At 32.4% G+C, this 114138-nt stretch overlaps 2 protein-coding genes across 8 annotated transcripts; both read right to left on the reverse strand.

Moving 5' to 3' along the window:
• Window positions 1–3186: 3186 nt before the first annotated feature.
• On the reverse strand, window positions 3187–73401 carry LOC130453009 (uncharacterized). Of its 2 annotated transcripts, XM_056792581.1 has the most exons (15): window positions 73254–73401; window positions 58051–58317; window positions 41034–41167; window positions 36681–36818; window positions 34981–35039; window positions 27527–27831; window positions 26279–26468; window positions 26024–26199; window positions 22182–22350; window positions 19754–20038; window positions 19499–19642; window positions 15914–16030; window positions 12681–12848; window positions 9056–9321; window positions 3972–5214 (listed from the first exon to the last, which is right to left on the reverse strand). In XM_056792581.1, the coding sequence occupies exons 2-15, from the start codon at window positions 58293–58295 to the stop codon at window positions 5004–5006; spliced, it is 2607 nt and encodes an 868-aa protein (XP_056648559.1). In that variant the 5' UTR covers window positions 58296–58317; window positions 73254–73401; the 3' UTR covers window positions 3972–5003. The 2 variants fall into 2 exon arrangements, with proteins under 2 accessions (XP_056648560.1, XP_056648559.1); XM_056792582.1 differs by lacking the exon at window positions 12681–12848 and having other exon boundaries at window positions 3187–5214.
• Window positions 73402–75345: 1944 nt separating this feature from the next.
• On the reverse strand, window positions 75346–111877 carry LOC130453010 (ethanolamine kinase 1). 6 transcript variants are annotated; one of them, XM_056792585.1, is made up of 7 exons: window positions 111692–111877; window positions 90000–90150; window positions 84738–84868; window positions 80270–80539; window positions 78660–78886; window positions 76856–77075; window positions 75346–75625 (listed from the first exon to the last, which is right to left on the reverse strand). In XM_056792585.1, the coding sequence occupies exons 2-7, from the start codon at window positions 90129–90131 to the stop codon at window positions 75553–75555; spliced, it is 1053 nt and encodes a 350-aa protein (XP_056648563.1). In that variant the 5' UTR covers window positions 90132–90150; window positions 111692–111877; the 3' UTR covers window positions 75346–75552. The 6 variants fall into 6 exon arrangements, with proteins under 6 accessions (XP_056648563.1, XP_056648561.1, XP_056648562.1 ...); XM_056792583.1 differs by lacking the exon at window positions 111692–111877 and adding an exon at window positions 95455–95804; XM_056792584.1 differs by lacking the exon at window positions 111692–111877 and adding an exon at window positions 95460–95684.
• Window positions 111878–114138: the final 2261 nt, after the last annotated feature.

Raw genomic sequence — 114138 nt, forward strand, 5'->3', positions numbered from 1 at the left:
AAAACACACCGGAGCGAAGTAGACTAAAATAGCTGTAAGCTAACTAATAGGAGTTCTATCGGGGTACTGTCGCCTCAACAAACACCTGAAGATGCTAGACCTCGTAGATAATGCGGCGTGCAGATTTTGTTGCACTCTAGAGCACTGCACTACTTACTTTTTAAAAGGAGTGGGTTCTCTAATATCGTAGCCAGAAAGGAGGTCACAATAGATCCTTTGGGTCGCAGTATATACGAGACCCCAAATTTATATATACATACGCTAAAATTATATTCACTCAATAACTAAAACAGTTTTCTTTATATGGTATGAACATTAATATATCTTTTAGATTTGTGTGAAATTTTCACAGATGATATTAGAAACATCTCAAAAAATAATAATCTAATCACCACGACCGCAGCAAAAGAGCTGCCAACTTCTGAAAAGTCACTTTTCTTTCAAACCGTACTCGTAGTTGTTTATGTCTGTAAAAAAAATAACTTACCTTTTCAATCCTGTTTTTTGCACAATCATATTTTTGAATCTTGTTGAAAATTTTGAATAGCCTGTAGGTAAGCGTGCTTCAAGAACTGGCGATATGATCGGGGGTAGAATATCAAATTGTCTATAAAATGGCGATACAAACTGTCGGATATGGGCACTATTAAGTTTAGAGAGTAGCTTGCTAGATCCAGATGAATTGTGCATTACCATCGCATCTTTTTTCTCACTATTTTCCATATTAGATACATAAAATTTATTGTGGTCTGTATCATCAATATAATGTCGATTCGATAATTTACCCTCAGATGCTTCTTTTTGGAAACTACAGTACTCCTGATAAGGAATGGCTGGATCACAAATCTAGAAGCATATAGAAGATTGTTCAAAATGACAAAATTTTTTATTTAGTTGAAAAGAAGTCCAAAATACTAATTACTAGATAATTTAAAGAATAACCTGTAAATTTCATTAAAAACTGGACATATAGTACTCGTACTTGGTGAAACTTTAAGTTTAACCTAAAGCACCTGAAAATATGAACATTACCGAGATACACATTATAAGACATAAAATATAATTCTAAAATTATTTCAACCCACTTTCTCAAATTTTTTTCCTTCTTTCTCCTTTTCCAACGAAATAGATACAATCTTCTTCCTTCTTAGAATCTGCGGAATTGTTCTTATATCTATTTTTATTTATGAGAGAGTGATGAAATAATGAAGCATTCGTAATCCACGGGCGTATCACTTCTTTTAGTTAAAGTATTTATTCGTTGAAGAGCACTGGATCATACTGGTTATATAATTATGAGGGTTTGAACTTTGATTTCCAAACATCCTTAAGTTCATGAAGAATGATTTTAAGTAGAGCTACTTCTTACAAATCCAAATCAGAAATGGAATCAGAAGATGAACTGTTGAAACCAATATTCACAATGAGTGGATTGATCCAGCTTCCACATTTTCTCTTTTCTTTAATCATATGACTAACTACCTTCCTCCCAGTTTTAAGGCTTCACATTATATACAGCCTCGACAAACATCACTCATTTAAAAACAATTTCTTTTTTGAAACTTCTCCCTTTATCTGTGCCCATACCAGTTTTATCGGGTTTAGTTCGCTAGGGTACGGTAAAGATCCATTCACCTTCGTTCCACAACTTTCTGTAATTTCATCAAGTTCATGTATTTTTTTAATATTTCTTTTTTGATTTAGGTAATTCCTTTTCCATATTACATTTCTTTTTGTTAAACTAGATTTTCTGAGATCCTTTTCCCATCGAAAACCTATTCCTTTTAAAAGTTTACATATTGTGCTTCGATTCTGTTCATGGTAATCCTTATCATCTCGAACCGTGAAAAGAATTTTTTTTTAAAGCAGAACGTATGCACTTTCCGTCGAAGTCTTTTTACAAATGATTTTTTTTTAAATTGTAGTTTGCCTGGAAGTTTACGTGCTATTTGAAACTCACCATATTTCTCTGCTTTATTAACTCGTAGATTCCCCATCACTAAGTGTACTAACTAATTTCACTGTGTCATCAACACTTAGAAGTTTGTCTGTGAAGGATTAAAAACAAATAAATATTAATATTTTCTCATTAACTGCTAAAGAACCGATTTTTCGGCCTTTGCGCGCCACTTCCAAATTTTCCATAATCACAACATTGATTCAGTGCATACTGCACCTTGCGAGTTGCAACTAAACTAAACTCTTAAAAATACACAACTTAGATTTCATCACTATATGGAAGAACCTAAAATAGTATTTTCCATAGAATTTGTCGAGAAGAGATTCTTGGAATTAGAATGAAACAAAATTTTCAACTTTTATTAGGCTTTTGGCCAGACCAAATCTTTTCCTATAGTTCTGTACAGCTTATGGTAAATAAAAGCCTGAAAACTTGTATTAGCTCACATTCATTTATAAAAATTTATGAAAATATTCAGATTATTCTGCACACAAAGGAAAAGAGCAAAGCTTATCAACACAACTGAACAAAGAAAAGGGAATGCTACATCTATACAAAACAATAATGAGATTAACAGTGAACTACGGAGGCGAAACGTGCAAGAGGAACAAGAGGAAGAGAAGTTAAATATGTGGATAAGAAAAATACTTAGAATTAAGCAAAAAAAAACAAGATCTAAAAGAATAGAGTGACTAGGTATATAATAAAGAATTCCAGGTTTAGAGCAACAAAAAAATTAATGACAGAACAAGGAGGAACGAGAAAAACAGGAAGACAAAGGAAAAGATGGCACGCAGAGGTGATGGAAGACCTATGATGATGGATACATAAGTATTAGAAAGCTCGGAAAATATATTGAAGTTAGCCCACTTTGGTGTTTTATTGCCACGTTCCCAATAATAAACCGCTCATAATATAGCTGGCAAAGATTTCTTTACAATTTATATATATATATATATATATATATATATATATATATATATATATATATATTATATATATATATATAAATTTCTTTAATTTCTTATTTACTCAAATTAATCAAAACAAGAATAACAATTTCTATTTAACTTATTCATAAAAGCTAAAAAGTTAAAAGAATGAAAATGTTTATATGTCCAAAAAGTAAAAACTGTTGTGTGATTTCAATGAAAAATTCTTTTCATTTCTATAAATATAGCATTCTCACTGTATATATTAAAGGATTTAGGTAAAATCAATAACCATTTATTCAAAAATACTTTAGTTTTATTTTTATCGTACAATCAATATTAACAAAAACTTTTATTTATACTCTAAAAATAGACCAAGTGTAATAATTGTTTTGTTCTTTTCAATACCTTATAAAATAAAGTTTGATCAATGTGCGACCTGTTACATTGAATTAACTTGCTCGGCATTATTAATATACAACACAACAAGCACAAATATATTCCCAACTTATATTGATAGGTGCTGACATGACATGAGTTCGGAAACTTTTCAGACAATCCTCGTATATGCATTGGAAAAGAGAATTACTTACTGGTAATTGGAATTAGAAGTTAATTATTGCAAACGATGAAGCTCAAATGGAATCCAAAGAGTGAGTACTCGTACATGTGAATTGATGTTATTTTATGACTAGTGACCGGGACTTTTTGAAGCAATAGATCAAAAAAATCATAAAAAATATGATGTGCTTGACTTATTAAAAATTTAGAAGAAGATATTTCATTGAGATTCATTTCCTGCACTCACATTTAAATTGTTTCCTTGATGACAATTCAGGAAATACCTTATAAATCGAAAGAATCTTTCCTTTCACAGATGTTTGAAGAATGTCAAAAATTTTGGTATGAGAATATACTAGAGGATTACTTTTGATCTGTAATAAGAAAAACTGACTCAAAAAACTGAAAAAATAAAACCGAGATTTGTCATTTTTAATCATTTTGCTATTGTTAATATGAAGATTTTCAAAACCAGATGTAACATAACATTTTATCTATTCTTTCTGGTGGGACGCTAGGAGCGCACGTGCATCGAGCGCACAGGCACGTTTTGAAAACATTTCGTGCATCCAGTACAAACTATCTATGTCGAATCCGAATCGTTCGACGAGAGCAAAAAAAAATTTGATCTGTCGAAGTGAATTCTAGAGATGGGCAAATATACGAACTTTTGAATAATCATTAAGACAAAACGAGGTTAGGTTAGGTTAGGTTAAGTTAACTTAGGAAACTATGACTATAATCGTATTAACTCTTTGTTACTCTGTCGTTAACTCTTTTATATTTTTTTTATTTACGGTAATAAACATTTCAAGTTAAATACAGGGATTGAGGATACCGTCTTTTCACCTGCAAATGTGCGCTCGATGCACCCTCCTATATAATCTGTGCGCTCGAACCACCATGCGCTCGAACCACCATGCGCTCGACTCACGAAAAATCGTGTAGACTAGTCTTAGACAAATAATTTCAGTTATGAGGCTCATATACTTGAACTTCTTTATAATGTAGAATTAGAGGTACTCACCAAACACATGTTTTATATTCTCTAGATCCATTTTTATAGCACACAATAACCGAACTGCTTTAGTATAGGAATCATTCATGTATTTGTCATCTAAATACTCTACATTAAAGACATCAGAAAGTGAATAGAGCAACTGCTCATTGTGTCTAGAGCTCGATAAGTGAATGGTGCCACCATTACCGCCGAAAGGGTTAATATAAATTTACTACTAAAGGTTGATTGGTCAATATACTCGTAATTTAGATGCGTAATCTTCAACTAGTCTACATAAATTACCGTAACATACTAATTTTTTTTTTGGAAAACTGTAATACTCATTGATAGAAATCTTTATGCCTGAAATAAAATTCTAAACCTTCAAGATATGTATGTTGATTAAGTGATTTTAATTTTTATGTTATAAAACCATTAGTAGTTTGGAAAAAATCTTAACTTCATTTCTTCTTGTATTTTGGAAGTTAAAACGTTCGACGTATTTAAATTTGTGTTATTTAAATGCAAATATGTTTTTTATATTTAATAACTAATTCAAATATTTCTCTAGCAGTCCTCCATGCATTGAAACCTTATTTATATTTGATTCGTTTTGATAAATACACCTGTATGGAAAATTGAGATATGTCACTGTTATAGGTACTCGATGCCTCTCGAAAATCTTGCTACGTTTCAGCTTCAATTTAGGAAAAACGGGTATTTTTTGATTTGTGTTTACTTTTTTCACAATCTCGTCAACCCTAAAAAAGTTTTCTGTTAAAAACGATTACATTATTTGTTTAAAACTCAATAATGATATTTTTAATCCAATGAAATAATTTTGTTTTTGTCCACTTTTCAAGGATGATATTCAAATCCTGTTCCCCAAAGAAAATGGATGATACATTGCTATACAAAAGTCCTCTCTCTTACCTTTGAAACGATTATATATAAACTTGCGAAGTTTTGAAATTGGATAATTACATGAATAATTCTTAATGGAATCCCATGGAAAGAGACCCTTTTTGCAAATCTATTGAAAAAACATATTCAATGATACGAGAGTGGTTCAAATATGTAACCAAAACTTTGCATTTAAAAATTTTATTATCAAGTTACAAACAACTTCAGACTTAGAGAGGGTCTAGCAGGGGGTTGAAGGCACAAGCCCCAAGCACGTAGGGGTCCCGCAAAATTACTAATTTCATTTATTTTAGAAGCAATATTGGATCTACAGCAAAATATGCATTTTTTCCAAAAATTGTTTGGAAATGTAAATGAAATGAATGAATTGGTGTAATTTAATCCACATACTAATGTTATACTCTAAATAATAATAAATTCTATATTCCATGAGCTCAAAATGTAAATGATGAGTTAGAAGTGCAAGTAAAATCATTTTTTAAATGCCTTTCTGTTATTAAACTTCAACCTGAATTGATTAATAATACAAATAATTTATTAATTCCATTGAAAATGCTTCATTGATCGAAATATATGATCGAAACTTTTTCGGATGTGTATATAGCCTACCGATTGCTCGTGACGTGACGTGAAGCAGAAAGGTCGTTCTCAGTTTTAAAGAGATTAAAAAATGTACATGTACTTCTATCTAATTTTGATTTCCTCAAGTGGGCCCCGGGTCGCTTGCTGCTGAAGTTTTTTACAGTTTTTCTAAATAGTCTCCGTCTCACATTTCATACACTTTTGACCACCTCTTTGGAAGCTTTCGGATGCCTTTTTCGTAGAAATCTCTCGGCTTGTCACGTAACTATTGGCTCAAGTACGGTTCACGAGTGCTTGGCCTCATATAGTAAATGGAGTGCGTTCGTAAAAACCTTTACTCACGCGTAACAAGTCTCAACAAGCTTCACATAAAGTATTAACTTGCTGTTTCAATTCAGCCACTTATTCAAGTTGTTTTGAAAAATGTCTCAATTTTTGACTAAAGAAGGATTAATACCAAGACAAATTAAAAAGAAAAGAATTGAAAATCGTTTCGCTGGGGACGAGAATCATTAGAAGATGACCCGCGTGCAGAAGGTCCTGTGACGGTTGCTAATCCAGAAAATATTAGATTAGTGGAGAAATTGTTCTAAATGACTGGCACCTAAAAGCAAAGTGTCCTACATGAGGATTCAAATATGACAAAAATTAGTGCGAGGTGGATGCCTCAAATTCTTAACGCAATACCAAAGCAGCGTCGAGTAGAATGTTGGCTTTGCCGCGAGGACCAGGCAAGTGTAATTCGATCAACTGTAAGGGGTAATGAAACTATTTTCTTTTACGATGATCCAACATTCAAAAAGAGATTCGATTGAGTGGCATCGGCCAATTCCAAAAAAAGCAAAGGTCACGAAAAGCTCCAAAAGGGTTGTGGTTACAATATTTTGGGACTGTTAGGATATCCTTTTGATTAACTTTTTAATTTATTAAATTAAATTAATTTTAGACAACCGTGCATGCAGCATATTACTAAGACAGATGCGTCAAAATATTATGGAAGAAAAGTTGCGGCAAAATCAACCGAGCGCTGCGCTTGTTATGTGATAATACTCCAAGGCTACTGTGTACGAATATGGCTTCACAGAGATCCAACACTCATCATATAGCCCTGATCTGGCCCTGTTCGACTATTTTTTGTTCGCAAAGCTGAAAGCTGAGTTAAGGGAAGAAATATTTAACAGCGACGATGAAATTGAACAGCTGGACGTTTTAAAAAGTGTGTGAAAATAAAGGGATAATTTCGCTGTTCCAGAAGAACAATGACGTATATTTTGAGTAATTGAGTTTTATTGCTGAATGGTATCACAAAGCCATAACGTGTATAGTGGAATAACGACGTAATTGTATTTCGACTCTTGGCCGCTAGAGCGCAGTTGTGTCATTGTTAAAACCTGGGCTCCAGTCGGGAGAACATCGCCGCAAGTGCCAGTTGAGGAAGTGAGTGCGTAAGAGGAGGAGTGAACAGTATTATTGAGAGATGTGTTAATAGGGCGAAGAAATCGGGACCAGTATACGTACCTGATCAATATGTTTCGTTGATCAGAAATGCGAAAAAAAGAAGGAAACCTCTTCAAGTTAGGGAATTGGGCTATGAAGATTTCAAAGTTTTATCAAGCTCTGTAAATTCTCATGTGTTTTTTATTTTTTGTTTAGGGGGACTTATAAATTATTAATAATGTTGTATTTTTCTATTTTATATTAATTTTTTAATGTTAAGCAATGGTAATTTAAAATGTATCTTTTTCTTGGAAGAATAGAATAAAGAAAGTGTTTTATGTTTTATTGTCTTTATACCTTGGTTCTGCCTATTAATCAGTTAACCATTTTATATTACATGAATCAATAAATATGTACGTATTTTTGGAAGTTATTTAAACAAACAGGAAATAGAATATTAACAGTTACACGCCATAAAGCGAGAAAAAATTTTGTACTACGTACATTATCACTTTAAGCACACACAATTTCGTTGCTTTGGGTAATTAAATGTTTGGTTCACAACAATTTGAATAATTATTAAATGTTCAAAAATTCTGATTTTATCAATCGTTACTAAAAGAAATTTGAATATATAAACAGTATGAAAATTATTAACACATGCAAAAAACGTTATTAGTCGAATTTTTCAAGGAAAAATTAGACTATTACGGTAGGCATGACTAGAAGAAGAATCTGTTTAAGCAACAATTATTATTTTTGTCTCTCGAGCAATTGCTATGGGTCCGATTTGGTTCAAAATTAGCACACATGGCTTTTTTGGCGGCGGATTGATGTTATTAGAGTTTGGTTGAAAACAAATGAATATTTCGAGGGGTCGCAGTGCAAAAAAAGTGGTTTTTTACCTTTGCTGACCTCTGCAGGTCAAACGAAAAGCGACTGAAAAATGAAATTTCACATGTAGGTTCAATTAGTTGCGAGATGATTTCCTGTCTAAGGTAGAAACTTTCCATCTCCACCCCTCTACATTTTATGGTCATTTTTGTTATATTTTCTTATTTTTTGGCCAGAAAAAGTTTAACTAGAGGGTTCGAACTTCGCATGCAAGTAGGAGTGATGTTGAAAAATTGTCTTTCTCAAGTTCAAAGTTTTCTTCTTCAGTTCTTCTAGCACAAAACGCCCGAAATCATTTTGATCGTTGTAATTGTTGAACTGGACCGCTTCCTATTTAATGAATAATACGAGTATGATCGTTGCTAGGGTGATTTTTTTTACTTCCCATTTTCGAAATATCTTGTCATTATGACAATTTTTTCTTTGTTGTCAATTGGAACTGAACAAGAGGGTTCGAGACCACCGGGTCTATTGAAATTATGAATTTTCATTGGAGAGAGAGAGTTAACTTGTGAAATGAAAACTTATTGAGGAATAGCAAATTTTCCATATAAAGAAATAAGATTGAGAATTAATATCATTTCCAAGAAATTCATTTTATGGAAAGATGTGTTTGTGTATTAGTTAAATTCTTCATTCGACGAAAAATTCGACTTTCGTGATAAAGCTCTGCTGCTCACGGCTTTTTATTATCATTTGGCAATTATCCAGGGGTGGAGCTAATAGGAAAAAAACTGATTCAAATTATATTTTATTGCTACTAACCTGATAAAATGATTTGAAAACTTTTCAACAATATGTTGACTCTCAGACGATATAGACGAAGCGCCTTTGTTCGAATTCTGCGCTGGAACCATTTTCTGCTTGATTAAACTTTTTCTAAGACAATTGATGTGTCTAGAAGTCTCTTTCCACCAACTTTTATAAATACTGGTTGGGGGTGAAGGGACGTATTTAGGACATGGATTAATATCGTTGCTGTTTTTAACATGATGCAAAAATGTAAACGTCGGTGTTGCTATCCGGTCTAACTGAAAAAATAAAACATTTATTATGAGTTTGGTGCTTTATAGGTTCCGTTACCTTCTACATGAATTACGTATATATATATAGACAGGAGCACAAGGTAGGGTAATTTTCAAATCTGTATACACTAATACAACAATGATATTTGAGGGACTTTCATATCATTCCACGTGTCAAACTGGTACTATCTTTCAAATCTAAGCGAATTTTTAAGGTTATAATCAGTAAGATCTAATGGCGTACTTTGGAAATACCGATATGAAAGTAATTAATAATAATTTTATGAAATTAAACACTAGATATAATTACAAAACTATACATTCAATACTTTTAATTGTTGTAAAGCTTATTTTTACAAAAACCAATAGTTCTAATACGAGGGCTATTCGGAAAGTTAGTGGAATTATCACCACACCAACCTCACAATTACGAGTCTATGTTAAATCGTCAAACTTCTAAACTTTTAAGAGACATTATAGAAGAATAAGTCCGACTTGTAAATATGCTTCTACTATATTTAATCAACAATTTTTCCCATAATTACAAACTAGTTTAGTGCCAAACTTTTAAAATTTTAAGAGACAGAGAAAAATAAGTCCGATTTGTAAATATGTTTGTTATATATTGAATCAACAATTTTGCCAATAATTACAAACTAGTTTAGAACTAAATTAAAAAAAAATCAGTTATAAAAATAGTTGTAAATAAATAAATGAACAACCTTTCGCAAACATTAACAGACCTTTACCATAGCGTTACATCATTTTTATCTTTCATAATGGCATGGACTTTACTGGGGGTTTATTTACAATCTCGTCTTTTTTCAACTTTTCCGAAGCTTGGAAATTCTTTAATTCTTCCACTGATCTTGCACGTTCTTTTTCATGTTTTGCTGTGGGTGGTGGTGTTGCTAAAGACCCATTATACTCGTAAGAGTGGAATATCGTTCTTAAACCATTTTAATGCTGTTTTGACGTATGACACGCAGTTTTGTTGTGCTCCTTGAATTCGAAGTTCCTTCTAACGTCGATAACAAACGGAGATCGTGCATGATCTGATGCGTTTATCATTTTAAGAAAATAAATTCATCTATAGAATTATTTGATGGACATATAAAATCCTCAAAAGGTGTAATAAATCTTTACAAATCTCATTTCGAAAAAATATGCTTTGTTAGTACTTTTTCACACAGAAGACAAAGTTCGACAAATAGTTTTCGTCTTTTTGTGAAGCTACAATTTCAGTAATATCATGTAACATTTTATTAATGAACCATTTTTTCCAACGTAAGAAGACTTCATAGTTCATTAAGTACTAATCTTTTATTTCATTTTTAAGATAACAAGGAATGACTAAAAGATGAAACCAATAATGTACTTTATTCCAACAACGTTAGTTGGAAAAAACATGCATTATACTTATGTTTATATCTATTTATTAGTATTAATTAAAGATAAGAAATTAAACTTTAATTTAAAAACACGACATTGTTTAAATGACGGCCATCACGTTGACGGCACTCCTTAAACCGTTTGCGAACATTTTCAAAAACTTTTTGAAGAAGTGGTCGAGGAATACTCCTCATCTTTTCTTTTATATTATTCCTTAAATCTGTCAAATTTTGGATTTGTCTAATTCTCTTAAGATAACTCCACATGAAAAAATCAGGTGGGGTCAAGTTAGGGCTCCGAGATAGTCATTCAATATCACCTCTTCGTCAAATCACCTTTTCTGGAAACAACTCGTGCAATGCAGCTAAAGAGTTGTAAGTGGTGTGCGATGTGGCGCCATCTTGTTGGAATCATATCAGCCGGTTATAATACTTACATTGTTGCAGTTGAGGCCCGAAAAAATTGCATATCCTGTCGACGTAGCGTGCATAAGTTACAGTCACTGCATGTCCTCTGTTTTCTTTATAAAAGTAGGGCCCAATAATGAAGTTTGTTACATAGCGACTCACACGGTGACTTTTGGGTTAAGTAACGAGAGAGTATGTTATGTCTGTGGATTCTTTTCTCCCCAAAAACGACAATTTTGGTGATTTACGTATCCATCCAAATAAAAATACGCCTCATCGCTGAAGAACAAGTTGTTGAAATTGTTAAATCTCTCTAACATTGCATTCAAAAAATTTAATCTTATAACGTAATCATTTTCATGTAGAGCTTGTATAATCTGAATTTTATAAACCTTTAAGTGTAATCAGATCGCATTATGCAGAGAATTGTTGCTCTTGATACTCCCAGTTGAGACTCTCGCTTTCTGAAACTGAGTCGAGGCTGTTGGCTTACAGAGTCTGCTGACTGAACGTCTCCAGGCGTTCTTGCTATCCTTGAACGGCCGTGATGAAATTTCCAATAGTGTTTCCAGTGATATTGAATATCCGGATCAAAGCTTCAATTGTTGTATTGTTTGGAGCTTCGCAATATTGCGCAGTCGATAATGTAACCAATACAACCGTCGAAATCGAATAAGTGATCAATTGTTCCCGAAATACGCACGCGCAAAACCAGCATTGATTTCCCGTGTACGGCATAACGGCACCTAAAAATTTGAGGAACGCGCTAGTGAATGACCCCGAGAATGCCCCTACATCGCGCCTTGTATGCTCTTCACTCATTCTTGAAATAGTTGGAACGTTTTGAGACAACCATTATTTATGCCTTTTTATTAATAGCTTTCATCTGCTTTATCGTGGCGTTCTTGATTACAGGAATGATGTAGAAACGTTTGCCTTTTAGCACATTTTATATTTTCGAGAAGAACCACAAACGTATTATACCAAATCTAATAGATAAAGTAGATGTGTACGGATAAATTCAAATCGTAAGCTACGTGGCGCATTTCCATGTTATTCGTTGTTCTATTTGTCAATTACATATTTCGAATAATAAGTTTTTGTATTCTTTTTGCACATTTGTTTTTGATGACTAATTTTCTACTTGTAAACAGTCTTCAGCTTCCTTACATTATCACTTAAGACATATTTTCATATTTCGTAATTTTCTATGGCACTTTTTTCATCTTCAAATAAAACCTAATGTTAATGCGTTCTACAAAATCCATGTGTGGCCACAGATGCTACAAAATAATCTCACTAAAGCGGCTTTAGTAGCAAACTGACAACACATTGAATATATGCAGCGTAAGAAACTGCTGTTATAAAAATTCATTCAGTTTCTTCTATCATACCTCGTATACCTTGAGGTAAGTGATGCTTTTAACATTAATTAGAAAACCATACACAGAAAATCGAAGGCATGTAATAAGTACATTGATTTCGTCAAATTATGATCCGTGATCATAATTTCAATTTGTAAAAAAAATTTGAACATTAATAATTACGACTCTAAAAAATTATTACCTCACATTCTTTCAGTTTTTTCCTTACAACCTCATGCTTTTCCGGTTTCTCCGCTTTTCGGCGGACACTTCTCATGGATTTGGTTTTAAGAGAATTATTATTCGAACCAAAAAGTCCTCTATTTTCTGCCATTTTAATCATATATTTATCGTCTAAACGAATTATCTCCTAAAATACGAGATTAAAATGAACCGCGCGACTTAATTTAAGGAGAACTTTTTGAAGTTTGAATTTGAAGTTTTCTTAAAGCCCATTTGACATGACGCAATACAACGGCAATGCAATGCAAGACGCAATATTTCTTGATCAAAAGAATGCGCAGATGAAGTTCGGCTGATTGTTTCATGCAAGATCTCGCACTTGCAACATCAACGGTTTGATGCCATTTTTATTACGTGCAAGCGGCAATTCTAGGAAGAAATCCAGTTACTTTTGGCTTAACAACCAAAACGAAGGCAACAGCAGATATAATTATTTACAGTGATCCACTGACCACTTTTTCACTTCGTTACTTACTAACTTAGTTTTGTTATCGTCATTTTTAAACCGGTCACAAAATGTTCAAACAAACTTTAGGTATTTGTTTAATTTACTTATTGAATGTTTGTTAGTTGCGATCATGATGCAATGACAAGAGCCACGTGATGTGCAATATTCATCTATGCAATATTTTGACCTCGCAAGAAATTTCTTGCACGTTGTCTCGCACCATGTTAAGCGACCTTTAAATATATTATGAAACCGGCCGTTAGTTCAGTCTTCAGTCATATTATGGGTTTCGCGTGTAATATAATATAGTACAGTCATTTTAGGTATTTTAAACCCGCGGAAAAATTCCTAGTGAGCTAAATCTTTGTAAATACCTTTATTTACAATATTTGAACAAAGGTTTGAAAAATTGACATCGATATCGGCTAAAAAATTTTTAGAGGTCAAAAGGTCACGAAAACCAGTTGTTCGCAAATATCTCGCGGAGGTCAATAGCGGTTATTATAAAAATTGTTCCTAGTAGAATTATCTACAAAAAATGTGCTTTTTTCGGATTAAAGCACTGACTCACATACGGTATTTTATACCGTACACCAAGGCGTAAACTGTATTGCTTTTCAATGTGCTTATCTTATAGAGGTTTAGAAACAGTGAAATTTAGTATAATTTATCCAAATGACCCCCACTGGCAGATTTTATGTAAAAAGCATCCACAAGTGGATAAACTCTATTACACTCAAGTAATTCTAGTAGTACCTGCCGCATGGAGATGCCATGTACTGGTACTCGGGAAAGACGTGCCTTGATAGCGAAGGCTTTCCAAAGAAATAATTCCCAATAAATTGATCTTTTGGATGTCTGCAGGTGAAGTTGGTGTTCCTAAGTTCCCAGCTGTATCGCCTACAAGTCGTACGGCTCTCTTCTGTCTGGACTCGAGAATCTTCAGGCTATGCTTGGGAGTCAAGCTCCAATATTCCAAAGATGAACGAATCTGGGCCTTGTAGAGGATTAGAAGATATTCCGCATTTCATGGTTGCAAGACCCGTCCCTTTATACCTGCTACTGCTTGTCAGACTGCGTCAACTGAACTAGAGAGTTAAACTTTTTAACCAGGAAAAAACAATGTTGTAACGAAAATATACTCGACTAATTGTCTCAACAAGTATCCACGTTGCTAGAAAAATATTCTATTTCTACATGTCATGATCGGAGGTGATACAACTTTTTGGAGGAGGAAGATGTTTGAGAAAAGACCTGATGTAATCAATTTTGCAGAAATATTCCAACGTGAAAATTGACCTCGGGATGTCATTGTCAATGATAGAATACATCTTCTACTAGCAATATACGGTACTCCAAATTCAGAACAATCGATAGATAAATTACAGATACTGTAAGGGACTGTTCATAAATTACTTAACGCTAAAATTTCAAAATTTCATGTCCTGTCTGTCTGTTTGCCTGTAACGCTACCGTAACAATCGTATTCTACCCTGTCTGTCTGCCTAGGAAAACGTAAAAACACCATAAAAAAGCTATTTAAAAACGATGCTTTGCTTATACATGTTTAATCAACTTAAATATTTCAAGATAAATTATCTAATGTCATATTATATGACTGTTAAGATTGCTTGCTCTGATACATTTTTTGTCTGATTAAAAATAAATAAATTTTAGAATTTGGATTATTAAACATGTCTTTTGCGTATCTTAAGCTATACACACATTGATTATATCCAGATTTTCTATATCAACGTTCTCTTCGTCCACCCACTAGACGTGTTCTGATTCTGCCTTTTTCTTTATGAAAAATATTTTCAATCATCTTGTGAAATAGCGCAATGTTGACACTATGCAATGACAGCTTCAAATAACGTTACGCCGAATTGTCCCAATTCGGTAATTTTTAGGATCGTTCAATTCAAATTTGAAAAATGTTACGTTACATTTTAAGAAAAGTTTATGGACATTGACGTGGTCAGTCATGCTTAAATGCAGGCTCAACAAATAATGGAAATGGAGATTGGTAACTATTACTGATAGAGAAACTGAAGACATCGATATTGGATAAAAAAATTTTTTTTTATTTTACTGAATTCGAATAAAACTTTATTGATTCTTGAATAAGAAAACCTTTTATTGAATATGATGAATTATGCTTACGGGGGAAACCATGGTAAACAAACGCGCCTTGCATTGTACCTCGTAGGTGGTGAACAAACGAGGGCGTCGTCATGATATAGTTGCTTTCTCAGCTCTCTACTCCGAAAACGGTTAATTTTACAGAAAAATGCAGCATTATTTTTTGTAAATCATTCTACTAGGAACAATTCATATAATAACTGCTGTTACCTCCGAGCAATAAATCGCGTGATATTTGCGTGACTTTTCGAGCTTTTTAACTTTCTTAGTCGGTACGATATGGATGTCGATTTTTTACATCTTCATTACAACACCTTAATAAAGGTGTATACGAAAATTCAGCTCACAGAATTTTTTCGCAGATAGAACCTGAAATGACTTGGCTAAATAAGATAAAAACTAATATAAACTTTCATTTTGACATTTTATTTTATCGTAACCGCATCTCAAGATTTTCAAAGTTAAAAACTAACGCAAATTGAAGAAAAAAAGGGCTCAATTCAAGAAATAGTTGTTGATGACATTGGGATAATTAATTATTTAATTAATTAATATGTTAGTTCATGGTCATACTTTCGATTTATTTAGTTTATAATACTTACCTTTCTTTGCAAAAGAGCGAGAAAACAACCGCAAACTTCTTTCTGAAAGCCTTTGCAAGATTCACTCGGACAAAGTATCGGTAATTGACAATTGTCGAATATATCTGTATCGGGGACCTAAAAACGAACATTTATCGAATTGTTTTTCATAAATTGAAAGATCGTACATACAGAGTACGCATTAGTCTAATTACTCAATTATCATACGAGACATACAGCACAGGAATATTTTTTAATGTTATACGGGGTAATTTAAAAGATATGAGCATTCAATCTTAGTTATGCGGTAACCTTAGGACTCTGTATACTAAAATGTCATTCAGAAGAATCGGATGTTTTTAAAATAATCATAAAAAATTATTATTTCAAAAAAGTTTAATTGATTCAGAAACACTTGTTAAATCATAGCATTTTGGGCAATACATTGTAGTAGCCTTTGACAAAAACTGGCCTCAATTCTTTGCAGCATGTCTACATCAATCTGGGTGACGTGTCGACAAATTGCGATCTTTAGGTCCTCCAAAGTACGCGGTTTATTGTTATACACACGAGATTTCAGAAACCCCCACAGAAAAAAATCCCAACTACTCAAGTCGGGGGAACGAAGGGGCCAAGGAATGTCGCCGAATCTGGAAACAATCCGTCCCGGGAACAAATCAAGGAGAACAACCATTTTTGCCCTCGCTGTGTGCGCTTGGTTCCATCCTGCTGGAATATCACATTTTGAAAATCAATTCATAGGTTTCGTAATTCAGGGATAAAAAACGTATTGCAATGTAACCATCAGCTGTCATTTTCTTCAAAAAATATGACTTTGGGCTGTGAAGTGGTCTCTCGTGAAGCTGATGCCGGTTTTTTTCTGCCCAATACCGGCAATTTTGTTTGTTGACGAAGCCATTCAGATGAAAATGGGCTTCGTCACTCATTAACAATATCAATGTTCTCCGGAGTGCTAGCAGTTCGTTGGGGACCCCGTGGTTTTTTCTTTAATTATAAACTTTAGTTATAAACCACTTGTTCGAAGGTTGTTTGCCCATCGCAATATTGTGTTACAAGGAGAGACACTTACATTGCGATGGATATTAAACTGACGGCGGAAATCTCACTGAAGAGCAGTTACGGATTCGCACAAAATTCTCATACGCGTACAAGCGTTGGTCTAGTGTCCACGGCTCCATCTCAATGACTGAAATGTAAATGCTATGAACAAAGGAAACGTTAAATACCAGTCACGTGCCACTCCCACCACGAGCGCCCGTGTACAACCCTCTCTAAAAGCATCCGGTTCCCGTGAATGACCCTGTATATTTGAAGTAAATGAAAATGCTAAGCTTATTATGCTATTGTTCTGTAAATTCGTAATATTTTGAGAAAGCCACTTTGGAATTATTGAAAAAAAACCTGTTACCAATTCAATTAGTGATTATTAAACTTTTGGGAAAATAATTAATCAAAACAACTTAAGACACTTCGAAAAGGCGACAACAATCCATTATTTACAAGTTGGGCTCTAAAATGGACGTTTGATTATTTTGTATTGGCACAGAGAAAATTAGTTACATTATCGAGACAATAAAATATAAGATCTCATTCACCATTTTTTTTGTTGGCTGCTGCACAGTAAGGACGCGTGTGATTATCCATGATGGTAGAGTGGAGTAATGATTTCTGCTCAGATTTTATGGAATTATACCAAATAATTGAACCTATCACTTTGAATCAAAAAAATCCTTATAAGGACAACAATAAAGTGAAGTGAGTAAATATTTGTAGGCACATAAAGTAACTAACACAGTCATTTGAATCGCTTTCATTTTGTAGTACACGTAGCGAGCAACTGAATAAATCGAAAGTGTGAATGGTCGCCTCCACTCGCCAACACTCGTGCCTAGAGCCTCTGGGAGGTAGAGCAGTAATTCTACTTTAAATAGATTTGTTTTAATTACTCATATTTACTGGACGACAAATAGGTTTTATAAAAATAATTTATCAGTAATTAACTAAAATGGAATATTTGAAATGACATTTCGAGATGATGTACGAGTACCTAAGGAACCTTTAGATTCCGTGTTACAGTAAAAAGTTTGATAAAATAAGGTGCAGTTGGGTTAATGACCCGGAGAACTGTTCTTTCACTACATTTCAATAAAATCTAACAAAACTGTCAAAATTCGTCAATACGCGTTTGAAAAGAAAGTGTAAAATGGGTAATTCTCACGTAATTTTGAAACTTCTGTCCTAGCAGCATAAAGCTAATCGTCGCGACGAAGGATGTTCTTTTTTGTTTCGAAAGAACTGAACTTCATTAAGGCTTAAAATGTACTTTGAGATTGTACGGACATTTGTGAGGAATAAAAAATATACAGTACTCTGAAGAATCATTCCCTCACTACCAATATCCAGATTAGAACATTGTCTAATGTTTTTATTAAACATTTTTTCAAAAATCTGCTTGGAGCTTTGACTTGTTTCAACAAAGTATCAAAATTTCTCTGAATTTAGTAACATAAGTCATTAAATATTTATATAATATTAACTCAATATTTGTACCATGAAAAATAATCATTCCCTCACAGCATTACCAACAGTCGATAAGTAGGTATATTTTTGAGGACTTTGATAATACTCGCATTAGTTTTTGACAGTTGGTATAACGGTTACTTGTTCGGACTGGCGAATTGACTTCAAGTTTGTTACAGTAATTGTTGGAAGAAGATTTCATTGTAATTTTTTAAAATTACATTCCATCACAGTGAAGAATAAAAAGTTAATTATAGTATTCCAATTTTGATAGAGTAGTTAAGTATGTTTTTAGAGGTAGAAATCGTAGCCAAAAGCTAGCTGGTAACGAAAGGTTATGCTCAGAGATTTTTTTAGGTTATGATTTATTTTGACATTCCCACGCCGTAATTTCCTCATTTTGAATAAAAGTGAGGGGATGAGCTAATGACTTTCAGACTAAATCAACACGGTTTTCGTACAGTTTTGCTTAGTGGAACTTTTTAATCTAGTCTAACCTAGTCGAATTTTAAATATATTTAAAAAATGATTAATACGATTCCCTCACATTTAAAACGTCAAAACTCATTTATTTTGGAAACCACAATATTTTCTACTACTAGTAAGATAAATGGTACAAATTTAAGAGTAAATGAAGATGGCTTAATTTAAATCTTTATCATTATTTTATTGATAGGTAATTTTGAGATTTCATGAGAATTGCCCAAATATAAATCACTTCCTAATAACGTAAAAGTTCAATAAAGAAAATATTGACCATGTCACTGTGTTGAATACACCGTTATTGAAAGAAACAAAGGTTTTTTAATGCAGTGGTTGGTGGCGAAACTCCTTCAAAGCAAACAGATTTCAACTCTGACGATTATACATCACACCTACCAAGCAAATACTTATAGTTGACATGGCATTTCAAAGACTTCACTCCACACCAGCCTTTAGTGATATATTTAACCGTCATATTACATATTACAAGGATAATAAATAATCAAGGTGTCTTATTGTGGTTTAACGTAAATTATAGAACAAATATTGATTGTTATGATAAGTTGACTGAGATGTACATACATTTATTTTGTCTAAAAAAAATTCATCTCCTTCATCTTCTGGCATATTATCTAGAACATTTGGTTCTTGTACTTTTTCTTCTATCAGATCTTCAGCTTCCTCATTTGTATTCTCGTTATTATTAATTTCTTTATTTTCTTTGTCCTGAAAAAGAGTAATACTAGTACTATCAACTATCCTCCAGGTTCATCTAAATAAATAGTATTTTCATATATGGTTTAGTGTTTTAGCGAAAAGATTTTTTAACATACTTACTTCTGACGATAGAATAGTTTTTGCTTGTCCTAGTAACGCTGCGTGTTGTAATTTAGCTATTTCATTTATTTCATTTAACGCTTTATCAACCATACATTTATTTTCTGCATCAAGCTCAGAATGCGTTTCATAAAGTACAAATTGTATTTGAGGTCTGGACATCGCGAATCTTAATGTTTTTTGTTGTTCGTCTAATACTTTAGCGATTCTTTCTTTGGCTTCCTTCGTATCACCAGTTTCAGTGAGGATTTCTAGCATGGAGAGGTCTCCTCCTCGACTACACACCTTAAAAAAGTACCAGTATATAATTAAAAAACCTTTTTTTATTATTGCTATAATAGGGTTCGGCAATGAAACGGGAAGATTTCGTAAATAATTTTATTTGTTGAAAAGATATTTTTTTTAGTTATTAATACATTAATGGGAAATAAAAGAGTAACCATTTTTATACGGGTGATATCGAAGATCTGTCACTTATTTGAAGTCGTGTGTCGTGACGGACGGTCGATCGACGTGGATATCTTAACACTGCTTGTCGATATTTTCAGGAGTTCGAATCGTTCTGGAACTACCACCTCTTTTTCTAGACGTCGATCCAGTTTGCTCGAAGAACAGATTGGTTACGCGGTATGTTAAAATGCCGTCTAAAATCCCGACGCGTTTGCACAAAACTCTCGCCATTTTGAAAAATAAGCCTTAATTGCGTAACCGTGATGATCACCCGCCCAACCCTCCATATTAAACTTAATGGCAAGCCACTCGGGTCCCGGCAGACTTGTGACTATCTTCCCTATCTCTTCACCACGCGCTGCAAGCCTACACCACAAATCTTCCCGTCTCATTCCCTAACCGTAATACATTCAGATTAAGCATATGTACAGAAAAGGAAGCGTTGAGGTTTTTATCAATATATTTTTTTAATTTCGCTGTATAATTCTTCCAATATCAATTGCAGAAGAAATTTATGCGAAGATCAATCAATATTTCTTAAATACGTACGCACTCATATCAAATTAAGAAATGAAAAATAAAGTTTACTCCCCTTATAAAATTCGTAAGTTTTGTCAGCATGTGGTTTTAAATACAAAAAAATGAATAAACGGATGGCAATAACCAAATCGTCAAGGATCATTCGATAGCGACAAGAATATTTGCGTCAGATAAAAGACTACCGAAGTTCTCATGGATACATAATTTATCTAGATGAAACATGGTTTGACAGTAACGATGCAGTGAATTTCGGTTGGGTTGACAATAGTAAAAATTGCTGATTTAATGGGCCATGTTTTAAAGGGAAATGCATTATAATGTTACATGCTGGAAGCAAAAATGGTTTCGTGCCTGAAACGACAGACTTGCGTCCTTTGCTCCCTTCATCATTACGGCCATCTTTGAACTTTCGACACCATTCACGCATAATACCATCACTCATGAAGTATTCTCCATACACACGACTCATTTTCCAATGGATTTCTGCAGCACTATAGCCTCCAGCCTGTAGAAAACGATTCACACTTCGCAATTCACATTTGGAGGGAGCATCAATAATGGCGGACGTGTTTACGTGTCTGTAGCACAACGCCAACTGACGCCTGAATGTCAACAATGGCGAAATGTGTTGTGCGAAAGCTTCGCAGTCACCTACAGCGCATGCCCGGCTTCTGCTGCCCGCGTAAAGCATCTGCACGGTGCGATCGGAGGTTTAAAAAAACCGAGGACAAAACTATAGTCAATTGAGAAACACTATAGACCTCAAAAATAAAGATGTTCTATTAGGACATCGAAATATTTCTCTTGACTATAATCTAAAATGCAGAATAAGAGAAGCAATTTTATATATGAATTTTCTTATGATGATACATGACATACATCGCAATGTTTAAATAACGGATTAAACAATCAGCAATATAAACATAGGGAAATTCAAGAAAAAAAGATAAAAACCTATACAATTTGAGTAAAATTTATAATTCTTCCTGGTTACTTTCAATATGACTGACAATTTTGGATAAAAAATTATTAGTTATGAATAAAACATTTTTTTTATTATCATGAGGAATGTGATCTATTGGTGGATCATATAAGTCGAGAATATATGAAATTATATTTATTTTGTCGGGTCAAAACCTAGAAAACCGAAAAACTAATTAAAAAATATCTTTCAGTGATATTTAAGAAAATATATCATGTGAGAAGAAAAATATGGTTTATGCGGGACGGTACGTTGGTTTTAAAACAAAAAAGTCGTATCCAATAATTTCTCAGGACAACCGCCTAATTCCTTCTCAATCTTCATAATTTTTGAGGATCTCAAGAGATGAAGTAAACTAAATATATGCAATAACCTCAATCATAATAAATTATTTAATTTATTATTGTATTGTTGTTTCATATTCAATAAATATAATAGTTTATTGATAATAATTACCAAATCTATAGGATCAACAACAGCTGTGTAACTATTCGGAGGAGTAGCGAAAACAGCAACTACCTCTTCCATATATGTTGCATCGGGTGGAGTATCAATGAGTCTGTCAGAAAATAATTTGATATTTGACATACCCAATTGATTGAAATAATTTTCATATTCTTCTTTTCTAAAATAAAAAAATTCATTTGTGAGCAGCTTTAAACAGAATGAAAAGTACCAGAATTATGTAAGATGATCTAAACAAAACTGGTGATTATATTAAAATATTAAAAATCATCCACTTTCTTCTGCTACGTCCGCTTCAATTACAAAATGTTTTTATGTCTTGATGATAAAGTTGACAAATTTCATTTTTTGCTTGTTAGACGTTGATAAAGTTACACAGAATAAAAATAGTTTAAACTCGACGAACAATAAGATAAAATGAGAGCTTTTTTGGAGAACAAATAATAAAACTGTTTTATTAATGTTTAATAATAATTAAGCTGAGCGACTGTTATCACTATATTATAGAATATTTACAAAATTTAAATAATAGAGACAACATTTACTAATTTTAGATTTATAAACAATTTTTACTATCTCGTGCGCATGTTTTTGAGTGGCGTAAACGCTTTAGTGAGGGCCGAGAGGGTAAATCAAAATTTGAGTCAATGTTGATCGTTTTTTTCGACATTAACGGTATCGTGATGACTGAATGGGTTCCAGAGAGTCAGACTGTCAACGAGACTTACTATTTGTCAGTTTTGGCAACACTGCGGGAACGATTTCGTAAAAAACGGCCCGAGTTGTGGAAGAATAACTCGTAGATTTTGCACCAGGACAACGCACTTGCTCATAACGCGCTATCTGTGAAACAGTATTTGACCAGTACGCGCACTCCAGTGCTCGAACACCAGTCGTACTCACTAGATTTCGCACCGTGCGACTTTTTTTGTTTCCGAAGGTAAAATCTGCCTTTGAAGGGACCTGATTTGAGTCGATGGAAGCGGTAAAGTAAAAAACGGCACTGCTTCGATCAATGGAAAGTGTTGAAAGGTTGAAAAGTGTAAGCAATTTTTATTCCACAAAGTTTTTTTCTAAAGCTGGTACTTTTAGAGTTATGAACGATTGCACTGCTCAATTTTCATTGAAAAACCATATATTTTTCACCGTTTTTCATGAATAAGTTGAAAAGTTTCCATGTTATCAGCGAAACCATCAAATAAAAAATGTAGCTATTATAGAAATAAAGAGATTCGTTTTTTAATATCCTTTGTAAATTCAGTAATAACTGAGTTATTGCTCGTTGAAGGATGGCTATATTTGGGGAGCTCCGAAATTAAAAGCTTTTAACCTCAAATAAATTGATAAAATTTTTGAAAAAACTCAAGAGATCTTTTTCAAAGCATATAGAAAAACCTTTAAAATGAGCATTGTCAAAAGTCTTTTGCATAAGAGTTGACTGATTTCTTCTTTTTTCTTTATTGAAAAATGTACTAATTATACCCTCGTCATTACCACCCCAATTGGAATTAATCGCAATCCACTTGCAATGATCTTTATTTATGTACTATTGATATGATCCATGTGATTTGATCGGTTATGAATGCTTATTTTAGAAAAAAATAATTGTTCAAATTAAACACTGCATTTTCCGTAATCTTGAAAAAAAGGAGTTTTTCCTAAAAAGACTTTTTATGTTATGAGAAAATGTTTCAAATATCAATTGTAAGGTTTCTCTTGCCAAAAATTTTGAGCTTCTTTTAATTTATGTATCATAGAAATTGAAGGAGATACATTAGTTCACAGTTTGCATTTGCGTACCAAATATGACTGATGCAACTTCTTTAAGCTATATTATTTTCAAAACCGGTGGTTGAAAAAAGTTTTAATTGATATGACGTTTATGTGCTTGAAATCCCCTATAAAATGCTTGTTTAAAAAAGTTTTTAGCTCAAAAATTGAGCGAATTATAGTCTAAAAACAAACTGCTTTTTTTTTCAAAGTTTGGAGCACGAATTTTGGGACATTGGAAAAAGAGCTGTCATGAATGATATTTGTGATGATAAAATATAATTATTCAAAATTTTGGAATTTTTGGTCACTGAAGGTGTGTTTTATAAGGGTTGAAATATTTGAAAAGCAACATAAAAATATGAGGAAATTCAATATAAATATACTTTTGAATAATGTTCAATTATATAAGAATCGTTGACATTATTTTTCAACTGTTTATATGACATATAGGGGATGATTTGGAGATCTAGTAAGCCCAGACCAGTTCCATGCATAAACAAAATATTGCGTTACCATAGCAACGAACAATAACTTATTAGAAGTGTCAGTGTAAAGTTTGACGTCAAAAAAGTAAACCAAAGTTACACAATAAATTAAATTGTGAAAATCGAAAAATTGAAGTATCGAGCCATCATCAAATACCTGTATTTAAAAGGGTTAATGTATGCAGATTTACAAAGATATGCTTAATACACTTTGTGAGCAATGTCCTTCGTATGCAACCGTGGAAAATTGGACTACAAGCTTCAAAAGAAGTAAATTTTCCATTGAAGATGATGACAGATCGGGTAGGCTAGTTTCTGTGTCAGTCTCCGAAAATATCGATGCAGCTCATGACATGATTTTATCAGATCATCGAATTGGGCTAAAACGGATATCTGAAGCAATGAATATTTCATAGGAACGCGTTCATCATATAGTTCACGTCAATTTGGACATGAGAAAAATTGCTACAAAATGGATCCCCAAATGTTTGAATGTTGACCAAAAGCGTGCAAGGGTAGAAGCATCGCGTTCGATCTGTGCTCAATTTGAAAACGATGTAGACTTCTTAAACCGAATTGTTACTATGGATGAGTCTTAGGTACATTTCTACTATTCAGAAACAAAGCAACAATCGATGAAATGGCGACACTCTGGTTCTCCAAGACCTAAGAAGTTTCGTATCCAAAAATCTGCTGGAAAAATTCTTGCTTCAGTTTTTTGGGATTGCCATGGAGTAATCATGATCGATTTTTTGGATAAGGGTGAAACAATAACTGGAGATTACTATTCGACATTACTGACCATTCTACGGAAAAAAATAAAGAGAAAAGGCGCGGAAAGCTACCCAAAGTTGTTTTGTTTTTGCAGGACAACGCCGCTGCACACAAATCTCATATTGCCATCCAAAAAAATCGTGATTTAGGGTTTGAATTACTAGAAAACCCCTTTTATTTACCAGATTTGGCTCCGTCTGGCTATAATTTCTTTCCACAACTGAAAAAAAATTTAAAACGTCGTGAATTTTCTTCCAACGAGGAGGTAATAAAAGCTGTGGAGGTCTGGTTTGCAGAGCAAGAAGAAATATTTTTTTGAAAGGTCTAGAGACGTTGCAGGTTCGCTGTAATAAATGTATCCAATTAAGAGGAGAATATGTTGAATCATAAAATATTTTAACATTGAAATTTTATTTGGTCCTATAGTAGGTAGGCTAAGAATTTTTCAATATATCCTCGTACCTAATGTTATTTTGAAAAAAGGATTTTGGAGGAGGGCTGTACGAAAAGTTAATCTATAGAAAGATTTTTCGACTATGTTCTATTTGGAGATAAAGCCACGTTTAATCAAAATGTTTGTGTTAAAAAGCAAAACCTACACTATTATTCATAAAGTAATCCAAAATTGTTTGACATTCCCGGCGTATTTTCGTTCTTACGAATTTTTTTCTTTTTAAATATTCATAATTGAGCATGTTACTACATGATATTTAAATAAAAACGAATGAATTACTGTTTTCATACACTTATTTGGATTTGGCTACTTAATAAATAATAATCGAACTGCAAAAATTGATTTACCTTCTACCTGCACTGAAAGCTAACAACTTCTTAATTTTTTCATTTTGTGCTAACAAAGACGCTAAGTACGCTGTCGTTCGAGGAGAATTTATATGTGTTTGTATCACACAACCTGTTAATTCTAGGTCGGTAACTAACTTTTTAAATGTAGCTGGACCCAAACAAAATGATTTGTCCTAAAATAGTTTTCAAATAAATAATGGGAACACAAGTTTAGTATAGGAATATAACATAATAAACATATTTTAAACTTACTTGTACAATGAGAATATGATTTTTGACAAAATTACTTTTAGCTAACAAAGTTCTTATTGATGAATGAAAAACTATGATGTGAGGACAGTGGCGATCCCATTTGAAATTGTTTTGATTCAATCTGCTGATATCCGAAATCATTTTTATATTAAAGTACTTTTCGATTTCCTCACACAATGCTTTGGTGTCCCTGCAATAAATTTCAATAGTAAAATCAATAAATTTATGAATAAACGTTACGAGTTTATGAATCGAACCGCGTTTACGACATTTCTGCTTCTGTATTTGTAGCCATTTCCTAACTTTCAGAAGATTTTTATATTGGATTGAGTTGATTTGGTAGGTCCTAATAAAGTATTTGTTTCAAAAGACGAGCTTGGTTTGAGATGATTTTAAATAGCGTGTGTGTTTGCGGACCTGTTTGTACAAGGATATGGAAATATAGAAAATCTGCAGCACCTACGAGTGGAGATAAAATGATTTACCTTATGCTGATAGAACCACTTAAGGCTTTTAGAAGGAATTGACAATGGGATTTTTTTCGATAGCTCCATAAACTTCGAAATTTGTGAACGAAATGGACATTGGACAATGGTTTCTATTTATACAAAATGTATAGAATGTTTATGCTCGTTTGTGAACACGGATTTCATTTTAATAACTGATTAAGTAACATCGTAAATGTAGAAGAGAAAAACTATTTAAGATGTTATGTTGTTTTCTAGTTCGAAGAGATGGTATGAATTAGTTAGACTAATAGGCTAATCCAGAACAATCTGTTCACTCATATGGGGGCGAAACTTGGACGTATAATCGAAAGATGTTAAAAAAATCGAACGTTTATTAGTAGGTGCCTACCAGTTGTCTGCAAAATTGCTTAGCCAAGTAGGATACCTAATGAACACCTTTGAAACATATGGGAAGAAGAAAAAAAGGACGTAACGAGTTCGAAGTAAAAATGGAGATGGATAGGTCATATATTATGGCAACCAGTAACAAACAACCAGACAATCGTTTAATTATAAACCAACAGGAAAAAGGAAAAGAGGCAGACCTGTATGAACATAGAGAAGAACTATCAGGATAGAATTACGACAGATAAACTTAACAAAGGAAGAGAATACAGAAATAGCCAAAAATAGAAGAAAATAGAGATCCCTTGTCAAAACAATCTGGTCGACAAGTCCAAATATATATAGTCATAATGTGAATTGTAAATAATGGATAATGATATTTCTCATACTGTACCTTGTTTTATAAATATTTATCCAGCATGTAACTGGATTATTTTGAGCTTGTTCGGTAACTTTTTCGTCTTTAAGATGAGGTGGTAGTAATTCACCCAGAGTGAGTGCCGAATTTTTTATCCTTAATCTGGCTATAGCAGCTGCTAATTTAATTCTTTGCGTCCATAAAGCGTTTTCGGCAAAACTTAAGCCGTACGCATCGAATAGTTGATGAGCTAGTGCGGCTAGTTGGGTTTCCCGTTTGTTAAATGAGCGATGATAAAGATCGTAAAGAAGTAACCACACTACCTGTACATTTTCTGATAGCTGGAAATATATCAACAAATTAAATTTTTATTGTTAGCTCTAATACTAAACAAAAATTATACGTTTCAAATGACACGCCTCTATAAATTTAAAAAAATAAAAGTTTATAGAAGAAATCATATTCAAAAATATTTTACATTTTATAACAATCGTTTTGCCAACAATTACAAACTATAATTCTAAGCTTGCTGAAAAAAAATTAGTAATAATAACTTTCCTGCATTCCAAATATTTAGGTACTTAGTATTTATTAACAAAGTAGCGATACTTGAAACGTTTGATAAACACTCTTTCTCTCCGTGAGTCTTTACAATAATGTGAACAATTTGATAATTGAATTTTGATTGATGATCCCAAATAGTTATGTTAATTCGAAATAATGATTTATATCAAATATTAAAAGAATTGTTTAAATTGTCGTTAATCGTGGGATGTGAATATTTCTTCGTTTATAGAAATTGTTTACTTTAGTTAACAATTTGTAAATTAAAATAGAAAAATAATTTGTCCTATCAATATCTAATTTCACTTTGCATTTATTAATCCATTTGGCATTGACATCTCGTACTAACTTCGAGTCCTCGCACACTTATAGAATTTCTTCATTGTATTTCTTTTATTTCATTTAGACGTTTAAATTCCTTTAATCATTAAGTTTGGAATTTCCCGTTTAGTTCTCTGAACACTCTGTAACTAAAACTTTTCGGTTTTTATAGTTTTTTCCAATGTTTGTCACTTTTTTCAATTATATCTTTTTCTCACGATGTCTATTTTCCGCAACATACAGAGATTACTCTCTCGTGATTTCTTCTTTATTTAAATAATTATGAAGTTACAATAATTGAAAGTGTAAGATTCAACATAAATTTTTAGGTTATATATAATTGTTATTCTCAAGATTTAATATCGATTTATTCATCTCTATAATTAATTCTGTGTACATATATAATTCAACATTATCATTCAGGTATTCGAATGCTTGCAGTATATTAAAGTTAGTACACTTTGGTGTTTAATTTTGTCACATTCCCAATACGAAAACACACATTCACAACTTCACTGTCTGACTCGCATTTCGATAATCAAATTATCGTCTTCATAAACTAAAACTTTTTAGTTTACCTTCAGACTGTGAAGATAACTTGGCTATCGAATCGTGCATCATGCAGTGTAAATATGAGTTCGTGTAGTGGTAGTGTAAACAATGTGTTCAGTATGAATATCAGCAATGGTTCCAGAAATTCCAACTTGATATATCAATAGATTTCTGGCGATCACAGATATTAGCTAAACGTTACCATTTCGTTACATCACTTTTAACTTCGAAAATTGTTAGGATTTTTTTTGACATTTAATTTGAAAATTTTGTGTCGTGAATGTATGTCTTGAAGCCTGGTTTTTAATTGTTTTACTCATCTTATAGGAAATGCGCGTATATCCTTTTCTACTTTATGCCATGGGCAATACGTCAGATTCTCAGTCCCATCCTAACAATGCAATATTGTTGACCTTATTAACTAGCAGCTTCTAGTGAGTTCAAAGTTGCCTCCATCGTCGGTAACAAATATTTCTTAAGAATTGTTACACATTTATTGGTATCGATAATATTGTGTACGAAGTATATCCACTCGACATCTTTGGCCGACATCGAACTCTACACCATAACGGTGCAGGAAATTTAGTTTCAGAGAATCTTTAATGGACAACTTTACTCCAAGTACCATTCATACGGGCTTAAAAGCAATACTCATCACTCCAATGAATCCCAATTCCTGTTATTTCTAGTCCATTTTAATTTTTTTCTTTGGATTAGAAAGAACGATATATAACAAAAAAATTAGTATTGTTGACATGTCAAGGCAAATCAAAGTTTTGTACGAATAATAGTGAAATATACCAAATTAATCATCATATATCTCAAAAATAGACAAAATCTGAGTTATTCCGAACTTTGATCTGAAAATTAACCAGGAACAGTTAAAAAATCGCGAGATCTAAAATCTCTGTTGAACTGGGTAAAATAACCGTCTTTTTTATTCCTTGTATAACTTTTAAAACCTTTTAAGATGTATTCGTGCACTTAATGTATTTATACCAACACCTCAAAGTGCACTATTTGCCTTTTGCTCGTTAAATTTGACAGAAACCATAAACGATCCCATCAATTTAATCATGCGATGTTTGCCGTGAGAAATTTCGAACAAGGTCGTTTATTTTGGAGCCACAAAAGCAGTCGTAACTTTTTTTATTTTCAAGTATAAAAATTATCAATCAAAAGTTTGATAGATGTTTGCATTTCAAATAGACGAAAAATGAAAGCTAATTTATAAAATGCAAATAACTTTTTGAAACATTTTGCAGACTGAAACTGAAAATTTTCTTGTATCAAAAGCTATACGAAGAAAACGTAAAAATTAGTGTACCTTATACCATAATAACAAACCCTGTATATAACAGTTATTTACATATTTATTAGTATCGCTTTTGACGCTACCGATGTGCTTTATTACCGAGAACTTAGATATTATGTTATAAACTAAGGTAAAATAAATTTCAAAAGTATTAAGGTAGAAAGAAGATAATATTTTATTGTTCAGCCTCACACTTAAGAGTTTTCTGAAAAGTTTCCGACCTAACCTGAAGACGTCAGTACTTATCAATAAAAGTTGGGAAATATATTTACGCATGCGTTCAGAGATTTCAGATGTTTACTTTATGATTGACAATTGTTAGTCGTGGTGAAGATTTTTGTGAATATAAAATAAACTGAATATCAAGATGTCATTAAATACTGGTTTTTCAAAAGCAATACGTCTTCGCTAAAGTCCCTGTATAAGAAATTTTGGAGATGAGCTTTAACGTACATGTTCAAAAGAAGGAACTTTGTGTTCTTTTTGTTATCATTATAGTTAAGATGGAAAGTGAAAATTCCGAGAAAACTCTCTAAAACAATATAACACTTTTATGAAATGGCGGAACCAGAATAATAATCACAACTTCATAGAACGCCTGCTATTAGCTTATTTTGAAGAAATGTCTAAATAATTGAAATCCTCTAAACTATGGTCCAGCTATTCTAAACTGAAAGCAACCTTAATTATAGATAATAATGTAGATTTAAGTAAATATTCGAAATTAATAGCATTTCTGAAACCAAAATTGGTTGGGTACAAACATAAAAAATCTAATACATTCTCAAGATAGGAAATAAACAAGTTTTTATTGAAAGCTCCAGACGGCAAATATTTAATGTTTAAAATATTTAATTAGTTTTTTGTTACTTCATTTATTAATTCTTAGATTACATTGATACTAGTAATAACTCGAGGTTGTCGAAGAGTTTAAGAAAATTAAAATTAATGACATTGAAAACAAAGAGGATTTTCTACTCCTCACGATTCCTGATTCAAAAACGCACATGAGTCGGCGTTTTACACTTAGAAACATGAATTTAATACATTTATATAAAAAATATGCTAATATGAGACCGAAAAAGTATTCAGCAACAACTTCTTCCTATCATAAAGAAATGGGAAATGTACAAAACAAATTATTGCTATAAACACTTTTATAGAAAATTCCATCGTTAATTGCTCAATATTTAAGATTACCTCATGCAGGAAAATATACAGGTCATACGTTTAGACGTACTTTGGCATATCTTCCAGTTGTTGCTGAAGAGTATGTGAACGATTCTCTCAACACAAAAATAAATTGTGCCACACGAATTTTACAAAGAATTAATAACAGCAATTTTTCAAACCAACGTTTTACATCATAAAAGAATCAAGAGACCAATTTGACAATTACAAATATTCACCACTTATCATACTAGCGGATTGCGAGCGTCTTCAAAGCAAAGCGGGCGCGCCACGATCATGCCGCGCACTCGCAGCGAATTAGTTATTGACGCGCAACGAGATCGCTGTAAATATGTCATTGGGAGAATCGGATATTGATACATAGTTATTTATAAGTGTCGAAAGTTAACCCGAATACAACTTTGCGTTGTCTCTGGTTAAAGATTTAAAATCAATTCTTCCAGACTATAAAATGGATGCCAAAAATGGAGATCATGGGAGTTTTGAGAAAATTACTAGCATATGTCTAACAACTATGCTCCACACTATCCAGGATATTTTATAAGTCCAGAACCGCCCCGGAATAATTAATTGCAGCCAATTAATTCTTCACAAAGTGTTTATAACGAGAACAGTAACGCTGAAGATATAATTTATAATGATTTTTTTTTCTGAATAGTAATTTCCCAAATCCTGGAACTTACTACTTTTTATTGTCAAATATTTGCTATTGTAAAACCACCGTTATATTGATAACTAGTGGATAACTTATAATTAACCGATTAATAATATTAACGAAGTATGATCAACTTAAGCATCTCCTGTGTACTTATTTAGTGTTAAGAACATACCTTTTAGTAATTAAGAGCCTTTTTCAGTTGTCACTTCATGTCTTAAGTCAGTTTGTATCAGATGCAACAACTCATAAAATGTAGGTCTTGACATTCGCAGGTAAATACAAAAATTTTTTGGATTATTTTTTATTAGTTTGCAAAATAACATAAAGCAGTCGCACTCTTCCATTCGATTAATAATCAATCTTCCCAAATTCGTCGATGCTTTCGTTTTCGTCTCCGGCGTCTTCAAAGTAACAAAACCAACACGCGACGAAAACGTTGAACTTCTTCCACGCGTCCGCGACGTCTTCGCGACACATCCGCGGTTTGTTCGCAACGCATTCGTTGCGCGCTCGGAAACCGCTAGTATGATAAAACTATTAAATGAAGATTTATCTGGTAATAAAACAAACACTAGCGTGGCTGGATCGAAAATTCACATAAGTCAACCCAACTATTTCATTTTCAATATTCACATTGCGAAGTGGAACAAAAATATTTTATCATTTAGTTGTTAGTTTTTCTCAATATCGTTGTCTACAATTACCTCAATTCAATTTTCCGAAGGATGGCCCAAATGAAAATATCCCACATTTCTATTTAAATCTTATTGTTTTGTATAGGGCCGTAGAAAAAAAATATATGCAACATGTGCATTAAGTATCCTTTTATCACTCATTGAATTGCGAGATAAAAGTGCCTTTTTATGCACTTATTGCATAAATTACTATTACTGTCAGAATAAGACCAAATAATCAACAGAACGGAGCTCAAGCCTACCATTCTACAGGGTGTTACAAAAAAGGTGATCCCGTCTCTAGGATAAATAGAAAACTAAAAAATATTTGGTGTTTGCTTGGTGAAAAATTTTCGTTGCGCCATCCCTATTAAAGATAAATTTCATTGTGAAACAAACATTTTTTACGATTTTGCCGCAACTACTTTCAACATTGTACCAAAACTTTATACGAATATGTTTAGGAAGCTGACATACAAACCAATGAATTGGTTTGGATGTCTGACTCTTATAGAGGGCACTAGTTACACTGTTCCTACCAAGTAGTATTGAATATAACTTTTTTAATATTAGATTTATTAAGTCAAATTTCAAGTGAACTTAAACTTCATTTAATTTTACACCAAAAAGGTACTCTTGATGTAACTCGATACTGTTGACCTTTTTCGGAATATTTTGATTTGAAAATTATGAACTAAGTCAACCGATGCTGGTATAAAGTATTGATAAAGTTAGCAATTATTAATTAGTAAGCATTATGTGATTTGAAAAAAATGAATAAATTTTGAAAAATTTGGATTGAAGGCTGTCCTTTATTGTAATGTTTGACAAATATCCATTCTAACCGGTAGATCGTCTGGCAAAAACTCTAAACACATTGAATGCCAAGGAAATTTTCTCAATTTCATTTAATCATATTATATCATTAAAAATACTAATTTGAATACAAATATTATCACTGAAAAGTATAGAAAATGAAGGGTTTTTTTAAACAGTTCAACAATTCCTTAGTTGAATTATGTAAAACAAATCTCCTCGGGGAGGTTAATTATGAGCTATTTTGTAGCTAACAGTCAACGTGTTAAACTTGTCTGTACTGATAAGGATCTAGCTGTTGCTCTTTAAGTATCCTCCAAGTATTTGTTTGTCTTGCCGCATTCCTTACGCTAGTTGTTAGGTATATTTTGATCAACTAAATTTGGAATCGAATTTTCTGTAATAATGGTTGTTTTTGGCCTACCAGAATTTATTTTTTTAGGTCTTACATTCCCAGTTTGTCGACAACGTCGTTCAATGGCACTGAATGAAACTTTTCTGCACTAGAGTTTCCTAAACATTCGCCTAAGGTTAACAACATCAGTCTATTCAATTCACAATTTGATTTTTGAGTCCCAGAACCTCAATACAATAGCTTAGTGCACATACTTGAATAGGATTTCTGTGAAACGTTACAAGAAACGAAAGCCCTTATTTTTTAATGTATCCGTTTTATAGAAGGGGTACCATTTACACAACAACAAATTTTCAATTCACATAATGCTTACTGATTAATAATAATAATAATTCTCGGCTTTTCAATACTTTATACCAGCATCGGTTATTACTTCATATTTTTCAAATCAAAATATTCCGAAAATTGTACACAGTATCGAGTTTTATCAAGAATACCTTTTTGGTGTAAAATGGAATGATGTTTAAGTGGACTTGAAATTTTGCTTAATATATCTAATATTGGAAAAGTTGTTCAATACTACTTGGTATGAACCGTGTAACTATCGCCCTCTATGAGAGTCAGACATAAAAGCAAATTCATTGGATGTATCATACATATTCGTATAACATTTCAATATAATGTTACCAGTAGTTGTGGCAAAATCGTAAAAAATATGTATACCCTAAATATTTCTCTATTTTCTATCTATCCTAGAGACGGGATCACCTGTTTATAAAACACCCTGTAGAATGGTAACCTTGAGCTCCGTTCTGTTGATTATTTGGTTCTAGAGGTGTGCAAGAGATATCGTTATTTAATATTACAAAAACATAATAGCTTAATACTCTAAATAACAATGAAACGCGTAAAAATGTATAGTCTGTACTGGAAAGAAATAACGTGTTGGTAAGGTAAACAAATAACACAGGTCCCTATGGTTTTACTTTAGATTAGTCCAATTACATATATTTGTCAGGCATCACATAATAAGAAATTTCTTACCTTAGGGAAAGTTTGAAAAAAAGTCACGTCATTCAGTGCTTGAGTTAAAACATTTTTATCTGGAACATAAAATTCATTATAAGGTAGGGTGACATTTCGTGTTAAAAGTCTTCAACTGTTCAATCTATGCTAATGATAGGTTCCCGATCTTCAAAGATTATTTTTATGGAAAATAATTTATTGAATATCAGTTATAACGAACCGTAACTAGTAAAAAGTTTTAAGGAACTGGTTTATCACCAAAATATTTGTACCGTCATACTTATTTTTTCACAAAGCTAATTTAAAAATTGATTAACTCATGGTAAGACCACTTTGTTAAGATGTCTGCCACTAGTCAGGTAGATCCTTACATTGACTTGAAACTCTTTATTGGTAGCCAAACGTAGTCCTTTTCTTAAAAGAGGTGATAATCTCTTACTGCTAGATCAAAATCGTACGGTAAAATGTTTGGATAGGTTCTTTGGTACTATGCGGTCGTGCATTGTCTTGGATTACAAACATTTTATATCCTTCTTCGGAGACAATGTAAGGCCTCACAGTAAACGACTCTATATGTGCTATTGTTGTTCTTTATTCCGTGAATTAAAAAAAAATTGCATCTTTTTTGTCTCAAAAATCCGTAACCATTCATTTTTGCTGATGACAATCTTCAATTTTATTTGTTTGTATGTAAGAGCGTGTGCATGTATTTGATTGTTCTCAGGTCTCTGGATTGTGGTACTGGGCCCGTGTCTTGTGTCCTATAACTACAGTTTATGAGGAAATGTTTCCCTCATCGTTCTTCATTTTGTGGCTGTTGCTCAACATTTTTGGGACCAACCGAGCACATAGCTGGTTGGTTACAATTATCAATAATATCGGTAACAAACCGATTTGATTTTATGACTACCTTCAATTTTCGACGAATTTCCTCAAATATTGTTACACGGCACTGACATTCATACAGTGTTCACCGTGTTCACTGCACTAACCCAGATAAAAATGCCATCAATACCGTATTTGTTGGCTTGTGGAAAACGAACCACATATCGCAGCTTAAGATTGATGGAAATATCGATCTTTTTCACTTGTAACTCAGCGACGACTGAGGAATCGGAGCCTCACGTCAGTTGCAGTGTATAACTCGAAGAGTCGCTTCCTATCATAACGCAACTTATTTTTAAAAACAAACGGAAATTAATAAGTTCATATAGCCATCATATGTAGCTTTTACTTCCACACATTCCTCAAAATTAATATCAAACTTTCACTCAAAGAAAATTCTATCCACATTTAACTTCAAATCTTATCTGGCTATCATCCAAACAAATATTACGGTTCGTAAGAAAAATTGACACTACCAGTTTTTGCAAATATAGACGATGAAAGGATGTGATACGAAAATACTTCAAAGTTATGTAATTTTAAATACTCAACCAACGGGAAAAAATGAGATTCATATCTGGGTAGAAAGGACTCCATAAATTTTGCTTTGTTTGATTCATATCTTCTGTAAGGCTTTTTACCATTATCAATTATTTTATAAATTTCTTTTCTGAATAAAAATGAGTTATGTTGAAGTTGAATTTAAATTTCTCCTATTTCTCCCGAAAATTGTACCTCAATCTACTTATAATTGGCTTCCTTGCACCATCGCATATAACCTCGACAAAAAACTGAATACTTTATTATATTTCAAGTCCAAAACAGTAACTTACATCTAAAAACATCGTAAATCAAAGTATAGACTCTTCTCATTTCCTGCTCATCTTCAAAATTCGTCTTAAGAGGAGGGCAACTTAATAAGCAGCCGGCCTTAGCTATATCACTGACAGTCCATGTAATTGGGGAAGGACCTATGAAAACCAAATCAAAAATATGTGAGATTTGATATTATTCTTAAATTTAAGAAGTAACATATGAAGGAGGCTAACGAAAACTCGAGTAGCCCTTCGCGATTTTTTATATGGGGACTAAGTACAGTAAATAAAATAGAATATCCTTCTCAAGCTTTTTTGTTGTAAAGGCTTCCACTGATGTAGTATACTACATTCGAATGTTTTTCTTTAAAATACTGCAAGCCCACTCAGGTCTCACTTACCTAAACTTTCTACATAAAATTTTGAGATCCGCTACTCAAAAGTTAATTCTCTCCAAATTTTCAGCCATAAATGTTTTTCTAACGTTGATTTAATAGGGTTGGTAGTAGGAAACAACCCACACTTTTTGTTCCATCTTGTGATAATGAGTGATTATCTTCTGTTTTAAAAGCTTCATGGTAGTCTATGACATATAGTTTCGCTCATACGAGGTACAAAAGTTTTTATTTTTATTTCAAATACATTCAATTTTTTAATTATTGTCTTCTTTGGAAACAGTACTGCAGTCTTCTTCTATCAGGTCCACCAAAATGTCTACCATTTTCCTTTTCGTAGCTGTTACGTACACATATCTTGTTCCCTTTTATATTGAACTAATTAGAAACTGCAGAATGAACCAGCGCATTATTTTGGTGTAGAATCAATGACCTGTCGTTTCACAGTGAGGGTAATTTTCTTTACCATTATTTTTTCATGAACTTTAATAAGAAGGTAGTATCAATAAATAGTTTGACCTAGAAACTCAGAAAAGGGTCACAATATTGAGAGAAAACAATCATCAATTTTGATTCGCCCATTCGATCTTTTTTGGTATATCGACTTCTGTAACATCAGCTCAAATATATGAGGGCTAATTTCTTTGCTCCGCTTCTGACCAAAGATTTTATTCTTATTTTGCTCTAAAGTCTCGAAGTGTTGGTACCCGTGTAATCGCATTTGTGATTTCATTATCCGAATAAAATCGTTTCACATGCACACAGTATTGGAATCAGTTTGTAAACCTCTATATTCAACAATTTGTCTAATAGTCGATTCGGCAACACGAGATTATGAACTTTTTCACATTACAGTACGTGTTGTGGAGCTTGCACTTGCATATTCGTCTGTACACGACTGCCTCCCTCATTTGAACTCTCGACCCACCATTTCACTATGCCAAATGATACTGCAGTTTCATCTAATGTATCAAGCACATCCTTGTGAATTTACGTTGGGGTCAACTATTTCAAACTCAAGAAGGGGAGGAGTAAATTTATCAGCGCTCGTATCTGTAATATATGGATATAAATAACATTGCAACAAGTAGATTACGATCTGATTTTCTAGGTATGTCGACAACAACCATCATGTTCGTTTTTCTACTGACACACCAACACTCACAATATTATATTTGACACGCGTTTCAATAACCAAAATTTTGTCTTCAGAAACCTAAGGTAAACTGAAACTTAATTAATTGTCCTATATATGTAGAAAATTTCTGTGTTAATATACTTAGGTGGTGCCAAAAGTACTCAGCATGACATAGAAATATCGGTACCGATAGATGATAAGACATTGATCCCGTCTTAACTATGCATGTTGAATTCGAATTGGTCTCAATTCATGAAAAATAATAACTATTCCAAAACATTAATTTTCTAAATCCAATGCTTCATGATATCCTGTAGTTTTAGCTTGTAACACTTATATGAATACTTTTCATAATTTGGGTCTGCACGCGTATAAAATTCAATGGATTCAGCCACAAATAAATATGTCAATGGGAGCTTCCAATGCATTTGGAAAAGCTAATTGTTTGATGATAATTTTGTCATGAGCGCATTTTAGATGCCAGGCATAAGTTATACCATAACCGTCAAGACAAGCGTTATAGGTCAATGATAAGAAAATACTTTTAGCCTGAATTGGATTATTTGGAACTGATAACATGAGGTTTTATCAGAACTTAGCCACGTGTCAGTCACTTTTCCTTGGCTAGTTTACTTATGTCACAGTCAATGGTCCGCAAAACCAACATAACCTATATCATTTGGACATTTTGGATACTTGCCAAGCAAAGATACCGCGGAGGATATTTGAAAATGTAATACTCTATACATCCACACATTTATAAGCATTTAAAACGAATAAAAAATTTCGATTATATCTCACATACATTTTATTCTATTTAAATTTGAAGATAGTGCTCAATGAAAGAACGATTATATGTACGGGGTTTTCCAATAGGCACTTGACAATTTTGAATTTAGTTTGTGAACGCACCTTTTCACTTAACATCGAACTGTCACTTTCAGTTTATTCAGTAGACATAACCTTTTCATCATGGTGAAGTACACGAACGAACAACGTCTGCAAATCTTAAAAATTTACTACACAAATTCGGAGTCAATTGCCTCTACTTTAAGAGCGTTAACTCCGATTTTCGGTCGTAATTCTCGACCTAGTTGACAGACAGTAACAAGTTTAGTGAAAAAATTTGAGTCTACATATTCGTTGTGCGATGTTGCCGTGCCAGTGAGGCTACGGGTTGGTCGAAGTGTCGAAAATATCGCTGCTTCTAAAACGTCCCTAGCAATTTATCCAAACCAGTCAATTTCACGGCGTTCTCAAGAGTTGGGCATCACCAAGACCACTTTATGGCGAGTTTTGCGTAAGGATCTTACTTTACACCCATACAAGAACAGGCTCACTCAAGAATTTAAGCCGATAGACCATTCGAAGCGACGTACGTTATCCGATTGGGCTCTGGAAAGAATGCGCCAAGATGATCAATTTCATCGCAAAATCATCTTCAGTGACGAAGCTCATTTCTGGCTCAATGGGTTTGTCAATAAACAAAATATACGGTATTATATGCTCACATATGCTTAATGAAAAACCACTTCATCCACAAAAGGTAACTGTTTGGTGCTGTTTGCATGCCAGCAGCGTCATAGGGCCATATTTTTTCGTCGACGGTAGTGGTCGCCACGTTACTGTGAATGGTGATTGTTATAGCACAGTGATTTTCGATTATTTTTGGCTCGAATTGGAATATATGGACTTGGGCAGCATGTGATTTGAACAGGACGGCGCCACAAGCCACACAGCGCACGTTACAATCGATTTATTGAAGACCAAGTTTGATGAGCCTGTTATCTCAAGAAATGGACCAGTGGATTAGCCACCTCGTTCGTGCGATTTAACGCATCTAGATTGTTTTCTTTGGGGCTACATCAAATCATTGGTCTATGCTAATAAGCCGACGACGTTGGAAGAGCTCAAAGCCAACATTGAACGCGAAATAGCAGCCGTTTCGGCCGAAATGTGTGGGCGAGTCATGGAAAATTCGGTCCAACAAATCAACCGCTGCAAACGGGCCCGCGGTGGCCATATGAGCGAAGTCAAGTTCCATTCATAAATGTTTTGAATGTACTTCAACCCAATAATAAAGTTTTTGAAATATCTCAAATGGTTTTCATTTTATTTTGAAAAAAAGTTGTCCTTGTTGGAATTTAAATGACAAGTTTCTAGTTTACATATGAAGACTATAAATTGATTATCAAAAAGCTTCTCAGACGTGTTTGTGTAGAGGTAGTGTGTTCAATATGTATGGAAAAAACGGATCCAATTTGCTTACGTCCATTTTTACAATGATTTAATTCATTTGGAAAATCTGCATACTTTTGCTGTCGTCATACGTTTTTATTTCTTTGAGAAGTTTGCTACTTAAATATTTGTCCTATATACTTTTACAAATGGTATTTGCTGTTAATAATTACTGCTTGTTTCCATCAAAAATCATTTTTTGACTTGCTTCAAGCAGACTTTTGCAATTTGATTATTTCAACATTTACTTCAGTTGGAATTATGATTTGAGCTGATGGCTGGTTGTAGGAACAATTCTATAACCTAATGACTTTGTACCGTCTTTTTATCTATTATATTCCATTTTGTAGAAGTTAAATTGTGTCAAGTATCATCATGTTAATTTCCTGATAAAAATTTATCAATTTGTTTCATCTTTTATTTCTGTATCCTTTATATTTTCACGTATTGTTCTTCCTCAACTTGAATACAGCCTTAAATTTTGAGACTATACTGAAATCAAATTTTACATGCAAAAATTTTCGTATTTGAACCCTCAAATTCCGATTTCTTCATACTTATTAGTGAGTGAGCGAAGAAACGTAAAAATTGTTACTTTACCTTTTTTGACTTGAGCCTTCCTTATGTATTTATCTATTTTGAAATCACATTCTACAGTTTTGGTTCGCGGAGGTAGAGTATTCCATTCATGAAGCTTGGGTTTTTCTTCTATCATAAAAGGATCGTACATCATACTGCAACATACAAAATTAATACAAAAAATTCAATACCAAAAATTTGTACGTACAAGAAAAAAATCTTTTTATTCTACTTCATAATTTGTACCTATAATTTTTATCAATGAAGTGACGGTTTGTATAGAAAATTTATGACATAACATTGAATTCGTGTCATCTTTTTAGTCCAATAAAATGAAGATTCAGAAACAACCAATTTGAGCGTTAGTTCATTTCAGTGTAAATTTGAATTCGAATTTCTATAAAAGTTTCTTAAATTACTCTCGAACTGAATATCAAGATGGCTCTAGTTGTGAATAACATTCCGTTATTGTTATTGATCAGAATAATTTTACTTTTTGATATTTCCAAAAACATATACTTTTGGCATATTTCAGCACTAAATATGAAACATTGTCTCTATGGACTTTATAATCCATGCTAAAGAAAAGTCGCAGACGTGAAGAGAAAACGAGAATTGCAAATAAAAGAGAGAGGAAACTTTCGAAAGGTGGCGGAGTAGATGGAACATCGAAATCAAAGGATTATGAACCCATGGGTTAATCAGGTGCATGACGGACTGAAGAGAAAGAAAGCATTGTGACGTAAACTATCACCTGATATATTGGAAGGTGGGAGGTATATTACCCGGAGAAAAGGTAGAAGATGTGGGATATGTTCAAAAATAAGGAAATCAATAGATAATGGGAAGAAAAAGTTTAAAGAACTGTTAAAGATAAGATGACGAAATAAACAGAGAAGCCTATAAAAGCATGAAAAGGACCAAGAAAAGAAACAAGCCTGTATTAAAGCAAGGAAAAAGGAGTATTATAAAGTAATAAGTTAGGAGTACTAAGTGGCTCCCAATGATTAAAAGTGGTTAGAGTTTTAGTTGTTAGGCGCGTTGTTTCAGTGTCCAGGAGCTGAATACTATTCTGAGGTACGTGCGAGACACTTTCCTCCTCTTCAAATATAATGGAATCAATGTAGAAAATTATTTGAAATTACGCGCGTTTCATGAACGTCTATTACAGAAAATTGTATCTAAAGTGGAAAAAACTTGTACACCAGAACAACAAAATTTTATAAACGAAGCTTCTGATGAGTTACTTGATCGACCTTACAACACCAAAAAGTAAATAAACACATGTGAGATATCGGTGATGAGTTGGCATTTTTTGCAGAAAGTGGAGGATGAAATATAAAACCAAGAAAAATTAAAAATGTGAATGAGTGTGCGAGAATAAGGGTGAAGTAGATCAGTATGTGATTTTGGTAACTGTTATTGTTTTAACAGTTTTACAAAATTGAAGTTTTGATGTGACAACTACAATTCATTTTTATTTCAAAATTTGACAAATAAACAGGTAAAATTGGACAAGGAACAACAGTAACACAAAGTTGTTAAGGCATGTTGGCACCGTGTTTTTTGACTGTCAGTTTGTTTAGGAATGGGTTAGGTCACCATGCTTCCGAAAGTCTCTCAGCTGCAGAATAATAATCTTCAAGAATTGCAAAAGGCAAAATAAATGGAGAAAACAATTGAGAACGGTATCTAAATTGAGAGAACTTCATATATTATTGGCGAAATTTTTTTATGACCAAAAAGACAAAATAGAGATCTCTACAACAAACCAACTATTTTGTAGAAGATTCACGCAGATGATACAAGGTCAAGTTAGTTTTATATTTTCGGTTTAGAGTGTGCAAGCATGTATAGAAATTAAGTTAGAAAAAATACTTTATCATGAATAATAGTAAATTGTATGTACAATGTGAGAAATTACAGATTTCTCCCGAGGGCAGAAGCTTTTGTCAAGGATCAAGGGAAAAGGAAATATGTCAATTTCTAACAATTATACCACACTTTTTCTACCGAAGCTTTGTTTTTGTATCCAATACGAGGTTCAGAATTAATATGCTAGTACATATTACATAAACTCCTTTTTATATTTTTCGTAACATTTTTAGTAACAATTTATTTGAACAATTTTGGAAAGTGATTCTTAATATGGCGTTTCGATAATTTGTATTTGTATTTGTGGAGGTCGATGTTGAGGTTGGTAGGAAAACGTACTGAGGTACCACAGCATTCCTGTATTTAAGTTATAGTGGGGCTGAACGCGGAATCGACTATACTTTTTGATATCCTTATTTCGTTAGTTACAGAGCTACCGATATAGCAATATTGCTAGATTCCTAACTTTCATAGCTTTTTGGTGTTAAAACTGTATTAACTAAAAAAGTCGCAGATGATTTTCGGGTACAGTGATCTGTATATAATTCGAGATTCGATAATCCTAAGATTTTTTCTGTATCTTTTACAATAGTGTTTATTCCCATTTGAAGTTTGTACATTTGCCATTTTGGTAATTTCAAAGAAGCGTGTTTCGTCCGTGCATGGTCGATAGAATTCTTCTGTGTGAATTCATATAAACTTGGGTTCTAATATTGGGTAATTTTATTAAATTGGTAGCTGAATTCAAATATTCTTGCCTCGGTGCTTCTAAGAAAAACTTTTTCATTTGCCTCAGAGTTGAAATTTTTGATTTTTTAGTTTTATATCCAATAGATTGTAATTTAAGAAATCAACGCAATTTAGGGTGACTTGAAATGTCAATGTTTCTTTAAATATTTATCATTGTTCATAACATTGAAAATGTTGTCCAAAGAGTCGAGGGCTTGTTTTTACTCAATATTCCTTTCTTAGAAGCAGTGATGACATTTTCTGATATATTTTTTTAACTCCTTTCACCAGAGTCCAATCCATGAATTTTTTATAACCAAACATATTTACTTTTCGATTTTTGAGGTAATAATATGTTATACGTCTCTTTGCTGCTAAGCGAATATCTGGTAGAGAATAGAAATACTTTGAGAATTTTTTTTGACGTTACTTTAAAGTTGACGGGTACTAAACGAAAATGCTAATTAGTGAATTTCATATACTTTTTAAGATGTATATGAAATGATATCCGTTCAGTTAACCGAAATGTGTGGCGATTTTATGTTAATTTCAGTAATGTTTTCTTTTTATGCTTTTTTTTTAAAGCATATGACAGCGTACCACAAACAAAAGCTTTATGACAACAATTGGTCCCATGTAAAAATAGGAAACAAAGTTTCACAAGGATTCTCCATTAGTAAGGGGTTAAAACAAGGATGCTGTTTGTCGCCCACACTTTTCAAGATATACCTGGAACACGCACTAGCATACTGAACAAGAAAATGTAATAACATGGGCATTCCACTAATTGATTCCACACTATATACCCTGAGTTTTGCAGACGAGGCACAAGACTACGAAGACTTAGAATATCTGACAAGAAAGCTAGTAGAAGAATACAGGAAATGGGGTCTGGAAGTAAATTTGAGTAAAACGGAGTATATGTGTATTGGAGGAGAACAACAAAATTTAATACTAGAAGAAACACAGAAAAAAATAAGTCGTTGTACAAAATATAAATACCTAGGCATGATCATCACTAATCATGGAAGATTAGATGAAGTAATCGCACAAATAAATAACCAATGAAGACAAGCAATAAGACAGCTAAATAGGGTATTGTGGGACAAACAAATATCAAAGGAAAACAAACATTGAATATACAATAGCATAATAAAAAGTACAACAACATATAGTAGCGAAGTCTGGCCTCTAAAAGAAAAAACAGTAAAAATGCTTGAAGCCACAGCAGTGAATCAGTTACGATGGTACGGAGATGTCTAAAGAATGCCTGAAGACCGCATACCCAAACAAATTTTAAATTGGACACCACGAGAAAGGAGAAAGAGAGGAAGACCAAGATTAAGTTGGAGGGAGGGTATCGAGGAGGGTATCGAGAAGGATATTTGAAAAAGAGGATTGGAAGATCTTTGGGAAGACCGAGAAAGATGGAAACTGGGAATCGGAAGACGGCGAAGAACTCAGGACTGACTTTATTATTTTTTTTTACATGAGCAGTTTGGCCAACACTATTCTTGACGAGTTTATTGATAACAACTTAAACTTAACAGTTCCAAAAAAAATGGCCTACGTTTCCATTCTATAAATTTTGGGAAAAATGGATAATATACATGTGGGTGTAGGAAATAGTAGTTTATTGCACTGTATTGTACATAACTCTCTGGAAAGTGATAAACACACTCAAGTGATTTTTGTACTCAGCCTGCAGTATAAGCATTTCCCTCTCGTTAGTTAAATGTCTATTAAGTCGTTATATAATATATTAATTATAGTCTTAAACTGACATTATTTTCACTATTTTAGATGCTGCTGTGTCATTTTTGTTTAGAATGATTTGTCAATCGACTTTTATAACCTCGGTTCATAATTTTTCCAAATGTCACGTGTTTTTGATGTGAATAATTGTCATGAATAGTTTATTTGAAAATAATTCCAGTATACCACTACATTTCACGTTTCATGTGATATTATGAGGTCCGTTGTTACTGATCTGGGCGCACGGAAGCATTATAATATACTTTAATTTAAATCGATGACAGTTCATGACTATATTTCAGGAATCAAATCAAGGAAAAATGTGTGATGATGCTGATCTGGGCGAAAACCTGAATACTAATAATAGTTTTTCCATAATATCCCCTTGGTTAGAAACAATAGTCAATACTTACAAAAGATGTAAAGAAGAATTGTTCGGAATGGGCTCGACTACAAACGTAAAGCAACAGCGAATAATGGATTATACAGTTCCGCCAAATTATAAATTTGTTCTCGCGAAGTATAAAGACGGTCTCTATAGGCCCGCCTCAATTATTGGAAGAAGTAAAAAGTTGCTGCTTTTCATAGTTTATTTTTATCACAATAAAAAATGTTTTTATATAAAACCAAAAAATGTTATATTCAGACATGGTAACTTGTTAGATCGGAGAGTTTGTTTCAGACATGAAGGTTCCACGAAAAAAGGTACTGTACTTGGAAATAATTCACCAGCCAATCGTGGAATCCCTTCGCTGTTTTACATAAAACGTAGAAGAGCTGCTAAATGGTTTAAAGTGAATTTTAAGAAAATTTTTTTGACGAAGAAGCAAGTAAATAATATGTATTTCAAAAGACCCAAAAGATATTTTTCTGGCAATGTTTGTAAGAAGAGATCACCTAGTTCAAGAAACCAGCATCACCGCAAGTCTACTACAAATATTAATTCGAATCTATGATGACTGAGTTGTAAAACATGTCTTATTAATGCCACTATAATCATTGAACACCGCATTTTTTTTTAAATTTAAAATTTGATTAACTGCATTTAAATTCAAAATCTGCTGAAGAGAAGACAACAGCTCTTGGAAAGCTGGAAAATGTTTTTTGGAGTAAATTTCTAAGCAAAATCACAATATAGTCATAAAATTGCTTTAGGTATCACGAAGGGCTTTACAAAAAATTCCTTAAAATGTAAAATATACAATTTATGGTTATATAGGGTGTGGCAAATAATGACAAAACTACTTTCATTGGCATTAAACTATCTTGCAAAGGACTCAGATTATACAGAGTGGGGATAAATTGTGAAACAAATTTATTATTTTGGAAACAATTCATTTTTCATAGAAATCTTGGAATAGGTCAAATGTGAATGTGAATTTTTTGTGAATAATATGTAGATATGGTGACGTTAGTTGGTCAATTATTATCTCTGTTACTGATACCTGAAAACAATGCTCCGTTTATATTATTTCTGGAACTGTGGTATTTTTTAAGCAACTTCGCTATCTCTAGGTCAGGTCAGGTGCTTCTGCAACTTTTGAATCTTTATTAATTTAAAGCGAAACTTAAATTTTTGTGTTTATTTATATTAATCATCAAAAACATCGTAAATCCAAAAAAATTAGTTTGGTCGAATAGGGAATCTAAATACGTTTGAAACGAAGGGTCACTTGGCATAAAGTACCATTTAATTTTGTTGGATTGAGTTAGTTCAGTTAGTAGAGAAGCTTCCAGTAGTTCATTTTCACATTCCAAATTTTATCAATCTAAGTATCACCGTTCAAAAGAAAAGAGAACCACTGTATAAATGGGTTCGAATTGTAGAATTTACTCGATTTCACACATTCATATACCTTTATCTCATGAAACAAACTGAGACAAATGATAGTATAGTTTAACACGATAAACATATCACGCGATGACCTACTTTGAGCAAGAGTTATTTTAGCTATTTGCTTCAAGGGCTGAGGGGTGATCGAATCATTCCAGTATTATCTATTTGTAGACAGATATTTTAAACAGATTATTCTTTTTCTGTGGAATGGATAATGGATAATGGATAATGTTGACTTTTATCGACTTTTAAAGACAGGACCATGTCGTAATTGTCAATAATAGTCGCATAAGAATAATTTCTATGCCTTCGTCATCCATTTTCAATATTTTGGCCTCAGTTGATTTTATTAACAGAATTTTGGAAGAAGATATGAATCTTTTTACTAATATTTAATGTAATATTTTGAATCTGAATATTCTACCTAATCCAATATTGAACAACTTAAAAAAAGTAGTGATTTTTATTATTTTACGTTTTCTTAGTAACTTTGATATGAAATCAAATTGTACCTAAATAACACGAGTTCTTATAAAAACAGTCAACTGATGATGTCACCCCTACAATTGCATCAAATAACATATTAGGTTGGCTTTGAATGGTAACAGCGGCGATTCGCATTTAATGCGTTTAGTTTTCAACCCTTTTATTCAAATTTAGTGTTTTGTATTATTAATTATTCATTGAGGGTGATGGTTTTCGACGACACCATAGGGTTATTTCAAATATGTTTGACTGTATAATACGAGACCAATTAACTTTAACTCCATAATATACCATTTATCGCGTTGTATAAGTGGAGGATGTTATAGATCGTACACTAAAATGAAAGTTAACCAAAAACTGATAAAATTGACGAAGCGACTAGAAATATTATTCGATGAATAGTGGGTGACATTTATGAGGCCAATTTAGCGGCATAGAAATTCATTTTAAAGTAAACTATAAAATTTATTTCCACTTTTTCTGTTCTGTATGCTGTGTAGTAAGCTTCGAATATCTATTGTGAAAACCAGAAAAGATATTTCAGAATTAAAAGCAAAGAAATCTTACTTTTGGTTAGTATTGCCGCGCGATTCAGACAAATTCGTAAGATAATTTAATGTTGACTGTCCCAAAATCATACTGATTCACTGAAAATCACCACTACGGGCTCGTTAGTATTCGAAGAGAAGACCTTGTAGGGTCTTTAAAGGAAGATTGTGGTACTCAATTGTTTATTTTGCAAATACATTGATTGTTATATGGTAAAATCATCATTAATTAATACAGACGTACTGTATGTACGTAATCATAGACTTTCTTGTAAAATCTTTCATTGCCATGAAGCTTTTACAAGATTGTGAAAATATTATAATTTTTTGTGTAACGAGCGTGTAAAGTAGCCTTTTTTGACGAATGCGATAATCACATGCATCAAAAAAAGCTATTTCATACACAATTTGCATACATTTTTTCTACTATCGAGAATTTTACGAAAATACACAAATTGAATGGTAATTTTCTTTACGTACAAGTGCGTAAAGTAAAGTTTTATTCACTAGAAAGTGTGTCTAAAGTACGGACTTTACGCACGGTAGTACAAAATAGTATATTTCATAACGAGTTTGGAACGTGGTACATTTGCACGAGTCGCGTAGCAGCCAGTGATGAAGCGTAACTAGTGCGAAATACACTTTCAAACGAGTTCTGTACACTATTGTTCCCACGACCACGTGAAAAATTCTTCAAAAAAACGTATTTTTAATAAGAAAGTCAATTGATCAATATCACACATGTGTTTAAAAGTATATAAACACGTGTGCTGAAAAGTTAAAAATCCTACAAAATATTTTTTATTTTGTAATAGCAGAGATGACAGAAATGAAAAGAATGATTATGAAATATTTTTTAACTAAAGAATAGAAGAAGAGCCAATAGAAAAATAAATTTTTTGTAACTCTATTAGATACCTAACAAATACTAAATAATTATTAATGATTTGTTTTTATTATAAAGTAAAATTAAATGTGGTATCGCTAACGTTTGTGTTTATTGCCTCCTGTTGCTGTATAGATAACCTCAAAAAATCATTGTTTACTTCTTCATTCTTAAATTTGGCCATTTGCCTTTCGGCACCTAGCCAGATTCATAATTTATTCGCGTATTCCCTCTATTGTTCGAGACCATATATAATATAAGAAAACGAAGCATTTCATTACATGCATGTTTTGATATTTTTTAGTACATGTGTGAAATAAGCTACTTTTTTAGGTAAAAATGAGTGTGCAATCTCTCTTTTTCATAAGTGCTCGTAGGAAAGATATATTCTGATTTTTCAATATGAATAAGTATATTTATTGAAGGGTTTTATTTTAAAAATGATTAGAATCTTTAGCTGAATAGTAGGAGAGCCGGCCGATTGAATATCCTATAAATTAAATCCATAAATGATATTTTGTAAGCGCATCATACCCTAGAGGTACTCTACTTAATTACACATGCAGGTGGAACTTGAGCAGATACAACAAAAATGAAGAGCATGATAAGTAAGGGCAACAAAGGTGAAAATATTGAGAACTATTAAAAGAATGAGCCTAAGATATCAAATAAGAAGCAAAGCTATAAGAGAAGATCTGATAATTCAGGATATAGTGCGATTCTCGAGATGGAGTAGACGATATTGGAGGGACCAAAAGATGAGAAACCAACTACAAGAAAACCTCCCGCCCGACCTCTCAAGAGATACACAAAAGCTGGACATCTACATCTCAAAAGGATTAATAGTAGAAGAGACCAAGTTTTGAGAAAGGAGAAAGAAGAACAGTGATTCCTGCTCATAAGATACATGGGTAGAATTTATTTCAAAATATAGATTTTGAAGCAAACAAAAAGAATATCGAGAGTTGACAAATCTAATCTACCACCTTTGCGAGTCCCTCTTTCTTCAACTGACTTCCTAAGTTATTGAATATATACACTAATTGATATCGAAAGTACAACTCCAAAAATAGGTCTTCAACGTTATTCACCCAGAACTTATTCTCAACAGAGAATTAAGTTCAAAAATGTCTTTTTTAATACATACACTCTTAACAAAAATTAATGTTAATTAATCATTGACAACCATTGAATAGAATTAAAATTATTCTATATACTCTAAAATTACTATTAAATAAGAGAGAAAAATAGTTTGGACGACTTGGAATGAAAGTAAAACCCAGATCTATTGGTTAAAAATCAAAATTTTAACCAGTTAATTATAGAAATACCTACGAGTACTATAGGTATTTATATTTCAGTCACCTACATAATAGACTCAAGGAAAAAAATTACCGTCCGTCCAATCATAATCAGTGAATCATTTTAGATAATCTAAAAAATCAATCGAACAGTCCCTGGACTGCGAATCAGACTCAGAATCAGTGGTTGCAACACGTTACTTTAAAACTGTCATACAAATAACCCACACATAATAATAACATCAATAATTTTATTCTTATGCCAAAAACTTGTTGATTAGATTGTTACTAAAAGTATATTCTTCAGTTTTTCTCAAGCTGTAATTTATTTTAAGATACGAATTACCTAAAGAAATAGTGATCGATAAGAATACCCATTATTACAGGAATACGTAGATTTTTGAATATAAAGCAAATAAATTCTACAACCTATCAGCTTGTAAAAACTAAAAAACATAAAACTAACTAAATAAAGATACAAATAAAATAAAATTTCATTATACCGAAGAAAACCACTATGAGTGACAAAATGAAAGGTAATAGTAATAAGTAATAATTAGTATATAAGTCCATAACAAAAATTAAACCAGTATGCAGAATGCCCAGTATTAAATATTATTATTAGAATAGGAGTCGTTTACAGAGTAAAAGGCACTTTCCAGTAAATATGCCCTCAAATTATTGCGGAATGCGAGAGAAGATGATATCGATTTGATTTCAACAATTGGCAAGTGATTGTGCATTTTTTTTGAATTGTAAAATATTGAGAATATTGAGAATATTTACCTACCTACTACATGGAGTAGGTAGGTAAAGGTCGTGCTCTGGGTTCGTGGAGAAGCGTGTACAGTCAGAATTTTTAATCTTTTAAAGAAGTTCCGGCTCTGAGACCTGCTGTTTACCCCGAGTAAATGACTAACAGCTCTCTTTTGTAGTTTGAAAATTCACTCAAATTGAGTACTTCAGAAAAGAAGGGCATATTAGAGACGCGACTCAATAAGGGCATAATAAACTGTTAAGGAGGTGGATAAGTTCAGTTCTTTGGAGGAGGAACTTAATTTTTTAGATAATGGGGCAATACAAGTATGTAACTCCAATTTCAAGGAATTATCCTCAACAAGCCCTAAGAATTTTACAGATTCAACGACGTCAACGTTAATGTTATTTAATAAAAAAGGCAGCAATATATTTTTATATGATAAAACTTTAGTTTTTGAAACGTTGAGACAGAAAATATTAGAATCACAGCATAATTTGAAGGTGATTAGATCACTAGAAATCGGCCTATAAAATGCCGTGAGATCAGGGTTACTTCAAGAGAAACTAGTGTCGTTTGCAAATAGACATATTTTACCACTGATATCTAGATAGGCGACAGAAGAAGGAAAAGAGGGCCTAGTACTGACCCCAGGGGCACTCCACATTCTATTGGCTTGCGAGGAGACATCGTTGTATCAAATCTCACAAGCTGACTTCTGTTGGTAAGGTATGACTTGGACCACGCGAGAGGTATTCCCCTGAAACCGTAATAATGCAATTTGTTGATTAAAATATTATGATTAACACAATCGAAAGCCTCAGAAAAATCACAAAAAATTGTTGCAGTGGAGTGATGGCTGTATAGGCTAGATTAGACATTATTTATATTGTTACTTCAAAACCCAAATTGATGTGTAGTAAATATTTTATATTTAAACAGAAATCTAGATTTATTTTAATTAGAAGCTTGGAAGAAGTAATGATGGTGGTTGGTACAGAAACAGTACAGATTGACACAATGTTCAACATATTAGATACTGTTTCAAAAAGAAATATCTCGTTTTTTGTTGGCTGTGATAAGCATAAGAAAGAATTAACGAAAAAGATCATTAATAATTTCTTAATGATGCGAGGACATTTCCTTGTCAATGTTTCAAAAAAGTGCTACAGAAAGAAAAATTAAATGTAAAACATCTCGTAAAAACTCTAAATTATATTATATTATATATTATATTATATTATATTATATATTATATCATATTATATTATATATTATATTATTTATCATTTTTATATAAATATTTAAATGAGTTTTTGAATATTTAACATGTTTTGTTTGTATCTTATACTATTGTAATAAATAAAATGTTTGACAATAAGAAAAGAAAAGGCAACATTTGGTAATTTTCAAAAATAGCAACGAGACTTCCCGCGTAAAAATTTAAACGAGTACTTCCTGAAAAATGGCGCATTCTACCGGCAAAAAAATCTGTCCCCTATATTGAGACCATTCGTTTATCATTACGTTCAGCCTCCTGTATCTATATTCGTGGTCTAAACTATGGAGACTATAGATTTCATGTGTATGGTGTATAGTGTTTACACATTCATACTGCTGCTCTATACGATACATATCTGAATGAAAACAGTTCGACTGAACACATTTGCTACTTTCTTCTTACGGATATTACTTAAAACTATTTATTTTGAAAAATTTGTTACTGTTTCCAAGTACATATTTCACATAATTCTTCATGTGTGCTCGAGAGTGGGAAAACCATCGAATTTATTGGTTTATACCTCTCAAGGATTAACCATAAATTACATATTTGTAGATAATTAACTCTCAGAATAAATACCAGTTATAGAATAGTTTAAGATTCAACCTTTTCACCTTCAATTAACACGACTTTAAGTTTTTATTCAACACAACTTCTACGTTCAACATCTCTGAATACTAATACCAATACTTACACGCTATCGATTGGTTGAATTGTGATAAATATATATGAATGACGTTAGGTATTGTAATAAATTTCTGATAAAAATTTTCATCAAAACGATCTAATTGTTACAGCTAATTTCCAAAAGTTTACATTTAAGACGTGGGACAGGACAACGTCTGTCGGGTACGCTAGTAAATATAGTATATTAATCAATAAGGTATGTATCTCTATATGTATATGTAATAAGCACCGAATCTCGAAAATATCATTTTAAAGCAATGTGTAAAGGTTCGTTGATGTACTAGATATGTCCTACTTACCATCCTACGGACGAAAAGGGTAGTAGTAGATTATTGGGTAGTCATAAGTAGATTATACTAGCACTCCAGCGATACAGTATATTGTGAGAATTAAAATACATTATTAAAGTGTATAATATTAAGAGTCTAACTGGTTTTGATTGCTTCATATCCGCCTCCTGTACTCGAAGTCTATTAGACACTGCAATTAAGTAGTAAAAATTACCAAAGCAGCTCGCTAAATATTATCTATTTTTTAACGACTGCAATGAGTGATTTAAAATTGGAAACGTTTCATTGAGAAACGAGGAACTTCGGAGCGTCCTTCAATTCCAAAAATAAATGGAAATGGAAAGAAATTTTTTATTCGAACATTTGATCTATGTGTGATAAAGAAACTTTAAAGATGTGTCAATGAATTTTTTTTCATTATGACAACGCGCCGTGCCACAAATCATTTTTGAGTCTTCCTGTCGGTTTTCATCTACCTCACCCAATATATTTAGCATCAAGTTACTTCAGGTTCTTCCCAAAAATTGAAATCGTGTTCAGAAGGAAATGTTCTGATACCATTTCTGACAGCGTACTATACGAGTATGGTCCTAGAGAAGCAACTTGTCTGACCTAGAGATGGCAGTGGTTGCTTGAAAAATATCACTGTATTATAAAGAACATTGTCTTTACAGCATATACTTGAGGTTTCAGAGTACCATGTTGTTTAGTATTTGTTTGGCAGGCATCAACATTGAATTTGTAAACATGGAAAAAATTGGTCATCGTTATGTGATACTATACTTTGAAAGGCATTAACACAACCAATATAAATACTGAGCTAGATTCTACTCTGGGTAAGACTACTCCTTCGTCATCAACAGTAAGATATTGGGTAACACAGTTTAAAAGAGACTGTACGACCTAGTTGAATGTTAATGTTGAGGAAGATTCACAAAGCGGTACTGGATGATATTCGACTGAAAGTACTCGAGTTGTTGTTGTTGTTGAAAAAGAAAAAAATATCAAAGGCGAGAATTATGCAAACTTATTGCAACGTTCAAACGAAGAAATCAAGCAAAAACGCCTAAGAAGAAAGCGTTGTTTCGTTAAGACAATGTACTAGCTCACACATCCATTACTGCAATGGCCAAAATTCTATTATATTCTGTTCCCAGACTTGAAAAATGGCTCGGTGGTCAAAGATTTTCCAACAGTTAAGAGGTGATGTCGGCAGTCAATATCTATTTTGGAGGAACTTAACTATTCTTATTATAAAAAGAGTATCGAACTTATTGAATTTCGCTGGGAAAAGTATATAGAACTAAAAGGAGATAACGTTGAAAATAATATATTTTTTTCCAAAATTTTTGTATTTTCTTTGTTGGGTCGGCTACTTCTAGGACCATCCTCCCATAGGAAATGAAAGCCATTCAGAAAAAATTCCTTTGAAAATACTTCTTACAATTAAAGTTGGATTGAGTGCATGGCTAGCAGTAGTTCGAAGGATATTAATCCAATTTCCATATTATGATTTTACTTCATTTGTAGTGAAATAATATACAGTATATTTCAATCACACCCCGTATTTATCTGCCTGAATACAAAACCAAGCTCAATCATTCGAAATATACAAACTTTGTTTATTTGGATTTAAAAAAATAATACAACAATTATCAATGTCTATTAGAAAACAATTTTTATTGAAACAATATAGCGATAACGGTACACCATAATTTTTATAAATTTTTGCATGGAGCTGGTAATTCTAAATTTCGATTTGACGCAGATAAAATATTAGAGCCTTCAATTCTTGTGTATAGTTGATAAATAATGAAATAATTGAAAAAATAAGAGTACTGCTCTTCGTTTAATGTTCAGTTATAATTATAATAATCGTAACTCACCATGCTTTAAACTTGAACTTGCCGAGCTCTAAACACATTAACGTCATTGCGATATACTAACAATTGTGTAACTAATTAGTATCCTCGGCTCTCTGAAAGCTTTGTTTTCTGATATAAAGGTTACGTTTACTTTGTTGGCTGCAATGCCTAAATTTTGAATTATGAACTGAAATCACGCAATATTTCTATTCCATTTCACATATATACGAAGCTTGTAAGTATTAAGTAATAAAGTAGTAGTTACAAGTCACGTTAAGAACTTTGCGAGTTCAAATAATGATTAAACCATTAAAATGTTCATTAATCAGGAATTTTACAACGTAATATTATAAACAACTTCATTCAAAACAGTTAAAGTGATAATTATATTCATCCCGCCAAAAATACATTTATTCTCTTCTTAAGTATTAACTCAAAATTAAACACATTAATTTACAATTCAAATGATAATTATCGAACTGCTCGCTCGCTAATTTCATTAAAACATAAAGCAACATTAATGAGATTTATTTTCTGCTAATAGAAAAGATCTGAAATTTGATATCAATCAATCAAAAACGGCATCGTGGTACATTTTTCCAGAAAGAGAAAACACTTACCAAGCACAGCGTTTTTATTATAGTTTAATATGAATTTGGTAGCTGTAAGTGGGGACTGAATGTGAAGCTATTATTTATCGACTTCAAATAGACATATGATTCAATATTAAGAAAACATCTGTACCAAGCTCTAGCAAAACTTTGAAATTAATAGGATCGGTGAAAATGATACTAAACAAAATCGAAAACATAGTAGGCATAGAATGAAGCTTATTCGAAAAATTCGAAACAAAAAAAGGCTGAAAACAGGACGATCCATTATCAAAAGTGTTGTTCAATTTCCTATTAGAGGCGATTCTCAGGGATAGAGGATTACGATCCCAAGGAATGCTTTATATTAGCAAAAGAATAGAAAGAGGAAAACAGGCTAAATGCATGGGAGAGAGAAGTGTTAAGAAAAATTCTTGGAGGGATACGAGTGGAACAAGATGAAGGGATAAGAAGAACGAATGCAGAGATTAAAAGGTTATATGGTCAGGTAGAGATCGACTATATAGTAAGGGCAAAAAGACTGTTATAGTGAATTGGATAAGAAGTTCTTAATTTTGATACATTTTACACACCTAATTTACCAGTGGAATCTATATCATCGGCGACTACTTTAGATATCTACCTGACCAGTGGTTCGCAGCTGAAGGTGAGGATGGCCCCACTTAGCGTTCGCTGGGGAACGTTTAACTACATATACCAAATAGCGACGCTCTTTAACGTTTTTCTCAAGCCCGAGGATTGTTAAACTGTTCTGATGAGACGTAATATCGTTGAAACTAGTCAGTAGTTACAACCTCTCCTTGCAATTGCGAGCCATTGGGGATGTTAATTCCGACAAAAAGGTCGTTTGACATCAGTTGTAATTCAATATTCATCTACCTTTATCTTGAATATCTTATATATAATTTTTTCGAGATAATTATTGTCTTTCATTACAGTTTTTACTTTTTGAATAGTTGAGCTGTTGTTGTTGTTGGCGAAAACCTTAATATACAGATATCTATAAAAAAACAGAATCAATGGTATTAGCAATATGCAAACAAGCTATGGACGATAACTCCATTCATAAGTGTATGCAATGTATATACTTTGGAATCGAACGCCAAAAATTTATAACAAAAGGTACAAGCACAAGTAAATAAGGCCTCAAGAATCTGGATATTTGTGGGACCTCATATAGAAAAACAAATATATGTCCACCGATAGTAAAGTCCGTATATACGAAGCAGTGACCTATACTCACATATGCAGGGGAAACTTGAAAGGATACAACAAAAACGAAGAACATGATGAGGGGAGAGCAGGAATAAATGAAGCCTGAGATACCAAATAAAAAGCAAAACTATAAGAGAACGTCTGAAAATTCAGGACAGTACGATTCACAAGATCGACGATATTGGAGAGACCACGTCGGCAGAATGATGAAAGATCGATGAGCTGAGTGGGTAAAGGATAAAAACCAACTTTAAGGAGACCTCCTGGCTCACCTCCCAAGATATGGCACGAAAACTAGGCATGTACTTCTCAAGAGGCAGAGTAGTAGAAGTAGCAATACCAAGTCGTAGGAAAATACAAAGAAAAAGGAGAAGAAGAGTACTTAAGCAACTAAATTTAGGATCTGATAGCTCTATCAGCTAAACTTATAATCACCGATCTTTTTTGTGACGTAGGATGACATAAATTGAAGTTCAAATATCTTGAAAACGAAGTTGTCTTTGTATATTATTCTATTATGTTATTGTTAATTTTTTATGATGTGAGATAAAAAAATAAATTTTATTATTTTGTTCGATTTCGATTGTTGAAGTTTCTTATGATAAGAATTGAATTTTTATTTATGTTTTCCATTCGATTTTTTGGTACAGCGGTAAATGAATTGATATTGATAATTCTTAATAACATTCTATGAAAATAATTGGAAAAATTTCGAGAAAAACTGAAATACTTCTATCTCAAAATTATAGAATTATTAACATTAATACCATATTTATGATTATCCTTGCGACTTCCTCAATAAATCTGCATTTATAAAAGATCCTAAAATTAATATAAACGTATCTACGTCTCATATATCAATAAATATCGATTAACATTTGTGAAAAGAATACAATAAAAAATTAGGCACTTACTCCTCATTCGCATCGTTTGTTGTAGTATCCCCTTGCCTCTGTTTTTCAACTAACTGATAATATATTTTCGTTTGCCACGTTTCATCGCTCGGTAGTACAACATCCGCAAAATCTTCCATATCTTCGAAAACATTGTTATTTAACATTTGTTGCATAAGCTGAGGTAAGACCGCAAAGACGTTGCCTTCACCGAGGGAACTGAGATTCACCCAAAGGGCATGGGGGTTGTCCTCAGTGTCTCCCATTTTCGATACCTATCGGGAAAATCTGAAAAACCAATCACTATCAACCATAAATCATTTATGAATAGATTATAATATGTGATTGGAAATATTATACGGGGATCAATCAAAATTAAGAGACAAATCGTATTAAAATATTTCATTTTAATCTTTCGTGAGGGAATATGTTGATCTTTTGAAAATATAGGAAGTTTAACTGATTTTATAACTCTTGCAAAAGAATAAAGGACTCCAAGACATGGAAATTTTAGCGGCAGAGTATGAGGTGTACAGTGGCTTCTATATGAGAAGAATTTAAATTTATGAAATTCAGATTGCTGAAATAAAAAGATGATGGGTGACTTTTTATCGATTGGAGTTCACATAAATCAATACATTCTTCATTAAGTTAATGTATTACAACTTATTGTTGAGGAATGATAATCAAAGTTAAGTATGTTCAAAGTTTAGGGTAGTAAGAAAATATAATTATAGATGAATGCTAAAATTACAGGAGCAAGACATTAGATGGAAAAGGTAATCCTCAGCAAAAAGACTAGTCCTGGAGATTATAATTAATGCTGAGCTCCCATGTATAATCAAACTCGTTCATAGTAATAATTCTCTATTCACTTCTAGCTGCACGTCTTGAGTAGTACAAAGAATGGTGGTCCAATATCCAAACTTTGTTTTAGAGTTGATAGACTGATGACATTCAGTTACTCCCGCTCTCACATTCTCTCTTATATTTTTCTGTGCTCCTTCATTCATGAACTTTTTCATTGCTTGCTTTTTCCACTTTCCTCATTTGAAAATTCATTTCCAGTAACCACCTTGACATCATTACTGTGTCTTTTCTTATATTTATGTCTCTGTATAGACGTAGAATTTTTATGTTCTTACTTTTTAGAGTAGAAAATGAAGAACAAATAGAAAGAAAATCTAAAATATTGTGGCACTGTTGCCATGATTTAATAAAAGTTGTTTTAGAAGATTTGAATGATTTTGCTCGAATTTGGAGTATACTGTATTCTCTTTTTAACCAAGTCTTATGAAACTTCATGTCAACTCAAAATTTTTGAGTGATAATATTTAATACTCGCGTCCCAATGCTCTTATTTACTCTTTCTTTATTTAAGAAGTGGGTATATTCGAAAATAAGTGAAATTTCTCATACTGCCTGGGATTTATAGACGAGAACTATATAATGATTCGGAGCTTAATGAGTTGTGGATCAGAAGATTTCAGTTAAAAACACACTTTCAGTACTATTAGGCTGGTACTTATAGAAGCCAATTGAATATTCATATTCAAAGTTCATTTTGGAATACTACAATGGACCTTCGGTGGGAATTACGTACTCGTAGATTAAGCAATCATTTAAGCTACGGAAACAAAGAAAATTAAAGATATATGGAAACAGACAAATCATATCCTTCGTAGGCGGGGCCGCTAAGGTTGACTGTCGGTTCAGTAGAAAGGAGGAGGCAACCACAATCATACTCTGCTACTGTCAGGGTCTTATAAACACAAGGAGAAAAATCCTGAGATTTGTCTCAGTAGAAAAGCTTTGCTTTAAAGCCAGATGACTGGCTGCAAAGAGATTACCCAGGTAATTATAACCAACAACGCTTTTCCATGGTAATATCACTACATGTTTATATATGTGGATGCTGAGTGACTTGCAAGATTGTTAGAGATACACTCCAAAATACCCTTTTGAACGCAAATTCATGTTACTCACACTTTGGGACTTCATTCAATAAATACATTCAACTGGAATTATGGAACATGAAGCAATAAAATAATCTTAAATTAACGGTTATATCGCACTTGGAGGTTTGTTGAAAACATATTCGGAATATTAGTCTCAGTCTTAAAGGTATTTAGAGCTACTAAAAACCGATAAGGTTAATAAAGTAGTGATGGCTTGTGCACTTCTTCAAAATTTTTCACGGATAAAATCCTTCTGCCAAATATACACCACCAGACGATATCGATACGGATGAAGATGACATAATTATTCCAGGAGCATGGCGAAGTCCTAGTTCTTACGAAGTTCGTTTATAATCATCCTCGTTGCCTAAAATCTCCGACACAATAATATGTTGTAATAACGTCATCAGTGAATCTTCTTTCTGTTTTTTAATCCCGCAATTATTTTGGATTTATATTTTATTATTAATACAAATCCAGGTACTGTTAATTAAGTTTCTGCTTTTATGTTGTAGACGCTTGTGCATTGGTACATCTTCCTAAAATTAATGTAATTTATAAAACAATTTTTCTAGAGTACAATTTTGAAAATACGTCTTGGTGAAATCTACTCCCGAATCTGAAATCTATGCTTCAGTATTTTCTTTGTTTTTAACATCTAAAGAGGTCATTAATTGTAGTAGCAATTTGATGGTGAACTATTTTCGCCACTATGTGTCATTAGTATTTATAGTCCGCATTTTAATCAAGCATTATGGGGATCTGTTCGATTTTATAGATCAGACGACAAAGGAAAGAAGCATCCATTTAAAAATATTCAAGCATGTCAATTATTAGTAGTCTAAGGGCCGGTTTCTTCACGTTCTAATAAAGTGCCAAATAATTATTAGCCACATAACTTTAGTAGGAACTTTTAATTGTCAAATAAATGTTAACCGTTTCTTCACCCTAGTTGGTTTAAATCCGATTTAACTAATAAGTATTTGCCACTTCATTATATATTCAACAAATAGTCTACTGTTGGTAACACTATGAAAGATGCCTTTATAGCAATCATCCATGTATTGACCGGTTTCCTATGATTTGTGTTTGTGACAACGATCTGTGCGTAATTATATTTGCACGTGTTTTGTTAAGAATAATGTTGAAGTAGTCGCTAGTTGAAAAAATATGTGTTGGTCTGAAAATTATAGTTTTTATTGAAAATAATTGATAGAAAAGGAAAAAAACGGTCAAAAAATTTTATTATTGGACAAAAAATTGTGATGATCAATTTTATGACGAACGGAATAAGCTTGTTCTGAAATTTTCTGTATTTCCACAACCAATTAGTCATCAAACAAATCTTCTAAATTTTGAAAAGCATCCATATTAAATATTTAATTATTTGCATGACGAAAATTTCCAAAAATGAACTAATCAAATATAGGTATAATAAACAAACAAACCATTTTTAATGTTTATTAAAGGTTAAGTTTCTATTAAATTCTTTAATTGGCAATTGTGACTGGCAAATAACTCGATTTAATCGGAGGTTTACTTTATTAGTAGGTGGAGACACCGAATTTTTGGTTATTCGGTAAATAATAGTTAAAAGGAACTTTATTAAGAAGTGAAAACAACCTGGCCATAATGTTCCAATGTGTCTTTAATAACATAAACGCAATGCGAGAGTGGTCATACGAAAGGATAGAAAATAGGAATAGGAAGAAAATTTATTCGAGCACGTCAGATAGAGAGAGAGGGAAATGCCTTATTGTCAAAGAATTGTTACAATTTGTAGACAAAAGCTTGTAAAAACTAAAAAAAACAAACATAAAAGAACTGAATAAAATAAAATTTGAATATACAGAAGAAAACCACAACACAAATAATAAAATTTATAGAAAATATTATACAAGCCATAAAAATACTTCATTCCAAAAAACTATGGATTTCCAAGTAACGCAGACTCGTATTAGAAGATTCAAAATAGAAAAAAATCGCTTGAAATGTGGAAACGTGCTATGTCAAAAACCAAATGTCACTAATGAAAATATTAAATACTGTGTAAAAATTTCAAAAAAAAATTAAATCAAATGAATCTGGCAAAAAAAATGATTTTCATTAACTTGCTTCCATAGCAATACTGCTTAGCTTGAGAGAGTGGAAGGGAAAAGGATTGGTAGAGTGGCAAGTACATGCTTCACTGCAGTTGCAAAAAATCAATTTTATTAACGAATTTTGCTACTACTACTATTTCTGTATCGCTCGGGAATGTGAATGTAGCGTTTCCAGTCCTTTATTATGTGGTCAAATCATCAGAAAAGTATAATTGCCACAAAATACTCACACGCTCAGTTTGACTGAGTTTGACAAGTTTTTTCTTTCCACCATTTCGTATATCTAAAGAACTTATACTCTATAGATGTGGTCAATAGTATGGATAGTAACAAAAGTCCAGGTTAGGATCTCCATTAAAACCGGTATTAGAATAGATTATCATCTTACTATTCATTCTAATCATCTAAAGTATTAGCTACGAGATAAGAATTTTTTTAATGCCTTATGGGTGAAAATAGTTTCAAAATTTTGTATGTTCATTTCTGGCCATTAAAAAAATCGTAATCTATCTAAATAAGGACAATTCAAACTCCATAATTATCGAATCATCCTTATAGAAATTAATATTTACCAGTAATCACGCAACGTTTACAAAAATATTGCAGGCATTTGATGGGGCGATATGAATCAAAAATATCTTTTAGCCCGGTTTTTAAACATTCTGACGTATCAAAAACAAAGGGTGGATCTACATAGTTTATTTTAAAAAAAATACACAGGGTGTTCCGGGACTGAGTAAATGACATGAAAATAATGCTGTGACATAAAAAAAAATTTGCACAGCAACATATATGTAGATTTTTAGTTCGTTGTACTTGCCAAGGGAACCGTTCGCCATAAAGAGACATTTTGAACAAAATTATCATAAATTGTAATTATTTATGGAAACTACTTCCAGGAGGTATTAAATCACAATCAATCATTTCTAATTGAATTGCATACTTTGGAACTTCGTGTCACTTACATAAGAATTACTCTTAATAAGATTAATTTCAGATATATTCAATTCTTCTGGAAGATTTGAGTGATTTTTTTCTGAAGATTACATTAGGAAACTGTGAAAAACCTAATATATTTGTCTTTGTGAAATGAGCATATAGAATAATTAAATTGATTAGGTGACCCATATTATATATTCACGAAACGTTTTCTTTTCTCATAATTTTTTGAGGAATAATCTCTTTTTAAACACCAGAAGTAATCTCTCTCACTCACGCTCTCACTTAGCCTAATATCATTATTCCTTTATATATTTGAGATCCTGATGGAGTCGCCTTTATACTTACATCGAAAATTGTCTACTACCAACAAAAAAACACTTCCACACGGAACAGTCCGAATTTTGATGAAACTAGTATTCCATCTTTCAACTTTTCCATGCTGAGATTTTTCCACAATTGTATTACAACAAACTCCTTCCTCCAACGGTTAGACAAATTATTTTAGTCTTTTTAATGTACAGGAGAGTAATGAAACAATTTCTAATGCAGAGGTCAGTACGGTAATTTCGAATATTATAACAGAATAATCTAAATATTTTTTAAAATTTTCATAAATGTTCACATATACATATTTTCGGTCCTCTATAACCATAAGCTGTACAGAACAATAGAAAAAAGGTTTGAACTGGCCAAAAGTCATGCGTATTAAAAATTAAATAACCATGTCATACGATTTTTTTTTTCTATAAATACATATTTACCAATAAAGGTTACAAATTTTATTTCTTTTTATATCCTTCAATATCTTCCCAACAAATTTCCCCGAAAATATGATTCTAGGTTTTTCCATTTAGTAAGGAGGTCCAAGTTGGGTATTGTTAACAGTTTAGTTCAGTTGCACCCTGTTAGGTGTAGTGTGGAATTTGGAAGGGCCGCGTGAACACAAGTAAATTGAAAAAGTTAATTATAAAATATTAATATTTAATTGTTTTAAATCCTTTATAGATAAAAATATAAATGGTGTAAAAGTGTTGATGATAAAGTAGATTTAGTTATTGGTTGGTGGCACGCATGGTGCTGCGAAATCTCTGACTTACAAAGTTATTGAAGTAAAAATTCTACATGAATAATTTTTATACCAATAAAAAAAGGAAGTTTCAAGTTTTAAGAAGATGTTTTTAAGGTTTTTTAAATGTACTACAAGTGTTTAATGTGGCCTCCAGCTACTGCATGGCAAACATCTACTCGTCATCTGGTGTGTGTGTATGTGTGTGTGTGTGTGTGTGTGCGTGTGTGTGTGTGTGTGTGTGTGTGTGTGTCATTCTCCATCATTTCTAGCACATTACTGCAAAATTCGAGACGCTACTTTTTGTCATTAGGGTTGAGAGCTTGCACGAGTTCTAAACGGCAGGGTTTGTACAGCAAACACCGTCTCAGAAAGTTCCATACAGTTGGTTGGGGTATTCCAAGTTCTCTACTAGCTCTATTGGTAGACTTACTTGGGCAGCGAACAAAACTTCCCGTCTCTTTAAATTTATTAAACCAACGAGTAATGCTTTTTATAGTTGGTGGTTTAATACCAAATTCACCACGAAATTCCCGCTGAACTACAATTTGCGACTCACTTCTTGCGAACCCAATAACACAGTACACCTTGTGCTCCATAGTTGCCTTTTCACTCACAACTGGCAGTGACAGAGAATGGCGGCCTATTGCCGCAAGAGCTCTAGCGGCCGCCTCTGGAACCATCAACGCCTGCCTAGACTTGTAATACATTAAAAAAACTTTTAGACTTCCCCTTTTCGTTGGTATAAAAATTATTCATGTAGCATTTGTACTTTGATAAACACGAATTTTTAAAAATAGCTCCATCATTTAGAATAACCCTGTATTTTATTTAGATGAAATGTAGATCAACGAAGGATGTATACCAAATAAATTTTGGCAAGATGAAACTGGGACAAGTTGAAAACAGGTTAATTACTCTACTGGTCTGAGGTCTTCATCAGAAAAGGGTGCAGACTTGTAATAGCTATGAATAATTTACAGTATTGGCTAAATTAAAAGATAATTTGGTCCATCCCGTTTCTGTGTTCCATTTATAAAGAGAAATTAAAAAAATACGAAATTTATAAAATATCAGAAAATCGTGGAATGACGATACTCAAATCACAACCATATTATTACGAATTAAACTAGTAGTCGCGTCAATGAAAATAAAACAGGCAATGTTTTTTTATATATTCTTTGAAATCAGAAACTTCTTGGAGTGGAAACGGAACTATTTATCTTGTTTAAACAATATCTGTGATATTTATGCACAAAAAAAAAATTCTCCTATACAATATCCATTAAAAACTTGTAAATATATTAATGAATGTTATAAACAATTACCTATAAGTTTGTTCTGTGTAGTAATGACATGGAATTAATTTGTGGACCAAAATATAAATTTTTTATTGACCATAGAAAATTCATTATGTTATATACAAAAAAAAGTACATTTAATTTTCTCATGTCGCAGTTATTTTTACTGCAAACTATGCAGGCTGGTGAGCAATGAAAACCAATTTTTCTGCGCTGAACCGCATCCTGTTCTGCAACAGCAAAATATCAATTCTAAGACGTTGTCAGGTGGTGCTGGTTGTGTCATTTTCTGTGTAATGTTACACTCAAGCCAATTTGAAGGGATGATAAAAAAGAACGTGGTCTCACAGCAGACATAATTGCATGTACGATTGATGTTGTTTTTTTGTCGAGTTTATTATCGACATTTTTTCCCTTCTTGTTCGTTCTTATAATTTCATGGAGTAATAACTTCAATGATTGAGATTTTTTACAGATGTCTGTGTGGATTAAATCTCCTTGATTTTTCTAATATTATCGTCCTCAGCATGCAAATTAGACTCTACAAAAGATCGATTTGGAATGTCAGGATGTTTCTTAATGAAACAAAAAAGAGTAGACAGTCCTTGGTAATTTGATATGATAAGATCTTCTTCAAAGTGTTCCTCTAATCGACGCTTAATAGTTTTAGGAGCAGGGACTACCTAAACAACAAAAAGGTCAATTTCTATTGTACGAATAGTACCTATACCTCACAAAACTTTCTAATGCAACGTTATATATGTATGTTGTTACAAATGCGCTGGTTCTTTAGCTAAATAATTCTATTTAGAAAATTGGTAAAGAAAATCGACTTGACATGACTTGACATATATATTAGTGAGAAAAAAGGAGCATCGAAAATAATATTAAGAAAAATATACTAAAGAGATCCTCGTCCACTTATGTGTAAGCAAAAAGAAGTATTTGTAGCGTATGCAAGTAACACAAAAATGTTTTTTTTTTATTTTAATATTAAATTATTGTTAAAAACTTTTTTGTAACAACTATTTGTTGCAATAAGATTAATATATGAAGTTTTTTTTACAAAAAAATAGAGACCAAACTGAATTTTTTATATAAATGTCGTTGATACTGTTTAATAAATATAAATAGGTACATCCCCGCTCTAAGAGTTTTCTGATTTTAAATAATATAAAAAAACAAAATTTCAAAACAAATTCATCAAAATCGGAGCTGTTCTTGAGGACTTCCGAAGCAAAGGCTTTATTGACGCGACTATAGTTGAACATTAATTGTAGTAAATGAGTGATGTTAAACAGTTTTTATTGGAGATTGTGAAAAATATTTCAACTGTCTACTAAAAGAAGTAATACGCTACCATAATTTACACTTTTTGGTACTCTCTGATTTATAAAAATAGACTTTAATAGATATGTTACCGTTGGTAAAAGCAACAGCGAACAGAACGTCAAGTCGGTCGTAAGGGAAAGTCTCATTAACTCCGATCGAGTATTCCATTGATCATTATTAGTTATAAATATTTATTATATTGTACTAGTTAACAATGTGTCAGAACATACAGAAGAAATAGTACAAATTGACATAACAGAAGAATCAAAAATAAAAATTAGTAAAGAAAATATAGAACATGTAATCACAGAACTAAAGAATGGAAAAGCACCAGGATAAGACAAAGTAATTTCATAAATCATATAAAATATGGATTAAAAAGGAAAAGATATGCTGTTTCATATTTTGAATAAAGCTATAGAAGATGAGACATTCCCAACCGACTGGTAGAAGGCATTGCTAGTACCAAGATTCAAAAAGGGTGATATAAAATATTGCAATAACTACCGAGGAATATTATTAATTAGTACAGAGACGAAGATAATGGAATAAATGTCTGTCAGACATCCTTTTCTATACAAGAGGTCATGAACTTTCCTTTGAGGTCTTCCTTTCAAATCATATCCTATTTGAAAATATGGTTTTCCTCGAACTATCCCTGCTGTTGAAGCTTGCCCCATTTCTCATCTTCAATAACGCTGTAAATCAGAGAAAAGAAGTATACTAACAGTAGAAGAGAAACAGAAGAATGGATTTCGAATGGGAAGAAGATCATGTATTTACATTAAAGCACATGTCAGAAAAAGCATGGAAAGAAGAAGTTGTACGTAGTCTTCTTAGATTTAGAAAAAGCCTTTGATAGAATACCAAGAGAGAAAATATGGAAGATATTGATAGAAAGAGAAGTTAATGTGAAAATTATAAAAGATAATACTGATTATTTGTAAAAACAATGAGGATTCAGTCATAAGAAATAATAAAATATCAAAAGGTTTTTTTACAAATATAGAATTAAGATAAGGAGGAGGCTTGAGTCCATTACTATTCATCATGGACGAGATCATAAAGAGATGTACTGTGTTAAGTAAAAAAATATGTGTGGAACATTCACAACTATGAAGAATGAACATCATTTGCAGTTACAAGAAAATATTTAGGTGTGAAACAATGCAGTAATAGACATAAGTATGAGAATGTACAAGAACAAGAAAAAGTAATGATGATTGGGGAAGAAAAGGCCAAAATAAATATAAGAATCTATACAAAGACACTGGAACAAGTTAAACACTACCGATGCCTAGGAACAATAATAGACGATAATGGGATATAAGATACAGATATAAATAACAGAATTTTAAAACCCAATAAACTATATTACGCCATGAACACTTAATTCATAAATATAAAAGAAATATCCAGAGACACCAAAGTAAGGATATTAATAACAATATATAGACCAATTCATAGATTCGGATGGAAATCTTGGGCATTCACATAATGACAAAAAGTGAAAGGAGTGACAAACAAAGATAAAATAAAGAACATTGATATAAAAGAAGGCCTAAAATAAAGACAACTAAAATGGTGCGGACACTTACAACAGATGAATGAATAACGATTTGTTAAGAACATATGGAAAGCGAACATTGGAATAAACAGAAAGAGAGGTAGATCAAGAAAATAATTGGATGAAGTTTTAACACCCTACACCACTAAGAGGTAGAAGGGTTCACAGATTATTTATAATATTGGTTCAAATATATTTAAAAATAGTGTAGACGTTTTTATGACTTGAATGTACAAATGTTTCGTACTATTTCTTTGGCACGATTTCCGGTTTGCATTATTAGACTTTAAAAGTACATTTATACATCTATTGTTTTCTGTCTTTTTGCTTAGTACAAGTTGAGAATCTGAAGAAAATTCTTCATAAACAAATAATTCAATAAGCACTAAAGTTTCCGTTCATTATATATAGTAAAATACCGAAACTATTTCAGAATTTGTAATAAAAGTTTTTTGAAGATACGAATTTCTATTTTAACATAGTTCGCCGGTTAGTACAATCAATACCAATGGGCAATGAAGAGCTGGAAAGTAATTAGAAGGCTCTTGATACTCAAGTTAACGGGTCACTCCAATATTTTTGAAAATAATTAACGACAAATTCTGCTAATGTCAAGGCACAAAAGTAGCATAAAAACGGTAGCTTTTGAGCTTGTCATCATTTATTTTTTTATAAATTAGCTCGCTAACATGACAGATGACAAACCTTGTATCAATACATAGTGAACCTTGGACTATGTATAATGTTTAATGAAATATTTATGTTCAGTATCTGTAATTAATATAAATTTCTTTGATTTTTATTTCTTAGACCTTTTGATATATTAATGCTTCTAAATGTTCTTGATTTTTGGTCTCTTCTATTTCAAAATTTGTTTTTTAATAATTTTTATCTATCTTATAAAAATTATTAAGAAAACTAATTTTGAAACAGAAGAGACCTAAAATCAAGAATATTTAGAAACAAGTACATCAATATTAACGTAGATCAGTTTTTATGGTACAAAAACTGTATTTCTGAATTATATAGAGATTATTTTCAGAAGATTGACAGATAATTTTCTATTCAAATACTTTTTGTAACATTTATGTACAACTACGTTTACATCTAAGTTATTTTTAAAGCTAAAATTATATCAAAATTTCCATATCCCGAAACGTCTCGTCATGAAATATTCCTTGTATAATAATAATATTTTGATATACGTTTGCAAATCACACAAAGGCGAAAGCGATATATGAAAGTTATACTAAATCGAAAATTCCCTTTTGTGGATTTATATAAAAATTATGCAAATTGGTTCGGAATTAAATATGGAAGATACCATATATATCAAATTCAAGGTTTATACACACGAAATGATATATTTATACATTTTCTATAATCAAATACAGTGTAGTATTTTCTAAATAATTTTTGTTTTCTCTCAAAATAACCAGACTCTACTCCAACATATTATCATGAGATGAAAAAACTAAATATTGATATAGATGATAGCGATGACCATTCTATCAATTGACGTCTCTTTATTCAAACATAATTTTCTTTCAATTTGTTAATTAAAGAGATTGAATGTGCCTTTCACATTGTGCGAAAATTTATTGATGATTCTGTATCACAGATTAATTTTGGTAACGGTACAAACAGAACTAGTGTTCAAGGAATCAATCTCCTATCCAAATTAAAATATTAGGTAATGAGTATGCCATCAAAAACAACTGACTTGGAATTGCTGGAACCGTTGGTGATATTCGTACTGAACTCTCTATTAAGTTATTGTTGGTTATTATTTAAGATTACCTTCAGAGACTGAAGATTATCTGAAATCTATTAATGTAACCTACCTGTTTTTCCACCAATGAACTTGACTACTAAACTGTAGAATAGGCTGTAAGAAATAGGTTACTTGTCCATATTTGAACAGTTAACAATCTCAATGCTTTCAAATGCATTCAATAGTTTTTTTATGATCAAGACTAGCTGCCTGTTCGACAATACTTGATTATTCGGTCCGTCCACGTTTTAAATGAGCTATATGCTCTCTAAACCGGACATTACGTATATCTCAGTCTGCTCAACTTCCTACTACAATCATTATAGCCAATCCTTTTATATAAACAGGAAGAAAGGTACCAGAGCAATTTTTTTTTGTTTTTCATTTCAATTTTAGAAGAAGGTGACTTCGCATAGAGAATTCTCAAACCTATGACGGTTAATTAACCTATCTAAAATTTTCTTATCATAACCTTTGAGTACATACTCAATAAAATCCTTACAGCAACTTTCGAGGTTAAGCGGAAAATTAATTAAATTGGGCGAAATGGAAAGAATCAGCACCTGTATGTATTTGTGCCAAAAAATATCCATATCCACGTGGAAATTACAATATTTATTTTAATTAATGATTTTGTTTAAACTGGACGTTTCCAATCAAAACGGAATACCAAGAACAAAAAATACATAATTTTAATTATCAAGGATTTTGAGTTTGAATAGGATTTGAGATGGAACTTACATTGTAATGATCTTATTTTATTATGATGAAAATGCTTCCTTGAATAATAATGAAAACAGTCTTTCAGATTTTTATAACTGTAGGCATTATAGCAACAATATGCAAATTACAAGACATAGAATTCGGATATTTAAGAAAGAATAACAAGAAGATGAAGAAACTTCGCTAAATGTGAAGTCACCCCTTTAATTCTCTCTTAGAAAGCTTCTCCGTCACATAATAATAATTTTATTTTATTTATTCAATATACAATTATTTTTTTTTTTTTCGTTAATTGATCGATAGAAATCGGCAGTGAAATCGTTACTCAGTGCCTAGGCACTTAAGCAGGTGAACTGTCATCCGCTACATTTTCGACAGCAGTCGATTACACGTCCACTAGACCAGGGTTGATAATTTTTGAAACCAAAAAAAAATTATAGTAGGATGAAATCCACTGGAAAAGGAAAATATGATAAAAATGGAAAGACCGGGAAGAAAAAGGCGGTGAGTTTTTAAAGGTAAAAAACGGCTTATCTGGATTTTCGGCAAGTCTTATGGAAGAAAGTCTAATAGCAAAGCTGTAGGTAATAAGATCTATAATTTTTGTGAATACACTTTTTTCCATAACTTCAAAATTTTAGAGAAAAATTCAAAAAACCGAGTTTTTGGCTTTTTATTTTTATCTTTTACAAAAAATATTTTTTTTCACTAAATTTTATGGTGAATAGTTACATTTTTACCTCCCATATACAATGTAGTTTATTTGATTCGAAATATTTATTTTTTCACGTTATTTTGACATAATATCGAAAAAGCCCCCTAATTTTCAAAAGAAAATTATCTTATCAAAATATCAAATTTTTTAAAAGTGGGTGAGATTTTTTTCGTTGATATATCTATCTGATGTAAACAAATTACCATAACCTTGGTAAATTTTCTCAGAAAAGGCAACAAAAAAACAAAAAACACTCGGTTCCGATTGTTTTTTTAATCATTATGTGCAATTCTTAGTTATTTATTAAATTTTTTCTCTCTAACTACTCGAGAAATTCGAGATTCCATATTATATTGATAAAAATAAGTAATTAAGAGTGTAAATATTAATAAATACCTTAAAATCGTACTTAATGATTAAACAAAATTTTAGGATGCTATTTTTTTGGTTATTTTGACTTTTCTGAGAAAGTTTACTATGGCCATGGTAATATTTTTTTACACCGCCAGGAAGTAGAGATTTCAACAAACTAGACACTTTTTAAAAAAAGCTGATATTTTGACGGGACAATTTGCGATTGAATATTAAGGTGCTTTCTCGATATTATGTCAAAAAAGCGTGAAATCAAATCAAATAAAATAAAGTGTATATTGTACATAAGAAAGTTAGTTTTCACAAAATTCCGTAAAAACTGTTTTTGATAACAAATATAAAAAAAAAGAACTTGGTTTTTCGAATTTTCGACATAAATTTTCAGTTTATGTGAAAAAAGTGCAACCTACAAAAATTGTTGTTCTTTTTGTTACCTACAACTTTGCTATTTGACTTTTTTCCTTAGTACTTGAACTTTTGCCGGAAATCGAGATAAATCGCTTTTTTACCCTCCTCATTTTCCAATAGGTTTCATCCAACTATTATTTTTTTTCACATTTTATTATTTTTAAAGGCTTCTACCCTGGTCTAAACCAGCTTAAAACCTAACATTACGAATAATTCAAAGTGTTATATTATTATTAATATAAATATATGAAAAGAAATAAGATTTGCATGCCGATTGAGGCACATATAACCTATTTCACGCACCTCAATTCCAAATATTTTCGGAAATAATTTTGAATAGGGACGATTTAGAAAAAAAATATGTAAAGCGGCACTAATGTCTTTTTTGTCGCTGGTCTAATTAGCTGCCTCAACTAAAATCTCAAGTCTAGTGACAAAAAGTATAACTAATGCCTTCATACATAAATACCTAACAATTATTTAGAACGTATACCTATCTGAATCGTGACAATATTGTATTAGATGAAACTATTTTTCTTTTGAAGTCCCTAATTGTGCAGACTAATAAGTTTTTATGTATGAATAGAAATATGTATAATATACATTGAAGTTAAAATGAATCTGATATGTAAATAGATATGATTTCGATTCCGAAGAAAAGGAAGTGAAAATAAATTCTAAGTTTCACTCACCTCTTTGTAGAGGCTATATATCCAATGAGGGTGTGGTAAGAAGTACTGTGATGGGAAATTATATCATAATTTTTTACTCGTAAGAATTTGGAAATGTTATTTGATATGAAAACATGTTTTAAATATTTCTAATTTTGATCTAATATCACCTTTTAAGAAATTATAACAAATAATTTGATCGTACAAAAAGTGAAAATGTTTTTAATTACTTTTTTCAGACTGACAACTAATTTTGATCATATCTGTATTTATTGTTTAACTAATGAACTTACTTCAGTATTATTTATATTAAAATGAATCGGTTGCAATTCACTGGAAAATAATTTATAATGTTTCGCACTTTCGAAACGTTTGAATGTAACTAAAAACGTGTTGGCACAAAAGAGACTCTACAAGTTTCCCATTTTCGTGAGTTGCTCTGTCAATTCCAACACCTGTTAGTAACACCTCTCTACCGCCGATCTCGTCACGCATGTCGCCAAGTGAACATTAGAGATACTTACTGTTGGAAGTGCATATTCAAACTAAAACGTATCTAGAATCTTTGGCAACATAATAAATAACATTAGATGCGATAGATAACAGCATACGATTGAAACAACAAATTTCTTTAGGTACTTATATCTTAGACCTTTCTATATTTTTTGTTGCTGACTAATCTTTTCTCTTTCGGTATTAGAACAACGTTATTTCGTGTAAGAATGGACCCTAGTCTTAAACAATTTGTGATAATATTCTGTAGTGGGTTGGTGCCCTGAATACTAGTGTCATTTTAAGAACTGAGTGGACGATGCGAGGTTATTTGAATTTTAAGATATTGTCATGCCATTGGTAAATTCGTCATCAATTTAGTCGATGTGAGATACCACATGAATTGCTAAAATCTCCTCGATATATTTATCAGATGTTAAATCTCTTCTTCCGTAAACACGATCGCCCCTACGAACACGAGTCGGTTCGTGCCCCTATAGAAATTGCACCGCATGTTTGTATCTATGGACCACTAAGAACTTATTGGAACTAATTGGTTAATAGATCATAAAAGGCGCGATGGAAAAGCCGCATCTGTTCAGAATACACGTAATGGTTTCAAACAGAAAGGCCACTCACGCCACCACCAATACTGATATTGGGATATGCAAAATTTTCCAGAAAACAGACCAAAGGATCCATCAGTAGAGAAGAAAAAAATATAAAAAGATAACGAGGCTGAAATTAATATTTCTACTTACAAAAATGCTCTATTATCAAAAAAAAAATTGAGAACATAGAGGTAACGTACTCCTGCTCTGATATATGTGCTTCGTGCACGAACAACCTTTTTTGGATTTTACTCGTCTTGAAAGACCCATACAGTCGATTGTTGTTTAGTTTAGAAAAAATATTTATTAAGCCCTAACACGTACCACTTTTCAATAGCTTAATTATCCCTGTTTACATTAACAGGTAAGTCATTTTATAAAGGGGCCGTTAATATTGGTAAACTTTATAGCCGAAAAAAATACCTGAACTGTACTATTCAGAATAATAAACATAAAAATAACATAGTGATTATAAAGGCGAAAATGTCGAGTCATACGAACCGCAGTTGCAAAGAGAATTTATGTTGAAATCGCAAGCGTGTCAATGGTGCAGTGAATGAATGGGAAGAAAACATGCCTTTTGCAATTCCATTGGTTATGTTAGGAAGTCTGCTATTTTTGTCTAAGAAAGACTGAAGGTTATTCTAAGAAAAGAGAGTATCCAAATTTGCCGTCTGATATACCTGTTTCCCATAACGAAAATTTACCAGTACCGATTGTGCCTTTAGGTCCGCAAAATATTGTTTTAGAAGATACTGGAGATAACGTTTCATCAGGAAGCTCCGAAGAACAATGCACCGACCTATTTTTACACCAAGTACCAGTTCCGGCGAGCCACATTTGATTCTTCAAAGTGAGTTTAATGATTTAGCACGTGATTTGGGGTTATCTGACATTTTTTCCCGAACATTTGGGAGCTACCAGTGATGAGCAGGATGATAGGTTACCACCAAGATATTAGGACAGTGGAAATTCGGTATCAAAGACGATGGGATTCGACCATGATGGGTAATTACTGTTGGTTTTTAAAAAGAGAAAGTGCAACCCCTCATAAAAGGAAAAAGTAGAGCTAATTGATATTTAAAGTGATATTCTTTATAGTTTTTGTTTTTAATAGATGAGAGCCATGTTTATTAGATGTAAACTATAAATATTGTCAATATATATATGATTCAAAAAACGTGAAATTATTTTTTTAATAAATATTAAATATTTATTGGGATAATCGCATTGTTTGTACATCGGTTCTGTTCATAAATTCAAAATAAAACAAAAAATATTATTAAAATTGATTTTATTACAATATACAACATATTTTTTTCAATATAATACACTATTTGAGTAAACCAACAAGATAAAACAATCGATTTCTAGTAACTAATCATTTCACTTAGAATATGTCTTTAGCTGCTTGATTATCTTCTAAATAAAGTTTTCTGGGTCTGGACGCAAATGGCTTCTTCAAAGAACATCTTTGGATATAAAGTAATCAGCTAGATGCTTCGAGATTCAAAAACTTATCTTTTTTTGTGAAGTACTCGTTAAAACGTACAGCAGCGTATCTAAAAAATGTAATTAAACATATGAATTTGCATTATATACGAAGTGGAATCATAAATAAGGTTAATGAATTTTTATATCAGCAGTTATTAACACTTCATCTAATTCGATTAATTAGTATCGAAGCTTCATGAATTAAGATAAGTAGTAATAAACTTTCGGCAGTGTTTCCACTGTTTATCGTAATAGAAAAATTCTGAACAACGCAATAACTCCAAGTTTTATTGAAAAAAAAAAATAGTATTTTTTCTCTACCAATACGTCAATTGATTAAAATAAATGAGCCCTTTACATTGTTAGATATTTTATTGATGATTCTGTATTGTCAAAGTACAAACAGAATTACTCATCAAAGGAATCCAATTTCTATTCTATTCAAACTAAAATATCAGGTAACAAGTATACAATTACGTACAACTTAATCGTATATTCCATGTATAGGCCAAGAGGCGGGTTTTCTCTTGTAAAAAATGTACGGGGGAACAGGTATATTTTTTAATATGTTCAGGGGTGTTCCCTGAATGTAAATTCAAGTGGAAGTCATGGGGGAGGCTTCACTTCAGCCGTCAGCTTGAAAAACATGTTTTATTAAATTGTAGAAATCGTTATTGTAGAGAATAATATTTGCCATCTTTTTTATTTGAAACTTTTTTTGTATAACGCATAGGTTTTTAATTATAGCGCTACAAACTTTTTTCAATATGGTTTTTGCCAAATATTTAGTTAATGGTCAATGATAGATTAAAAATGAATTGTAGAGCATAAAATTTTCTATACATGGTTTAATGTTCATTGACACGTAAGCGTTTTTTCAAACAATAAAAACATTCTTTGTAGTTTCAAGTCCAAGTCATCAGCATATGCCAGGACTTGCCTTTTGTTATTATAAATCATTCCTTGGGATCGTAATCCACTATCTCTGATAATCATGTCTGATTTAAATATCCTGAAGTATCAGATTATGCAGTATCCAACGCGAGAAATATTTTTGACAGCTGAAGTATAGTCTTCGGCTGGGAACCTTAAGATTATTGTTTTAGTTGCATACCTGGCTTAGATTTCGATATGAAAAGGGCAACTGTAGATTATTTTTCTAAGGCCTAAAGCAGTATATTTAATATTATCACACAATAGAATATATAATACTGTGTTGTATAGCGTATTGATATGCTCAACAAGTCAAATTCACAATTTCAATATCGACGATTGAGAATTAAAATATACATACTAACCCCATGTAGTCAAAATCTATAGTTGAGTGTTCCGCTTGTACTAATGACCATATTCCCCAAAATATATGTGTCAGTAACACTGTTTTAGTTACTTGAACATATATTGTTTCTATTTGTTCGTCTGTTGGTTCGCTTCCTTCTAATTCTGTTAAATATGTACGTATCCAGCTTGTTTGGAATTTTTTGTCAGGGTATAATGAATAGTCAAATTTATCTAATCCTGAAAATTAAACAATTTTAAGGAACACAGTAACTTCCATTGACAAAATTAATAATTTTTGAGTCATTGAGTTGATTATAGATTAATAAGTTCCCTCACAAATCACATATTAATATTTTTTTATGTATAAGATTTATAACGGCAGCAATCTAATCAACCTATTAATGTACCGATTCCTACAGTAGTCCACATCTTTAGATATGATCTGGATCTACTTATACCTGTATACAGTTATGTATTAAATGTAACCAGCGTTCCAAAATAAAACAATAAATAACAATTAAAAGAAAATGTCGAAGTGAAAAAAGCATAAAAATTTTGGAAAAAAATATATATTTATTTTTATAATTAGAATCGTCAAACTACTCGAAATAGCCTTTAACTACCGGCATTACCTTTTCATTGTTAGAAAATCTTTGACCACCGAGCCATTTTTCAAGTCTGGGAGCAGAAAATGATCCGATGGGGCTAAATCAGGCGAATGGGGTGCATGAATATGCAATTCAAACTTCAATTCATTAATTTTGCCAATTTCAATAACGCATGTGTGCGCTGGTTCATTGTCTTGATGAAACAATACTTTCTCCCTAGACAAATGCGCTCGTTTTCGTTTGATTTATATTTTCAAGATAGTCAATGAGAATTATCCCCGCGCATCCCAAAAAACCGACGCCATGACCTAGCCTTCAGATGGAACAGTATTTGCCTTCTTTGGAGCCGGTTCCCCCTTTTCAATTCATTGTTTTGATTATTCATTTGTTTCGGGTGTGAAGTGGACCCACGTTATGGTTATGGTTATGAAACATCGCAAAAATTCGGCTTTATTTCTGTGAAAAATTATCAAACACTCGATGGAAACTTCTTAAAGACGCTGTTTTCATTCCATTATGAGCAAAGGCAGCATCCATCTTGCCCACAGCTCTCTCATATGCGAAGTACCACAATTTTTGAAATACCTACTATGTCTGCTGGCTTTATGGATTTTCTTTCAACATTTCTATAGTCGTCACCTCATTTGGTCGACCACTGCGATGCTGGTCTTCGCAGGTCGTAAGGCCTCGTTTAAACTCTGCTACCCAATATTTTACAATTGATAACGAAGGAGCAGTCTCAACCAGAGTAGAACCTTGTTCACCTGGGCTAGTGCTCTTCAAATAAAAGTATTGTATCACATGACGAATACCATTTTTTCCATGTTTACAAATTTACTGTTGATGGCTGCCAAACAAATACTAAACAACGTGGCATCTTCAAACTTGAAACATCAATGATGTATAGATTGTGTATTTTCTAATACAGTGGTATTTTCAAGCAACTACCGCCATCTCTAGGTCAGGTAAGGAACTTCTGGGACCATTCTCGTGCCTCGAAACCTTTCCAAGTGAATTCGAAAAAGAAAATATTCATTATCGCGTAATATGTTGTCTGGAAAAAGTTGACGAAAAGCTACAGTTTAGTATTATTCAACAGGAAACTGTTGTTCGTTTAGTTTAAAACTGTTTCTATAGCTTACAAAAATGTATGTATTTTTGATATTGGACAAACAAAAACACAAATTCCAATCACTGAACAACATCTCCTTACCTACAAATTCTGCAAAATGGTTAGCAATATCGAACGACTGGTAATTGGGTGCTGCATATTCGTAATCTATAAATGTAACCTTGTTTTCTTGTTCATTATAAATAACGTTTCCTAATAAAAGGTCATTATGACAGAAAACAATCGGACTTCCTAAATTTTCTACTATTTGTCTCATTTTGTATGCTTCTTGTACAATTATGGATTTGTGGGGGACATTTTTTATGTATCTGAAACGAAAAAAAAAACAGTAAAATTAAATATTGCATAAGAGTCGACTTGTATTCATATTTTGTTCATTTATAACTTTTTAAAAATAATGAAATTCTGTTTTCAAAGTAAACGCTAAAATACAAGGTTTTGGTCAAATATTATTATTAATTACAACTACAACGTAAATAATTAATTATAGAATCAGTAATTAATGCGGTTAACCAACAAATAGTAAGCAAATCAAAAGAATCCATTAGTGAAATAAATCAGAACTAATAAAAAAAGAAATGAGTATACGAAGAATACATACTAACTACAACACAAGAATATGAAGAAAAAAATCATAGGAAAAGGAATAAGGCAAAAGAATGAGTTAAAAGAATCACAAAATTGGAAGGAAAAAGAACAAAAAAATAATAAAAACAAATAAAACAAATACAATAAAAGATAACCACAACCAGACGAAAAAGGAAATAGGAGATGTTCAAAGAACATTGAATCGTATATAATAGAAGTAATTCAATACATTTGGAAAAGTTTTCGATTGCCTAACAGGCCTACAACACGCGTAACGTACTGTACTTTTTGTACACCCATATATTTGTTAAATTTAAATATTTCAGATTCAAAAACCACTTGTATGTTATGGGGTCTCAATCTCAGTGTATGTTATTGTTAAATTAATGAAGACGATAGTGTGGGCGTAGAAAAATAATATAATAGTACCACTCCAAAATATAACATAGGAAAAGGATGAAATAGAGAAGTAGAAGAAGAAATAACCAAAGCAGAAAATGAAAAAGCAATAAACAAAATAAAAACAGGTAACGTTTGCATAGAGTATCATTAAGAAATTAATATATCTAAACATTGACTTTGAATTAGGATTCCGGGTTTGAAATTCTCTCATCTTGTGCTAAATCAAAAAAAAGCTTCGTTATCTTTCGCTTTTTGTTTCTAAAAAAACAGTAGTTACCCTCTTAAACGAGGAAATGTCGCCGCCCACGTGAACCCATGTAGGGTGTTATCAACTTTTGAACGCCCGCTTTAAGCGGGAAAAAAATAAATTACTTTTGACTTTTGTCATTTTGTGATATACAAAAAATTTGAGGAGGCCCCGGGGGGGCAGTACAATTTATACGGCAGATACAGCGCATGAACTCTTTCTTATATGTATGCAAGAATTCATGTGCACAACTCTTATCCGAACAAGTCAGATCTGGGAGATAGGTTGGGTTGAACAGATGTGAATTTTCTTAATCTTATTAACAGGCAATAAATCCTATTATTACAAGTGATTATTCGATTAACCACGTACTTTAACAGTATCAAAACTGCTAAAGATGGAAATCCACAGAGCAAATATAACCTAGGTGAGAATTTTAATGTTATATCGTTACCTTTCATTTTTGTCCGAATCAGAGAAAACGTCCGGTACCAATTCTATGAATTTTGTAATTTTGTCCCATATGAAGGTATCTCTATTATCTTCACTCGGTTTAATTTTATGGAATACAGCCATATGTCTCGCAACTAGTTTGCTGATAACTGGATCTCTTACTGATTTGTTATTTAATGTAATGCCAGGTAAGAATCGGTAGGTTAATCCATTTGTAAATGAAGCATACAGGTTTGGAGCGATTCCAGCTTTATTCAAGAGAATCATATTTCTGAAAATAACGTAATAAAATGAACACCAATATTCTTAAAAATTTCATCATACAGTAATGTTCATTCAGGATTGATTCCAAAGTTTAAACTAAGTTTATTATTCAATATAGTCTTTCGAGGAAAAAAAAACGTTCAAACTCTTCAATCTACGTATCCATTTACCGCACATGACTTCATTAACTATGATATTTTGACTTAGACGAGAAATTCAACATGTAAATTAGTAGCGCTTGTTTTAAATATATGAAACGATAAAAAATTACGTGGATGATAATAGAAAACACCACAGAAAACCAAATAGATCACGTCTTAATATCAAAAAGAAGATCAAAGATGATACAAGATTTAAGATCAGAGGAACAGGTGATGAGATTGGTTATCATTCAGTAATAATCTGAATAAAATTGGGAATAGTAAATATAGTGAACAGGACGATAAAAAGCAGAAAATGGGATGTGCAGAAACTGAAAACGAGCAATGGAAAGAGATTACGAGTCATTCCATATGAAATCGTCTGAAAAAAAATTGTTGCCGTCTCATTTTAGATTTTGGTGTAACTTTGAGAAACTCTCCTCTAGGGTCCCAAACAGTTGATTGATATTCACGAAAAATGACTAAAAAAGACTCATTTTCAGCACGCTGCTATTATTCAAAGGAATCGTCTGAGCCAATCATCTTCATTTACCCTTAAACTACTATCTTTTCCACTATAAATTCCGTCTTCATCATGCAGATAGCTTCAAACAGAAAAATTTCGCAGCAAAAGTTGATAAGGCTTAAAAATATCGATTTTTAAAAGTCTTTATTTAAATAGGGCGAAAACAAGCGCTTGTAAAAATCAAACTCGTGTAAATTTTGTTCTTTGGGACCATAGAAAAGAGTTTCTCATAGTTACACCAAAATCTAAAATGAGTCGACTTTGCTAATTAGACGATTTTAGATGGAATGACTCTTACGTAAAGTGTTATAAATTCAACGCAGGTAGTCATTGGTACAAAAGGTATAAGAAACAATAACGACCAGGAATGTACAATAAAAATTAAAAAGAAAAAAGGTACTAGATTTAAATACCTACGAACCATAGAATAAGATGATTATGATAAAAATAGAAAAATAAGAAACGAGAGTGTAAAAATCGAAAAAACAAAGCGAATAAAATAACTTAATGACAGTATGGACAACTTGGAAGATGGTAAAGAAACAAAATATAAAATGAACTACACCAAATATTAAAGAAAAAGTATGGAGTCAGTATTTCAAAATCAATACTAAAGGAAGAAGATGATATAAATGATTATGGTACAATACTAGAAAATGAAGGAAAACCGAAGTGGAATGTAATATCATCATCAACGAACTAAAACACAACAAAACATGAAAGTTAGACAAAATAGTGAATCAGCTAATAAAATATAACCTAAGGCACAAAATATTCAAGATCATGGAAGGAGTATGGGAAACAGCAATAATGCCGACAGACTGGTCTACTGGAGAAAATCCCAGCATAAGCAGTAATTATGGAGGTATTAGTTTGCTTAATACCATATATAGAATACTAACAACAATAATAAATGAAATATTGACGAAAGTAGTGGAACCAGAAATAGGGATGTATCAAAAAGGTTTTAGACAAGAAAAATCAACAGTAGATGCCATACATACTATAAAATGAGTGATCGAAAAATGCTATGAGCACAACATTAGCATACAAATACTATTCACCGATTTCAAACAAGCATTCGACAAAATGAAATGGAAGATAATTATAAAGAACATAGAAAAACTGCAAAAATTGATACGATTGGCGAAAATGTGACTATTCTAAATTCTAGAGTAAGGGTAATGACAAAAGCAGGAGCATCTAGGAGTTTGAAATAAATGGGACCGAAAAAGTTTTGAAAACACATTAGAAAAAATTGTAATAGAGGTAAAATAAAAGGAAAATAGATCAGAAAAAGACAAAATATATGGAAATTGAATGAACTAACGAAGTTAATAAACAAGAAACAGTTAAGATTAATGACGTCATCTTTGTAGTAGTCGACACATTTAAATACTTAGAGACAATGATAAGCTGCAAAAATGACACAAAAAAAGAGACAAGACGAAGAATTCATGTCGGATATAGGATATATAATAAGTACAAAATCATATCGCAGAGCAAGAGAATAATCCGAACAACCAAATGAACAGTCTACAAGACTGCGATAAAACTAGTAGTTACATACGCCGCGGAAACTATAATAATGATAATCATAATAATACCGACTATCTACACCGGCATACCCAAGTATGCAACATCATTCACCAGAAACTGGCCAATAAGCTCGGTCTTCTGAATACGTATACACCGTATTACAAGTACCAACCGTAGAAGGTGCTCAAAAATGACAATTTTAGACTATTCTACGATAAACGGGTGACGAATAACAGACCTGACATCGTGGTGGTTGATAGAAGAGTCAATTCAGTCCTTCTTGTCGATGTAGCTATACCAAACAATCATAACGTTCTCAACAAACACCACGAGAAACGGGACAAATACGCGGATCTCTCAATTGAAATTAAACAGTTGTGGCATAGCGAAAATGTGGAAATAGTTCCAGTTATTATGTCAGCAACTGGAGTCGTACCAAAGACCCTGCATGAGCATTGCCAAACTGGGATTACCAAAAAACGTCGACATCCAGAAGGCTGTAATATTAAATACTTGCCACACAGTGGGCAAGTTTATTATGTGGACCGAGCCTAATAGTCTAATAGGTAAATAATACCGGCTCTAAGCTGAGTAGTGTATAAGTCTTTCGCATGGTTACAGCATTTTTAAACAATAGTGTACAGGGTCCTTTTATGACAAGCTTTTAAAAAAGTTTTGTTGAATCAGCTTCCGAAGTTCCAGTTTAATCCTGTTCACACTAAGAGTTGTAGTCTCTTTTTGAAGCTAATTGTAGTACCTTAGTCCTTTAAATGCAATCAACCTTTGGCCCATTGCATATATTTTGTGACAGTTACAATGACAGACCTGGTATTTTTTATCGTCCCATATACTTCTTAATATAAATTGGCAAAATAAGGTCCTTTTGCATACTGATGGATCAAAAACTCAACTATCGTGCTCCACTAACGTATCTACCAAATCTTTGTAAATTTGCGTAGAGGTCAACTCTTTAAAAGATAATTATCTTAACACCGTGCGTTACTCGACACGATCCATTTTAATAACGTGATCACACATCAGTAGGTTCAGATTTGTTGGTTCCTAGCATACGTCTAGACAATTTTTTCTGTTATTCATTACTAATAACAGAATTCTTTCCAAACTTTCAAACACTCTTTGTACTATTATACTAATTCAGAACCTCATCAATTTTTTTAATATCATTATAATTTAAAAAATCGAATTTTTATGTTCAATATTACAATAATTAATTTGGAATTCCTGGAACCGTTGGTTGGCGATATTTATACTGAATGCACTGTTTAGATCACCACTACACTGCCTTACGCGCATTTCGATAACCAATTTATCGTCTTCAGAGACTGTTTATTTACCTTCAGTTTAGCTCCTCTCTCTGAAGACGAAACTTGGTTATCGAAACGCACGTCAAACAGTGTCATTGTGAGTGTTGGTGTAGTGGTGGTGTAAACAGTGTATTCAGTATTCAAATATTTGTTATATAGAATAAGTTGAATAAAGAACAATTAATGACTTTCAAATTATTTAATTCTGTTTTATTCAAAACTTTTATTTCAATCTTATGCCACTACAGAATTTGATACGATTTAAGAACCGTATATTATATACTTATATGATTTAATAAATAAAATGTTATAATAACTCAATTTATTTTTTTTATTTTCAATCTGGCCCACCTACGAATTCAAAATTTAATATATGGCCCTCTGCAAAATTGAGTTTGACACCTCTGATCTATACACTAAGTATTGAGTTGGCGATGCGTAAATTTTTAAGAACTAATCATTCCAAGTTTTCGTCACAGTTGTGAGATATAAAAATAAAATGACAATTGCCTAAAAATTACTCTCATACAAGGATATTATCAACGAACGATGTTTAATTAAATGTTTAATATTTACAAAGATTAATCCGCAAGTCTTAATAATAATTTAAAATTATAAATTCTAATATTATTCTATTTGTATGATAACGTTTTAGACAATTTAGAAAATTCTTACCTTTTTTCTGCTTTCCTGTCTATAATCAAATCTGTTTTTCTTCCATATATTCTTACTAGAACCGTTTCCTCGTCTTCTGCGCCTTCAGGTTTACATCCGACCAGCTTATTGGTTATCCCATCTGTCAACAGCTACATATTCATCTTTTATTCTTACACAATAAATCAAACATGACAGATCTTCGTTCTGTCTAATAACTAATAATATAAAATAATCACCAATTTAATATGAAGTCAAACGTTATTTTAGTGGTAGTCAAAAATAATATTAATAGTACATATTCTCATTTGGGCTTTTGAGCTTTTGGGCTTTTGAAGAAACCCATAAAATACGTACTGATTGGACAACTAAAAACAGCCGTTGACCATATCTCGGGAACGGATTTTATTACAGCTTTAGGGGAAAAATTATAACAGAAATGGCCCCGAGAACCACGTGGAAATTATTTTCAAAATCTTAAGTCCACCACAAGGGGGTGTATTTGAAAGTTTAGAATTAAAAAAATGAAATTTTTCAAAATTTACCTGATTAAGAGGGGGAGAGTGGGAGCTTTGTTATGAAAAAATGTCTGTAGTCACGGTTCTGCTAAGCCGATTTTTATAAAAATGATGTTAGAGCTTTTGTACATATATCTCGAGACAGAAAAAAGATATCGACATGCGGTTTTCGCTATTTTACTGTTAATTTAGTTCACTTTCAAAAGAACTACTTAAACTTATATGCTTCCGTTTAAATTTATTAAGAGAAATCACAATGTCTGGAACAATGCCATTTATATTTCTAATTGAATTGATTAGAAATTATATATTTTATATAGCTGAACAAAAACTCGTTAATCTTCTCCACATCACATGTTGTTCTAATGTAATCGCTACTTACTCGATCTCTCAATGTGTTCCCCTTGATTCTCCTCAGTATTCTCATCTCAACTGTTTCTAGCATTCTTTGTGTTTCGGACGTCTCCGTTCTACTCTACTGACTTTCTGTATTTGTTTTTTTTTTACTTCTGATTCTACATCTCCATAGCTTGATAATGTGATGCCTAAGTAGTTAGTTTTCATAAAATGTTCAATGCTGGTACCGTCAATTTCTATCTTACATCTAATCGGTTCTTTGCTAATGACCAGTGCTTTTGTTTTTTGGGTTGAAATTACCATGTTTAGCTTCTTTGGGGGAGGATAGCATCATCTTCATAGCAGAGAATTTTTATTTCTCTATTTCCCATCTTATAGCCTTTCCTCCTTTTGACTGCCTTTATTATTTTATCCATTATGAGATTCAAAAGTAAAGGGCTTAAGGAATCTTCCTGTCTTATACCCGTGCCATGTTTATTTCCTCTGTAAGTTGTCCGTCTATTCTGGCCTGTATTTTGTTGTCCTTATATATGTCTTCGAGTGTTTTGATGATGTCTAAAGGTATTTATCTATTGTATAAAAGGTGTACCACGTATTTTAATCTTACCAAACATACAGGCATTTTTTCATAACAAAATTTCCACTTTCCCCAGATTGAACTTACATTTCTTGAAGAATTCGATTATCGTATATAAAGTGCTACTCAATTGGGTAAATTTAAAAAAAATTGTTTTCTTTTAATCGCATATTTTTGAATACTACCTCTGAAAATAATACTTTTGTTATGATTTTTCCCCTGAAGAGATATTGCCTACGGCCCTTCTTAGTCGCCCATCTGGTACATGTATCTTTTACTGCTAATAACTCTGCTCCTGGCCCATTTATAAATCAAAATTATTATTTATCAAGTCACATTGGAACCTCTTCCGTATAGACTGCATAGTCTGAAGCCCGACTAACTTCGAGAGTCTCAAGGTTCGTGTCAAGCAAGGCGTGATGAATAAATATTAAGGTTTAAAAGTGTTGTCTCGAAAACAAATTTTTAAAGATACATTATAGACCAGGGTCCAAAAAAAAAATAGTACAATCAAACCCAATGGAAAAAGAGGAGAATATTATAAAAATGGAATGATAAATAATTCATTGGTGACCTGAGATCGGAAAGTTGTAGGGGGTGAAATTTTAAGGGTAAAAAACAGTTTATCTCGATTTCCCGCAAAACTATAAGTCCCATCCAAAAACATCAAATAGCAAAGTTGTAGGTTATGGAAAGATACACAGCTTTTTTATTTACACTTTTTTCACATAATCTCAAAATGTATATGAAAAATTGAAATTGAAATTTTTTATTCTTATCTTTTACGAAAAACATTTTTTTTACGAAATTTAGTGAAAACTTGACTTGTCCCAAACAGACTATAATTCAATTGATTCCAAATATTCAATTTTTACACCTTATTTTTACTTAATATCGAAAAAGCACCTTACTTTTCAATCGAAAAGTCGAAATATCAGCTTTTTTTAAGAGGTGAGTTTTTTGTTCGTCAAAATCTATACTTTCTGATGATGTAAAAGAATAAATGTTACTAGTACCATGGTAAATTTTCTTAGAAAAGGCAACAAAAAAACTCGGATCCCAAATTTCTTTAAACATTCGTACAATATTTAGTTATTTATTAAAATTTCACACTCTAATTACACGAAACACCGTTTTTTAACCTTTAAGAACTCACCCTCTTCCCCTTCATGACCTCAGACCGCCTGTAAATTATTTTTTCTTTCAATTTTTTTATATTTTTTTCCTTTTTCAATAAGTTCAAGTTCAAGGCTGGTCTATTAGGGGAAACTGCCGTATCAATACATGATAAAAAGGTTGTCTGTGAGTATAAATGTGATGGACAGTCGTGAACAGAAGAGTATGCAGTTGGAGCTCTTACTACTACTACAAAACACAAAAATGTTAAAAAAATTCATAATCTCTTTTGGAAACATCGAAATGTGACTATTAGACAGATAGTGGTGTCTCATAACATATAGTGAGGCAAGGGTTGTTAAACAAGTTTCGACCTTCGTCAAATACGGAATTTTATCCATAATTAGCTTAAGAAATAGTGAAAAGTGCTGGGGAGCAGTTCTAGCAAATACGATGAGTGTTCAACCAGTGTTCGAAATGCAATTCACGTATTTTAGCCACGATAATCATCGAAAAATGAGAAGGGGCTTTGTTTTGAAAGAAAAGCACTTTCCTTTTCTTTTCAAATGCCGACGCTTTTCTCCCTTTACTCTATCAAGCGATGATGCGTAATATTATTTTATTTCCATGACTATTCCAAAAAACGGTCGCTATCACTTTACCGGCCGACGAAACCGCCTTTATAATCAATTTGTATTGACAGTTTTTTTCATTGGAAGAGAGTAATGGTGTATCCAAATGTCCTCTGCAGCTAGAATCGACGTAAAAATCCGACTCACTTTGCTCAAACCATATCGTTAAGGCCTGGGAAACGTTAATTCTAATTATTTGGTCCAAAGTCTTCAAATCTTCAATTAAGCTGATATGGTCACGTTAGAATTCAGCTGTCCAAAATTTTACGGACGTAAATAATGTGCCCAGTCTCCGTAACAGTATCGAACTTCTCTTTTATTTGCGTAGGTGTATTGCCTTTCAAAAACAAACTAGCTTTTACCCGCGGCTTCGCTCGTATCGAATCCATGCTCAAAAACTCAAAAGAAAGAAGGTGTTTCAGCGAGTGTTCTTAAACCAAAACGAACTCTGTAGCTATATTAGAACCTGAGGTATAGATCTTTGAATGTAGAAAAATTGCCAAAAACCTACAAAAATCCATAACTCCACATTGAATGTCCGCGCCTAGCTCCTCTCCAACTCAACCGATTTAAGTGTTCAAAAATTCAAAAGAAAGAAGGTGTTTCAGCGAGTGTTCTTAAACCAAAACGAAGTCTCTATCTTGAATAGAACCTGAGATATTGAGGATAGAACGTGTGTATGTGAAAAACTCCCATAGTAATGTACAGGGGGAAATCGCATTTGAGTATATCTTGAGAATGGTGAAAATTAGATGAAATCCGATGGTTGATGGCTGATCTGTGCATCAATACCTTTCATTGAAAAAAAAAATTAAGCAAATCGGTTGAGTGGAACGCCTGAACGGACTCGGAATGGAAATCATCAATTTTTTTAATATATAAGATATGTCAACTCTATATTTTTTCCATTTTCAGAAAAATCTTCACTAAGACCCACTTATGCGATTGTCAAACAGAAGGTAATCGCTCAAAATGGCTGAAATTTTAGTCGCAACTTATATTGATAAGTGATAACATCTTTAGGTTAAAGGGGGTTACTTTTCAGACAACCCTCGTTTTCTGTCTTCTAGAAAAATCCAGCGTCATTATAATGATTATGCTTTTTTTATTATTTTATAATAGTAAATAAATACGATATTTATATATTATGTAGTAGTCTTTCCTAGGGCATTTGTTTTTACAGGATACCAATACTTATATTTGTTTGTTTTCGGGGTTTCCTCTCTTATTCCACGTGAGTTAAATAACTCGATTGACAACTTTGTTGTGAAAAAAAACAATTAATTAAGCAAGTTTTCAATATTCTAGCCAACTCGACGAATATCAAACTATTAAGAACCTAGTATCAGTGTACAAACTGCCTTAAATACTAAATCTTATCGTATACAATAACTATAAATTATAAAATCAGTAGATAAATGTTAACGTCTTCAGTTGTGAATTGTTAATTTCGTGGGTTAGTCCATTGTGGTGTGGCTTCAACGATTTGTAGGTACAGCTAGGCTTCACTCAAATAGGTTTCTGTTTAAATGCTCAGTTTAACTGGGCAAAAAACTAAAGGGCTCTCGAGAGCAGTACTAGCAATATTAACATTTTTATTATATAGCAAATCTCCTTGAAAATATTCATCATGTTATAAAGAGAACAAATATACTGTTTCATTACCAGAACAACTGAATATTATGACTTGACGTAAACCACAAATCTGTACCGATTTACATGAATAAAATCTTCAATTTAAGATTTTGCAATTTGCAAATTAACAAATAGAGTGTTAAACAGAGTTGACAAGCTTTGATTTGATGTTAATTTGGTCCAACTTTATTCAGATTTTTTATTGTATTATTTTATCATTGAATTTCTGTTACCAGCTCTCTTCTTAACTCCTTCTACCTTTTTGAGATGTCATAACATATTAAGAGTATCAACATGCTATTATTATATTTAAACTTGTAAATTAGTTGCAGTGTATTGTATAATAAAAAACTATCCTAGATAATTTTATGTTTACTAACTCTAACTAACTTATTGGTGATTTATTAAAAGTTAACCCTAAAAGAAAAATTTATATTTCTTCTTTTACCTTCAATGTTATATAGTTTTTCTCCCAGTCTGGCCTTATAACTTTTAAAATTTCTAGCGCCCCATTTTCAATATCTTCTTCTTGTATTTCAAAATTAATATGGAGAATTCCTTCTCGATATTCAACTTCCATTGTTCACCCAACAGTATTTCTGCAAAAAAATCAATCAATAAATACAGGTTATTTGTGCACTAAATCAAAAGTTGGACTTTTGGACATTTTTGAATATTCAAATGCAATGATAAATAACTGAAAACAATTACCGGAGAGGCAAAAGGAATTAATTTCACGAAAATGTTTGGACCAATCTAAGAGAATAGTATAGAAGCAATGACCTCCGATCATTTTTTTAACAACATATTCTGTTATTCGAATTAAGCACCTTGTGTTTGTAGTTCTATTTTTTAAAACTGCAGCACTCTACTTAACAAAAAGCAAAAATACCAATGCAATTATCTATGACGATTTCTATCTTAGGTAGAGAGAGAGAGAAATGCTTTATTGTCGAAAAATGGTTATAATTTGTAGACAAAATCTTGTAAAAACTAAAAAACAAGCATACAAATAACTAAATAAAGATACAAATACAATAAAATTTCAATATAAGGAAACAAAATTATAGGTAATGATTGTTCTAGTCACATAGCAAAATTAAACCAGTATGCAGCATGTCAGGAATTAAATATTATTATTAGAAGTCGTTTACAGATTAGAAGGCGCTTTCCAGTAAATATGCTCTCAAATTATTGCAAAATGCGGGAAAAGATGATATCGATTTGATTTCAACAATTGGCAAGTGATTATGCATTTTTTTGTATTGTAAAATATTGAGCCCTTAACTAATCCTGAACGTGGAGTATGTAGGTAAAGGTCGTGCTCCGCGTTCCTAAGTGGATACCCTTGCAACGATCTTTCTGAAATTGGAGAAGCGTGTTTACGAATTAGGCAAACGAATATGGAAGGAAGTCGCACCAAACGTACCCCAGAAGGGAAAGACATATTGGGAATGCGACTCAATAAGGGTATAATAAATGGATGGATAAGTTCAGTCTTTGGAAACCTATCTCAGTGCAAAACAGGAGGAACTTAATTTTTTAGATAAGTCGGCAATATGTAACTCCCATTTCATGGAATTTTCCGCAACAAGCCCTAAGAATTTTACGGATTCAACGACGTCAATGTTGCGTTATTTAATAAAAAATGCAGCAATGTATTTTCATATGATAAAACTTTAGTTTTAGAAACGTTGAGACAGAGAAGATTATAATCGTACCATGATTTAAGGGTGATTAGGTCTCTAGATATGGTGCCGTGAGATCAGGGCTGCTCCAAGAGAAATTAGTATCGTCTGCAAATAGACATATTTTACCACTGATGCTTAGATAGTCATATTTTATTGGATTGCAAGAAGACATCGTTGTATCAACCCTTACAAGCTGACTTCTTTTGGTAAGGTATGACTTAAACCATACGAGAGGTGTTCCCCTGAAACCGTAGTACTGCAATTTGTTAATTAGAATATTATGATTAACACAATCGAAAGCCTTAGAAAAATCCAAAAAAAGTTGTTGCAGTGGAGTGATGGCTGTATAGGCTATCATTTGTGCATTTGTTAGTTAAAAACCCAAATTGATGATTAGTAAGTATTTTATATTTAAACAGCATTGATAAAAACCTCTTTTTTACCAATATTTCTATGGTCTTAGATAACATGGGAAGGAGTGCAATTGGGCGATAATTCGATGCTTGATTTTTATCTCGTCCTTTATGCAGAGTCCATTAATTATACTGCGAAACTCTGCTTAAACTACGGACATAAAGAAGAAACTGTTTAAGTTAGCATTATCATCAGGAGATATGAAAGCGGATCATGGAAAGGAGTTATAGAATAGTTGACTACATTCACAAAGTAATCAGTAAGGTAATCGATGAAGAATCCTTATTTCTTAGACCATTCAGAATGGACCATGTTTCTTTAGAAACATTACGAAAATTGGCAAGTCTCCTCATTAATAAATATCTTTGGCAGCTTTTATTGTCTTATGATAAACTTTTCTGTATAGTTTCACGTAATTTTTGAGGAAAACACAATCCGAGAATTTCCTTAGGTGAAATAAAGATCGCATATTCTTTGCAGATAAACCTTTAGTGGACCAGGGTTTATTTTGTTTATTTTTAATACCCCTGAGTGGAAAAGAATTGGATGCCAGACTAGTTAGTGTTTTTATGAATTTAGAAAATTTGAAGACCAAATCACCAGAGAGCATGTTCCAGTCGGTTGTTTGACAACGGTGCTTGAAGTTTTGAAAACTTTTTTCCTAAAAGATACGGCATCATTTGTGAGAAGCAATTGCAATTATATATGACGATTCTTATCCTAGTCTCCGAACAATCTAGGTACTATAATATTGGTAAATATTAAGGAATAAACATTAACGTGATTAAGTACAATCGCACATCTTCACAAAGAAACATCATAGAAATAACGGAAAGCAGATTAAAGAACCTTTCAGCTTGAAATACTTATTTGATGCATAAGGCAATACAAATCACTACAGACACATATTGCAGAAGATCAAAAGCGATCAGGTTATAATTCTTGAACTACTGGCTCAAATTAAATGAAATTTGAAGTATACCCTGTTTCTACAATGCTCACTCGGTTACTAGAAATACAGACTTCTCGTTTAATCCACATCGAAGTTATATGAGGTCGAAAATGACCTAAACTACTTCGAGAAAAGTATGCCCCTTTTTTTGCTCAACTTGGCGGGGGCACTTAATTGATTTCGTAACATTCTAAATATAAATGAATTTTTTATTATTCTCATAATGACTATGTAGGCATTAAACAAGGATTGTACTACCTATATGTGAAACTAAAATGTTTCAAGAGGCCAACGACAAACAATTGAATTCTTAGGTTTGCATAAAATAAACTTTAATGATCATCTAGTAGTTTTCCTCTTCGGTAGTCAATTATTAGTTTAAACTGAATATTTTTATAAACACGTATGATTTCTTGGAAATATTTATGAATAAATACGTAAATAAATAATAGTGCTTCTTCGAATAAACGGACTTGTTCTTCACTTGGATCGGTTAGCTGCCCTATTCGACTTCTGAATTTTAACCAGACGATTTTCCACATGTTTCTCTTTGTTTGTAGTCGTTATTCACTATGAGGAGTTTTCGCTTACAACCTTTCGTTTTCATTCGGCCAAAATCGTCTCTTAGAAATAGTTAGGCAGACACAACCCAACGAAACCACCACAACCCCAGCCCTAGAGAGGAGCTACTCCTATATCAGGGCCTACTCAAACAAACTACATTCCATATAAAAATCCTCCTTATCCTACCAAACTTTAATTTGGTATATCAAAATTAAATGATTACGTGCGTATAAAACCTTCTTGTTTTTCCCCATGAATATGTCTTTCTATCGATCTGTCATGTCAAAAATTTGTAAGTTAATACTGATTAATACTAATCCTATCTACTAAGTATTTATTTTCGTTAAAATGAAATATACTTTTTTAAAATTCCCATTCGGCATGAACATTAACATACATTTATTGCAAACTGATACACTACAAAATGTTTATCCGCATTTCTTGAGTCAGTCAATAGTCACAAGTTAATATTTAATCACGATAATGCATCGTCACACTGTATAGGAGACAGTTGAACGTTTACGTGAATAGTAACAGTCATTGAAGATCCAACCTATTCACCTGATTTGGTCATGTGTGATTTTTTGTTATTGTTTTACCCAAACGTGCATTACGGGATCGACGGTTCACGATGGAGGATAATATCACTGGTCTCAAACTTTTAGGTTATGGAATCTTCGGTTACATAAGTGAATTGTTATAAGTAGGTTAACTGTAAATTAAAACATTTTCAAAATATGACTAGTGTTTCTGAATCTCAAAAAATATAGCGTTATCCTCGTAATTGAATTATGCACGTGTTACTAATCTCATAGAAGAAATTGTTAGGAATAGTAATAGTGATTATAAAATATAACTATTACATCACTCAATAAGTCGTGTGACTGACACATAGATGGCGATGCCATTGTCGAATCCATATGACGTTTATGAAGTATCAATTCTGAAAAAGCTATATGTAAAATTTAATGACATTTCGATTAGTCAGAAAAAAGTGACAGCCATTAAAGTGAAGCTAGTTTTGTTATTTTCAAAAGTGGCTTCAAAAGTGTTATCCGGACTCTGCTTCATCGAAAAGAATCATTTGTTATTGGTTTGCCGACTTAACACGTAGTTGTGCAGACACCGATGATGGTGAACGTTCTGGTCGTCCGATTGAGATGGTTACTCCAAAGAACATCAAAAAGGTCCATAAATTGATTAAATTAAAATTGCGTGAGATAGTCGAGGACGTAAAGATATCAGAAGGCAGTGTGCTTGAAATTATGTATGAACATTTGACCATGATAAAACGTTTTTCATAATGAGTGCCACGTTTACTCTCAGTCGATCAAAAACAACGTGTTGATTATTCAGAGCAGTTTTACACGTAATAAATCTGATTTTTTGCGTCGATATGTAACAATGGATGAAATATAGATCCATCACTTTACTCCGGAATCAAAATGATCATTATCTGTGTAGACTGCAGCTGATGAACCACTTCATAGTCAGCTATGAAGGTTATGGTTTCAGTATTTTGGGGTGCGCATGGAATATTGTACATCGACTTTCTCCAAAAGGGACATATAATCAATATCGAATACTACATAGATTTGTTGGATCGTTTGAACGCAAAAATCAAGGAAAAACGGCCTTATCTGTCGAAGAAAGAACTATTGTTTAATCAAGAAAATGCACCGATTCACAAGTCGATGGCAACGATGGTTAAACTGAACTAATTATACGTCGAATTGCTTTTTCATCCACCGTATAGTCCAAATCTGGTTTCTAGTGACTACTGGCTATTCGCTGATCTCGCTGCTCGCCGTTGAGAAATTCAGCTCAAATGAAGAAGCGATTGCTGAAACTGAAGACAAATCCTTCTACAAGCACAGCATCGAGAAGTTAGAGAAGTGAATGATTGTATTGATGAATAAAATCGATTTTTGGCAAAAACAATTTTTTTTCTTAGTTGGTCGCACGACTTATTGTGTGACACCTTAAATTAGTATTGCTAATTCGTAATATTATTATAAAAATAAGTACATTGCATCATATCTCTCTTATTACATATTTTGAAAAAGCAATCACGTATTATACATTTTAAATAATAAACATCATTATTATTAATCACATCACAACGAATTATCTTTTTCACAGCAATAAGTAAATTCAATATACTTTAAATCACGATTTATTCAAATAATAGCTTACCAGCACAACAATTATTTGAAAAGTGTCACAATTTATTCGATACTACCTTACAAGATCTAGCCTAATTGTAAAAAATGCAAACGTACCTTACTTATAAGTAAACTGCGTTAATATTTTTGACCTCGAGGAGTAGTCGTTCTCAGTTCATGCAAACAACAAATGGTATTGAATAAATGGTAACGTTAAAATTATACTGTTACCTATATCGTTCGTATGGTGAAACAATGTTGATAAGAGCTATATGAAAATCTAACTAGAGCAATCAAAATGCTGATTATATACAAATGCAACGGATGATATATGTGTTCTGATCGATACAAATTAAAATAATATCAACATAATATGGGGAAACAGTGAAGATAAAAGAACTGTGCCATATTTTGGTTAACAGATCAAATTCTACTATTACGTTAATAATATGTTTCGTGGTCGAATGAGAATGACCTAAAGATAAAGAAGCAATCAAAAACAGTTCCTGTGTTTGATAAATTTGAAAATAAAACTACTTAGTTTTATTCATATATTAAATTATGAATACGATAAAATAACAGTTGAAAATATTTGAAAAATGAGTTAACAACAACAGGGGTGACTGTCTTTTTATTAATAGATATGTCAATTTCGATCAGTCTCAATATGGCATCATTAAATATGTACCCACGGGTCCTGTGCTAGAGCTTTTTGGCAAAATAATAGATCTCTTGCATGAGTATGTACTTCAAATTATCTCTATTATATAAAATTCTCGTGTCGCGGTGTTTCTAATTGAACTCCTCAGAAACAACTTGACCGATTCTCATGAAATTCTGTGTGCATATCGGGTAGGTTTGAGAATCGAACAACATCTATTTTTCATACCCCTAAATGTTACGGGTAGTCCAGAATAGGATTGCAATATGGGAATGGAATATAATGATTATAGTACAATAAATTCTTATATATAACTTTCCTTTTTGTATCGATCGTAGTAGTGACTGTAACTTTCATATTAATTTTATTCTAATCGTAAATTTGTCATTAAGTTCCAGTGAAATAATTATTTATTTATAACTGAAAAGACACGTTTTGTGAGCTCCCGCTAACAACGGCCATTTTCGTAGCTGTACATATTGTACTTAACCTTTTTTGCAAATTGTTTTAAATCAAAACAGAAACGTGTACGTATTTAATGAATATACGTGTTCTATTATTGTGAAAGGTAAGTCAAATAATAAGCAAACGAATACAATATTGAGTCACTATTTCTCACAAATAAGTATTTTATTTTGATTTATTTAAGGTACAAGAGGCACGAGATGAACGAAATCAACAAATACTATTAGAGCAAAGACAAACGCGTTAATTCATAGTAAACAGACGTAGAGGAATTAACTCACAATTCCAACAAGTTCTTTGAGCATTTACATCAGATTTAATTCTTCGACTAGCATTTCAGTATGAGCCCGATGTAGAATATTAGGCTCATTTCAAAGTGGTTTATAGACAATTATATGTGGCATATTCTCGTCTAATTAATAGTTAAAATATGAATAGTTATCTTGGATGTTTAGACAGCTATCAAGAATTTTGATTTGAAATATATTCGTTACTTTAATAAAGAATACTTTATTAACCTAATTAAAACATACACACCTATAGTAAATTTTTATTGAACTAGAAAAATATTTCGTAGATATAATTTATATGACAGAACAACGTTTTCCGGGTCAGCTAGTTATAAATATAAATGTTCTATCGAAAATTATTATAAAATAATTAAAAAATTGGTGGTTAAAAAAATTGTAGTTACGTCTCAGTCGATTTAAGCAAAGCATTTGATGTAAGTTAATGTAGATATACTTTTAAAGGAAGTGTTTAATATGGGCTTTAGAGATAGGTTATTTTCGCATTATGGAATCATATTTAAAGAAACGTAAGGAATAATTAAATTGGTTAATGCTTGTAGCACAAAGTTACATAATAATTATGATAGGGTTCAGTCCTTGAACCGCCGGCGGATTCGACAATGACTCAATTTCGGCTTCTAAATTGAAGACACATTTGGTAATTATATACTTTCGCGGTCACCTGGTTTTTTGGCTCTAGAAAATCGAAAAATGGATGGATTTTAATTATCTTGGTCTCAAAATGTTCCATTTTACGGCGGATTATACAGAATATAGAATATAGTACGAAACTATTCACGAAAATTGATTGTTTTTCATCGATTTCATTTTAAACTATAAAAACTCAAAAATCATTATTTTTGGACTTTTTTAAATTGTTTATTAATTTATGTAGAATACAAAAAAAAATATAAGAACTTTATCTGATAATGAGATAATTTTTTGTGAAGGTTTATTTTGCAAAACCGTTTTTTTTTACGATTTAAATCCGTAAATCTATGAGAAATTTTCATTCCAGCTATTTCTAATTTTTTTTATAAATCCGCCGTAAAATGGAACATTTTAAGACCAAGATAATTAAAATCCATCCATTTTTCGATTTTCTAGAGCCAAAAAACCAGTTGACCGCGAAAGTGTATAATTACCACACATTTATTGAGCCGCTTGAAAGATCGTTGACGTGGAGTATCAAACTATCTACAAAATCCTCATACTGAGAAGACTGAATTGGAGACCGACTGTGATGTAAAGGAGTTATTTTCATGTCCAAGCAAGATGACTATAAAAAAAACAGATTATTTTGTTAACTGGGAAAATTGAAAATAGTGATTATGAAGAAAATGACACGAACATAGAACCCACGCATACAACCAGTAAAACTGACTTAACATTAAAAGGAAAGCTTCAGAACGAAATAGAAAACAGTATGAAAACCATAAATCCTGAAGCATATAAAGAAAGTGATCATTAAGCAAGAAATGAATATTTATGAGGCTAGTTCCACTCGAGGTTATAATTTGGAGAAGGCTTATAAAAATTTATTGACGATTCCTCCAATTTCCATCGAGCCTGAACGCGCGTTTTCCGCTGCTTATTATTAATTATAGTTTCTGATCTATTTGATTTAAAATATGAGTCCTATTAACATTGATCTCTTTTTAAGAAGTTGATTTTTTTAAGTTTATTGTAAAATAAAATAAGCAAACTAAGCAATAATTTCTTAAACTATTTTATAGGGGCCTAGTTTGTTAATTTTATTAGAAGAAATTATAATTTTGTTTTCTTTCCGAAGATTTAAGTAAAGATTTGAAATACAAGGTTGATTTTGATATCTTTTACTTTCTTTGTGCTACCACTTTTTATTAACAATACAATCCCGGGACTATCCCGGAACCACGGTATTGACTGTTGATAATCCCGAAACCCCGGGACTAGAAAAATCGACCGGGATTGAATCCTCTAGTTATAAAGTGCGAAAACTTAAGACTGTTTACTCTAAGTTATTTAATTCTCGAAGCCAGAGCTTTAAAGCATTGATTTGAGATTCAAACAATTTTTAATATTTTTGTAATGTGCTTAATTAATAAAGTTGTTGAAAAAAAATGCTTTACGTGTGGTGTTCACACGTACGAGCCGTTCGACACAGAATCCCCACTACGTTGTGCCAGAGCAGCGCCGCTACCCCGTCACCGCATCTCTAAATAAAGATTTGACATTAGGTTTGTACTAACCCATTACAAAACCGTCCATGGAACGATGACGATTCTGCGCAATAGATATTACTTGTTCCAGCCGGGCAGTTATAGTTCTTCCAACATCAATTGCAGATTATAAAAACCCTTGCCGACAATTTTGTTTGATCTACCATAGAATTAGATACCTCATTTTATGAATTTATTATTTTTATAAAAACTATATATGTTATGCGAGTAAGTATTCGTTAAAAGACAATCGAATCATTATAAATTGGATGCCAATATACGCCGTTTTTAGACAGATGCACATACTTGTAGTCCCAATTTGAACTTGAAAATCATAATTATACCTCGTTAACTTACTACAACTCAATATTAAAGTATAAAACGGAAATAGACGAGTAAAATGTACCTGCCTGTAAGGGAGTTTGGTTTAAACAGGGTACCAGACGTGAACTGACATCTTTTTGCACCCCATTCGTTTTTTTCTAGTCAGAATCGTCTGAACTAGCGTCATCATTTGATTGAATTATAAAGGGTTGTAAAGAGGGCGATACCACATACTCATCTTCTTCTTTGATAACATGTTTTTCCAAAGCTCTTGGCGATCTCCTGCTGGAACTTTCATCACGAGTTCTACAACATCTTTACTCAGTTCTGGAAACTGATTACATTTTTGTAATTCCGATTTTACGTTTGCTTACATTAATTCTATACGGTCAAATGTGCAGCTTATCAAAATAAAAATTGATAAAAGTTTTGTCGAATTGTCTACGGACGTAAAAAAAATTTATATGAAACTTGTGAGTAAAGTAACTTTTTTAACTCGTAGGAGTTGCTGTGCGGTCAAACCTTCCTACTCGTGAAAAAAGTATAACTTTACTCTCTTGTTGCATAAATAACTATTTTCATATCAAAACTTATTGAGGAACTAGATAATGAAGATATAAATTATTGAGGTTAAATGAATAAATACCTTTACAATAAGCAGATGATATAAAACAGACCAACGAATTACCACAATAATATTAAACGAACGAAGTAAAACTGACTGGTGGACCTAAGACACTTCTTATATAATTACAAAATCTATTTAGGGTTACCTACCTGTCCTTAACTACCTTTTCTGTCTTTCGGAGAATTCATTACCTATGTACCTGACAACAAGAATATTTTAATTTTATGTGAATTTAAATTTTAGTATTTTTATCAACTATAGTCCATTCGTTTAATAGATCAAGCAAATTACAATAAAACGCCACAAGGTATCTCTTATTAGAGTTATATTATATTTCAACTTGACATTCCTGTATCTTTCGCAAATAGCTCTTTAAGTATATTAAAAATACATTAATAAAAAAATAATCTCATTTCGAATATATATTCAGGAACACAGGCCTACAAAAATTTTTGTGTGGTGCAGCTCTTTTTGTAATTTACAATATATTGAAATACTTATCAGCTCCATATTATCTACTCACCTAAACACACAACATCGATAAAGTATTGAAATTCGACACCAAGATAAAGTTTGTGTATCTAATAGTATATTAGTCCCAGAGCTGGCTACATAAACCAGCATTGATAAAGTACACGACGTTTGAGCTTGTAAATGGGGGGCCCGCAATTAGTACATCACCAAACTGGCAGTCTGTACAGGTCGGATATGGAAATGCCATCCGGTTTTCCCGGGCGAAAAAATGGGCTGGAAAACCTCATATGATACACGAGTGAAAACTCTTGGATCGTGGGATCCTAACCTAAAATAAGAACGCTGTAATAACGCCAGTAGTTTTGAAGGTCGGAAAAGCCTCGCCAGATGTGACTGAAAGTGCCGGAAAATTCGTCCAAAAAAACCGATATGGTACACGAGTGAAACCTTGTGGAAAGTGAAGTCGGACTCTCAACTAGTAGCAGTGTAATAGTGCCAGAAGTTTTGCAGGTTGGGAAACCCTCGCCAGAAGCGACCAAAAGTGCCGGAGAATTAATCCGAAAACCTCACGTGGTACATGCGTCAAACTGACTGGCAGCGGCGGAGTGGCACAGCATCTGCGTTGTCTCTCTCTTCGAGGTCCGATGGTAAGGCCCATGTCAAGAATTTTGACCTGTCGGATAAAAATTTTTAGGGTGGGTCGTACAGCGAGGGTCATTCTCTATCTGTAAAAGGCTACGGTAATTAAAAGTTTTCGATCATAGCCTAAGTTTCTTCGCGAATCAATAATGGATTTTTTGTTCTAATCACAACATTTTGAATTTGCTATCTAGGAAATTTCATTTAATTATATATTGTTTATACAGCTCAAATCGAATTCTTTTATTATTATATTGCGTGCAAAAAATGTCGTAATGAATTAAAAATGGAATGAGATCGTTAAATAAGCGAACACGTCAACGGATTTCTAAGAAGCGAACATCATCTTACCCCAACATTCTTCAAAGTTTCTTGGGGCACCATGAGCCGATAAACATTACTGAAGGACTTTTCGCAAAGATACAATTGTTCCCAGACATTTTAAAAAAAGTTCATGAAAATCGGTTTATAATTAGCGCTGTAACTGAATTTCCAAAAAAAAAAAGTTAAAATCCCATTTTCGCGGCGGCGCCGCGAAACGGCCGAAATCACGCATGAAATCACGCGCGCGGAAATAAATATTATATTTCAGCGAGTTTTGATCGTTTCCTAACGATTGTTTTTTTAATTTTGGGTAGTGCAAATAAATAGTTTCAATGAAGCCAACAACAATCATTTTTATTTGAGCCGAAAGCGAAAAGTTTTCACTTTCACAAGTACGTCAATTTTCCTTTTTACAGAGGTTTTCCGACCTGTAAAACTTCTGTCGCTATTACACTGCCACTAGTTGTGAGTCCGGCCTCACGCTCTACAAGGTTTCATTTGTGTACCATATCGGGTTTTTCGAACGAATTTTCCAACACTTTCGGTCAATTCTGGTGAGGCTTTTCTGACCTCCAAAACTTCTGGCGTTGTTACAACGTTCGTATTTAAGATTCGGACCCCATGATCCAAGACTTTTCATTCGTGTACCATATGAGGTTTTCCAGTCCATTTTTTCGCCAGGGAAAATCGGCGAATATTTTCATATTCGACCTGTATAGAGTGCCAGAAACGCCGTTTGGTGATGTACTAATTACGGGACCTCCGGTTCCAAGCTCAAACGTCGTGTATCTTATCGATGCTGTTTTATGTAACCTGTCCTCGACTATATGGGGCGTTCACTTTTCTACCGACAATCTAAGTGATAAATTTTTTGATTTAAAAAAAAAACAGTTTATTTCTTTTCTAAAATGTATTTTTAAATCATTGTCCAGTCATCGAAGATTTCAGAAACGTACGAGGATATATTGAAAAATTCTTAGCTTACTATATAACCAAACAAAATTTCAGTGTCAAAACATTTTATTACTCAACATATTCTCCTCTTAATTGGGCACATTTATTACAGCGAACCTGCAACGTCTCTAGACCTTTACAAAAAAATATTTCTTCTTGCTCTGCAAACCAGACCTCCACAACTTTCATTAGCTCCTCGTTGGAAGAAAATTCACGACCTTTTAAAACTTTTTTTCAGTTGAGAAAAGAGATGATAGCCGGACGGAGCCAAATCTAGTGAATAAGGGGGGTGTTCTAGTCATTCAAACCCTAAATCACGAATTTTTTGCACGGCAACATGAGATTTGTGTGCAGGGCCGTTGTCCTGCAAAAACAAAATACCTTTGGATAGCTTTCCGCGTCTTTTCTCTTTATTTTTTTCATTTTCATTTTAGAGTGGTCAATAACGTCGAATAGTAATCTCCAGTTATTGTTCTACCCTTATCCAAAAAATAAATGATGATTACTCCCTGACACGAAACTTCTTAGGTCTTGGAGAACCAGAGTGTCGCCATTCCATCGATTGTTGCTCTGTTTCTGGATCGTAGAAATGTACCCAAGTCTCATCCATAGTAACAATTCGGTTTAAGAAGTCTACATCGTTTTCAAATCGAGCACAGATCGAACGCGATGCTTCTACCCTTGCACGCTTTTGGTCAACATTCAAACATTTGGAGATCCATTTTGCAGCAATTTTTCTCATGTCCAAATTGTCGTGAACTATATGATGAACGCGTTCGTATGGAATATTCAGTGCTTTAGATATCCGTTTTAGCCCAATTCAACGGTCTAATAAAATCATGTCATGAAATGCATCGATATTTTCGGGCATTGACAAAGAAACTGACCTTCCCGATCGGTCATCATATTCAACGGAAAATTTACCTCTTTTGAAGCTTGCAGTCCAATTTTTCACGGTCGCATCCGAAGGACATTGATCACCAAGGGTATTAAGCATATTTTCGTAAATCTGCTTACCTCTTAACCCTTTTAAATACATGTACTTGATGATGGCTCGATACTTCGATTTTCACAATTTCGGTGGACAACTTTTTTCTTTCAATTTATTGCGTAACTCTGGTTTACTTTCTTGACGTCAAACTTTACACTGACACTCCTAATAAGTTATTGTTCGTTACTATGGTAACGCAATATTTTGTTTATGCATGGAACTGGTCTAGACTAACTAGATAGCAATACATCCTCGTTTAATGCATCAAGTTTTATTTCATACCTTTTATTTATTTTAAATTTTATCGGATTAGTAAGAAAAAATGAACACCTTAGTCACAAAAAATATATTTATTAGTTATTATGTAAAATAAAATTTTTATCTAACTCGATTTATAAGAATTTTTATTACAAATATATGAAAAATGACGTTTAATACCACTCTGTCATATTTTTGCTCGTTAAGATAACAAACTTTGGAATATTTTACAAAAAATTGAATTAAACATAGTTGAAATTCAGTTAATACCTTGTATGGTCAATATGTAATAATATGGTACGTTATTTTACATATATGTAAAATATTCGTTGAACATGTGCCACAATGAGAAAAAGGCACATGTAAGTTTTGAGTGCCCATGACATGGCGAGAACCAAAAAATAAGTAACATGACTATTACTTTTATGTGACTTATATAGTGACATCAGTAAAAACAATCGTCATAGATGGAAGAACCTAATATTCCCTAAGAGCTATCACTCATTCAGAAAATATTTTAATACCAATTTCTCACCAGGTAGTACAAGACTGAAACACCTTTTTCTTCCTAAGTTTGAATGCTGCAGGAAATCATAAAATTCTGAGTCAGTTTCACAGAATAAGCTTAATGACTGGAATGTCGTGAGTTACTAGCTTCAAGATTAAAAAGCCTTTTCTCAGACGATAGGGTGTCTACATATCATACGAGAAAAAGAAATTTATTGCTGCTATTTTCATCTGTTGGAGTGGTATGTTGACTTTCATGGGTTTGCCGATTCAACATCATTGTCTCTGGGACAGTCGAGCGAATCACATTATTGACTCTTGTTGTTGGGGAAAGAAATGTTTTCTATGAACCCTTGGTTTTAAGAAGGAAAAATCATTCTTCTACCATTACATATATAATTAGGGCTAATGAAGGAATTTATCAAGGCTCTCGATAAAAATGGTTATTGTTTCATTGTTTTCAGTTTATTATATTATATATATGTACAGTGCTTTTCAGATAAAAGTATCCACCTTTAATAACTTTTGTAATACTGGTATTTAGAAAAAATCCAAAAACACGTCAATTTATGTTGGAAGGGGCAAGCATTATGGCTTATTTAAACTTACTGGAAAAGCCACCCCCTCACCCCTAGCATCCCCTTTATTTTTTTAAATTACTTTTCATATTTGTTATGTAAAATTTGGATACTCCTCTTTGAGCTGATTTCAAAAATGTATAATACTTGTAGGTTAAAGTGGTTAGTTTATGAGATAAACAATTTTTCTTTTAAGAGCACAAATTTTACTTATTATTTACTTTCACCTTATTTGCCTGTACTAAAATGGGTTGTACAACAGTTCAAACTTTTTAATCTTTTTAACTGTGCTATTTATTCTACTTAAAAAATCCAAACAACAAAAAACTCTACTTTTTATTAAAGTTTGACATTGTCAACTAGAATTTGTAGTCACTATTGATAGTGTATTTTGATACATTATTTATTTTGTTTCTCTGAAATGGTTTACTCTTTGCAAGAAAGAATTGAAATTGTAGGTTTATACTACCAAAATAATAATTGTGCAAGAGCTGCTGCTAGAATATTTAACGAATTACTTGACGGAAGACATGCAACTCATAAGTAAGTAATTCAACTGATGGAGAAATTTACCACAACAGGGTCTGTTTGCAATAAAGTGCATAAGCGAGAGGAACTCGTAAATAACGAAGCAATCCAAGTGGCAATTTTAGGGCAAGTCAGCTTAGAGGCTCAACAACCCCAATCGTTGTCAACAATAAGTAGAGCGATCGGTGTTTCATCTTCTACAGTTTTCCGAGTTCTACATAAATTCAAGTACCACCCATACAAAGTTAAGTTGGTGCACGAGTTGAATGAAGATGATTTTGATCGTCGTCTAGAGTTTTGCGAATCAATGACGCAAATTATCAATAACAATCCACAATTGTTAAACAATATTTGCTTTTCTGATGAATGCTCATGGTCATTAAATGGCTTAGTAAGTAGGCATAATTGTAGATATTGGGCTGAAAGTGATCCACATATTATGCGTGAATTCCATACACAACATCCCCAAAAGTTAAACGTTTGGTGTGGTATCCTAGGTGACCACATTGTCGGACCTATCTTCATCAACGGAAATTTAAATGGTGAATCATATCTTGAGTTACTCAGGGCAGGGGTTGACCCACGTATTACAACAATAATAGAAAATGATGATAACTTTTCCGAAGATTTACTGGTATTTCAACAAGACGGAGCTCTCCCACACTATGCTACGCCTGTCCGACAATTTTTAAACGAAACATTCCCCGCTCGTTGGATAGGTAGAAGGGGGCAGATGATGGAGTGGCCACCTAGGTCACCGGATTTAACACCCCTAGACTTCTTTTTATGGGGGTATTTAAAAACAAAAGTTTATACTACCCAACCAGAATCTCTGGATGATTTACGAGAGAGGATAGAAAATGAAAGTCGACAATTAAATCCAGCCGTATTAAGCAATGTCAGAGAGGCATTTCAAAATAGATTATACCATTGTATGGAAGTGAATGGTACTCATTTTGAACACTTATTGTAACTTCATAATAAATAGCACAGTTAAAAAGATTAAAGAGTTTGAACTGTTGTACAACCCATTTTAGTACAGGCAAATAGGGTGAAAGTAAATAATAAGTAAAATTTGTGCTCTTAAAAGAAAAATTGTTTATCTCATAAACTAACCACTTTAACCTACAAGTATTATATATTTTTGAAATCAGCTCAAAGAGGAGTATCCAAATTTTACATAAAAAATATGAAAAGTAATTTAAAAAAATAAAGGGGATGCTGCTAGGGGTGAGGGGGTGGCTTTTCCAGTAAGTTTAAATAAGCCATAATGCTTGCCCCTTCCAACATAAATTGATGTGTTTTTGGATTTTTTCTAAATACCAGTATTACAAAAGTTATTAAAGGTGGATACTTTTATCTGAAAAGCACTGTATATTATTATATATACAGAAATTTCTTGGTTTAAGTACTGAAAAACTAAAAGCAAGTATCTTTAATGGACCTCAAATACGTCAACTCCTGAAAAACGCAACTATATTTGAGACTTAATGCTTGGAACATGAAGCTAACAGCTATGTAGAAACATGAGATTTGCTGATTGGATTCAAAGTTTTAGGTAATAATATGAGAATAAAATAATTACGCCTTAACAGTCACACAGTAACTAAAAGAACTAAACAAAGAACAAGCAGATTGTTGTCATCAAGACCATGGGAGTAGCCAGGATTTATAACAGGGGGGCAAATCATGGTCATGGTCCATGGTCGCTCAAAATGTAAAATTTTACGATAAAAAGAAAAAGCAAATGAAAACAAAACTTTTAGATTTTAATTAAAGTAATAAGATTTTTCTTGGGTTTAAGCCAAATACTGAACGATCTCTCCACATTAGCTTTCTCCAAAAGTGCAGCCACTTCAATGTCCTTTAATTCGTCTTTTGCTAAATTTTTTTTCTTCCTCTTATTGTACCACAAATCTAATTCTGAGAGATCACCCAATTCATAAAATGCCATGAAAGATTCTGCATTATTTTTTAAATCTTTTCAAGTCATTCTAAGCATGCATGAAGGATGACGATAAGTTGAAGCAAAAGCAGGTGTATTTTAGTCAGAGAATCTAGCACTCAAAGACGAAGTTAAAGAATCAATATAGGGGATGATTATTCAGTATTCAACTGCAGACTCAGATGGTGGATTACTTCTGTGTACTTGCTTTTGAGTGACTCGTGGTACTGACAACTCTTTTTAATTACATCTAAAATATTACCTATATGATTCTTCACCATAACCAAATCCATATTTTTCCTTGTAAAACGTTTACAATGGGTTCCAAAATTGCAAAGTATCTTGCAATTATGTGTAAGCCTACGATGAATATTGTTTTAGTAACTGCACAGTGCAATTGGTGGGCAGATTTTCTTGTTACATAGTTGCCTTCGGCAGATAGATATTCTAGTGCTTTAACAATGTCAGTGAACCAAACGACCACAACAACAAACAAAATATATAAAACAGATAACAAAAAGAAATGCAGAGCAGAAAAATATGTATATTTTAGATAAAATTTTTTGTTTATTAAAATTATTTAATTTATTTTTTCTTTCAAGGGTAGATAGTTTTCCCTCCCTGCTTCTCGCTGGGTACGCCCATGATCAAGACTATAGAGAAGATGGAACACTCATATGATAGCCGACTACTGCTGAGGAATCGTGCGATATTGCTCAAGTCAGCTTCGTCGGAGCATTCTTTTTTATGTTTCACGCCAATATATAGACTGTTTACAAATTAGTGTTTTTAATGATTTTTAAAAGATAGAGAAAAAATTGACGTTTCGACTAATTTGTCTTTATCAAAATATGATATTGACACTAACAATTTACGTATTTATATTAATCTATTGATATAGATATGATATTGCCATGCTAAAGACATGCTAAAAATCAGGTCTGAAATTATTAGCACCCGAATCGTTGTAGGCCAGTTTAAGTTAAGCGTAAATTCAAATATTTAAATACAAAATACAGGATGTAAAAAAAATGGATTTAAATATCATACTATCGGTGCAGTAGTACACTCGTAGTGGACTCGCCTTCTTGATAACGAGGCGAGAACCGTGCTCCTGTACCGTTCCACGGTATCCTCCATAGTTTTTGGGAAAAAGGAGGTGAGGCTGATTGGGCAGTAAGATCGTCTTTGAGTTTTGAAAATGTTTCTTCATTGCCACGAAGCTTCTCTGTAGCATATTGTCCGGAAAAATACCGTCTTTGTCAGGTGTACGACTTGAAGCTTTTAATCACCAGTTTTATTCTGTTAATTAAGATTTTTCGTGCCAGAATTTTGCTTCTTCAGTTAGGAGCGTTCGTCCCTTCTTCCAGTATGTTCTGATTCTCAGCATTTTTAATGATTGCTGAGCCAGGTAAGTGAGTTTTAAGAAGAATATTGACAGGGCGGATCATAGCAAGTTTGCATCGCCAAAACAATTGTTAACCGCAATCAAGCAAAGTTAGGTCGAATAAATACCCATGTCCCATGTTTCCCACGGCATAGTTTGAGAAATATTGAATGTAGGGCGAAATGTGTTGGTCTATTATTCTCTACTCTTTCCACACACTCCTCATTTGATAGCAAACTTCCTACCAGAGGCGACAATAAGTTTTATGAGCATCATAGATATTGGCGTCGCCTTATTCATTACAAAACACGACGCGTTTGTATATTTAGTACTCAATAATTATTTCGAAAAGGGAAAATAAAGTAAACCACTTTGATATTGATATGTTCATTTAGTTATTATTTAACATACAATAATACTGATAACATAATGGAAATAAATGTGGGAGAAAATGAAAAGTTATTAGAAAATGCATTCTATGGTACGTAAAAAATGTTATTTCATTCATTCAATATAATATAGTAACTCGCCTGTCACCTGTTTTTAATTTTAGTCAAAAAATGTCCATTTCAAATGTTATTCAGGATGTTTGTTAAGGCTGCGATAATGGATCTAATTTTGATATCAATCCTAGAGTGTTATATGTACCGTGTGCGGCTTATATATTAAATCTCATCATTAATGACGATATCAGCTCTACTGGTAAAATTTCTGTTTCTTTGATTTTGTACAAGAGGTTTATAATTACTTTTATGCGTCTCCACAGCGATGAGATTCAGTTAAATTAAAGTTAAAAAGTCTGACTTTAAAAAGTCGTATCTATTAGATCTCAAACAAGTCCCGAAACACGGTATAACTGCCTTAATATAAATTCCATCAGAGACATCAAAACCGAAATGAATCACTAATAAAAATCAGAAATATTTAAGTTTTTGAGTTCAGTTTTAATTTTGAATGATTTAATCATCGAGAAATGATGCTTCCAAATCCGAAATTCCTAAGATCTGACGATAATTTTTAAATATTTGACGAATCAACAACAATACTTGCTAGAGATGTAGGTATTGATCCTGAAGAAGAAACAACCGTAAAAGATATAAACAAAATAAAACTCTTTAATGACTTCATTTGAAGATTTTTTTCTGGTCAAAAACATCCCAACTGAAATATCTATTGTTATTTTGATTAATTATCTTATTTATTTTTTTTGCTCTGGTGTTAAGGATTTTTCAGCTTTATCTGTCTTGGTAGCTTCACATGAAGTTGAAATTGAATTAAAAAGTACTTAAGAAATAATATGATACAAGAAAGGCTATCATCTCTATCAAATCTGAACCGAAATTTGCTCTGCAGAAAGCGAGATTTAGTTTATAGTTAATGATTAGATATAGGTAGTCTTTGCAGAAAGTATACTTCTCGTTTCTTGAGATTTATGTTCATATTGCCAGTAAATTGTATTTTCTGAGTGAATATTCTTGTTTTGAGAGTATTCAGAGAGTTTTCAGAGGCTGACACTTATCTTCAGTCTCTGAAGACGATAACTTGGTTATCGAAGCGCGCGTCCGACAGTGTAATTGTGAGTGTGTTGGTGTAGTACTTAAAGTAGTGTAAACAGTGTGTTCAATATAGCATATCTTGTTCATTGAAAAAGATATATTTTTTATATCCTCGTACTTATTATTAGCTGTGAGTCTCAAAAATAAACGTTTGATTTTTAAATTTTATTTGAATTTTTATTAATGTTTTAATGGATTTAGTGTTTAGTGGATTTAAGTTGGATTTATAAACTCTTATGTTCACGCTCGTGCACTAACGTTTCTGTTCATAAATCCCACTTCGTAATCTGTTTAATTTATGTTGAACGCGAACAAGGGCGCCAACACGGGCGCTAGCGTCAAAGTTTATAAATTGACATTTTCTCTTTAGTTTTTACTCCCAATGCACACGGAGCAACTGAAAAGAAACTAAACTCAAAAGGGATCAAGTCCCCAGCTGGTTTCCAACTGCTTAGTGACATGTTTTTACGCCAGTTGTATGAAAAAAATTATGGGAATAAAAAAAATGGAAACATATTGGTTTCGGGGCTTTAAATGTTCATGAAAATGCACGAAAATGCACTTATCACTTATAGTTGTTCATAATTTTTTTCCAAATAATTAAATTTGTTATATATTTTGTCATAATCTACCCAAAAAAACGAACAAATTAAAAAAAATTATACAAAAATGTTGATTTATCATGTTTTTACAATTTCTCTTAAGATTGACCTTTTCTCACATATAATCGTTTGTACCTTTTCTATTAAGTAATCATTAAAGTTATATAAACAAAAACATTCTTAAAATCACTTATTTCAATATTTAATAGAATATTAAAAGTTAACTTTGGAAAATATAAAATTTTCACATTACTAAGGTTGTCTGTTGTTGAAGAGAATTTAAAGTCATAAAACCAAATAAAATCTTCGAGTCAGATATTCGCCGTAAAAACGTAACGTAAAAAAAAAGATTTTAAAAAAAAATTCATCGAAATCGGGTGATTTTTCGATTTTCTAGAGACATTTAGTCAGAAAACAATACGAAATCTTTAAGTGAGATAAAAAATGAATAAACAAACATCTTTTAATTTTTTTCCAAAATGTTCATTCAATATATGAACTGCGTTTGAGGCTTTGTAAAAAAGTTAAGAACGATTTGATACGAAGAAGTGCGTTTATATGATCACATTTAAAGTCATAAAACTATATGAAAACTCCAGGTGAGATATTTCCTATATTTTTTCCATAAATACACCGTAAAAATGAAGATTTAAAAAAAATTCATCGAAATCGGGTTATTTTTCGATTTTCTAGAGCAAAAAAACGAGGTGACCCCGAAAGTATAAAATTACCTTATTGACAAGAGTTTTCACAAATCTGCGCTCGCGTTTAGAGAAGTGCCTATACATAATAAATGCACGTTCTATTGCGCCACCCTGTATCACCTTGTTAAGTTAAGCTAATTATAAGTATTAATTTAATTATTATTACCATCTATTATTAACGAGTTTTTATGAAAACATAGCTTCATACTGATATACCTTATTACGAATATTGTTTTATATAACATATTTTTTTATAATTTTTTTGTAGCGTTCCATCAAAACAAATCAATTATACACATTCTACGAACAATGTAAAAATAATTCAAATAAGTACATACTTGTTTTCCCTTCACGACTAATGGCAATTTGTCGTGCCGCATTGTAAACAAATTACAACATAATAGAAGTGAAGTTTATTGAATTAAATATGAGTGAATATATTTAACGAGATAAATGTAATGATCCGAATATAAAAATACCCGCTGCAATTTTCCACCGTTAATAGCTGTATACATGGACGAAAACTGTCGGTGAATATCGACTTCAGCATGAAAGGGAACCTCAGTGCGCATGCATTCCAGTCGATTATGTAAACAGGAAAATTGATCAATATGCTCAGAAAAACATTGGATAAATGAGTTTCGAAAGCGTGAATCATTTGACGTAAAGTAAAATCAAATACACTGAAAGAACAAGCTCAAATTACTACACTAAACAAAATAAATATGGTTTAGAATACATTATTAAATGCAATAGACTGTATGATTCTCCTTTATTATTTTGTTGTAGTAGAAAACTTTTATCAGTAGAGTAGAGGGACTCCCTAGCGACGTGGATACCTTGCGTGAGTTATATTATCGCTTCCACAACGCGTATGGTATTGGTTCAGCCGAAGTTGAAGCAGATCTTTCCGCCTTCAGGTCTCTCTTTTCAACGGAGGAACTTCTACAGCTTAAAAAAATTAGGAGAAGCAATAGCAAATATTATTCCAATAGCTCTCTAGGTAAAAGTTGAAATTTTGAGTTAAAAAAGACGCGATGAAAAGCAAGCACCCTTTGAAGACTGAACGATAGCATGCTCGGCCTGTTTCTTATTAATATTCACTCCATAAGACCCAAAACAGATGAAACGTATCTTTTACTAGAGGAGCTTATTTTTCCAGAAATTTTTGCCTTCGCTGAACATTGGTTAAATAATAATAGCCTGTTCTTGTCAAAAACTATACCACAGTAGCAAGATTCAATAGAACTAATTTATCTCATGGAGGTACTATCATCATGTTCTCAAACAACTAATTTTCCGAAATAACACAGTCCTTACGTTTAAAAAGCAAACTAATTCAATGTGGCGATGTCAATATTGATTATTCTAGTGTGTGTGTTGGTCAAGAATGTCTTCAGTCAATTTTTGATTCTTCTGGTATGGTCATAGTACTATAGACTATGTCGTGTCATCGTATGTTCCAGAATCCACCGACTGTACTATCTTTAATTCAGGTCTCTCCGATTATGAAGAAGTGTTTTTGGTAAAATCCAATACTAAAAGTACTTCTTGTCAATTATGCCGTATCTTTTCGGAAAAAAGTTTTCAAAACTTCAAACACCGTTGTGTTTGTTCTTCTCCCGTCAGGCGTATTAAAAATAAACAAAATAAACACTGGTCCACTAAAGGTTTATGTATATCTGTAAAGAAAATGCGATATTTATCTCACCTAAGGAAATTCTCGATTCTGTCTGTCTTCTTCAAAAATTACGAGAAACTTTAGAGATATTTATTATATTTCAATCCTGTTTTTTGTAGCCAGCTCTTGGACTTTAAAAACTGATATGGCTTTCGATCGCCAACTTCCAAAAGTTGTAGTATTGTTTCTTCCTGCGATGGGCCTCCGCAATGGATTAATTCCTCCTTAAGCTTTTTATACGACTCGACGATCGGCGATTTTAAAATGAAATCGTGCATTTTGGCACTGTACATCCGGTACCGTCTTTGCCAACGATACTGCGATATGAGTCGACAACGTAGAAGACCTACAAGAGCTAGTCAATTCTATCAACGAAATTGGAACCAAATACGGACTCACAATAAACGCGCATAAAACCAAACTAATTAAACTCAATTACTTGTCAATGGAAATAACATAGAGGGAGTAAATAAATTCAAATACCTTGGATGTATGTTAAATGAAAAATGGGTTTACGACTAGAAAGCTAAAACTCTGATAGCAATTGCAAAAACAGCTTTTACAAGTTTCTAATCCGCCGAAAAGTCCCCCTAAGCCTTAGATTGAGGGTGATAAAATGTTGTATTTGGCAAATCCTTTTGTGAAGTGTGGAGACGTGGTCCCTGAAAGTGAGATCCTTAAACAGCATAGAAGCAATGGAAATGTGGCTGTTGCGCAGACTTGTGCGGATCCCATGGACCGAGTACATGACGAATGAAGAAGTACTGTAATTAAACAACGAAAAGTATCTTATTTGGGACACATTCTGCGAGGACCGAGGTATTCAACTCTCAAGCTCATACTGACGGAAGAGATCGACAAAAGGAGAGAAACAACATTTCTCGCTACGGAATATAAGAGACTGATGTGGCATTGAGGGTGCGGCAACAATTTTTAGTCGAAGGGTGCCTTCAGATAATAGATCAGAAGTTTTGGACAAGAGAACACCTACACGATGCAAAATGTATGGTACTTGAAGAAGAAGTATAGCCGGTCTAGTGCCACAATCGTATGAGTGAATTTTTCTTCTTCCTCTATTATATAGTATGCAACAAAATTTCGTTC

Source organism: Diorhabda sublineata, chromosome 2 (genome assembly GCF_026230105.1).
Source record: "Diorhabda sublineata isolate icDioSubl1.1 chromosome 2, icDioSubl1.1, whole genome shotgun sequence".
NCBI lineage: Eukaryota > Metazoa > Arthropoda > Insecta > Coleoptera > Chrysomelidae > Diorhabda > Diorhabda sublineata.

Excerpts from the sequence above, each read along its gene's own strand:
- LOC130453009 (XM_056792581.1), bottom strand. The coding sequence starts at position 58,295 with ATGGGAGACACTGAGGACAACCCCCATGCCCTTTGGGTGAATCTCAGT. Across the intron at positions 20,039-22,181 it reads TTGTTGATCCTATAGATTTG|GTGTGTAGTCGAGGAGGAGA; the intron begins GTAATTATTATC and ends TACTTTTTTAAG. Across the intron at positions 9,322-12,680 it reads AAAAACTGAAAGAATGTGAG|TTAGACCGGATAGCAACACC; the intron begins GTAATAATTTTT and ends TTATTTTTTCAG.
- LOC130453010 (XM_056792585.1), bottom strand. The coding sequence starts at position 90,131 with ATGGAAGTTGAATATCGAGAAGGAATTCTCCATATTAATTTTGAAATA. Across the intron at positions 80,540-84,737 it reads GACAGGAAAGCAGAAAAAAG|AAATATGATTCTCTTGAATA; the intron begins GTAAGAATTTTC and ends CGTTATTTTCAG. Across the intron at positions 75,626-76,855 it reads ATAGATTTTGACTACATGGG|ATACGCTGCTGTACGTTTTA; the intron begins GTTAGTATGTAT and ends TACATTTTTTAG.